At 36.9% G+C, this 144,179-nt stretch overlaps 2 protein-coding genes across 5 annotated transcripts; both read right to left on the bottom strand.

Moving 5' to 3' along the window:
- Positions 1–27,317: 27,317 nt before the first annotated feature.
- On the bottom strand, positions 27,318–114,959 carry ATF2 (activating transcription factor 2; the record flags this gene model as incomplete). 4 transcript variants are annotated; one of them, XM_082657748.1, is made up of 15 exons in its annotated part: positions 114,823–114,959; positions 106,562–106,643; positions 105,966–106,066; positions 97,012–97,086; positions 82,598–82,667; positions 70,463–70,559; positions 67,273–67,391; positions 67,005–67,133; positions 63,680–63,858; positions 62,040–62,154; positions 59,675–59,761; positions 47,553–47,702; positions 44,791–44,997; positions 34,321–34,426; positions 27,318–29,923 (listed from the first exon to the last, which is right to left on the bottom strand). In XM_082657748.1, the coding sequence occupies exons 4-15, from the start codon at positions 97,041–97,043 to the stop codon at positions 29,697–29,699; spliced, it is 1,518 nt and encodes a 505-aa protein (XP_082513874.1). In that variant the 5' UTR covers positions 97,044–97,086; positions 105,966–106,066; positions 106,562–106,643; positions 114,823–114,959. The 4 variants fall into 4 exon arrangements, with proteins under 4 accessions (XP_082513874.1, XP_082513873.1, XP_082513875.1 ...); XM_082657747.1 differs by lacking the exon at positions 106,562–106,643; XM_082657749.1 differs by lacking the exons at positions 70,463–70,559; positions 106,562–106,643.
- Positions 114,960–125,163: 10,204 nt separating this feature from the next.
- On the bottom strand, positions 125,164–128,855 carry ATP5MC3 (ATP synthase membrane subunit c locus 3). The gene is made up of 5 exons (XM_082658192.1): positions 128,769–128,855; positions 128,470–128,581; positions 127,195–127,272; positions 126,113–126,306; positions 125,164–125,419 (listed from the first exon to the last, which is right to left on the bottom strand). The coding sequence occupies exons 2-5, from the start codon at positions 128,506–128,508 to the stop codon at positions 125,305–125,307; spliced, it is 426 nt and encodes a 141-aa protein (XP_082514318.1). The 5' UTR covers positions 128,509–128,581; positions 128,769–128,855; the 3' UTR covers positions 125,164–125,304.
- Positions 128,856–144,179: the final 15,324 nt, after the last annotated feature.

Below are 144,179 nucleotides of genomic sequence, written 5' to 3'. Positions count from 1 at the left end.
TATTTAGGTCTTCTGCCCATTTTTGGATTGGGTTGTTTGTTTTCTAATATTGAGCTGCATGAGCTGTTTTTGTATTTTGGAGATTAATCCTTTGTCCGTTCATTCGTTTGCAAATATTTTCTCCCATTCTGAAGGTTGTCTTTTCGTCTTGTTTGTAGTTTCCGTTGCTGTGGAAAAACTTTTAAGTTTCATTAGGTCCCATTTGTTTATTTTTGTTTTTATTTCCATTACTTTAGGAGGTGGATCAAAAAAGATCTTGCTGTGGTTTATGTCAAAGCGTATTCTTCCTGTGTTTTCCTCTAAGAGTTTTATAGTGTCTGGTCTTGCATTTAGGTCTCTAATCCATTTTGAGTTTATTTTTGTGTATGGTGTTAGGGAGTGTTCTAATTTCATTCTTTTACATGTAGCTGTCCAGTTTTCCCAGCACCACTTACTGAAGAGACTATCTTTTCTCCATTGTATATCCTTGCCTCCTTTGTCATAGATTAGTTGACCATAGGTGCATGGGTTTACCTCTGAGCTTTCTGTCCTGTCCCATTGATCTATATTTTCGTTTTTGTGCCAGTACCATATTGTCCTGATTACTGTAGCTTTGTAGTACAGTCTGGAGTCAGGGAGTCTGATTCCTCCAGCTCAGTTTTTTTCCCTCAAGACTGCTTTGGCTATTTGGGGTCTTTTGTATCTCCTTACAAATTATAAGATTTTTTGTTCTAGTTCTGTAAAAAATGCCATTGATACTTTAACAGGGATTGCATTGAATCTGTAGATTGCTTTGGGTAGTATAGTCATTTTCACAGTATTCATTCTTCCAATCCAAAAACATGGTATATCTCTCCATCTGTTGGTATCATCTTTAATTTCTTTTATCACTGTCTTGTAGTTTTCTGCATACAGGTCTTTTGTCTCCCTAGGTAGGTTTATTCCTAGGTATTTTATTATGTTTGTTGCAATGGTAAATGGGAGTGTTTCCTTAATTTCTCTTTCAGATTTTTAATCATTCGTATATAGGAATGCAAGAGATTTCTGTGCATTAATTTTGTATCCTGCAACTTTACCAAATTCATTGATTAGCTCTAGGAGTTTTCTGGTGGCATCTTTGAGATTCTCTAGGTATAGTATCATGTCATCTTCAAACAGTGACACTTTTACTTCTTCTTTTCCAATTTGTATTCCTTTTATTTCTTTTTCTTCTCTGATTGCCATGGCTAGGACTTCCAAAACTATGTTGAATAATAGTGGTGAGAGTGGACATCCTTGTCTTTTTCCTGATCTTAGAGGAAATGCTTTCAGTTTTTCACCATTGAGAATGATGTTTGCTGTGGGTTCGCCATATATGGCCTTTATTGTGTTGAGGTAGGTTCCCTCTATGCCCACATTCTGGAGAGTTTTTATCGTAAATGGGCGTTGAATTTTGTCGAAAGCTATTTCTGCATCTATTGAGATGATCATATGGTTTTTATTCTTCAATTTGTTAATATGGTGTATCACATTGATTGACTTTGCGTATATTGAAGAATCTTGCATCCCTGGGATAAATCCCACTTGATTGTGGTGTATGATCCTTTTAATGTGTTGTTGAATTCTGTTTGCTAGTATTTTGTTGAGGATTTTTGCATCTATATTCATCAGTGATATTGGTCTGTAATTTTCTTTTTTGTAGTATCTTTGTCTGGTTTTGGTATCAGGGTGATGGTGGCCTCGTAGAATGAGTTTGGGAGTGCTCCTCTGTAATTTTTTGGAAGAGTTTGAGAAGGATGGGTGTTAGCTCTTCTCTAAATATTTGCTAGAATTCACCTGTGAAGCCGTCTGGTCCTGGACTTTTGTTTGTTGGAAGATATTTAATCGCAGTTTCAGTTTCATTACTTGTGATTGGTCTGTTCATATTTTCTATTTCTTCCTGGTTCAGTCTTGGAAGCTTATGCCTTTCTAAGAATTTGTCCATTTCTTCCAGGTTGTCCATTTTATTGGCACAGAGTTGCTTGTAGTAGTCTCTTAGGATGCTTTGTATTTCTGTGATGTCTGTTGTAACTTCTCCTTTTTCATTTCTAATTTTATTGATTTGAGTCCTCTCCCTCTTTTTCTTAATGAGTCTGGCTAATGGTTTATCAATTTTGTTTATCTTCTCAAAGAACCAGATTTTAGTTTTATTGATCTTTGCTATTGTTTTCTTTGTTTCTATTTCATTTATTTCTGCTCTGATCTTTATGATTTCTTTCCTTCTAATAACTTTGGGTTTTGTTTGTTCTTCTTTCTCTAGTTCCTTTAGGTGTGAGGTTAGATTGTTTATTTGAGATGTTTGTTGTTTTTTGAGATAGGATTGTATTGCTATAAACTTCCATCTTAGAACTGCTTTTGCTGCATCCCATAGGTTTTGGATCATCGTGTTTTCATTGTCATTTATCTCTAGGTATTTTTTGATTTCCTCTTTGATTTCTTCAGTGTTCTCTTGGTTATTTAGTAGTGTATTGTTTAGCCTCCATGTGTTTGTATTTTTTACTTTTTTTTCCCTGTAACTGATTTCTAATTTCATAGCATTGTGGTCAGAAAGGATGCTTGATATGATTTCAATTGTCTTAAATTTACTGAGGCTTGATTTGTGACCCAAGATATGATCTATCCTGGACAATGTTCCGTGTGCACTTGAGAAGAAAGTGTAATATGCTGTTTTTGGATGGAATGTCCTATAAATATCAATTAAATCTATCTGGTCTATTGTGTCATTTAAAGCTTGTGTTTCCTTATTAATTTTCTGTTTGGATGATCTGTCCTTTGGTGTAAGTGAGGTGTTAAAATCCCCCACCAATACTGTGTTACTGTTGATTTCCTCTTTTCTAGCTGTTAGCAGTTGCCTTATATATTCAGGTGCTCCTATGTTGGATGCATATATATTTATAATTGTTATATCTTCTTCTTGGATTGATCCCTTGATCATTATGTAGTGTCCTTCCTTGTCTCTTGTAACATTCTTTATTTTAAAGTCTATTTTATCTGATATGAGTATTGCTACTCCAGTTTTCTTTTGATTTCCATTTGCATGGAATATCTTTTTCCATTCCCTCACTTTCAGTCTGTATGTGTCCCTAGGTCTGAAGTGGGTCTCCTGTAGACAGCATATATATGGGTCTTGTTTTTGTATTCATTCATCAATCCTGTGTCTTTCGGTTGGAGCATTTAATCCATTCACGCTTAAGGTAATTATTGATGTATGTTCCTATTACCATTTTTTAAATTGTTATGGGTTTGTTTTGGTAGGTCTTTTTCTTCTCTTGTGTTTCCCACTTAGAGAAGTTCCTTTAGCATTTGTTGTAGAGCTGGTTTGGTGGTGCTGAATTCTCTTAGCTTTTGCTTGTCTGTAAAGCTTTTGATTTCTCCATCAAATGTAAATGAGATCCTTGCCAGGTAGAGTAATCTTGGTTGTAGGTTCTTCCCTTTCATCACTTTAAATATGTCATTCCACTCCCTTCTGGCTTGTAGAATTTCTGCTGAGAAATCAGCTGTTAACCTTATGGGAGTTTCCCTTGTATGTTCTTTGTCATTTTTCCCTTGCTGCTTTCAATAATTTTTCTTTGTCTTTAATTTTTGCCAGTTTGATTACTATGTGTCTCAGCGTGTTTCTCCTTGGGTTTATCCTGTATGGGACTCTGTGCTTCCTGGACTTGGGTGGCTATTTCCTTTTCCATGTTAGGGAAGTTTTCTACTATAATCTCTTCAAATATTTTCTCTGGTCCTTTCTCTGTCTCTTCTCTTTCTGGGACCCCTGTAATGTGAATGTTGGCATGTTTAATGTTGTCCCAGAGGTCTCTTAGGCTGTCTTCATTTCTTTTCATTCTTTTTTCTTTATTCTGTTCCGCAGCAGTGAATTCCACCATTCTGTCTTCCAGGTCACTTATCCGTTCTTCTGCCTCCATTATTCTGCTATTGATTCCTTCTACTGTAGTTTTCATTTCAGTTATTGTATTGTTCATCTCTGTTTGTTTGTTCTTTAATTCTTCTAGGTGTTTGTCAAACATTTCTTGCACCTTTTCAGTGTTTGCCTCCATTCTTTTTCCGAGGTCCTGGATCATGTTCACTATCATTAGTCTGATTTCTTTTTCTGGAAGGTTGCCTATCTCCACTTCATTTAGTTGTTTTTCTGTGGTTTTATCTTGTTTCTTCATCTGGTACATAGCCCTCTGCCTTTTCATCTTGTCTATCTTTCTGTGAATGTGGTTTTTGTTCCATGCAGGATTGTAGTTCTTCTTGCTTCTGCTGTCTGCCCTCTGGTGGATGAGGCTATCTAAGCGGCTTGTGCAATTTTCCTGATGGGAGGGACTGGTGCTGGGTAGAGCTGGCTGTTGCTCTGGTGGGCAAAGCTCAGTAAAACTTTAATCTGCTTGTCTGCTGATGGGTGGGGCTGAGTTCCCTCCCTGTTGGTTGTTTGGCCTGAGATGACCCAACACTGGAGCCTACCTGGGCTCTTTGGTGGGGCTAATTGTGGACTCTGGGAGGGCTCACGCCAAGGAGTATTTCCTGGAACTTCTGCTGCCAGTGTCCTCGTTCTCACAGTGAGACACAGCCACCCTCCACCGCCTCTGCAGGAGACCCTGCAACACTAGCAGGTAGGTCTGGTTCAGTCTCCTGTGGGGTCACTGCTCCTTCCCCTGGGTCCTGATGCGCACACTACTTTGTGTGTGCCCTCCAAGAGTGGAGTCTCTGTTTCCCCCACTCCTTTCAAAGTCCTGCAATCCAATCCCGCTAGCCTTCAAAGTCTGATTCTCTAGGAATTCTTCCTCCTGTTGCCGGATCCCCAGGTTGGGAAGCCTGACATGGGGCTCAGAACCTTCACTCCAGTGGGTGGACTTCTGTGGTGTAAGTGTTCTCCAGTTTGTGAGTCACCCACCCAGCAGTTATGGGATTTGATTTTATTGTGATTGCGCCCCTCCTACCGTCTCATTGTGGCTTCTCCTATGTCTTTGGATGTGGGGTATCTTTTTTGGTGAGTTCGAGTGTCTTCCTGCCAATGATTGTTCAGCAGTTAGTTGTGATCCCAGTGCTCTTGTAGGAGGGAGTGAGAGCATGTCCTTCTACTCTGCCATCTTGAACCAATGTGATGGTGAGTTTTTTATGGTAGATTTGGCTAGGCTGTGGTGCCCAGTTGTTTGGTCAAACACCAGTCTAGATGTTGCTGCTGTGAAGGTATTTTGTAGATGTGATTACCGTTTGAATGGACTTCTTGTTAAGCTACTGGGAGAGGTGAGGGAATGAACCTCCAGAGCCCTTGGATGTTTATCTTCTTGGTAATGTTGGCACTAACACCTGTAAAAGATAATTTGGCTGGGTGTGCAGTTCTAGGGTGAGAATACTCTTAGATATCAGCTAGGGTTTCTTGCGTCCTTGAGATCAACTTGAACCCTGATTTCACATCTTGTGCATGTCCAGAGCAGTACCCAAGATTTCTTCAGATTCCCAGGGGATTCATGTCGTGTTTAAAAGAACAGGCTCACGACCTAAACTGCCTGTGTTTAAATTCTGACTCTATTGCTTGTGTAACCATGTGACCTTGGTTTCTTAAACTTTCATTGCCTCATATATAAAATGGGAAAATAACACATCAGTTGTGCTGACCACATCTTTCCAGTTCTCCAGCTTTGGTCCCCTTGTGCCTGGGTTAAGCTAGGTGACTGGTTCTTGGTTGTGAGTAGAAATGACATTTGTGATATCTGGAATTGCTGGCTTGAGACCCTCAAGAGTTCTCTCCCCCGACCTCCCCACTTTGGCATGGTGATAAACAATGTATAAGATGATAAGAGTTGTCCAATTTGCACACACAAATGAAAGGGAATAAAAAGCATCTGAAACTTGAGGCCTTGTGGGTAGGCCTGCCCATAACATTTCTGAGGTCTGGAGCCAGAGCACAAAGGAGGTGTGTATACAGTTGTCTAGATATTTGAAAGTTATAAACTGAGATAAAATATTAAATAAAATCTGTTCTACCCTCCTGCCTTGACAAATATATTTCCATAACAAAAAAATTAAAATAATGTAAAGCTATTTTTATGACTGAGAATCAGCAAAATATCACAGATGACTGTATTAATAATTACTGCACATATTTTAGGTGGTCTTTGGTGGGTCAGTAATATTTACATGAGTAAGAAAATTAAGAAACAAAATTTATGACATTTGATATAATTTCATTTTAATGAAATCACTAATTATGTGAATATAAGAATTTACATTATTTCTGTTCTCTTGACGTTAGTGATATTAAGTGTTAAAAGCAAAGTAATTATTCAAAGTATACAAAATTTAAATAGAATTTTATCAAAATGGAAAATTTTATAGATGCAAAATCAAAAATTAAAATTATTTTATTTTCAAAAAACATTTTCTCCCATAATAGTAAAATTATCTATGAAAAGGTAAAATAAAATTATAATTAATGAATATCAAACTTATACATCAAAATTAAGTAAGCATAAATTTAATATTTCAAAACTTTAATATTATTGATACTTTATACTTTTTATTGCAATTTTAGTGTTCAGTTTCCATCTAGTTGCCAATATAAAGGATATTGGTATCACTTTATGCATGCATCTAGACCTTATATTTACAAATTCAAGAGTAATATGAATTATTAATATTGTAAAATGTTTCTCTGACAGTATGTGCAACTTTTGACAATACTACAAATTGGAACAGGAAAAGAAAATGGGCATTTGACATTACTGGGAAATGATACTTTGTTGTGCAAGAATCTACTGCATTCATGTTGAGAGAAAAGATTTGACAAATTAGTCTTTTTTCTTTCACTTCAATTACTCCAGTCTTCCATCCACTACAAACTAGTGTTCATCTCTGACATCAGCAGTGACAGCCCGTGGGCTATGAAGGTACATTACACTCCAATGTAGTTACTTTGTTCTTCTGTTGGTTGGTTTGTTTTGGCTGCGCTGCACAGCTGCGGGATCTTAGTTCCCTGGCCAGGAATTGAACCCAGGCCCTCGGCAGTGAAAATGTGGAGTCCTAACCACTGGATTGCCGGGAAGTTCCCTAGTTATTTTGTTTTGATGACATATGAAAGAGATATAGAGGAGTGTATTCCTGGGGCCTGAATGGTGTAAGATATGAGAGCAGCTGTTTGTGTTGTGCCAGGGCTGAGTATCAGGTCTTGAGTGACACAGAGGCTCTCTAAAATATGGAGCTAAGGGCAGTAGCTCCTCCTGTCTAGGTCTGGGGGAACTAGAGTGGCAGAGTTGGAGAAGCCACCTGCTCCTAAACTTTAAAGAGTAAGAGACATTAAGAAAAGGTTTGAATATCAAAGGCCAATCAGTAATAAACCCAGCAATAAAGGATTGAGTTCTTCTCATTTAAGTCTGATGGCTTCAAACTGCCAGTGATTAGAGAGAGAGAGGCCTGGGAATGAGACATTAATATAGTAAACTAGACTTGATGTCTTTGGAAAGGTATGAATAATAATGAAAGTTGAGTGTGCCTCCTGGCTCATGACACTAAAGAAGCAAATAGATCATAAGCCAATTGAGATTTTGAGAAAGTTATATTGCAGAAGAATCCGTGAGCCTAGGCTAAAATGCTTTTAACAGGTTGAAACAATCTCTGGCCCCCAAACTTTCATAGGCAGGAAGTAGGCTGTGAAATCTTGAGGCTCCCAAGGAGGACATAATCTCTAACACACACCATAATGTGGCCAAGGAGGATAACGGACTTGGAAGAACCTCCAGAAAGGTGATGCAGGGGCCACAAAGAATCGAGAAATTCTTCAACAAGTGGAATCAGGTCTAATCAAGGAAATTCCCCAACTGGCAGAAAAGAGAATCCTCATAATGCCTGTCCCTTCAGATTTCATAATTGCTACAGACCAATGATTGCTGTGTGTCCTCCATCAGGCCTTCTTCTGGAGGGAAGTTTCTGTCATAATTATCCTCTCCCTGATCTGCAGTGGTACAGTGGGAGTGTTAGGGGTCTGAGGGAAGATAGCATGTCCATTAGTTCATGTGTTGTGAGGTCCCACAGAGGCACATCCAGATCTAAAGAGGTCTGTGCCTCATCAGCCCTGGACTTTGAACTGGATGCAGTAACTTGATGGGACTTTGGTTTTTCTTCCTTTGGGAGATGACAGCATGTTCAGTGTGGGAAGGAGAGTGTGCCCAATATCTGGTAGCCAAAGGGGTGGACTGCTGTAGAGATGGCCACCTCCCATTGAAAATTGTGCTCTATCTCCATAGTGTAGAGATATTGCTGGAAAGATGTAGGATCAGTTCTTCTGCCAGGCATGAGTTTTACTGGGGTTATGCTTTCCTGGCTCTGGCTTTATAAGAGAAGCCCAGGGCAGCCTCTCACTGCCAAGGAAATCTAACTTCAAATCCAACTGTGCTGTGGGCGTCCTCTTTATTTATGGCACTCCTCTTGCTTTATACCTCAGCTATATATTAAAATATTTCAAATATTATGTATAGCATTTTTATGTGTTTGGAGGAGGTAGGGTTGCATTCCACATTAGCTCTGTCTGCCATCCTGAAGTTCTCCCAAACAACAGCAAACATCCAAAAAATAAATTCCAAAGTTCCAAAAATGTTGAATTAAATCATTGAGGAAGCAGAAGCATTAATTTTATTTATTATTCTTTAAAATATATTTATTTCACCTTATCCTATGCATCTCTTTACATTGTTGTAATTACCGTATAAATCATGATCTTAATGTTTGCATAACATTCATTAGGTTCCATACAATATTTTTGTAGTGAATTTCTTAGTGGCCTCTGCTTGCTATTCATCAAGTAGAACATAAATATAATACACTAATTTACCGTCAGATACATCTGATGGTAAGATCTTAAAAAAAATTGTAAAAATTCTTAACTATGACTTTTCTTCTAAATACAATTTTCTTAATAGACTTTCCATTTGGGAAGATACAATATTTGTTCTTTTAGTTTCAGAAAGAGGTTCTGGTATATATTGAAGATGAATTGCTTAAATTGGGTCCATTTTGGTTTGTCTTGAAGGAGTATATCAATATCTTTTCTCTATCCAAAAGAGTATTTCACGCAAATGTATGACCTAGAATCTCAGAAGCATAATGGATATGCGAAAAACTGGTCAGCAGTGGCATTTTAGGGTATAAATCACTGGCTACTTGTTTCAAATACTGGTCAACTAAATCTGCTCTTGGTGTAAATATTTGCCTATATTTAAGATTCTGAATAGCCTCAAAGAAGTAACACACAGGGACTGGGATTTGATCATGGTGTTTTAAAAAGCAGGTTGTTATGAGAAAAACTGGCAATGAGCTACTCCAAAAAATTCAGTGCAATTTTAGTAAAATTGTTTTTATGTAATATTTTATTTTACATTATGAAACATTTATAGAAAATTAGACAAGAGAAGTGAAATTGCTGAGCAGTAGGATGTCAGCTTTATAAAGTGTTATCAAGGGCTTCCCTGGTGGCGCAGTGGTTGAGAGTCCGCCTGCCGATGCAGGGGACACGGGTTCGTGCCCCGGTCTGGGAAGATCCCACATGCTGCGGAGCTGCTGGGCCCGTGAGCCATGGCTGCTGAGCCTGTGCATCCGGAGCCTGTGCTCCGCAACGGGAGAGGCCACAACAGCGAGAGACCCGCATACCGGCCCCCCACCAAAAAAAAAAAAAAAAAGTGTTATCAAATTGCTCTTCAAAGTCATGGTACCAATTATGCTTCCACCAGCAATGTGTGGGGGTTCCAGTGTTCTCACATGCTCCCTCAATACTTGGTCACATCTGATTTATTTTTCCAATCTGATGAGAAATTTTTATATCATTGTTTTTATTTAATTTCCCTGGTTATTATTGGGTTGAATCTTTTAAAACATACTGTATTTGTTTGCTGTTTGGATTTCCTTTTGTCTTTTTTTGTCCTTGTCTACTTTTTATTGTAACATTTGTTTTTTCCTATTAATTTATAGTTTATAGAAGTTATTTAAAGAGGATTTTACACATTTTTTTTAGTAGTTGCCCTAGGATTTATAACATTTGTCTTTATGTAATCACACTGTATCTTTAAACAGTGTCATCCTACTTCATATACAGTATAAGAACCTTACAACGTATTATTTCAATTTCTCCTTCCATCTTTTGTGCTGTTGCGGTCATATATATTATTTTTGCATATGCTATAAACCTACAATACATTGCTATTATTTTTGCTTTAGACAGCCAATGATCTTTTAGAGTGATTAGACATAAGAAAAAAATGTCTTTTATATTTACCTTCATTTTAACCGTTTCTGGAAAATGTTTCTTTTTGTCAATACAAGTTTCTGTCTGTCATCATATTTCTTCTTCTTGAAGGACTTCCTTTGACATTTCTTGCAGTGCAATTCTGAAGTTAATAAATTCTCTCAGTACTTGCTTGTCTAAAAGAGTCTTTATTTTTCCTCCAACTTTGAAAAATATTTTCATTGAATATAGAAATCTAGATTCATCAGTTTTCTCTGCAGCAGGTTAAGGAGACACTAAGGAGGCTTGTTTAGTTGTGGACAAGAAGTCTGCTGTGATTCTTATCATTTTCCTCTGTATGAAATTTTTCAATTGAATTTGTTTGCTTGTTTTTTGCTGTTGAATTGTATGAGTTCTTTATATAGTTTGACTATTAATCTCCTATCAGATATATGATTTGCAGATATCTTCTCCCACTTGGTATGTTGCCTTTTCATTTTGTTGTGCAGAACCTTTGTAGTTTGATGTAGTCTCACTTGTTTATTTTTGCTTTTGTTGCCTTTACTTTTGGTATCAAATTCAAAAAATTGTTGGCAAGACCAATTTCAAGGAGTTTACCACCTATGTTTTCTTCTAGGAGTTTTATGGTTTCAGGTCTTATGTTCAAGTCTTTAATCTAGTTTGAGTTAATTTTTGTGTATGGTATAAGATGGTGGTCCAGTTTCATTCTTTCGCATGTGGCTATCTAGTTTTCCAATGCTGTTTATTGAAGAGACTATCCTTTCTCCATTATATGTTCTTTTTTAAAAAAAATTTTTATTGGCATATAGTTGATTTACAATGTTGTGTTAGTTTCAGGTGTACAGTAAAGTGAATCAGTTATACACATGCATGTATCTGTTCTTTTTTAGATTCTTTTCCCATGTAGGTTATTACAAAATATTGAGTAGAGTTCCCTGTACTATACAGTAGGTCCTTATCTATTTTATTTACAGTTAAACCCAATCTCCTAATTTATCCCTCCCCCCTCCCTTCCCCTTTGGTAATCATAACTTTGTTTTCTACATCTGTGACTCTATTTCTGTTCTGTAAATAAGTTCATTTGTACCATTATTTTAGATTCCACATCTAAGCGATACCATATAATATTTGTCCTTCTCTGACTTAGTATGATAATCTCTAAGTCCATCCATGTTGCTGCAATTGGCATTATTTCATTCTTTTTTATGGCTAAGTAAGTTCCATTGTATATATGTACCACATCTTCTTTATCCACTCCTCTGTTGATGGACATTTAGGCTGCTTCCATTTCCTCTCTTTTGTAAACAGTGCTGCAGTGAACATAGGGGTGCATGTATCTTTTCAAATTATGGTTTTCTCCGGATATATGCCCAGAAGTGGGATTGCTGGATCATATGGTAGCTCTATTTTTAGTTTTTTTAAGAAACCTCTGTACTGTTCTCCATAGTGGCTGTACCAATTTACACTCCCACCAACAGTGTTGGAGGTTTCTCTTTTCTCCACACTCTCTCCAGCATTTATTGTCTATAGATTTTTTGATGATGGCCATTCTGACCAGTGTGAGGAGATACCTCATTGTAGTTTTTTTAAAAAAATTTTATCGGAGTATAATTCATTTACAATGTTGTGTTAGTTTCAAGTGTACAGCTAAGTGAATCCGTTATAGAAATACATATATCCACTTTTTAAGACTCTTTTCCCATATAAGCCATTACAGAGTATTGAGTAGAGTTCCCTGTGCTATACAGTAGGTCCTTATTAGTTATTTATTTTATATATAGTAGTGTGTTCTCCACACTACTGTTGTGGAGTAGTACTGTTCTCCATACTGGCTGTACCAGTTTGCATTCCCACCAACAGTGTAGGAGGGTTCTCATTTCTCCACACCCTCTCTAGCATTTACTGTTTGTAGATTTTTTGATGATACCCATTCTGACTGGTGTGAGGTGATACCTCATTCTAGTCTTGATTTGTATTTCTCTAATAATTAGTCATGTTGAGCATGTTTTCATGTGCTTTTTAACCATCTGTTATGTCTTCTTTGGAAAAATGTCTATTTAAATCTTCTGCCTTTTTTTTTTTTTTTTTTTTTTCCGGTACGCTGGCCTCTCACTGTTGTGGCCTCTCGCGTTGCGGAGCACAGGCTCCGGACGCACAGGCTCAGCGGCCATGACTCACGCGCCCAGCCGCTCTGCGGCATGTGGGATCTTCCCAGACCGGGGCACGAATCCGTGTCCCCTGCATCGGCAGGCGGACTCTCAACCACTGCGCCACCAGGGAAGCCCTCTTCTGCCTTTTTTGATTGGGTTTTTATTTTTTTGATATTAAGCTGCATGAGCTGTTTGTATATTTTGGAGATTAATCCCTTGTCAGTTGCTTCGTTTGCAAATATTTTCTCCCATTCTGAGGGTTGTCTTTTCATTTTGTTTATGGTTTCCTTTGCTGTGCGAGAGCTTTTAAGTTTAATTAGGTCCCAGTTGTTTATTTTTGTTTATATTTTCATTACTCTAGGGGGTGGATTGAAAAAGATCTTGCTGTGATTTATGTCAAAGAATGTTCTGCCTATGTTTTCCTCTAAGAGTTTTATAGTATCCAGCCTTACATTTAGGTATTTAATCCGTGTTGTTTTTTTTGTGTGTGTGTATAGTGTTAGGGAGTGTTCTAATTTCATTTGTTTACATGTAGCTGTCCAGTTTTCCCAGCACCACTTATTGAAGAGACTGTCTTTTCTCCATCATATATTTTTGCCTCCTTTGTCATAGATTAGGTGACCACAGGTGCGTGGGTTTATCTCTGGACTATCTTGTTCCATTGAGCTATATTTCTGTTTTTGTGCCAGCACCATACCGTTTTTTTAAAATAAATAAATTTATTTTATTTTTGGATGCGTTGAGTCTTTGTTGCTGCATGTGGGGTCTCTCGTTGCAGTGAGCAGGGGCTACTCTTCAATGCAGTGCGCAGGCTTCTCATTGCAGTGTCTTCTCTTGTTGCGGAGCGTGGGCTGTACAGGCATGGGCTTCAGTAGTTGTAGCACGTGGGCTCAGTAGTTGTGGCTCGTGGACTCCAGAGTGCAGGATCAGTAGTTGTGGTGCACGGGCTTAGTTGCTCTGCAGGATATGGGATCTTCCCGGACCAGGGCTTGAATCCATGTCCCCTGCATTGGCAGATAGATTCTTAACCACTGCGTCACCAGAAAAGTCCATACCATACTGTTTTGATTACTGTAGCTTTGTAATATAGTCTGAAGTCAGGGAGCCTGATTCCTCCAGCTCCGTTTTTCTTTCTCAAGATTGCTTTGGCTATTCAGGGTCTTTTTTGTTTCCCTACAAATTGTAAATATTTTTGTTCTAATTCTGTGAAAAATGCCATTGGTAATTTGATAGGGGTTGCAGTGAATCTGTAGATTGCTTTGGGTAGTATAGTCATTTTCACAATATTGATTCTTCCAATCCAAGAACATGGTATATCTCTCCATCTGTTTGTGTCATCATCTTTTATTTCTTTCATCAGTTATCTTATAGTTTTCTTTTTTTTTTTTGTGGTACGTGGGCCTCTCACTGTGTTGTCCTCTCCTGTTGCGGAGCACAGGCTCCGGACACGCAGGCTCAGCGGCCATGGCTCACGGGCCCAGCTGCTCCATGGCATGTGGGATCTTCCCGGACTGGGGCATGAACCTGTGTCCCCTGCATCGGCAGGCGGACTCTCAACCACTGCGCCACCAGGGAAGCCCATCTTATAGTTTTCTGAGTACAGGTCTTTTGCCTCATTAGGTAGGTTTATTCCTAGGTATTTTATTCTTTTTGACGTGATGGTAAATGGGATTGTTTCCTTAATTTCTCTCTCTGATCTTTCATTGTTAGTGTATAGGAATGCAAGAGATTTCTGTGTATTAATTTTGTATCCTGCAGCTTTACCAAATTCATTGATGAGCTCTAGTAGTTTTCTGGTAGCATCTTTAGGATTTTCTATGTGTAGTAGCATGTCATCTGCAAACAGTGACAGTTTTACTTCTTTTCCAATTTGGATTCTCTTTATATCATTTTCTTCTCGGACTGCTGTGGCTAGGAGTTACAAAACTATGTCTTGTTCCTGATCTTAGAGGAAATGCTTTCAGTTTTTCTCCATTGAGAATGATGTTAGCTGTGGGTTTGTCATATGTGGCCTTTATTATGTTGAGGTATGTTCCCTTTATGCCCACTTTCTGAAGAGTTTTTATATAAATGGGTGTTGAATTTTGTCAAAAGCTTTTTCTGCATCTATTGAAGTGATTTAAAAAAATTAATTTATTTTATTTTTGGCTGTGTTGGGTCTTCATTGCTGGGTGTGGACTTTCTCTAGTTGTGGTGAGTGGGGGCTACTCTTTGTTGCAGTGCACGGGCTTCTCATTGCAGTGGCTTCTCATGTTGTGGAGCATGGTCTCTAGGTGCGTGGGCTTCAGTAGTTGTGGCTTGCAGGCTTCAGTAGTTGTGGCTTGCAGGCTCTACAGCACAGGCTCAGTAGTTGTGGTGCATGGCTTAGTTGCTCTGTGGCATGTGGGATCTTCCTGGACCAGGGCTTGAACCCGTGTCCCCTGCATTGGCAGGCGGACTCTTAACCACTGTACCACCAGGGAAGTCCCTGCATCTATTGAGATGATCATGTGGTTTTTACTCTTCAATTTGTTAATGTAGTGTATCACATTGACTGATTTGCAGATATTGAAGAATCCTTGCATCCCTGGCATAAATCCCACTGGATCATAGTGGATGATCCTTTTAATGTGCTGTTGGATTTGGTTTGCTAGCATTTTGTTGAGGATTTTTGTGTCTATGTTCATGTGATATTGACCTGTAATTTTCTTTTTTTTTGTGGTATCTTTGTCTGGTTTTGGTATCAGGGTGATGGTGGCCTTGTAGAATAAGCTTGGGAGTGTTCGTTCCTATGTAATTTTTTGGAATAGTTTCAGAGGATAGGTGTTAACTCTTCTCAGAATGTTTGATATAATTCGCCTGTGAAGCCATCTGGTCCTGAACTGTTGTTTGTTGGAAGTTTTAAAACCACAGTTTCAATTTCAATACTTGTGATTGGTCGTTCATATTTTCTGTTTCTTCCTGGTTCAGTCATGGAAGGTTGTACCTTTCTAAGAATTTGTCCATTTCTTCTACATTGTGCAGTTTATTGGTGTATAGTTGCTTGTAGTAGTCTCTTATGATCCTTTGTATTTCTGTGGTGTCACTTGTAACTTCTTTTTCGTTTCTGATTTTATTGATTTGAGCCCTTTCCCTTTTTTCTTGATGAGCCTGGCTAAAGGTTTTTCAAATTTGGTTATCTTTTCAAAGAACCAACTTTTAGTTTCATTGGTCTTTTCTATTGTTTTCTTCATCTCTGTATCATTTATTTCTGCTCTGATCTTTATGATTCTTTTTACTTCTACTAACTTTGGGTCTTGTTTGTTCTTTCTCTAGCTGCTTTAGGTGTAAGGTTAGGTTGTTTATTTGAGATTTTTCTTGTTTCCTGAGATAAGATTGTACTGCTATAACTTCCCTCTTAGAACTGCTTTTGCTGCATCTCATAGGTTTTGGATCGTCATGTTTTCATTGTTATTTCTCTCTAGGTATTTTTTGATTTCCTCTTTGATTTCTTCAGTGATCCATTGGTTGTTTAGTAACATATTGTTTAGCCTCCATGTGCATGTGGGCCCCCCACCGGCATCTGCTCCTGATGCTGTCCCAGAGCACGAGCCTGCCCAAGCAGGAGGGGGCAGATGTGGTGACCTAGGGTACGTGAACCCTCTCTGGTGGGAGCCCCTCATAGGGCCCACAGAGGCAGGGGAGAGCATGTGGGGAAAGAGGCTGCAATGGCAGCCCCACCTCTCACGTGTCACTCAACAATGGTGCTTCACTTCTATGGCACCCCGTGCTTCTCCAACGACTATTTCTGGTTGCAGAGCTCCTCATTCCTGTCCCTTTAGGCTGTTTCCTCACAGCCAACAGTAGTGCTTTTCCCAGGTCTACTCTCCAAACCTCATGTTCCAGCACCCAGCCCCCATGCACACCAGCAGACACATGTCTCAGGCTGGGGCGTGCCGGGCTGTGGCATGGACTATCTGTGTAGGTGTCACTCTGTGCTACCTGCCACAGACTTGTTGCTGTGCTCTCCTCTGGGCCCCCAAAGCTCCCCTCTGTCCCAGCTGATCTCCCTGCTGGTGAGGGGGCTTCCCTGGATGCAGGAACCTCTCCTGTCCTTCACCTCCCCACCCCCAGGGGCACAGGTCCCATCCTGCTTCCTCCTTTCTTTTTTTTCCTTTGTTTCATCCTACCCAGTTACGTGGCGATCTTTCTTGTCCTTTTAGGTGTCTGAGGTACTATGCCATTGTTCAGCAGGTGCTCTGTGAGAATTGTTCCATTTGTAGATGTATTCTTTTTTAAAAAATTTTATTTATTTATTTGTGGCTGCATTGGATCTTCGTTGCTGTGCACAGGCTTTCTCTAGTTGTGGCGAGCAGGGACTACTCTTAGTTGCAATGCATGGGCTTCTCATCGTGGTGGCTTCTCTTGTTGTGGAGCATGGGCTCTAGGCTTGCAGGCTTCGTAGTTGTGGCAAACAGGCTCAGTAGTTGTGGCGCACGGGCTTAGTTGCTCCATGGCATGTGGGATCTTCCTGGACCAGGGCTTGAACCCGTGTCCCCTGCATTTTCAGGCGGATTCTTAACCACTGTGCCACCAGGGAAATCCCTGTAGATGTATTCTTGATGTATTTGTGGGGAGAGGTGAACTCCACGTCCTCCTACTCTGCCATCTTGACTCCTCCCCCTCCATTATATGTTCTTGACTCCTTTGTTGTAAATTAATTGATCACACATGCATGAGTCTATTTCTGGGTTCCTTATTCTGTTCCATTGATCTATATGTCTATTTTTATGCCAATACCATACTCTTTTGATTACTATAGCTTTGTAGTATATGGTTGACCCTTGATCAAACTGGGGTTAGGGGCAGTGACCCTCTGTGCAGTCAAAAATTCACATATAACTTACAGTTGGCCGTATGTATCCAGGGTCCCTCATATCCACAGTTCTGCACCTGTGGATTCAACCAACTGCAGATCATTTAGTAGCACAGTTTTTACTACTGAAAAAAATCCGTGTATAAGTGGACCCATGAATTTCAAGTTCGTGTTGTTCAAGAGTTAAGTGTAGTTTGAAATCAGGGATTGTGATGGCCTCCAGCTTTGTTCTTGTTTCTCAAGAGTGCCTTGGCTATCTGGTGCCTTTTGTGGTTCCATACAAATTACAGGATTGTTTGTTCCATTTCTCTGAAAAATGCCATTGGAATTTTGATAGGAATTGCAATGACTCTTGTCGATTTCTTTGGGTAGTACGTACATTTTAACATTAATTTTTCTAATTCATGAGCATGAAACTTCCTTCCATTTATTTGTATCTTCAACTTCTTTCATAAGTATCTTATAATTTCCAGTATACAAGTCTTTCACCTCCTTGGTTAAGTTTATTTCTAGCTATTTTATTCTTTTTGATGCAACTGTAAATGGGATTGTTTTCTTAAGTTCTCTTTCTGATAGTATATAATTAGTATATAGAAATGCAACAGATTTTTGTATACTGGTTTTGTATCCTGCAACTTTACTGAGTTCATTTATTCTAACAATTTTTTTGTGGAATCTTCAGGGTCTTCTATATATAATATCATGCTATCTGCAAATAGTGACAGATTACTTTTTCCTTTCCAATTTGGAGGCCTTTTATTTCTTTTTCTGGCCTAATTGCTCTGGCTAGGACTTCCAATACTATATTGAATAAAAGTGGCAAGAGTGGGCATCATTGTTTTGTTCCTGATCTTAAAGGAAAAGCTTTCAGCTTTTCACCACTGAATATGATGTTAGCTGTGGGCTTATCATATATTACCTTTATTATGTTGAGGTATGTTCCTTCTATACCCACCTTTGTTGACAGTTTTAATTATAAATGGATGTCGAATTTTGTTAAATGTTTTTTTCTGCAGCTATTGAGATAATCATATGATTTTTATCCATCATTTTGTTAATGTGGCATAATATATTTATTGATTTGCAGATGTTGAACCATCCATCCCTGGAATAAGTCTCACTTGATCAAGATATATGATCCTTTTAATGTATTGATGAATTCAGTTTGCTAGTATTTTGTTGAGGATTTTTGCAGCTGTGCTCATCAGGGATATTGGACTGTAATTTTTTTTTTTTTTCTTGTGGCGTCCTTGTCTGGTTTTGGTATCAGGGTAATGTTGGCCTTGTAAAATGAGTTTGGAAGTAGTCCCTCCTCCTCTATTTTTTGGAAGAGTTTGAGAAAGATTGGTATTAATTCTTCTTTAAATACTTGGTTGAATCTACCAGTGAAGCCATCTGGTCGTAAATTTTTGTTTGTTAGGAGGTTTTAGATTACTGATTCAATCTCCTTACTAGTAAACAGTCTCTTCAGATTTTAAGTTTCTTCATGATTCAGTCTTGGTAGGTTGTATGTTTCTAGGAACGTATCCATTCCTTACAGATTGTGAAATTTTTTGGCATATAATTGTTCATATAGTCTCTTATGATCCTTTGTATTACTGTGGTATCAGTATTAACATATCCTCTTTCATTTCTGATTTTGGGTCCTCTCTTTTTCCTTGGTGAGTCTAGTTAAAGTTTTTTCAATTTTGTTTATCTTTTCAGAGAGCCAGCTCTTTCTTTCACTGATTTATTTTTAGTATGTATTTTGCTCTGATCTTTGTTATTTCCTTTCTTCTACTAATGTTGGGCTTCTTTTGTTCTTGTTTTTCTAGTTCCTTGAGGTATAAAGTTAGGTTGAGATTTTTCTTGTTTCTTGATGTAGGCATTTATCACTGTGATCTTCCTTCTTAGAACTGCTTTTGCTGTATCTCATAAATTTTGGTATGCTGCATTTCCATTCTGTCTCAAGGTTTTTTGTGTTGTTGTTTGTTCATTTCCTTTAGATTTCTTCTTTGACCTGCTATTTTTTCTGTAGCGTGTTGTTTAATTTCCATATATTTGTGTATTTTGATGTTAATTCTCTAAAAATTCTCTTTTTATCAAGTTTTAAGTTAGTACTGTGAAGTTGGTATTCTACTATGTCTTATGTCTCTGTTGAATTTAATCCCCCTTCCTGTTTATTTGTGCTTTTTTGGTTATAATTTTAAAACTTTATTGAAATATTACATATAGAAAATCATGCTGACCATATCCCTTCTTTTTAATTTTTAAATCCTTTGTCCCTCAGGAGCTTGTCTTTTCCTCTCTCTCTCTCTTCCTCCCTCCCTTCCTTCCTCAAAGCCAAATTTGGGGTGTTATTCCTCCTCTCTCCTGTCCTTTTTAAATATTAATTTCTACTTGTATTTTCCTTTTTCTAATCTTCTATTATCTTAGTTTTTTGTTATTGTTTTTATAACTTTTTGAGTTACTTAGCTCATTTTCAGCCTTTCTTCCTTTCCTATTTAAGTTTATGAAATTCCCTCTGTACATGTTTTGACATGTCAGGTTTTTATTTTTTAAAGTTTATTTATTATTTATTTATTTACAAAAATTTTGGCTGCACCGGGTCTTAGTTGCAGCACATTGGATCTTTTGTTGTGGCACACAGGCTTTGCTCTAGTTGTGGCGTGCGGGTTTTCTCTAGCTGTGGTGTGCAGGCTCCAGGGCACATGGGCTCTGTAGTTGTGGCATGCAGGTTCCAGAGCGCGTGGGCTCTGCAGTTTGTGGCATGCAGGCTCTCTAGTTGAGATGCACGAGCTCAGTAGTTGTGGCACTTGGGCTTAGTTGCCCTGTGGCATGTGGGATCTTAGTTCCCTGACCAGGGATTGAACCCGCGTCCCCTGCATTGTAAGGCGTATTCTTTACCACTGGACCACCTGGGAAGTCCCGTGACATGTCAGGTTTTTAATCTCTTGTCTTTGTCTCACTGTTAAACAACAGTTAAATAACAGAATTCTGGATTGACTGTCAGTTTTCCCTGAGTGATTTTAAAGGTTTTTAATATACACTCTTTCGGGGGAAATTTTCAAAAAACACTAAGTAGAGAAAATAATGCAGGGTTAACAATTATCAGTATTTCTTTAGCATTGTTCGGTTTTTTTTGGGGAGGGTGGGGGATGGAGGGTTCTTAGTCCTTTGTGTATTAGTATCTTTTCTCTGCTTTTGAGATTTTCTCTCTCTTTGAAGTTCTACAGTATTCACATGATGTGTTCAGGTAGAGATTTAGTTTTATGTAAACTGTTTCTTGAATCTGAGAATTCATGTTTTTCATTTATTTTAGATAATTTTCAATCATTATTTTTTAATACAATCTCTCCCATTTTAAAAAGTCCTTCCTTCTGGAATTCCTGTTAAACACATGTAGGAGCTTCTTATTCTACTGTCTCTTAATTTTTCTCTTATATTTCCTTCTTTGTCTCTCCGTCCTACATTCTGTGTAATTTCTTCAGGTCTAATTTGAGTTTACTATTCTCTATGGTTCTAGTCTACAATTAACATATTAATTGACCTTTCAATTTCAATGTGTGTATTTTTCACTTGTAAGTTCTGTTGATTAGTTTTCAAATCTCCCTGTTCATATTTCATAGTACAGTCACCCCTTGGAGTCCAGTCCACAGTATTGGTTCTAGGGCCCCTCTTGAATACCAAAATCCATGGATGCTCAAGTCCCTTAAATAAAATGCCATAGCATAGTCAGGCCTCTGTATCCACAAATGCAGAACATGCAAATATGGAGGGCCAACTGTATCTTATTCTTTCCTTAGGGTTTTGATTTCTTCTTTTATTTGTTAATCATTTCAACATACTTATATATTTTTTCTGATTGTTTTATTAGCTCAAGTTCCTGGTGCTCTAATCCTCCTGTTTGTTGTTTGTTAATCCTGGTTTATGATAGTTTTTTTTTTTTTTTAAACATACATTCATTTTTAGTGGGATAAACTTTTTTCCTGTGACATTTAAGTATGACCTGGACTGTGGGAATGTTTGCTTGTAGAGACTCTGCATTTGTGCCCCAAAGCTATCCCATTCATTTTTCAGCTTGGATTCCTAGATCATGTGCATAATGCACATTAAAACATTGCAACCAGGGACTTCTCTGGTGGCACAGTGGCTAAGAATCCTCCTGCCAATGCAAGGGACATGGGTTCGAGCCCTGGTCTGGGAAGATCCCACATGCTGTGGAGCGACTAAGCCCTTGCACCACAACTACTGAGCCTGTGCTCTAGAGCCCGTGAGCCACAACTACTGAGCCCACGTGCCACAACTAATGAAGCCTGCGTGCCTAGAGGCCATGCTCAGCAACAAGAGAAGCCACCAGCCCCTGCTTGCTGCAACTAGAGAAAGCTCGTGTGCAATAACGAAGACCCAACACAGCCAAATATAAAAAGATAAATTATTTTAAAAACCCAACACATTGCAACTGAACTGCACAGGGCAGGAGGGTTCCATTTTTTTTCATATATATATGTGTATATATATATATGTGTGTGTGTGTGCGTATATATTTACATATTTTTATTTATTTATTCATTCATTCATTCAGGCTGCACCAGGCCTTAGTTGTGACACACGGGCTCTTTGTTGTGGCATGTGGGATCTTTTAGTTGCGGCATACGGGATCTTTTTTTTTAGTTGCGTCATGAGGACTTCTTAGTTGCAGCATGCATGCAGGATCTAGTTTCCCTGACCAGGGATCGAACCTGGGCACCCCCTGAATTGGGAGTGTGAAGTCTTACCCACTGGACCACCACGGAAGTCCCAGGAGGGTTCCATTTTTCAGGGGAGATTTTTTTTTAACTCAGAACTTAGGCAGAAACAAACAAGCTTCCTTTTGTATTTCTTTGTGGGTACAATCCCACTTTAATGTAGGGGTCTAGCTCCAGAAATCAGAGAGCCCAAGACTTTCCTCCTATCCCCAGATGAGAAATAAAATCCAAGTGCCTATACAGGTTATTGTCACTTACCTCAATCATTGTACTGAAAATGTTCCCAAAGGTCATGAAAGACCTTTATATTGCCAGATTAAGTGGCATTTTAAATCTTTACACCCCTTGACATTTTTGTTGCATGTAAACCACTTCTCTTTTAAATTTTGCTTTTCTTGTTTGTGGTGTACACAAGACATTCATTTGGGGTTAGGAGATGGGTGTGCATGTTGCTGCCACTTACTGGTTGTGTGACTTTGGTCAAATAACTTCTGAGTTTGATTTCTTATCTAAAATAGGGATAATGCCATCTTCATAGCATTCAGAGGTTCTAATAAGTTAATATCTATAAAAGCACTTAATAAATTATAGACCACTATAGAAATTATCATACTATCTTGGTTCTCTTTTGACCATTATGCCTTTTTTAATATAATCATTTGGTATGATTCAAGACGTGATTTTCTGCCTGTCTCCCATTACATCTCCTTTCAAATAATTCAGTCTCATGACTTTAATGACCAACTTCTAAATCTTTCATCATTTCTTTCTTCTTACTAAAACAATGCTACTATCATAGGTTGTGATGATGATTAAATAAATGCAGGCAACTTAGTAAATAATACATACTCAATAGAGGCTGTTATTACATTTTTATGTGCTTCTTGGACATTTGCATTTATCTTCGAAATATGGATCATCTTTCCTTCCCAAACTGGCTTCCTTTCCCAGCTTCCTTGTTCTTACAAGTGATAACCACTATTCCCCAGTCTGTCAAGCCTGAAAAATGGAGTCTTCTGACCTTTTTGCTTTTCATCATCTTCCTTACTAGTCTATAAATTCTACAGATATTTCTTAAAAGACACTCCTTCCACCTATTCCTTTTGCTCCTAATTGGCTCTCCTTCCTTAGTGCTGGTTACAACTCATGCTTGGATTAGTGCAATTTGTAGGCTGGTTTCCATGTGGGCCAGCCTTCCTATTGTTGCACATTCTTTTTTTTTTTTTTTTTTTGCACAGTACGCGGGCCTCTCACTGTTGTGGCCTCTCCCGTTGCGGAGCACAGGCTCCGGACGCCCAGGCGTAGCAGCCATGGCTCACGGGCCCAGCCACTCCGCGGCATGTGGGATCTTCCTGGACTGGGGCACGAACCCGTGTCCCCTGCATCGGCAGGCAGACTCTCAACCACTGCGCCACCAGGGAAGCCCTGCTGCACATTTTTAAAGCCACTCTCATGTCCCTCTTGTGAAAGTCAATAGTTTCCCGTTTCCTAGTCTAAATCAACTTTTAGGATCCTGTATAATCTAGCCCTATTCTAGCTATGCAATTTTTCTCATTCCTAACCCTCTTCTTCCCATCTTTCCACTGTCTTATGAACGTAATACATTTGTTTACTAATCTTTTGTCTTTACCTTTGTTTCCTTTCTATCCCAATCTCATTCATAATTTAAGGTGAAGTTCAAATATGTGGTTTGTCTCCTTTGGTGAACTTATAAAACCTGTTTCAGAAGTTGTAGATTGTGATTATTTCCTGTCACAGGTGTAACAAGTATTTTGTCTTTCCAAATGAATCCTACTTGAGGGTAAGATCCTGGTCTTTTTATTTTTACTGTGGTCCCTACAGTCCAACACCTCAGCACAAAGTAGGTGCTTACTATGTACTTACTAACCAAATTCTCATCCATGGCCTGTCATTTTAGTGGGCCAATACTCCTAAGTACTTTCACCAGCAAGAGACACCTAAATTAATTCTTTTATGTTAGGAATTCTGATAAAAAATTGGGGGAAAACTTTAAGCATGAGATTAAAGTATTTTTAAATTATAAATAATTTAAAATTATACATAATTTTATGTACTACTAGTTACAGCAACAATTACCTTTTATGCAAGTTCTTAAATTATAGATCAATAATATTTTCAATAGCTCACTACTTTTGAGGCACTTATAACAGCTTCTACAGATAAACAGGACACATTAATGAAAATGACAGTGGAAGCAAATCTTATTTTCAAAATTGTTATCTAGTGTTACCTTGTCACAAACTCTAGTCCATAGAAAAGAACTGCAATCAGTTTTATTTGAATTGGTCTTCAGTGTCATGAAAAAGATCTGAAGATCTTTGCTTGCAATATGTTAACGTAGGCTATATTAACATGATTGTTCATAATTTAGCAGATTGCCTCACAGTGCTGGAAGTCAATTACCTCAGAAAACATTAGCCGAGTCAAATAAATTAAGATCTAATGTTGGAAGTATTTTTCTAAAAATTTAATAACTGGGGAAAGTCAATAATTATTTGTTGAATAATTTTTAAATGTTCAAATTAATTATGCTAGGATAGTTGTATTACCTAACTCATTTTATTTTTCGCTGATGTTATTAGACCCTATAACAAAGAATTTTAACAAGCACACCTCCCCAAAATAGAGGAACTTAGCTACATGTTTAATTACACAGAGATAAAAAAAAGTTATTGTTGAGAAAAAAATAAACAAAATTGATTATCCATTTAATACTGTATTGTGCAAAAGGGTTTATTTTTGAGGATAATGGTATTCACAGATTTTCTCATTTCCTCAAACATCACATAATGCATTTCTTCCCAGTTATGAGAAGCTCATTATAGACAACTCTTTCATCTTAAATTCTGCTAAGTAAATGCTATTAAATATTTTTTGTGTCAAGTTATAGAAAATAGCATTTAATTTACATGCTTTTAAAAAATTATTAAAGCAAAAATAATTTTAAAAGAGCTCTTTTGAGGGAACATTCTCTCCTGTCTACTTTCATAGAAAGCAAAATCTACTGTAAAACTAAGTGAATAAAGTAAACCTACCTTTATTTGACTTAACTGATAGTTAAAAATGAAATTCATAATGAGAAATACTTTCTCAAATAATTGAGGTAACACATGATAAAACCATGGTTCAAAAAATTCTAGCTCAATGAATTATTTAAATGTAAAATCTAATGCAAAATGAGGCAAGGAAGGCACTGTGACCATGACAAGAGTGTACTAATGACATTCTCTTCTCATAAAGCCACTGGAAAAATTTGCATGTGCATTTGAGGAAAAAGATACAACTCACTGGCCCATTGTTGAGTAACAGAATCCTCCTAGTTTGAGTACTGTGACATATTTGATAATTTTACAATTAACATTTGGTGCTTCGGATTGCTACAGTAGAATGGAACTCTGCATAGTTTTTCTTGTAAGTTCCAATGTCACATGGCCTTGGTTATTTCAGAACTAATAAATCCTTTAGTTTTAGAAACATTTTCACTGATTGTACTTTTTCTATGGCAATGTATAATTGGCAACTCACCATTTACTTAAATGGTAGGGCTATTTATTTCTCCAGAAAAATCTTTATTCTACATTTTATGATTTTTTTTTTCCACACAGAAGGATCGTAATACTTTGCTTCAGTGAAAACCCATCTCAATCTACAGTTACACATAGCCAGAAAGACCTGCACTTAAAAAAAAAGTATATGAGAATTACAGAAAAAATTTATTTGTATTTATTGATAGTTTAAAGAAATGATTTTTCATAATTATATCAGACATAAAATGGTAATAAAATTTTAATTGCTTCAAAAGTATTATCTTGTGGTCAAGGTAATCTATTTAGAAATGTCAGATTAAAATTTTCTTCTAAATGTCTTTATTTTAGAATTGCTTTGATAACTCTGTGTTCTTTAGGTATTTTGTGTGTGTCTGTCTGTGTGATTGTACATGTGTATATTTTTATAAGATGAAGTCCCAGCAGTTAATAGGATTCTCCCATAATTAGTCTCACAAATAAATTATTAATGTCAAGCATCAAACTCTATAGTTTCAGAGATGGAGAATTAGCAAAACTACACTTAACGGTAAGTACATGCCATAGACAAGAGTTTATCTTTCCTGTCCTCTGCAATAAGTCAAAGCAGATGTGGTCTTTCAGTGTATCATTAGTCAAACTTTGTTACAGAAACACATCAGTTTGTCTTCGTGAAATCTTTTATCTAATATCATGTAAGTTAGATTAAGCACATTTGTTGAAATGTATACCTTAAAATAAAAAATAACCATGTGATTCTTTACATCTTTTCAGTTTGGTTCTATCTATCTGAGAGAGAAGACTGAAACATCACTCCAGTGCTCTCCACAACTGGTATGTCTGTTTCTTTACTTAGCACTTCTTATCGTTTCTAACATAGTAAGATGTACTTATTTACTGTGTTAATTGTGTTTCCCAGCACCCCCCCTTCCCCACTTAGAATGTAAGATTCACAAAGGCAGGGGTTTTTGTCTTTTGGCTATTGGTGTATTCCAAGTGCCTAGAACAAAAACTGACACTTAGTAGTGCTCAAATATTCACTGAATAAAACAACGTGATTGATAGAAGATGAGGTCAGAGATGTGGATGGGGGAACAGATCATCTTGTAGGCCACTGTAATGACTCCAGCTCTGAATGCAATGAGGAGCCACTCTAGAATTTGGAGCAGAGGCGTGCCATAACCTGATACGTGTTTGAAAAGCTTCACTCTAGCTGCTGTGTTGAGGATGGGCTGTAGTAGGCAGGGTGGAAGAAAGGAGACGGATCTGGGTGAGGAACGATGAGGGCACAGATCAGGGTGACAGCCCTGGAAATGGTGAGGAGTGGCTGAATTCTGTATTACTCTGAAGGTAAAGCAAACAGTATTTCCCGATGTCTTGGACGCGGGTTGTGAGAAAAGAGAGGAATCAAGGTGGTTCTGATTTAAGCAACTGGAAGGACAGAGTTGTAATCAACTGATTTATGAAACATTATGGGAGCAGTGTGTTTGAAGGTAGGGCGAGGGAAGATTAGAGTTCAGTATTGAAGATACTCTATGTTTTGTCAGGCAGTCACTAAGATAAACCGAAGGCTGGTGCATCCGTGTGTGGCTCAGGCAATATTCTGGGCTGGAGACATAGATTAAAGGTTCATTTTGTATGAACGAGGCTTAAAGTGAATTCAGAGAAGAGGAAAGAGGCCTGAACACCCTTGCAGCTGAAAGGTCTTCTTTGAGAAGGAATGAATTTTATCACAGAAATAAAAAGAATATCAGGTTCTTCTCAGGTAATAAACACCCTGAAGGAGAAAAACATCATTATCAGGTGATGTTACCTTATGAAGGATAGGTAAGAACAAGCAAATTATGAACATAATTTAAAGATAAAATTTATTCTCTGATGGTTTACTCATGCAAACTGCACATAAAAGAAAATAGTACAGTTTGGGTAACATTGCAAATATAAGGACTCAAAATGCTAGGTACAGAAGTAGTGTGACATCCTGAAAGTCAAAATGGAATTTGTGTTTATACAACTAATAATGACTTTTATTTGCTGAGTACAGACTGATTTACAATGAAAGTTTTGCTAACCTTGGTAATAAGCTCATTAACTGTTTACATGACTTCTTACATCTATGTAGTTTTATTTTACAGTTGCAAGAATTCCTGTTACCAAAGAACTTTTAACTTGCATAAATAATAAAATTTAACGAAAATGCACTGAATGACCCAGGAGAGTGAAAAACAGAGGCTTTTCCTAATCCATCCAAACTACAATAAAAAACAGCCTTTGAGATATATTTTCATATTTTGTGCCTTTGAGATCAACTCCTTAGCATAACTATGGCAAAATCATGATTAGAAATTGATTACTGGAAAATTATAAAATCAGTTAAAAATAAAAAAATTTTAGAAGTAGGATTATCAACCCAAAATGGTATTTTTAATAAGCCAAACAATAAAATTCCTATTATCTTCATAATTAAAAGTCCTGAAATGTCATTTGTATAATCTGAACGTTTCCCAGTTTGGAACTTAGGCAAGTGGAATATTTCCTTGAATTACCAAGGATATTCCATACCGGTTTTTAAAATGTCAGTCTCATTAGGAGATGGCACTGAGACTTTAGCAAACAGTGTAGTATGGATGCAGAACAAACTACACAACTTATTATAAATGCATGACAGATATTTACATAATGGATCCTGCTCGAATGCCAGAAGTTGCTACTGGGGAGGACTCATAACTATTTTACAAAGTTTTCTTACACACGTCTACTACATTTTTATTTTTTAACAATTTTGTCTATTTTAAAATATTGTACTGTATTTTGAACATAACTGCAGAATAAAAATAGATAATGGCACATTAGAAAACTCAGTATCCCACAGATGACTGGATAATGAGAAAAGTGTACCTACAATCATCTCATCAGAAACAAACTACATCATGGAATGTTAGTTATCCAAGCCTGCACAGTAATGACATCTTAAATTGCAATCATCTATTGGCCAGCATCACACTGAAGGCATCGTTAAACATTCAAGCAAAGATTGCTGGCATGAACTACTGAAAGACACACACGCACACACACACGCCACACACACACACACACACACACACACACACACTCTCTCTCACTCACTCGTTTCCCATATTATAATTACATTGTTCTAAAGATAGATACTGATTTTTTTCCCACGAGAAATGTTATCAAAATTTGCTACTAAAAGATGACAGTGCTTTCACAAGAATAAGTACAAGTTAACTTGCAAGTACAAGACAATGGGGGTAAACAGTCTTAAATTTTCTAAGTAGTAATTTTTAGGCTTTTCTGGCAACCATACCTTACTTGATTATGCATAAACTTCTCAGTTTGAAACCTGAAATCTGCAAAACAAAACAAAACAAAACAAAACAAAAAACTAATTTCAAAAAATTATTAGATATCTGATAACCCTGTATTGTACATTATATAATTTCATATTTTGTTAGTCTCAAAACATAGGGTTTAAAATACTGAATTTAAGCCTTAAAAAAGTCATTTTTGAAATGATAAAGGATTCCAAAATTCATGCCTACTTAAAATCTTAAAAAAAAAGGAAACGCACTGTTACTGATCTTCATTTAGTTTAAGTGTGCATAAAAGCACTGTATGTCTTTTACCATGTTTCACTCACTTAAAAAGTGTTCGATAATGTTCTTCCTTTTGCATAATGTGCAAAATAAAAGGCAAAAAGATTAAAAGCAAATTTCTATATTTTTCTTGCTAGTGCTTTATGACCTTGTTAACACTACAAAGTCAATAGGGACTATGCAGAACTTTGGTATAAATGATATAACAATACTACCATCACAGTTGAGGGTTAAGAGGTGGTCAAAAGAAATGGAAGTGGGAAGAGAGATTCAGTAACACCCCCATTTATTAAAACACCACAAAATTAAAAGTGAAATAAACCACAATGAATTATAATACAATTTACACATTGAGCACAGAAAAAAGAATAAATCTAACAATATTTATAAAAAAAGCAAAATCAGTCTTTTTCCAGAGACTAAAAACTGTTGTTGTTCAGTCTGATCATCAACTGCTGCTACACCAACTTTAGAGCCAAATTTAATTTCAAGTAAAAAAAAAAATTTACAACCACAGACTTCGCATAAATGGAAATTGGTCTTTCCTTGATTTCCCTTTGAAGTCACTAATGAGTATCTAAAACTGCTGCACTGAGGTTTTTAATCAACTTCCTGAGGGCTGTGACTGGGAGGAAGGAGCCATGACAATCTGTGAAAGCGCAGGCTCTGAACTCTGGTCCGCCATCTGCGTGAGGACTGAAGTGGCTACAGCTTCTGCCTTGGAAGTTGAACTGACTCCATTGGATGTGCTGACAGAACTATGCTGTATAGCTTCAGTATGTGGACTACTCGGCACTGACAGGTCTTCTGAACTATCATCTTTATCAGCAGCTGAGTGGAAAAAAGGAAACTACTCAGTTTCTTAAAATAGTTGTAAGAATTTATCAGGTTGAGTCAATGCACAGAATAAAAAGTTAGATGGCATTTTACAGAATCAGTTTAGAGAAGTTGGTATGACTGGAATTGAGTAACTGAAAGGTGGCTAGAAGTCATGAAGTAGGCAATTTTGTCTGTACAGGCTAAACAAGGCACAAGCATGCACATGGAAACACCTCAATGCCCAGTGCCACATAAAAGAGAGCTGAAGAATTATTTGCTAAATAGTGTTAAGGAAGAAAATTGGGTGGGAATTTGGGAGATAGGTCTCTTATAGATATAATCAAACACTTACCCCAGCAACACATTTAACAAAACCAGTCTGTTTGCCTACACGCCATTCTTATTAAAAGATTAAAAAATTTATAACCATATGCATAAACAAAATGAATGCTAACATACAAATTATATCTTCAAATAATTCCCTCTGCAGAACTATTTTTATTCTGGCTGACTTTCCATCTAAGGCAGCAATGGATGATTATAACACCTGATTCTAATGATGCACACACTTGAGAATAAGCAATATTTAGAATCTAAATGCCACCAGCTGTTATAGTTGCATGAATTAATTGAGATTCAAATAAAAATCCATATAAAACTCAAGATACTGTAATTGGAAAGATATTCAGGAAAGGGCATTCTAAATATTAATGAAAATATATCTACCATTGTTTAGGCTTTAATAACAAATCTTCAACTTTCTTATTAATCCAATAATTTCATTTAGTGAAAAATCTGATAAGTACAACACACACAAATAATTATAGTGTACGCAAGTTATGAGACACAATGATAGCATGAACACCTGTGAACCCAGCCCCCAACTTAAAGAGAAAATTGCTAGTAACACTCGTGCTTCTTGGAGGCTCCTCTCTTCACCAAAGGCAATCACCATTCTGGTAAGTATTTCTTTTACCATTCCCTTGTTTTTTCTTTGAAGTTTTACCAAATAGGTATATATCCCTAAACAGTACTGTTTAGCTTTGTTTCTTTCTGAACACTCTAAAATAATTTTTATTTAGTGTTTAGAACTATAATAAGCTGGCTTCCTATCAAATCTGACAATACATACTGGCCTGCTTACTGATGGCCAGGTGCTCATTCTGAAAGTCAACTATTAAAAGACTGTGGACCCCATGAAGTAGGACTTACCCCATGATTTGTAATGTAGAAGATAGAGGGGGAGGAATCTGGCAAGTACAACTCTAGTTCAAATAAAATTCTTCATTTTGAGGGTTTTCTGAAATATAGTAGCTCTTACAGAATTTTAATGTGATAGAATCTCACCCTCTCTATAACTCTGCTTTAAATGCAAAACTACACCACTGGATAAAAATCTGACCTCAAGATGCAGTTAAAAAAAAAAAAGCACAATCAGTAATCCTTTTTAAAATTATATAAAGCAGAAGGGATACTGTTCTGATCAAGCAATAATGAATGTTATAAAATATTTACAATTCAGTTATATAGCCAATACAATTGTTATACATTCACAGAAAACACTGGCAAATGACAGTTTAACTAGAGAGAACAGTAAAAAGCCCTCTATTTCACCACTATTCAACATGACAACAAAATGTCCTTTCAATGTTACGTTCTAGGGATATAACAGCTTTCAGAAATAAAGAGGCTGATCTGTGATGAGCGGTATAAGGAAATGTAAATATATTGTGGAGGCGATGACTCAAAATGAAACAGTTAAGTTGTAAGGGACAAGTGCTTATCTACCTCCAGGCTTTCAGAATTTGGTAAAACAAATCTTTAGGCTGTACAAAGAAGCAGGTACTCACTTATAAATTATGTAATTATAAATTTTATGTATAAAATACCTTTATAATGTGATACAGCTGCACCTATGTCCAGTTCTAGATGGTAAGGGGAGAAAAATTACTAATATAATCACAAGCTCTAGAAAGATACAAGAGATCTTACTGCACTCACAGAGTCATTTTTGGCCCTACTTAAAAGAAATCAGCTGTTTGACAATTCACTCTCTCTGAAGTTCCACCAATGTTTATACATATTTTCATTAATGAAAATATAAGCTCACAATTTTGGGCCCAATAAGCTTTTCTTCCCATTTAGGATTACAGCAACAACTATAATACAATGTTAATTATGCCCAGAGATCTACAGAATATGAATTAATGGCAATAAGATTACTCTTATGTTTTACTCTTCAAGGAACCCAAACATTAAAAATGTTTTCATATTTTCATTCTCATTTTATATACTACTTGACCCTTAAGGTCAACAACTGTCACGGTTTTCCCATGACTGAGGGGTTTCCTAGGACGTGGGACTTCCCAGTGTTAAAAAAGAGACCCTATGACTGTGTGACTTTATAGTGTCACCTTTACCTGCAAGATTTTGTAAGATTCCTTAGTTTCTACTAAACCTTAGTTTTCTATATACAATGTTTTGAGTTAACTAGTATTATAGCTCACCACTATTAGCAACTGCTATGTGCTACAATGTGATGAATAGTGTTAGGTATTTGTGAATTTCTCCACATTTTCTCCAAGATTTAAACATTTACTTAAACAATCTTTGTATTTACCTTGACTATTAAAAACAGAGAAGTCAGATTTTTCCCAAAGACTTCAAATTTGAAAATAAAAAATTTGAAATTTCTACAAAGTCCAATTATCTCCCAAGAGCTGAAGAGAACTAATTTTATGCAAGAACTATACTTACCTCAGTCAATATGATTATCTAGATAACCGGACAGGATAAAAGATAGGAACTGTTCCCAAACCCAAAAATGTCTTATTCATTTCTTACATTTTCACAACCTCGTATACCTTCACTAAAAACTTATTAATCTAGATTTTCAGTCAGTTTGAGGATATAGCATATAAAACCATACATATATACACTTAAAAATATCTTTATTGCTTAAAATAAAAAATTGGCTTGCATTTGCTGAGCATATACTGCCTGGATAACAGGGATAAAACTGTTGGGGTTATCCAATAAATTAACTAAGATTAAAAAATTGAAGATAATTTAAAACTGAATGCAATTTAAGAGTTAATTTTCCTTCTAATTTTATAGTATCACTTGTATATTTCTTTCTGAACTATCAAAATTCAAGAGAGCTCTCTTGTTAAGAAAATCATGTATGCATAATGCTGAACTCAGTAACTTCTAAAGGAAATTATGTTGTTAAGTCAGATGGGAGCCATAATGGCCTCATCCCTGCAGCAATCATTGTTAATACAAACCCCAAACATATTTCTATACAGTTTCAATTTACTCCACAATGTGTTTCACAATCCTGTCAAAATGACTAGATATCAAAGGACTGAGATTTATTTGCTCAAAACTGACAAAAATCAATGTTCTAAATATATATGGCAACAGAGAGTTGCTCAATCTACTGAATCTTTTAAATTAAAAAATATTGCCCATTCTGATGAAACTGCTTACAATGAGTACAAGTAAAGATGGTGGCCATTAAGTTTTATCGTGAGCACCTGAGGAACTGTTTGCATCCAATACAAAATGTTTCTTTCTTTTGAATTACTGACACTGGCAAATTAAAACGAAGTGGATACATATGGTTGAAACAATTTTCACATTTACAAATATCCTGAAATATCACTAAATCATAAAAATGAAAGCTGTGGGTTATATATTATGAATGTTGCCTAATGCATTCCCAGCTCTGTTATTTGTTACAAATTTGTGTACGACGGACAGAATTGGCCATTTATTCAAGAGTAACAGCTGGTTCCAACATTGTGCACCTTATCAAAAAAGGACATTACAAGAAGGAAAAGCACAATTAACTTCTAAAATGCTGAAAACAGAAGAACCTCATTTTGAAGGTAAATATTTAAAAGGAAACTTACAAGCAAATAATTTAAATACTGTTCTATTTTAGCATTTTTATGACTAACTAGAAGACTCAATCTAAAGATTCAGAACAATAAAATTGCACAATGCTGATATCTAAGAAAGAACAATGGGATGTGCTACAGATTAAGTGAAGACAAAAAAAATTACTAAACGGAGGCTAGAAAAGTAGTGTTTCACTATGTCAGTCCAAGAAAAGTATTACTCTGAGAATATAAACAAAGTATCATCAGTACTTACACTATACTTTAAATTATTAACCAACCCATTTTATTTATAGTAATCTCTAGAAAAAAGCTAGAAGTAGGAAAACTTTAAAACTCTAGATTCTAAGTATATCCCCCATTCCATAATAAACTTGCAGAACTTCTGATATTTAACATTAAATATCAGAACTGCAGTCTCCACTTTTTTAATGGTAGCTTGGTTCACTCTGGCAGTATTTCACTGATGTAGCCTAAGGCTATAGGTAATGGAACATTACTCACTATGATAGCCAGATTTCTTCTGCATGGCGGTTACAGGGCAATCTTTATGAGCCAGAAGAAGCTGTTTCAGCTGTGCCACTTCATTTCTCAGCAGGGTGACTTCACTCTGGGGAAGAAACAACTTATGTACCTTACCAGCCTCAGACTAACAATTTTTACTGTTTAACACAAGTGAAGATTAAGATATGAAAATTGGACATCTTTAAAAGAACACCAAGGAATAAACAAAATATGCTGTTTAAATGTTTAATCATTATACATTAGCTTTTATATTTTAGCATTTATATAGACCCTGAAACTTACATAAAAATTTAACACCACAACTGGATAGCATATTTCAAAGTTACTTTTTACATTATCATTTGCCTTGTGACTGCTTATATACTACAGGTTACCTATCAAAGGTATTTTTTACACGTTACATGCTCTTTTTTTTCTGTTTTTTTTTTTTTTTTTTTTTTTTTTTTGCAGTACGTGGGCCTCTCACTGTTGCGGCCTCTCCCGTTGCAGATCACAGGCTCCGGACACGCAGGCTCAGTGGCCATGGCTCACGGGCCCAGCCACTCTGCGGCATGTGGGATCTTCCCGGACCGAGGCATGAACCGGTGTCCCCTGCGTCAGCAGGCGGACTGTCAACCACTGTGCCACCAGGGAAGCCCACATGCTCTTTTTGATTATTTGAACAATTAGAAGTATAAGGGGAGTCAGAATAAAATTTCACTGACTCTATTCACTTGGAAGTAAAAATTTTGTCCTGGAAACTAAGTTAAGCAGTTTTCTAGAAACTAGGAAAAGCTCCATAGGGGAAAACACAAACAACCAAAGAATCATGGATACCTAAAATGCATCGCAAGGCATTGTGTTGGACACGGAACCAGTGAAAGCAGATGTAATGTTGAAATGGCTTAACTGCCTTTGACCTAGGCCATTTGTACACATCTAAATTTAAATCTGATAAATCAATGGTGATCTATCCTACTCCTTATCACAGAATGAGCAGTTCAGTCTTTGTTTTGGATGCATTAATCTGATAGATTCTATGTAAAAGTTCCAAATTGAGAGAGTCCAATTAATTCCTTTGGGTCACCCCCAAATATTAACACATAAATTAGTGATAATTACCAATACTCAAGAGTTAGAAATAATATGAATTTAATAAATTGGTAACATTAAAAGATCTTAACTTACAAACACCTCTACTTATTTGGACTTACATTAACCATTCACATTTTATCCATGAACCCAAAACTAAATGAAATACAGCAAAAAAAGGTGTATATAAAAGCTCAAGCACTTCTTTTTCCATCCCTCAGTCTCTTAACCAGAAAGCTGAAGGTAAAATACTTTAGTAGATTAGACTCATTACGCCTCCTTAAGTGATCAATGACAGAAACATACAAATCAAAAGAATAAAAGTTAAGCAATCCAAAGGCAAGTCTGTCGGGTCAAATAGTTCCTCACACCCCAATAACAATAAACTGCAACACTGTATTAAAGCACAGAACAAATGCTTGTTCTTGATGCTTACAAGAACTCTGAACCATTCATAAAAAGGTTAAATTATGTTTAGAATATTGTATTTGAGACAAAAATGGGTGTATAGTGATTAAAGTACAAAAAGAAAAGGTTAAAAGTTTGCTTTAAAAAACAAGCTGTTATTTAGAAAACTAATTTCTATGGAATACTGAACTTGTCATTAGTGTCAATACCGCTAATTATAGCTCTTTATTAATGACACTATTTATGGGAACCCATATTATGAATAATCCAACGTATATTATCCAAAAAAAAGTTTCTCTCTCTGCTGTGTCAGCTTGATTTTGAGATTCACATCTACAAGTTTCGCTCATTAATTTTTATAATATGAAATAGGGCTGGATATGTATTTTTAGTCAAGAATACACAATCTTTTATAATCTGGTACCTGTGACCACCCTTCTCACTAGTTTGAACCTAATAATCAATATTTAATCATTTTGACCTATAAAAATAGAAATTTCATATGGCTAACTAAATATATACTGTTGCTTCCATCTAGAAAACCTTTTTGCCTTGCTAATTATTTCACTCATCTTTAAGCGTCAACTCAGTACAAATATGCATAGGAAAAGTTAGGTGTCAATTTCTGTGCTCCCACAGCCGTATATACATGTATGTATTGTATGTGTGTTTGTATGTGTGTATTTACATAGTACTTATCACACTGGATTGTAATTTTTAGTTTACTTATTTGCCACCTCTGCCAGACTGAGGTTTCTCAAGGGCAGGGATTATCTTGCTTTTTGTATCCCCAGAGCATAGCCCACAGCCTGGCACAGACTGAGTACACAGAATTACCATGGTCTTCTCTAAAATCTATTTTCAGGGAGTAAAAAACACCAAAGAAGGTGAAATGAAATAGCTTGAATAATATAAAACTGGTCAGGGGTCCTAATTTCATTATTTATTGCCAACAACCTCACCAACATAGTCACACTGTTAATTTTCTCAGTCAGAAAATGAAAATTGGCGTGTTTAATAGCATCACCTCAATTACAGAATTTTAAAAATCACAAATGCCTTCTCAACTAAATACTCTATATGGACATTCATTATAAACCATATTATGAAACAAAATGCTGTATTAGATAAAATTGCTGAGCAGTTACAAGTTGATAATCTGATACAAAATAGTTGATTTAAATAATTCTGGGGATTAACCAATAAAACAATATTCCTATGCACTCAAAATTAAATGTATACATTTAAAATCTCTCTTTAAATGACAGGTTTGAAACTGATGGAATGGAATATCAGTTTCTATATTCAAACAACAGTTGGTGGTGTTTTGGTTGTTCATCTAATTAGACTTCCTGGTCCATTGACAAGTGAAGAAACTAAAGATGCCACTAGCTAACAATGGGTAATGAACATTAAGGACTTCAGAGGTAAGGTATTTGATTCCTGTTACAACAACTTACTTATATTTGTGTTAACTGAATTTAATTGGAGTCACACTTAACAGAGCAAACAACTTGGGGAAGGAAAAAAACTGGAAGAGAGGAGAAAATTGAAAATAAAACCGTTTTAACATTATAATTTATATAATACCTAAGTGATAACAGTACACAAATATGCTAGTCTTCATCCAAAATTCAAAAACCCAATTTTCCCCCTACACCTTTTAAATGACAGAAATTGTAAGAAAAAAAACCCCAACAAACTCAAGCTATGCTCAATACAAATTTAGTCTAATTTTTTACATCATCCTGATCTAAAATGTTGTACAATGGTAAGAGATTTTCCTAATGGTAATCCTGAAGCTCAAGTGATTTTTGATTGAAAGGTTAAATTAAATCAATAGTTTGTATTATTATTGTATCCTAATATTCAATTTCTTTAAAAACTGGTATCAAGCACTAGACTGAAAGCAGCAAATGGGACATGGTTGCTAGCAAAGAATTGGGACTGTCAGAAATACTGCAAAGCACACAGGTAGAGTGCTGATTAGGAATAAGAGAAGGCCAAACCTTGAAGGAAGTGGATTTAGTTGAGCTGTAGAGCCCTAAGTGTGAGCATAAGCTTGTGGTCAAGATCAGGGCAAGCAGAGGTTGAAAACAGGAGGCTCATTATGGTATATAACCTTTACATTAGGCAGAATTGTAGGAGTTTGCCAAAGCCCGGCCAGCATTTTTAAAATCGTTTGATAAAATGTAGCAAAATTCAACAAATTAATCCAAACATTCAAGAATTATAGTCTCATACCCGTATGTATAAAGGAAAGGACTTAAACATAAATATAGACAATATTTAGATAAGGTAGTTACATAAATCATGACTTTAACTCTGAAATGTTTTGACAAAGAAAGATCGGAAGACAGGTAGAATCAGAGACAAAAGCCTCCATACATATAATAAGAGTCCTGAAGATTCTATGGAGAGACCTCAGAATGAAAAAAAAAAAAGAAAGCCGTAACAGACCATATCTATCTATCTATCTATCTATCTATATTTGTATTTATATAAATATATAAAACCAGTTTGCTTAAGCCAAAGTGAATCTGGAGGGGATACTTGTTAAGCCATAAACAAACAGAATTAATATTAAATGAAAAAAGAAATATTTATACCTCTACTATCTGAGGATTATTTTAGATTGGATTATAATTGGATTTAGCCTCCAAAGCCTTTCTGGTTAGTTTGTTATTTAGTATATTTGCAGAATATGTTAACTGTCTTCCCGGATCATTCTGAAGATAAAGTGAAATAAGAGACACGGAAACATTTGGAAAACATTAAAGTCCCATTCAGATGTGAGCAATTACTGATATTTTTGTCAAAGAAAAGTGTATTTGGTAAGATAAAGTAGATGCTGAAGAAAATTATGATTATGGTCTAAAAGAAAATGTAATTATTTTGGCACTGTCTATACCATTGCTCTACTCTATTTGTATCTAGTCAAAGGTTAATTACATACTGATGAACAAATAATATATTTTTTTAACAGTCTGTCTGAAGCACATCAGCCTGATGAAATAATGACAGGATAGCTAATTGATTAATCAGTCAAAATTTTTCACTGATATTTGGCCACAGATTGATGACCAGGTACTCCATAAATTCATGATCTTTGACTTTCTAGTTCAGCTACTACCCCCCAAATTAAAGAAATAATATTGGATAGTTTCTTCTTTGGGGAATTTCTCATTGCTAAAGATAAGCCAGTCTTCACAAAAATCAATGATTAAATATCTTAACTTCCCACCACAAGTTTTAAGGGTTGTCATGGATGCAAAACCTTATACTTGAAAACAGAATAGTTCTTTAATTTTTATTTTCAACAACAGAAAAAAAGATGACAGGGTTCATAATATTTTGCAAATATTCTGCAAAATTAATGGGAATGACTCTTTTCCTATTCTCATACTTTAATTACTTGTTTCACATCTGTCTTCTCTGCCAGACCACAAATTCTGCAAGTGTTAAGGACAATGTCTTTTTTCACTGTTCTATCCTGTGTCTAATAACATGCCCTGCACACAGTAGATGCTTAATGACAGAATGAATAATAAATAATTAGCATTTGCATAGTGTAATTACAACATACTTTTCTATTACCTCTCTCGTTTGATCTTCAAAAATAGTACTTATTCTATGAGTTTGACAGATGGGGAAGTAAAGGCTTGGGAAGATTTTAGTAAAGGCTAGTAAAAAGAAGTACTCAGAATAAAATGCATGAGGTAGAGGTGGCATCACTATTACCTTCCCCCCTCTAGAATATAGTGAAAAACTCAGGGGGGAAAAGGAAAACAGTTCTATTTTTTTTCAGGAATTAAACAGATATTGTATACCATCTCCCAACTTCTGCCATTCCTTTCTATTTCGGGTGATAAATACTAAAGTTAAATATCGTTTAGGTACCAGGAATAAAATATTTGATCCCATTCCCCTTAAGTCAATGGACCAATAAGCAAAACCTTTTCCATATTATCTTATGAATGAAAACTCCTCACATATCCTGCTATCAAAGAATGCTTCCATTAATTTACTGAGCTTCCACTCCACACACATTTTGCAATACCTAAGTTTTAAAAGCAAAATCCACAACAAACTCTCCAAGTTTTATCCACAGATTGTTAAGGAGCTCCTATTAGTAAAGAGAAGAGTCAGCCTTTTGTTCATAAAGGAAACGCTGAAATTCTAAACTGAAAACTAACCCCCAAGATGAGTATAGCTGAAAGACAAAGACATAACGAGGTTAAAACCATTTCAAGTAAAAGACAAAAATCATATATTACCTTTAAAAATATAATAGTTTATAACCAACAGTATCCAATTCTTCGTCTAGATGACCACAAATGTATCTAATACAATTTGATAAAATTGCTCTTTTAAAGCAATGACTCTAGAAAGCTAAAATATAACTAAATTCAGTGAGTGGGGCAATAAGGTTGAATAATTAGTATTTTCTTTGAAACCTAATATATATTTGGTAAAAATATGAAGAGTCACACCTCAACACTCATTAAACCTTTTATTATATATAATATGTAAGCAACCATGGGTCATTACTGCCCACTACACTGATCAGCTAAGCCTGTATGTCACGTGAAGGATTATTAAGGAAATGTAGAATTGATGAATGTTTTCACATAGAGTTTAATTATTTCTTTGACATTCAATTTTCTTTACAAGTCATTCTGTTCTTCACAGTTAACCGTTTTGCTGTTGGCGAACCGAATGAAATTTTTCTCCAGAATCTATTATAAGCACATTAACTCTTCATACTCTGAAAACTAGAATGTGTCACTTACTCTTTAAGAACTGTTTTTATTTTATTTGACAAATAACTAACAACCAAAAAAATCATATATCCACTTGAAACAATAAAGTCATAATTGAGGTACCCTTTCTTCCCAAACCACCCATGCTTTCCAACCCCCTCTTCCTCACTGTTACAAGCTGGTACATGTCATTCTTAAAATTTTACTTCTATTTAAAGAATCATTTCTATACTGACTTCCATACCTACACATTTATCCATCTAACTATAAACCTTTCATTAATGAAAAAGAATTATGTTACACATTTTAGTATGCAACTTTAATTTATTGAGGTGAAATTTCCATAATATAGAATTAACCATTTTAAAGTGAACGGTTCAGTACACTGAACCAGTACGGTTTAGTACATCTGCAATGTTGGGTTACCACCACCCTCTATCTGTCCATTCAAAGTAAAACCCCTTATCCATTAACCAGTTTCTGCCTATTTCCTCCTCCCCACCAGTCTCTGGAAACTACATTTGCATTTTGTCTCTATGGATTCATTTGTTCTAGATATTTCATATAAATGGAGTCATATAATTCATGACTTTGTGTGTGGCTTCTTTCACTTAAGCATAACATTTTGAGGTTCATCCACATTGTACTTTCACTCCTTTTTACGGCTGAAAAATATTCCATTGGATGTATATGCCACAATTTATCTATTGATGGACATTGGACGGTTTCCAGCAACTTTCTTTTTGCCCATAATAATATATTACAGACATTTTTCCAGGTTAATACATGCAGAAGGACCTTATTCTCTTTCTTTTTTGCACAAGTGTTTTTTTAAAAAAAATCCCTGATAACACATCATTTCACCTATCTTCATATTTTGGTATGCATTTCTAAAACTAAGAACACTTTCTTATCTAACCATGATGCCATCATCACTCAATTATTAATGATTAAAAATACTGATTTTTATGCTTAGTGACATAAATTAGAGAAAGACAAATACTGTAGGATATCATCTATATCTGGAATCTAAAAAACAAAACTAGTAAATATAACAAAAAAGAAACAGATATTGAGAAAAACAGAGCTTACCAGTGGGGAGAGAGAAGAGGGGAGGGGCGAGATAGGCGTAGGGGATTGAGAGGTAAAAATTACTATATATAAAATAAATAAGCTACAAGGATATATTGTACAGCACAAGGAATATAGTCAATATTTTATATAAGTGTAAATGAAGTATAACCTTTAACAATTGTGAATCACGATGTGTACACCAAAACTTATATAAGTGTATATTATACATCAACTATACCTCAATTTAAAACATATACTGACTTTACTGGTTCTGTTTGTAATTTGAGGTATTAACTAAAGTTATGTTCAACTGTAGAGTTTAACTTAGTGATTTCTTGAATTTGACTTCCATTTAAAAATTTTGGGACTTCCATGGTGGTCCAGTGGTTAAGAATCCGCCTTCCAATGCAGGGGACGCAAGTTCAATTCCTCTTCAGGTAACTAAAATCCCACATGCCACGGGGCAACTAAGCTCTAGAGACTGCGCGCCACAACTAGAGAGCCTGTGTGCTGCAACTACTGAGCCTGCATGCTCTGGAGCCCACATGCCACGACTAGAAAAGCCCGTGTGCTGCAAGGAAAGATCCCGCGTACCGCAACGAATATCCCACATGCCACAACTAAGACTCGACACAGCCAAATAAATAAATAAATAACGTCTTAAAAAAAAAAAAGTAAAAGTTTCACACTTGCTTCAAAACTAAAGTGTTAGGTAACTTTTACCTAGGTGATAAATCTTGCCTTTATTCCTCTAATCAAGAAATTTCTACCCAAATTAGGAAATATAAAAATGTAACACAATTTACAATAATGATATTTTAATCAGTTTGGATGGTAGAAAAAGCAAGAGATCAATGAAGTAAATTTTACATTTATTTTGAATGCTGAATTTTCCAAGGTTTTCTGAAATAATAAAGCACTGCTGCTATTCATAATGGTGACCAGTGCTGCAGTATAATTAAAGAAATAGCAATGTCTAATTAAAAGCTGTTAACACTGCTATGCCTTGGGTCAAAACAGAAACTGGCCCAACCTAAATAAAGTCCAATACCATGAAAATAATACCATATACTTATATACCGCTTTATAGTTTTCAAACATTTTTACTTCTTAAAAAGGCATAATAAGCCAAATTACTAAAATACTGATACATTTATCCTATTAAAATCAATATATTTAAAAATATCTGCAAACATTCTAATTCCACTGATGTATGTAACAACCCACAGCAGTAGGACCAGCAAGTATTATTATCTCTATTCTATGGATAAGATAACTGAGGCTAACAAAAATATCTTTAACATCACGTAACTGTAAAATAGCCGAGTCATTCAGAAGAATGATTTTGTTAGTTAAGAACAGAAAAGAAAAAAATAGGTCCTCCTAAATCACTTTGTTAATGTAATATGAACATTTAAAAATTTAAATGATGATAGTTAATATTGTAACAGAGAAATCTGGTAAATAATAGACATATTTATAGTATATAAATAAAATGGTATCTATAATCTGTTTCACTTTAAGAAGAAAAATTCAAGTTTTTTTCTTAAACATTATGAAAACAGTTCTTGAATAAGAATTCATTTGTCAGATAATATATTATTTCTTAACATATCCTAGTATACAAGTACATATCTGAAGTTTCTGTGATATGGTAAATCATGTTTAATTTTGTTCTAAATGGTTAAAAGTAAATTTTGTGAAATAATTATATTTGTCCTAAAGCTAACATGTCAATATTCAAAGCACAGCAGTTTTTTTTTAAATTTATTTTTGGCTGCATTAGGTCTTTGTTGCTGCACGTGGGCTTACTTTAGTTGCCTTGAGCGGGGGCTACGCTTTGTTGCGGTGCACGGGCTTCTCATTGCAGTGGCTTCTCTTGTTGCAGAGCACGGCTCTAGGCACTCAGGCTTCAGTAGTTGTGGCTCTTGGGCTCTAGAGCGCAGGCTTGGGTAGTTGTGGCGCACGGGCTTAGCTGCTCCGCGGTATGTGGGATCTTCCCAGACCAGGGCTTGAACCCATGTCCCCTGCATTGGCAGGCGGATTCTTAACCACTGAGCCACCACGGAAGCCCCCAACATAGAGTTTAAAAGATGTCAGCCTCACGTATGAAAAAATTTTGTTATAAAATTTACATTAGATTAAATGCTACACCTGGTGCTAAAAAGCTTCTTCCTAAGCATTTAACAAGACACTTATATTGGTGACATCTTTAAAGATATAAGAAGAGAGCAGGTCTCATCATCAATTCTGATTACACAGAAGATTCATTTTTAACTAGGAATGGATAGCTCAGAAGGTTGACCAATAACAACTACAGTTCATTAACATCAATTTTCTAGTTGATGCTCATCAGTTGGTATTTTAGAAGATTTTACTTGAGAATATTCACAACATTAACAACAACAATAAAAAAGGAAGAAAAAACAGAAGGAAGGAAACAGACTTAGTGCTGCCCAATACCATCATTGCAAATCTTACCAAAGACTGAACAGGAAGGAGCCTTAAACCTTCATACCCCATAAGGTTCCTAAGAAATGTATCTGAGGCACACTGGCAGGGCAGTTATGAAATGATTTTTATTGCCACTGGCCATATTGTACCTGTTCTGTGGATAATTAGAGTCCTTCAGTTTCCAAAGCTGTCAATCTGGCACCTTTCACGAGCACTATATTCACTTTAAATAAAACAAACAAAACAAAATTTATAATTCAAAGAACAAAAGAACTAAAAACAGAAACTACAAATTGCAGCAACTTTATAGTTGTGATATAAACCAACAAATAAGAAAAGTAAAATACCAGTAATATCTTACATTTTGAGATTCTTTGTTTGAACGCTATATCACAACTTTATAAAGTTTAAGCCAGACAGTTTAGGTACTTTTGTACTGTACAAGTAAACACTTATATTTAAAAATTTCTTCACTGTATCAGTGTTGAAAATTTTATATTACTTCATCTCGGTATTCAAATAGGTTTATAAATCTGCGCTTTACTATATATTCCATACACACCCAATACTGTGTCCTAAAATGCCTGGATGGCTAACTAGGAAAAAATAGGGAAAATGTGTGTTCATAATTATTAAAAATAAATAAATAAATAAAACAATTTACATATATGCACCATACCTGCAGTTGACCATTTAATGAACTCAAGTCTTCTGCTTTCTTTTCTAAAGATTGAACCCAAACTTTTCTTTTTTGTCTGCATCTTGAAGCTGCTGCTCTATTTCTTTCCAGAAACTTCCTTCTTTTTTCATCAGGATCTTCGTTAGCTGCTCTTCTTCGACGACCAGTTGTATTTTGGGTCTGTGGAGTTGTGTGAGCTGGAGAAGCCTATAATAGACACAAATGAAAGTTTTTTATATTTGTACCTAGTGGTTAAATTAACACAGGCAGTAAAGGGTGGCAAAGGTGAGAGCCACTAATTTTATTTTCTAAGTCTCATTGTATACATCAATATTGTAGAGCAATGTGAAAATCACCCTGTGGTTTAACAAATTCCTTGAAATAAATGAGCATTGCTAAAACACGATTCTCACTAATTAACTATCACAGTGAATGTATTCTTTAAAGTTTGTATAGTATTTTCATTTTTATAGAAATAATACAAAGAAATTTAAAATGCAATACAAATGATCATGTACAGATCTTGTAGTTTTCCATCTTGTATTTTTCCAAGTGTACTTTTAAGCAAACATTGTGGTATTATTCAATCCTTTGATAATTATTAAGGTACTAAAATAAAAATAACTTCCTATTTAAATTCATTATGAGAAACCATGTTTTCTATGATATTTTTGAAATAAAAAATAGCATTAAATCTCTAAATTTTCTTTAAAAATTGGTTTCTCTAAAATTAAGGAGTTGAGAGTACATACATATTTTAGTGTATTCAGCTCTTCTTCAGTTTTTGAAATTTGGGATCAGTCTTTTTCTAAGGGTCAGGTTCATATAATTATTAATGCTCATTTTCCTGGTGGGTAGAATCCCAGAGTCTAGATTTTCATTTTAATTGGTCCCCCTGCCCTGCCAGATCAGCCAGAGACAGGAATCTTCAGTCACTAGTGATACAGTCCAGTGTGTAGGACTACAGAATAACATCTTCAAGCTTCTCACAAATCCCAAAATTGTGCCACACAACACTTGAATACAGGAGACAGTATATGAACCCTTAGAAATAGTGCAAAAGAAACAGCACTTTGTGGCCACAGACACATGATCCAAAGAAGCAGCCTGAAAAACCTCTACTTAATGGTATTTTAAAACGATGTGAACAAAAACTTCTATCTTCTCTTAATCTATACAATAAACAAAAATCTTAAAAACTTAAGATAAGTTCTGCAGGGAAATAACCTGAATTAGTTCTCACTCTACAAACTCCAAAAATCAAAGTTATCATTCCTTTTCCAAGTAACTAGCATTAAATATTGTGAGGGTTATTTCATTTATACTGTATTTTAATTGTAATTAAGATCAAGAATTAAATCAGATTCTTTTACCTATATAATTGCAATTAATCTTTTAGAAAAATCTTTCTATGGCTGGCTTCAAGAATGGTAACTTTGAAATATATTCTTTTATCCTCTTAACTTACTAATAGCAGGTTTTAAAATTTTACTGAATAGGGGAGAACAGTTTTTGTTTTTAATTGACAACTTGGTTACTACAGCAAAGGCTAATCACAGGTATTGTAAGCAGAAACTATTACAGAGTTATATTTGTATATCATTACCCCTAACAAGGATTTGAGGCTACTTAGAAGCATATATTTCTCCTTCTCTCCCTCATTCCAGTGATTCATTCATTCCACTTCATTGAAAAAAATACAGGAGCTATGCTAGTGATACAGCAGTGAACAAACAGATAAAAGTCCTGCCCTCATGGAGCTTCATTCCAATACAATAAAATATAAAGCTATAGATGAAAACTAGATCCAGGGAAACTACAGTTAGTATAAGAAAATAAATTATATTCATTTATTTTCTTTTAAATAAACATTTAAAGATGTAAAAGCCATACTAAGCTTACAGGCCGTACAAAGAAATAGCCATAAGCTGCATTCGGCTCACGAGCTAGTTTGCTAACCCCTGAATTATGACATGAGAACATACTCACTTTTCCCCTCTCTTGGCCCCTAAGTAAAGTTGCTTAGTGGATGACAACCACAACTACATTCCACTTTATCTTAAGTTTCACAAAGATAAAATACAGTAATCTAAATACCTATGCTTAGTAGGCAGTCTAAAACTTGCTGTGTAACCGTGTTTCTTTAATTGGAAAGTTTTACTTTTAAATGTGAATATTCTTTAAGTAGAGAAGATAAAAGGTATAAATAGAGCTCTGAAACATTTAACAGAAATATAGTAATGCTTACTGTAGAAATATACTGCAGACATATAGAAATATCAATCATCTAATGGGCGGTAACAAATTAAAGATAAGTGAAAAGGGCCTCTGGTATAAATAGCTGCCATTAAGCCTATCTGCTCCTTTGGTGTATTTCACAAATGTTAATTCAAGAATCGTTTGACTTATATTAGTAATATAATACCTATATACATTTCTTGTTGAATACAATCAACAGAAAAAAGTTTTCTTTAAAAAGTATTGATGGACATTATGCCATGTCAAACCAACATACAGACACTCACAGAAACATTTACAGGGTGCCATGAGCAGTAACAATTGCTTGATTATTTTTACTTATTTATTTTTTGTATCAATACTTTTACATTGAACTACCTTTTCCTAAGGCTTTTTATACACTTTTGGAATAAAATTTTACCAGAAAATTTTTTTCAAAGCATATAGTCATTTAAGTTACACTGTGTTTGTTTGTTTGTTTTTAAGGATAACTGAACACTGAATGATAAAAACAACACACATACCGGAGTTTCTGTAGTGGATGTGGCTGGCTGTTGTAATGACTGTGGTCGAGATTCCTCTGATTGAGTCCTAACCAGTCCGCTACCATGACCTTTGACAGTATCGCCATTGGTAACTGGAGGATGTTGCTGGGTCAAAGCAGCTTTTAATCTCTGAAATGCAAACACCGATTTAAAAAAAACGTTTCCTGCTTTCCACCCAAATCCAACTCCCAGCATACTCTTTGGTTAACCAAAAGAAATTATTTGTTAAGGAATACATAAATACATTCGGCTTTAATATTAGTTTTGATTTATCATATTCCACTGCATTCCTAAATATCAGTAAGACGAACAGGACCTTTGGAAAGTTTGCCTGAGTCTTTTTTGTCTAGTACTACTAGAGGGTTCTATACTTTGCTATTCCTAATTAATCAATTTTGAGAAAAGAGTGGAAACTAAAAACACTGTTGACTGAAAATAACTAGATTTGTTCAACTAAAATAAGCAAAACAAGTTAATTATGCATGTTTCACCTATTTTCTCCTACCCCATTCCTATATCCCATATCCCAGTCTTTTCAGGCTCTGCCTAGATTCTTAGACCTAAATATCTTCTTTTTCAGATTTGAGTCCATTTGATCTCTGCTTGCAGGTTTGATGTCACTGCTTACTTGGACAATGACCTGATGTTGCATTTTTTAGGCCATTGTACTGACTGTCAGACTGAACCTCCTGCTAGAACCCACAGCTGGGTTTGCCTCCCTTAGGTCTTCCCTGTCACCAGTAAGCAGACCTAGCTCCAAGTCTATCCCTTCTACTATGTTCCATTTTGCCAGTGAACTGCACCCAACTCACTGTCAGAGTATGGCAGATCTAGCGTTACAATGAAGCTCTAGACATTTATGGCTACTTCTTTAAAACAAAACAAAAAAAACACCATTTGAGCAAGGCTTATTATTCTATCAGCAAAAATATATGAGTATCCTATCTCCCCAACCAAACAGTAAGCTCTTTAAGAGCAGAGATTGCCTTTTATTTCCTTGCATTCCTTTTAGCAACTGGTACATTGATTTGCTACATAGATGGACAACAAATATATTTGCTAATGGACAGAAATTGGTTTCTTTGAAAATGGCACATGGGATCTTTGGGGTGTTTTATTGTTATGCTCTATAAATATGAAATAATTAGCACAAAATAGTCATATTATAGTATCTTAGCAATGAAAGGGATCTCAGGGATCTGAGAGACCTGGGACTATTATTGATGATATTGTTCTTAATAACTCAGAAGTAGCCCTTGAGCTCAAAATATAGTTTTATAACAAAATCTGGTGAAGAGATATGTCATTACATTTTCCTAAGATCCACACTCAGGTGCACATGTGGCAGGGAGGGAGGTTACAAATACTGATATAAGAACTATGCTGCAGTCTACCCAGTGCTTCCCACACTTCCTAGAAGTCAATTAACTGCCTTGGTATCACATGCTAAAAACAGATTCTTGGCAACCTTTCCTCTTCTTTCCCTGGAAATAGCATAAAGGGGTAGATAGTAGAGAAGAGCTTTAGAAAAAGTCTCCCAAATGATTCTACTGCAATTGTTTTCATTTATTCCAACTAAGAACAATTTAGAAAATTTGTAATTTCTTTATTTTCACCTATACATATCTTCTTGCCATCTATAATTGATCCAGATCCCTTAAAAACTGAAGCACAGGACTTCCCTGGTGACACAGTGATTAAGAATCCACCTGCCAATACAGGGGACACGGGTTCAATCCCTGGTCCGGGAAGATCCCACACGCTGCAGAGCAACTAAGCCTGTGCACCACAACTACTGAGCCTGTGCTCTAGAACCCACAAGCCACAACTACTGAGCTCACAAGCCACAACTATCGAAGCCCACGTGCCCTAGAGCCCTTACACCGCAACTACTGAGCCCACGTGCTGCAACCACTGAAGCCCGCGTGTCTAGAGCCTGTACTCCGCAACAAGCGAGGCCCCGCTTGCTGCAAACAGAGAAAGTGACGCGTGGCAATTAAGACCCAACACAGCCAAAAAATAATAATTAAAAAAAAAAACAAGCATATATGAAAAGATCAAAATTTCCAATGAAGCAGTAATTCTAACTAGACAAGTGTTAATGGACATTTTCTACTGATAATCATTGTAGATTCTGGGTATGATTTTAAAAACAAAGTCAGTAGTATAAAAAATATTTTGTTGAGGTGTAAGTTACATACAGTAAAATGAACTCTTTTTAGTGTACAGTTCTGTGAGTTTCAACAAGCACAAACAGTCGTGCAACCACCCTCTACAATCAGGATACAGAACAGTTCTATTACCCCCCCCAAACTTTCCTCATGCTTCTTTCCTGTCACTCTCCTCCCACCCACAGCCCCTGGAAACCACTAGTCTGTTTTTTGATCCCCAAAGTTTTGCCTTTTCCAGAGTATCATATAAATGGAATCATACAGTGTATATAGCCTTTTGAATCTGGCTTTTTTCCTTTAGCATAATGCACTTGAGATCCATCCCTGTTGTTGCATTATCAGTAGTTTTTCAATGAGTTTCTAATAAACAGTATTCCAATTTTACAGATTAGGACACTAGAGATCATTTGCCCAAGGTCACACAGCCATTAAGCTAGTTAAAATCCTACATTTGAACATAGATCTCCTTAATTTCAAAGTGCACAGTTTTTCCATGGCACCATGTTACATATGTTATCCTACCAAAAAAAAAAAAAAAGGGAAAAGGAAAAATCAAGAAAGAAAAAGGAAAAAATTAAGGAAGATTAAAAATTAAGGAAGATAAGGAAATTAAGGCTGGATGGCTTGATGATTCAGAAGACAACCACAAGGGAATTCCCTGGCAGTCCAGTGGCTAGGACTCCATGCTTTCACTGCCATGGGCCCAGGTTCAATCCCTGGTCCGGGAACTAAGATCTCGCAAGCCACGCGGCATGAAAGACAATCACAAAGGATTAGGAATGCCAAGTCTGATACTGCAACTGCTAAAGTCCTGTCACTCCAGGATCAGGTATGTTTTTTCCATCTTTTCTGACTGAATACTTCTTTATGAATTGCAAATAGCACCACAATAGGTTAGTATATGTAATGTATACTGTATACATATTAGCATACATAATGTATACAGCTGAGAAGACACTTTATTGTTTAGAATTTAACTCTGCCTCAAACAATCTGTGTGACTCTGAACAAATCATTTCAATCTCTGAGTCTGTGTTTCCTTGTCTGTAAAATTGGGAACAATGGTAATTTCCTTGCAGGGATAAGGTAAAGATTAAATATAATATGCAAAATTACCTGATTCATAAAAGGATTTCTTAAGGGATAAGGTAAAGATTAAATATAATTAAATATATTAAATTAAATATAATATGCAAAATTACCTGATTAAATATAATATAATAAATATATAATATAATATAATATGCAAAATTACCTGATTCATAAAAGGATTTCTTAAGTATCAACTTCCTTTTTTCTTTTTTAAACAATTATTTATTTTTGGCTGAACTGGGTCTTTGTTGCGGCGCACAGGATCTTTTGTTGTTGTGTGTAGGCTTCTCTCTAGTTGTGGCATGTGGGTTTTCTCTTCTCCAGTTGTGGCACACAGGCTCCAGGGTGCGTAGGCTCTGTAGTGATGTGTGGGTTCCAGAGTGCGTGGGCTCTGTAGTTTGCGGCACGCGGGCTCTAATGGAGGCACGTGAGCTCAGTAGTTGTGGCGTGAGGGCTTAGTTGCCCTGAGGCATGATGTGGGATCTTAGTTCCCTGACCAGGGATCAAACCCGTGTCCCCTGCATTGTAAGACGGATTCTTTACCACTGGACCGCCAGGGAAGTCCCTTCCTTACTTTTTTCAAAAACAGCTATTGAGGCCTCTATTTTTTTAGCACAGGTGTCAGGGTGAGGACACCAAAGAATCAGGAAAGTTCCTATACTTTTGTATTTTCAAAATACACTTAGAGGGAAAAAAAGTACTTAGGGGTTCATCTTAAGGACTGGTTTAGCTTCAGACATATTTTATTATGGAAAATATATTCTCAAGACCATGTGACACACTGCATCTTTCAGAATCCAGGTCAGATTCCTGGTTGCTTTTTTTCTTCCTTCTTTTTTAAACAAGCAGAAACGACCACATTAGCAGCTAAGATCCAGGAAATTGGGACACTCATAACTGATGGGCTAATGTGGAAGTGGATGGATTAAAAATTAGGTAGGTGACCAAAGCAGTAGTTGGCTGTAATCAGGTAGGAATACTTAGGCTAAATGGTCAAAGAACTTAAAGTAAAAAGACAGGAGTCTGAAGGTATGGGTCACATAAACAGAAGGAGGAGGATCTGAGTGTGCATACTTATATCTTTTAAAAACCAATCTATATGGGGCTTCCCTGGTGGTGCAGTGGTTGAGAGTCTGCCTGCCGATGCAGGGGACACGGGTTCGTGCCCCGGTCCGGGAAGATCCCACAAGCCGCGGAGCGGCTGGGCCCGTGAGCCATGGCCGCTGAGCCTGCGCGTCCGGAGCCTTCGCGTCCGGAGCCTGTGCTCCACAACGGGAGAGGCCACAACAGTGAGAGGCCCACGTACCGGAAAAAAACAAAACAAAACAAAACAAAACCCACCAATCTATAGCGTTAGGTGGGCTTCCATTTCTGCATATAAAATGTACATAAATATACATATTGGTTGAGATGTGAAGCTTGGTAAATTATGTGTTGGTAAAACATTTTTAAGTCCTTAGGTAGAAAACAAAGAAGAGCATTTAAAGTTTTATAGTGAAGAGCTTAACTCTTAGAATTAATGAAATACAGTAACTGCACCTAGGGGAGTCTGAAGTACATAAACATCACTCTCTTGAATAATCTTTAGTAGGGCAAGTTACTACCTTATAGAGCACTTAAAAGCAGCATTCATTATCCTCTCTTGACTGCCCTAGGGTATACAGTACTCATCCAGGGAGGAAGCTCTAATGTTTACTCCATGCTGTTACATTGATTACGATGGGTCTTACTTGGAAAAGTGTGCCACTGGGTACAAAATGTAAGAAAAAGATTTTCAAGGGTTAATTAACACTGCTCTGAACTGCAGATTTTTTTTTAAAACAGCAACAAAAACACACATACACTAAAAGAAATTACAGTGGGTTAGGTGAAGGAAGTTGTCATTATTCATATACATTTTACAATAAGGATATCTACAATCCACCCACATATATGTTAGAGATATTTTAAAGAAGGGCAACTATTTGGTCCTCCCCCAAATTAATGAAAACATATAAATATAATATTTATTTTACAGTAGAAATTTGGAGCTAATCAATTAGTCCAATTACCATCTTACAGATAAAGAAACTAAGGCCCAAAGAGTGAAGTTACTTCCCAGAAGCACAGAGGTAGTTATAAAAGAAACAGAGCTAGGACCAGAAATTCTGTCTGTTGACTCTTACTTCACTGAACAAACATATTTTAAATAAAAGTTTTTCCAAACTAGAGCTTTTGTCTAATATTAAGTATTCTAAGTATATTTTAATAATCATTAAGAAGAGTATTAGACATTGGTCAGTCCATTACTAAGATCAAAATTTCTATCAATAGAGAAATCTAGTTAAGTAAATAAAGATTGAATACTCAGAGAAAGTAAGTAAGATTTAACAAGTCTATATTCTCTAACATGTACAATAAAAGCTAGGCATAATTTTAATTCTAAACTAAAGGTATACAGTGAAAGAAAACTAAAATCTTTATTACTACATTTCTAAGCAGACTTAGTGCTTTAATGTTTAGAGTTAAAATTTTAGTGTTGTAAAATTCAACTACTATGTTGAAAACTTTTTTCTTAGAGATTGTGTCAATTAAAGAGTAAATAGTCTGTTGTGCTGACCAATCTGACACTCATCTTAAGAGGTAATCTGCTAAAAATAATTTGTTATTCAAATTCTATGTTATATGTTGTACCCCTGAAAACAAATTTTATCACATCTGTCAGAACTTGGTAGGAAGAAACTACTCTATCATAGTTCAAAGAAAAAACACAATGTTCTCTAGAAACAATGTATGAAAAAGTCAGATCCATATTTCATATGTGCCACAAAAGCTCATCAGAGTAATAACCCTCCTTCTCTGGGGTGTTATCCTACCATCTGCTGCTCTATTACTTATCTTTATTTTGCAACTAATTAACAGCATAATCTTCTAAATTCAGCAAGTTAATTATCATTATTGTAGTCTTTGCAGCATCATCAGTCCTCGTGAAATCTTGTCTCCCCACCCCCAGAGAACATATGAAAATGAAGTACGTTGGGAGAGAGTCTGTTTCTTTGGAGTGGGCTCGTTAGGTGTTTGCTGATTAGCTTGGCGTGCAGAGGCAGGTCAGAAGAATTCTGCTGAACATGAGGTTCCATGCAGGGCCCAACTAAGTTAATGTAGGTTTCTGAACATTTGCCAAGATGCCCTCTGTCAGCGCTCAGTAGAAACCCCCTGCAGAAACCCTACTGGCTACCCACTGTGTGCAAAGATCTCTCTCAGTTTGTCACACAAGTCTTAAAGGAATGATTCTGGGGAATACTACTCAAATACTTTACTAAATCTTCTTAAACAAAACTCCTGGATGGTTAACATTTTCTTATTTAGAAGTTACTTTTTTTTTTTTTTTTGCAGTACGCGGGCTTCTCACCGTGTGGCCTCTCCCGCTGCAGAGCACAGGCTCTGGACGCACAGGCTCAGAGGCCATGGCTCACGGGCCCAGCCGTTCCACGGCATGTGGGATCTTCCCGGACTGGGGCACGAACTCGTATCCCCTGCACCAGCAGGCAGACTCTCAACTACTGCGCCACCAGGGAAGCCCCAGAAGTTACTTTTTGATTACAAATATTACATAGGAAATTTGTTTTATTAGAAGAGTAACACAGATAGCAAATATCTGTGGTTTAATGTGCTTAATGACCAACAAAACCCCTAAACCTAAATCTGGTGAGATCCAGTGAAATTTTGTGAAAATAGTAGATAATAGGAATTTTCCTAGAGTATTAAAAAATACTAGGTAATCTTGTATTTGTGGACCACCATATATATATATTTTTAAAAACTACGTGCTTACTTTTCCAAAGACTTAACGTTTTTAAAAAACAAAACATAACAAACACAACTTGTCCTGAAGAAATTTCTTTAGCAAAAAAGAAGGATCTTATTTAAATATTTATAGTAGACACAAACACAATGCATATAAATCTTCCTGTGAGCACTGGGCATCTGAAAATCAGGGCACCACAAAAGCATCCTTGGCTATCTTAGGATACAAATAAGTTTCTCTTCAGCTGTAGTGCGCTACTCATTCTTATGTGTTCCAATGCTGCCATTTCTCAAACATTATTTTTTAACCACATTTTAGCACAATCACCATTGCTGCACTATTTAGCATGTCGTTAACAGACTGTGACCACAAAAGTCAAACAAATCCTTAACAGAAATGCAGAATCAAGCAGGGAGGATATTTAAAATATTTTCAAAGAGTTGAAAACAACAAAGCAAAATCCACTTGAAGCAGTGAAAGAAGAAATTATAAGTTTTGCTGGGGTGCTACAGACTGGTAAACAGTCAGAAAAATTATTTAATGTGTAATGTGAATCTAGGGGATGTGAGCTGGGAACCATTCATTTGGAGAGCATGGAACTGGAATTCTATCACTGATAGAGAAAGAATTAAGTCCTATGATCGTTTATCTGATCATTAAGAAACCTCTGTGCAATGGGATATGAACCTAGTCTCAACTTTCTCCAGTTAGAATTATACAATTATTTATTTAGTAAATCTTTTTTTTAGCCCTTTGATGTTTAATTAAGTAATCAATGACACTGACATTTTAATCTAAATTTAGAAACAATCTAACTATTTTGTATTTTATGTTACAAATGTATCTAAAATAACTTGCCACATAGAGTAAGAGACTGCCCTTGGATTTTAGTTTTAAATGTTTGAGATTGATTTAGTCCTGTGATTTTAGTTGGAAGAACTAAGATAATCTTACTAAGCCTCTTAATAATACAGGAATATTGAAGAGAACCAAACCCTCATTATATCTATAATTTAATTATTTCAGTTATTGAAGTACTTGGGGAAGTTTGTTAGACAATGAGGTACCTATAGAGAAAACAGGATATATTAAGTTTAAAATGAAGTTTAGTATGTTTAATTTTATTTTAAGCCCTTTAAAAGTGATCGCTGTACAACTCGATTTATAAATTGGCCTTGAGAACTTAGGGAAGAAATAAGTTTTTGAATTTGTAACTTTATTTTTAAAAAGGAGACTCTCAATAATGGTTTTTGTGCACAAAAGTCACCATCAAGGGTATCAAAAAACTGAAAACAAGAGCCAAACACCTCATTGATACAATATAATCCTAACTGCCATACCTGTTGGGAAAAAAAAATCAATAACGGCATATTAAAAAGATAAGAAGACTTTTTTTTTTACTCTCTTGATGATCATTGGAAACATTTGCAAGAAAAATCTCAAAACTTAAGATCACGTCTGATGAATTTCTTAGTACCCAAGAAATGTTTGTTAAATAAACAGCAATCATTAGAAATAACTGTTAAATGAGGCTGATGCAAAATAAATGAACATGAATTAAACTACAAAACCCAAACTATTTCCGGGTTATTCCCAAAGGTTGGTAGATTTGTTTTGTACTTATACCAATATATAAGTATACTTGATAATGATGATAATGAAATTCAAGCACTGAAAATTCTTCAATCAAACTGATTCACTGGACAATCAAATATACTAAAGGTGGTACATTACCAAACCACAATGTAATTTAATTAATATAGAAATCAATATGAAACAGATAAAAAGCCCTGAAATATTTGGAAATTATATACTACACTTTTAAATAACCCACAGTTCAAGGAAGAAATCACAAGGGAAATTAGAAAATAAATAATAAAAGTACGGCATATCAAAATTTGTGCACAGTTATAGCGTTAAATGCCTATATGAGAAAGGTAAAAAGATTTAAATCAATAATCTAAGCTTCTACTTTAAGAAGCTAAAAAAAGATAAGCAAATTAAACCCAATTAAGTAGACAAAGAAAATATTAAAGATAAAAGTAGCAATCAACGGTAATACAGTATACCATTAAGAAAAATAAAGGCGAGCTACAGACTGAGAAAATATTCATGATATATATATATACATATCTATATACAAATTTGTATCTAGAATATATATAAAGAATTCCTATAACACAATAGTAAAAGACAAGTAACCAAATTTAAAGAATGAGCAAAAAATATCACAAATAATGTCTGGCTGATTGGAAATGTAAATTGAAACCAAGAGATGCTGCCACAATCTCCTAGAATGTCTACAATGAAAACAATAGATAAAACCAAATGTCCGCAAAAATGTGGGAACAACTGGAATTCCCATACACTGCTGGTAGGAATGTAAACCTTTGGCAAAAGGTCTGGCAATTTATTATAAAGTTATATGTATACCTACTCTCTGACTCAGCAATTCCACTCTTAGGTAGATAAACTTAATGAAAATATACATCTACAAAGGGAGTTATACAAGAATGTGCATATGAGCTTTATTCACAACAGCTAAATACTAAAAACCATTCAAGTGTCCACCAATAGAATGGATAAAGAAATTGTGGTATACTCACACAATGGAAAACTACTCAGCAATAAAAAGAAACAAACTTTGATACACGCAACAACATGGATAAATCACATAGACATATGCTTAGCTGAACACAAGAGTATATATTGATTCCATTTACATTGCTGGTGACAAATACAAGAACAGTTGGGGGAGGTGGACTGATTGGGAAGGGAAATAAAGAAACTTGATGGGTAGATGTTAATGTTCTATACCATAATAAGGGTGTGAGTTACATGAATGCACTTAAACTGTACAGATAAAATCGGTCCATTTCAATCTATGTAAATTTTACATTAAGAAAGCCTTATGGGCTTCCCTGGTGGCGCAGTGGTTGAGAGTCCGCCTGCCGATGCAGGGGACACGGGTTCGTGCCCCGGTCTGGGAAGATCCCACATGCAGCGGAGCGACTAGGCCCGTGAGCCATGGCCGCTGAGCCTGCGCGTCTGGAGCCTGCGCTCCGCAACGGGAGAGGCCACAACAGTGAGAGGCCCGCGTACCGCCAAAAAAAAAAAAAAAAAAACTGAGTGAGGGTAGGGAGTGGTCTGAGGTACAGATAAAACAAGAATGGCAGTTATATCGCTAATAATTGAAGCTGGATGATGGGTACCTGGGGGTTCATTATAGAAACCTATTTATTTTGTATGTGTTTGAATTCTTCCATAACAAAAAGCTTAAAAAAAAAAAGGAAATGGACTAATTTCTGAGTCTTTTTAAATTAAAAACAGGACAATCTTATTTACTATCCCAATTAAAATAGGCAATCACCTAAATATGGCTATTTTATATGTTAACAATATTCTAATAAGAAATTTAATTGGACTGTTAAATTTAAGTGGGGCAATCTGTGACTCCCCATGCTATTTTGGGGCTTTCAACCAATAACTTTTTCATATATAAATTTATGAAATATAGCTTTGGTATTTTTTTTAATATACAAGCATACAAAACACTTTTATTCTTATTAAATTTCTTAGTGATTAAAAGAAAAAGTTATTCAGGGAAGTTTACTAGTTTCTACAAATATGGCCTAATCTCTTATAGCCAAAAGTATTTCTTTAAATCTGATTTTTCCCATTGGAATTAATTTGTGGGAAAAAAAAGTCCACTGAATATGTAAAAATATTTTTAGATACAGTGTACAAAAACAGGATCTCTTTAACTTCTATTTCTACTCTACTCAGTTTCACTAATTGAACTTTTCATTGTAACAGTTATGTTTAAAGTAGGAAGTGTAAAACACATTCCCAGTGAAGCTCTTCTGCTATTAAGTGGAAAAGATTCATCTTAGTTATTATTTCCATGCCTTTGACCTAAACATGCTGTTATGTGAAAAATTCCCCTCCTGGGTTTTCAAGTTCCCTCACCACAATCAATAACCAGCTAATTTTAATACTCTTCAACCAACTATTATTCATTCAGATGGTATATAAGTTTTGCTGTTAAAAAAAAAAAAGTTATCCCATGCCAATTTCAGATTGATTATATGCATTAATGGAGAATAGCAGTAAAAAAGTTAAAGCCTTGCCATAATATTGATACATAATGGCTTTCATGTGTACAGATTTATATTATTAGTATAGTGCCTAGCATAGAACTGAAACAAATAATAGGTGTCTAAAAACTATCTATCGATTCATTGGTTGCAGTTAAGAAGAATTAGCTTTAAAGTGTGTTAGACTATAGAAGGGAGAATTACACTTATTTGAATAAAACCAACCCCCCACACTCCCCATCCCACAGCAGCAGCTTCAGATCTTCTACCAAGAAAATTAGCAAGTTAGTAGGATTTGTGGCTAAGAGAGACCCCAGAAATCAAAGTTTAACCCCTTTATTTCACTGATGAGGAAAATGAGTCTCAGAAAAGTTAAAGTGGGTTGATTAGGGGTACTGAATAGCAGAATCAGGATTAAAATGAAAATACGTCTCTTGATTCCTACTCTATAGTTCATCCCTTACCACCAATTTCTTAGTGTCTGAAACATAACTCAAAAATATGCTTTTCGTTTATATATTATGTGTAATGTTTACTAACTCATATACTATTTCAGAATTCTAGTTAATTCTGTTCTACTCATTTGTATGACTGTATACAACCACTCATTATATCAGCACTGCCTTCAGATGATTACTTCTAGTTTCAGCTGCAATATCTCTAGCCTCCAGCAGGGGGAGGATTTATCTAAAAAGCCACACCAAAAATCAGACAAACCAATGACAAGAACTAGAACTTTACTCCCAATCCATTCATTTGCTTTAAAGTATCAGTAGCTTGTCACTATGCAATGAAAGCTTTCCTTTTCCAAATTTTCTGGTTCTTCTGTAATGTAATACAGTCCACGATTTTATAAAATTTGATCTAAATTGTGCATTTGAAGTGGGCTTTAATGGAAAAAACTAATTCGAAACAGGCTCAAGAAATGTATAGAACAAATAAAATCTTGCTTACCATTTTTGCTTCTGACTGTACTGGTTGAGGAGAAGAAGGACCTGGAATTCCCGGAACACTAGGCACCATGGTGACTGGTCGAACAAGCTATGCAGAAGATATTGAAAAATAATTGCTAGAGAATATATTCAAAATGAGATTTGTACTTTTATTTGCACAATGGCTGCTATAATAATTTACATATTATAATCAATATAATACATTTACATGACAATATATTATACATTAATAGAAAATGTATATTAATATTAATATAAATATAATTGGTATAATTATTTGAGACTTCAGAATTAGAAAACTGTATCTCTGTCTGAACCCTTATTGATCTTAATCCTGATTTATCCTTCAAAAGTTGTCAATTGGGGCTTCCCTGGTGGTGCAGTGGTTGAGAGTCCGCCTGCCGATGCAGGGGACACGGGTTCACGCCCCGGTCCGGGAAGATCCCACATGCCGTGGAGCGGCTGGGCCCGTGAGCCATGGCCGCTGAGCCTGCACGTCCGGAGCCTGTGCTCCGCAACGGGAGAGGCCACAACAGTGAGATGCCCTCGTACCGCAAAAAAAAAAAAGAAAAAAAGTTGTCAGTTGTTCTGAGACACTCACTTTCCTAATCTTCAATTTTCATAATTCCTTTTTTTAAATGACTTCTTCTTATAGAAAATAATATTTAAAGTGATGGATTTCTCACAGATCTGTCACCCTTCCATTTTGAATGTGAAAGGAAAGAATGTTAAAACTTGTATAACTAGGCATAGAAAGTAATTTCAACAATGAACTTTGCTTTTCTAAAATATATACATATAAAATTTCTAAAATATACAATGAAAGTTCTTTGATATATTAATATAAAGCATGACAAAGAAGAACCTGATTACCTCTAATAATTCCTCTAATAATAATATGTAACAGATTTTTCTGGTTTTTGCCTTTTTTAAAAAACCTAATATCAACACTGAATGATTAATTATTATGTACCTAAAGTATACCTCTTTTTCATTTCAGTTTCTCTCATCACAGTTACATTTAACGGGATAACCATACAATCCCAGATACAGGACAAGGATGTTTCCCCCTTGAAAATATCCTGAGAAAAGAGGAAGTAATCACCTTATATTCGAGTCCTTATAAAATATCTCATTCTGAACAACAAAGTTCTGTTTGAAGACAACATATTATCTTGAAATTATTTCAATCAATGTTAATTTTGGATACTTAGAAAGGTCACTTTGGAAGAACTAGTTAATAAAAAAAGTAAATATTTAACATTAATTTTAGTATTATTTCTGAGGATATAATCTCACCAAAGTGTTAGATGTTACTGTAAAGAGGCTTTTAAAACTAATTTTTAAAAGCTATACAATAAGTGATTATATTGTACTGATCAGAAACAACTATCTACAAGGTAAAAGAAGAAACTGTCTTTTTATTACATGAATGAATATTAGGACTTGGTGTAAGATTCCCAGGATTACAATAATAGATTAAACACAAGTGTTAATAGATTGTGTTAATAGATAGTGTTAATAGATTAACACAAAAGTGTTATACTGAAACTACTTGGGTGAGGATGAAAACAATGTGTTTTGGAAAATTGTGTGAGATTTCTTAAAAAGTGGTTCTAATGATGAAAACTTGAATGTTGAAGACACATTTGAAGAGTCTGAATAAACTTACGAAATGTGAGAACAGGAAAAAAGGATTATTTCTAACATATTATTCCAAAGAATGTGCTTCTAAATATTCACTATGTTATTAAATATTGTAAGTAGATATTTAACTACTGTCTATGTCTTTCAAAATTTATATATTTAACATGCCCTCAAAAAACTTTTCTTATGCATCTTCTCTTTAGGAAAGTGGGGACTATCTATTGCCCATTCTACTAGACCATTTAGATTTTCACACGCTTGGGACAGCAAAGGAATTTTGTAAACCCAACCTGACCATAATATTTCACAGAGTGCTTTTATAAACGATTTCTATAGTAATCAAAATAACATGGAGTTACCTGATAAGTGTTCCAGTATAAATGTCTTCTTAAAGAATAGAAATCTATGTTAATATTTGAATTCTACAAATCTAGCAAATTGAAATGGGTTGAATATGGAATAAAGTTCTTAATACTAAAAATAAAAGGAAAACAAGATTTTTAGGATGGAAAAATGTTTTCTATCCAATTGTGTTTGCCTTGAAAGGTAAATGCTATCACAATAAATATCAGTGAGTAAATACTGCTCACCACTAAGTATTTTGTTGAATTCAATTTCATAAACTAATCAAGCAGCCCCCCCTTGGGCTGTATTTTCTGATTACAAAGATCGGTTTTACTATAAAGAAAAAATTTTAATAGTCTAAATTTCAAACTTACTGGGACTGCAGCTGGAACATGCACATTCGAACTTGTAATTGATGCAGGAATAGCAACAGGCATGGTTTGTCCATTAGGAAGATGTAACAGAAGAGGAAATGGGCCTGGTACAGGACTAAGGAAAACAAAAGAAGGGCAATTAGAGAAAAGAAATCCCTATCAATAATCTCTAAAAATACAAGAGTATTTTTACTCCTATTATTATATCATTTAAAAGTAAATTTTCCAGAGAAAGGTAAACACTGTATGATTTCACTTATATGTGGAATCTAAAAAACAAAACAGATGAACAAACATAACAAAACAGAAACGGAGAACAGACAGGTGGTTTCCAGAGGGAAGGGTGTTGGAGAGATGAGAGAAATTAAGAGGTACAAACTTCCAGTTACAAAATAAAGGAGTCACAGGGATGAAATTCAGTGTGAGGAATACAGTCATTAATAATGTTATATCTTTGTACAGTAACAAAGGTGGTCAAAAGGTACAAACTTACAGTTATAAGATAAATAAGTACTAGGGATGTAATGTACAACATGATTAATATAGTTAACACTGTTGTATGTTACATATGAAAGCTGTTACCAGAGTAGATCCTAAGAGTTCTCATCACAAGGAAAAAATATTTTTTTCTCTTATTTTATATCTGTACAAGAGGATGGATGTTCACTAAACTTACTGTGGTAATCATTTCATGATGTAAGTCAGATCATTATGCTATACACCTTAAATATATACAGTGCTGTATGTCAATTGCAGTTAACCCTTGAACAAGAGGGTTAGATGCACTGACACTATGCAGAGTCGAAAATCCCAGTGTAGCTTATGGTCAGCCTCTGTATCTGCAGATTCAACCAACTGTGGATTGTGTAGTGTGGTAGTATGTACTTGTTGAAAAATATCTGTGTGTAACTGGACTCACGCAGTTCAAACTGGTATTGTTCAAGGGTCCACTGTATATCTCAATAAAACTGGAAAAAAAAGAAAAAAGAACTGCAGCTCCAGCCCAAGAAAATGCCTATGTGACAGATGGAAACTTGATACCATCTTTCTCATAACATGAATAAAATACCCACAGAAAATTATTCATGGTATATATACACCACTCAAGTAATTAAAAACAAAACAAAAATCTTCCAATCACTGCAAAGCACATCGTAAAATTTAATTGTTTTTAATTGCATCTTAAATGCACAATGTACGTAAGCAGTGTAGAGAAAAAGAGGAAAAAAATGGAAAAAGTTATGAATTTACTTAGGACAATCTCCAACATGTTAGTTGAGAAAAATTCTTATCAACTACCTGTAAGAAATGAAAGAAATGTTACCTGGTGATAAAAATAATCTTATGTGTTTTGTGTGAAATAGCATGAAAATAAGAGACCATCTTAAAATCACATTCTATGTTGATTTGTTTTTCAAATTAAGTTTTAGATATTTATTTTCTAATTTATTAGATACTATTTATATTTATTAAAAAGACTACCCAAGCATTTTTTCCGAAAATCAAAGCATGCAAAATACTATTAACACACACACACACACACAAAGGCCACAATTAGAATAATTAAATATCTTAGGACAAATCATAACAAGAAAAACTTAACAATTCATATAATTCAATGATTGGCCCAAATCACTTACACGATTGGCCTGTTGGAGGACGGTGCCTGTGTGATTACAGTACTTGAGGTTGGTGAAGGTACTGCCTGCTGAATAATTACACTTGAGTCAGAACTTGTAAGCAGCACATTGGGAACCTGTAATGATGCTGGACGAACGATAGCTGATGTGGGCTGTGCAGTTTGTGTCAATGGTACTTCCTATTTAATAATGAGATAGAGAAAGAATGTAATTTAAAAATGCAAGTCAACAGAATATAACACATTTTTAAAAACAAACATAATACTTAATATACCCCAAAGTATATTAATATTTAAAGTTAATTAAAAGAAAATTGTAGAAGCCACTGTAAAGTTTCAGATGCAATGTTCATATTTTAATTTAAAAACATCTTGAGTGGTTTTTTCAGTACAATTTATTTTACCATCAATCTAGAAATAAGTTAGGCTGGGCAACTTGGCTATATAACTCCATGAGAATTTAAGTTAAAAAACAGAAATACAACTCCATTCTCATGGAAGCATAGAACTTAAAATCCAGAAGGGATTGCCTAGTCCTACTCCATCATTATACTGTATAAAGAAGAAATAGGTCCAGGAGACTGTTTTATAGTTGATACAAATTCAATAATAGAATACTTATAAAATGGTACTATAGTAAGGGCCCAAAAATGTTAAAAATTTTTTAATACAAATATTTGCTAATTTCAGGTAACTATCTCTACATTATCAATAATTTCTCAGTATCAAAAGGCCGAGTAATATTGATACCTTGAATGTAAAAATAAATAACTATTGGAGTAACATCTTTCCAAAGTAAAGGAAAACACAGAACCTCATAGATGGTCTTTTCCCCAGTTTTACAGATTAGAAAACAGAGATTATCCAGGACTCTGTAACTAGTTACTGTAAAAATTGGGTCTACTATGTTCTTTGAATTGGCCTTTATACTGCCATTTATTATCAAAATCTTATTAAGCTATACAGGAAGAAAGACAAACTAGTAGTACTGGGACTTCATTTATTTGACAAGTTTGAGAATTTACAACACACCCTCAAGGCCTAGTGGGAAGAGAGACAATAAACAAGTAAAACAAACAAGAAAATTTCAGACTGTAATGTGTTACAGACTAACAGCAAAACATAAGAAATCATGAAAGATCAACTGAGGGAAGGTTGGAGTTGGCTCCTTTGATAGCATAGTGAGGTAAGGTGAGCTTCTTTGCAAAACAGCATTTGAACAGGTACTGAAAAGATAAGGAGGAGAGCATTCTAGGGAAAAGGAAGCAATACCAAGAGCAATGTCTTTGAGGTAGGAAAAAGCTTAGAATACCTGATGAACATCCCAGAGAATGGCATGAGGTGAGGCTGGATGGGTAGGTAAGTCCAGATCAATGAGGACTTATAGAAGGAGTGTGTTACCTTAAATGCAATGGCAAACCATTGAAGGATTTTAAGCAGGGAAGTGACATAATGTATTAAAAATAAAATAGCCTATGGAAAATAGGTTGGAGATGGAAGTAGAAAGTCCAGGTAATTGTTAAAAATTATATTAACATTATTAATATATTAATTATATTAAAATTATTATATTAATATTATTTGTATTTTAACAAATAATAATTGTTAACAATTATTAGAAGGTAATCGTTAACAATCCAAGTAAAAGATGATGATGGATTGGACTAAAGTGGTGACACTGAAGATAAAAGAGATAAATTAAGGATATATTCAGGAAGTAGGTCTAGTAAGATTTGTTACTGGTTTCAGTGTGAAGGAAAAGAGGGAATTAAGTATTCTTTATTCTTGGCCTGAGCAACTAGATGGATGGAAAGAAGTTTTCCCTGTTTTACCGAGACAGGGAAAACTGTGGGAAAAAAAATCAAGGGCTCTAATTTAGACATACTATGTTTAAGATGTCCATTAGACACAGAAAAGGAAATGTCAAGATGGAGCTGGATATGAATATGGAAATCTGGGAAATATCCGGGTTGATATAAATTTGAAAACCACGAAGATGGTTTTTAAAGTTATGAGTCTGGATGAGAGCACTTAAGAAAAAAATTGAGAAAGAAAAGAGAAGGGGGCCCAGAACTTGCTTTTTACAACTTGGAATGACTATGCCATGCCCAGGGGGAACTAATGACTGAGGAATGCAGGAAGAAGAAATACCCCTAAAAGAGGCTAAAGCAGCAATCAACAGGAAAAAACTGCTGAGTGTGAAGGGACTGAAATACTTTCTAGGAAAAAGATATTTATATCAAAGATTTAACAGCGTTTCTTATAATTGTGATAATGTGGAAACAACCTTTATGTCCAACAAGAACAAGATAAGTGAATACATTAAGGTAATGATAAAATAAAGTGCAAACATTAAAAATTATGACTTTGGAAAATTTTCTAATGCCATGGGAAAATGTACATTAATGCTGAATATCTAAAGCATGATATAAAAAAGTAAACTGGGACTTCCCTGGTGGCACAGTGGTTAGGAATCCACCTGCCAATGCAGGGGACACAGGTTCAATCCCTGATCCGGGAAGATCCCTCATGCTGCGGAGCATCTAAGCCCGTGCACAACTACTGAGCCTGCGCTCTAGAGTCTGACAGCCACAACTATTGAAGCCCGCGCACCACAACTACTGAGCCCACGCACTGTAACTACTGAAGCATGCGCGCCTAGAGCCTGTGCAATGAGAAGCCTGTGCACTGCAATGAAGAGTAGCCTCCGCTCACCACAACTAGAGAAAGCCCGCACACAGCAAGGAAGACCCAAAGCAGCCAAAAAAAAAAAAAAAAAAACCAAGATTCCTCTTTGTATCCTATAACTATTCACTTATATATGTATATTTTTATGTATAAATGCATGCATATATCTAGGAAAAACGTTTCAAAATACTAGTAATTCTTATCAGTCAATTATGGGCTAAAAGGTAGTTTTTTTTTTTCTTTCTTGTATTTTTCTATATTCTTAAACTTTTTATAATGAGAATGTACCTTTATAACAAGGAAATGAAAAAAACACAAAACACCTAAGGTCAAAGCATTTATTCCTAGGTAAATAGTTACTTTTTCTGCCTTACTTCTAGCTCCTCTGCCATGGCTCTTCTATTCTCCCCAATAATTTTTCTGTGTGTAACAAAAAACGAATTATCTATAAAGGTACAGTCTTCTTTCCCTGAAATTTCTGAGTATTCACAGGCTTTCACATATAATAAGACTATTACAACCTGACACTGATTTATGTATAATTTATTACATTAACATTTTATGTAGATCAAATATTAGACTTAGCTGATTTTTTTTCCACTTAGTTTGTGTTTCTACCATAAATACAAATTTCTAACCTTCTCATCACTGGTAGTAGACTCTGGGTGAGGTAAAGGACTATCCTGGTGAGTTGTTTCTACAACAGAGGGCTCCTCAATTTTGCTTCTTACGATGGGTGTTGCAAGAGGAGATAAATCTAGAGGCATCTAAAACACAAACGTTAAAGAAAATGTTAGGAGTTTAAAAATAGCCAATCAGTATATCTAAAATAAGAGAGCAGGGAGTGAAAACTATGATTACTGTTCTGTCAGAAGCACTGTTTTAATTTCATAGTTAACAACATACTTTTTTAATGTCGTCTTCTGAGGCTTTCTTGAATTCATTCTCAAATGGACTTGCCAACTCATTAAACAAACCCACTTCTTCACAGTTTTTCAAGAACCTTGTTGGTGTTGGGGTCTGATCTGAAATAAATGTCAAGAAGTAAACACATATATTTAAATATCATACAGGACCCTACAATATAGCTAGTAAATTAACAAATTAGCAGGACTGGTTCAGTCAGCTGTTAATTCTCTTTGGAAAGACCTCTTCCTTTAAAGCAAACAAAATCTGGTTAAGTCTTTGTTGCAGTTTAAGGTATTTCCTCCAACTTTATGAACCATAAAAGTATGAAAAGAAGTACTTCTTGTTCCTTAGTCCACACGTTCTCTCTGAGTGACATAAACACCCGCTACTCAGAGATCAACTACTGTCGTTATCTAACACAAAATTTAAAAAAAATTTACACTATTAAAACTTACAAATGCATAAAATACATGCAATTTGGGGAAAACTAGGACAACAGCATGTATATTTGCTTTAACTTTGCCCTTCCACTAGTGTTCATAATCTATTATGAAAGCAAGCTTAAGATAAAACAGTCTTTAGTAGGTAGATCAAAATACTAGAAGAAAAAGAAGGTTAAAACAAGAGCCCCCCGCAAACGAAAACTAAAACAAAACCCTCCTTTTTAAAGCTAATTTTCTATTTTAAAGCATTTTTCAAGCTTGGTATGAGGGGCTATGTAAGAGTTATATGTCTAACGTTCTAGCTTAATTCCTAGGCAGGAGAGAATTAGTCAAACTCTGCTTTCTGGAAACTTGAAACATTTTAACTACATTTGAATATGTACTCACACTAGGTGCATTAAAACATGTACTGAATGTACATGTGAGCATGTATTAGTTACAGAACAAGTGCCACTTAAGGTCCACGTTGAATTGAAAGAGCAAATTTATGAATTTTGCCTGTTTAGTCGTATTATTTTCAAGGCTATTTACTCAGATTGATTAGAGTTCGTAGCACATTCAAATTCTATTCACATTTTATATATTTTAGGGCATCAATTTTATAGGTTATATCAGGGATCAAGCTTTAACTAAATAAAAGTATAAGGATGACTCCTGGTTTAAGATAAAATACTCATAAAACCTTCTGTGAAATTAAAATTCACATATTTCTGTTAACTACTGGGTCCCCAGAGTGGGCATTACTTACTGTTTTATCTTCACCCTCACCTCAACATATTCCCAGAGTATTAATATGTTTACTACATATAAATATATTTAACACTAAAATGACCTACTTGTCATACACATTAGATATAATGTAGGCCTACCTCAGACACTATTAGTATTATCAAAATTACTGAAGGACTTTTATTTTGTCTTCATTTTACCTAATAGTTAGTCTGCAACATATATAACCTCTACCCCAAAAAAGACTTCAAAATGGTATTATAGTAAGGGCCCAGCATACTTGTATCAACCTAGGTCCATCATGACTGAATTAGTAAACTGAACATAAATTTGACTCTTCTGTTCATGCCCAAAGGGTTTGTCTATCTAAGCCCAAGAGAAGGCTATTTTGTATTAAAGGGAGAGAAGTCTTAAAAATAAAATACGTATGGAAAAATCACTTTTATCAGTGATTACTATAATGATCAGGCTTGAAAAGAGAAAAGTCAACACAGGCACAATTGTTTAAACATGCACATGGCTTATGGCTATTGATCATCAAATATATACCATACACATCATGCACTATATTTATACAGTAATGCTAAACTACTCATCTCAATATATATTAGTAAAAAAAATGGTCAAGTGCTATGTTTGAGTGTGTTCTACTTTTCTATTGCATTAAATGTAAACAGATAGGAAAGTAAGTTCTAGAAACCAATCTCAAAATATTTTTGAGTTAAATGTTACAGAGAGAGATATGGCTCTAAGGCAAGAAATTCTAGAGAAGCAAAGCCCTTCGTGCCTAGGAGAGTGAAACTTCAGGCTGTTGTTATTTTGTGTTTTTAGTTCTCTCTCCTAGTATCTGATGTATAGTGTTTTAAAGAAATGCATACCTCACTCTTGTCTACTTCCTTCTACTTACAGAAATGAAGATATGTTGAATGCTACCCTACATTTTTCCTAAACAAATTGTTTTTTGGTAAATTATCAACATTTTTACCTCCAGTTTTTTCAATGCAAAAATCTTGATACCGAATGACAAGAACCGTCTTTTTTCCTCATTATCTCTCCAAATCATTGCATATGACAATTTGATCTCTATGTTGGGTAATAATTTAAAAGTATTAATAATATTCAGTATACAGGTATATAATTCTAGACTTACAAATAGTATAACCTAAGCTTTACAAGAGAAAAAAATTAAGTTAATTTGAATATTTATGTGAATCTGTGGTTATGACACAAGAAGGACTGAAATGTATATAAGTATATTAAATTTTATATAAAACTGTTTTCTTACCACACTACTTATAAAATATACAAAATGCAATGAAATTAAATGTTATGTGTGTGTACATGTACAGAGATATGTACATATATATATTTAAATACCAAAAAAGGGGTAGCTGATATAGCATGGAAGGACAATAAACGAATGCATGAATTGGGTTTCTCTTTTTGCATACTGTAAGATAATCATCTGCTTAGGTGATACTGCATGTTCATAGGAGCAACATACAAAAATAAAAGCACTGACTGAATTTTAGCCCCCTTTATTGAGAATATTTTACTAACACAGATGTTTAGTCCAAAAAGAAACAAACAAAATCCTAATGAACAAGTCTGCTAATTGCTCTTTCTCCAACAGGAAGAGCTTGATCATCATCTAGCTTCGCATAGCATTGTAAAGCAGGTGTAAACAGCTAAAAGAAACATTGACTAAACATCACATTAGTTCAACTATCAGTTAAATGTAAATTTTGGAAATGGTATGAATGTTCCCAGGTTTCTAATTAACTTCCACAAAAAATGACATTAAAATCTACATTTGAAAACCACACAAAAAGAGTGAAATGAATGGTCAGAAGGAAACATAAAAATGTAATGGGTAAAATACATGTTGCCAACATTTATTGTAAATGAAGTCATTGGAATATCACCAGACTATATTATTTACAGAGAATACACAAAAATTGTGCACATTCCAGGTGAAATATGTATATAAGCTATTAATAAAAGCATATACTAACCAGCCACAATGACACTGTCATTACGTGCTGGACCAAATTTCAGTGTCATCTCATGTTTATGTTTATGGACAGCCAAATGATCCTCGTTGGTAAAACGCTGTGGCAAAAAGTTTTAAAATATAGTTAAGATTTTCAATTTGATCAAATAAGTTAAATGATAAGGAAATTCATTTCCACAACATGTAAAACCACCATTAAAAAAGAAATAGCAGTTTGTTAACTATAAAGAACCTACTGTTAGTATAGATAAACATACTAGATCTCAAACAATCATAGAGAAACACATTACCCAAGAACAAGCAATTCTGATATAATACTAGGTCACATAACTCATTTTAGAGCATTTAAAAACAAAACCTGAGGCAAAGAAACTTTATATAAATTTCATTTGGACACTAAAAATAGACCACTATTAATTTTTGCCATATCATAGTAGAAATATATACTCCATGGTATAATGACTTTTGAAGAAAGCACTGTATTTTACTTAGATTTCATGTTACTTACCACTTTTAAAACGAAAACTTTCTTATAAAAATATTGCTCCTGGACAAATTAAGAGGTGAATCAGGTTCTTTATGTTATCACATAAAAAAAAGAATGCCTCGATTATAATCCAGCAAAGAAATAGTGGCCAGTACAATAATAAAGCAATTAATTACTTTAAAATAAAATTAAGGACTTCCCTGGTGGCACAGTGGTTAAGATTCCGCCTGCCAATGCAGGGGAAACGGGTTCTAGCCCTGGTCCGGGAAGATCCCACATGCCGCAGAGCAACTAAGCCTAAGCCCGTGCGCCACAACTACTGAGCCTGCGCTCTAGAGCCCAAGAGCCACAACTACTGAAGCCCACGCACTGCAACTACTGAGCCCACGCGCTGCAACTACTGAAGCCTATGCGCCTAGAGCTCATGCTCTGCAATGAGAAGCCCGTGCACCGCAATGAAGAGTAGCCCCTGCTGGCCACAACTAGAGAAAGCCTGCACGCAGCAAGGAAGACCCAACGCAGCCAAAAGTAAATAAATAAATAATTTTTTAAAAGTAAAATAAAATTAAATTAAAATTTTAACTTAGAATAAAGTGATTTTTCATTTTATTATCGCATTCTTATATAAAAAAATGAAGCAAATTTATTTTTAAAACTACACTTAGCGTGGATACATCCTGCCTGCCAAAGGTGACATTTATGATTACAATATAATAAATGCATTGTTTAAATACCTCCTGACTGTGTCTGGACATCAATCTTTATGAAGATGCTTCCTTATCTTTAGTAACATTTATAACTGAAAATAGAGAGCACTTACTTTTTGTTATTTCAGAGCAATAATTATAAAATGCCAAATTAAGAGATCTAAACTCACTCTCTAGTCTATATCCTTACAAATGGGATGTTAAAATTATATATATTTGAACTTGGTTCCTCTGAACCACCAAAAATGGATTCTTTCTCTTTGGTCTCACCACCCCACTATCCAACTCACTACATCCTTTCATGCAACAAATGATAATAGCTTTAGGGTAACCTTAAAACTACGTAAAAGAATGAAATATTTCTTTCCATTATGTTTTTTATTCTAAATATTAAAAGTATGACCTATATCATACTTAGGCCAGCCCACAAGCCCACTGTAAAAGTTAATCCCTCTCATATATACCCCATCTTGCTCTGCACAGTGCCTGGTTATAGCACCTATCAATATGATACTGATATTTTTGTATTTCCTTTTAAGTAGGCTGAGCTCCTACTATTTGAGCTCTCCCAAATTTAGCATATAGTAAGTAGTCAATAAATGCCAATTGAAAGAAAGAACTCCTTACAATTAAAGAATTGAATCTTCAAGCTCAGTCTAAAGGAAAAACAAAAAACCCACCAAACCACAGACTGCTCCTTAAGATGAATTAAGCCTTTAATTTAATTTGGCTGTATAGTGCTCTCATGTAAGTATGCTTACCATTAAGTCTTTAAGTTACTGTACACCAGTGGAAAATTATTATTATATGACCCCTCTTCAAAACCTGCTTGTATTCCCATTGTAGGTGAGTGTCCAGATGCAAACAGTACCTCTACCCCTTGACTTATTCATTTACTCTTCAAACATTTATTGAGTACCAACTATAGGCAATGGGATCATAATCCAGCTCCTCCCCACTCAAGTGCTATTTTCCTATTGCTTCATCATTGTAAGAATCCTTTCCAAATTGGAGAAATAAGGGCTTCCCTGGTGGCGCAGTGGTTAAGAATCCACCTGCCAATGCAGGGGACACAGATTTGAGCCCTGGTCCAGGAAGATTCCCACATGCTGCGGAGCAACTAAACCCGTGCGTCACAACTACTGAGCCTGCGCTCTAGAGCCCGCGAGCCACAACTACTCAGTCCGCGAGCCACAACTACTGAAGCCCAAGTGCCTAGAGGCCGTGCTCTGCATCAGGAGAAGCCCACACGCAGCAATGAAGACCCAACACAGCCAAAAATAAAAAAACAAATTTATTAAAAAAAAAACAAATTGGAGAAATAAGAAATAGTCATCCTTTGATAGACCGAATAACAAAGCTCTTGGAGAATGAACGTAGCTATAGCGTTTACTTGTGTTACTTCATTGCTTTTTACTTTACAGTTCTGAATGTCTTACAAGTATCTTTTTTTTTTTTTTTTTTTTTTTGCTTGAATGTCTTACAGGTATCTTAAAGCAAGGTTCACTTTATGTTCCAAAGAACCTAACAACGTGGCTTTCTCCATTGAGGGCAATCATTAAACATTTGCAAATGAATGCGTTTTGGTAGAGGTCTTAGATTTTAAAACAGCAGTCAGCATAATTAACAGATAGTTATGTGCTAAGAATTTTTTATCCTAACAGTATCCTCTGCTTAGATTCTGGTTTGAACACAAATATCCAAATCAAACAGCAACTACATATAGAATAAATAACATTATGCTTTATACAAAACATGTGAAAACGGCACCGAGATTGATTCTAAGTGAAAAGAAACAGCTAAAAGGATCCTAAAAAACATTTAGGATCATATGAATAGTAAGAGGAGAAATGCGGCGAATATGAATTTACAAAGTCTCATGGAGAATGTACAGATCAAATTTACCTGAATGCTATTTATAAAGGAATTGTTGATCATATAATGATATTATTTATATACACGGGTAAAATACACTGAAATTGACACTTGATACAGGTGAGTTTAACCTTGGCTATCATCTGAGAAAACTTATTTATCTCTAACAAGAAACTTAAAAAGACAGTGTCAAAAGGCAGTCACCAGGAACATATATATTGTAAAACGCATTCTTTCTTCAACAAACACATAAAGTAGCTATTACAAGCTAACATTTTTGCAGAATCTCTTTGAACTGCTTTCCCAGACAAATTAAGAATTTTATTCTAAAAATAAGCTTCGTAGAAAAATTATAATGATACTGCTAGTGATAACACATTGAATTCATACAATTTCTTTCTTCCAGGCAAATTGAGAGCACAACTCCAATGCAAAATGTTATTGATGTGTAGTGTTTTGTTAAACAAGAAGACTTTGAGCATACAGCTGAATAAACAATGGGAAAGGCAGTCAAGAAAGGTAGGATAGGCCAACCATCTCTCTTAAAAGGTTAAAAAGGATGGGTAACCTGACAGGTAGGAGGGAGGTGAAATAGTTGCTTCCATAATAAATTAATTTAAGCTCTGGTATCTGAGAAATCTGTGTTTCCAAGGCTTGAACACTCTTACCAGAATTAACTTCCTAAGAAATCATTCTACATTTAATACATGCATTCATATCTATGATATAGATTATTATTCCTATTTAAAATAGATTAAATAGGCACTAAGTTATAAAGCCATCAGGCCAATAGCCCATTTTACTACTTCTTTAACTAGCTGAATTATTTTATTCAACATCAGGAAGTTACTAATTAAACACACACACATACACACTCCCACTCTCACACCTTCACTGAAACTTTAGGTTAAATAAAATGATTATCTCCTTTGTAAAACAGCTTATAATGTATTAACATTCTACCAAAGAAAGAATTTTCAATAAGAGTATCACCAAAAGCAAAGATACTATCAATAAAATATGAGTTTCAATGTTAAATGAATCTTTCACTAAATTATCTCAACTTTGTCTCTTTTACTGAATTCAATGGAACACCATGTTAAAACAAATGAAATGAACAGGACTCTTTGTGAAATACCTAATAGTGACTGAGCGAGCATATGAAAAAAATTGTAATATAAAGAGTCAAAAGTTAAAATCCTCTGCATTGAATTCTATAAGTCTCTATCTCTGAAATGACATTATCAACAAAATGTATTAAAAATTTTAAAAACCTATTTGAAAATTTAAGTCCATTAAGTTTTTTAAAGGTGAAATTCAAATTTGGAATAATGTTATCACCTACTAGTGACAAAAAATAATTTGTAATACCACCAATAAATTGGTGTTTCTAAAATCAATTCTTATTAGAACTTCTGATTTCCTAGGAAATACTATTTGAATCTAGAGAGAGATTATACCATTTCTGTTCTAAGCAAGATTTAACAAATGGATGATGCTGACCTTAGCCGGATTATCATTTTGGCCAGTAACAGTTACAAGGTATTATTATAACATAGAGATTAGACTATTTTAAGTATCTTAGGGAACAAATATAAGCCAAAAAATAGTTAATAATACCTAGGATTGGAGTGTTCATGATGAGAACGGTGCTTAGATAAATTACTAGTGAAAATAAATTGTTTTAGCTTTTAAAAACAATATGCAAAATGTATGAAGAACCTTAAAAATGTGTATACATTTTCACCCAATAATTTGATTTCTAAAAATGTATTTTGAGGAATTAATTAGAGATGCATATAAAGGGTAATACATAAGAATACTCATCACAATGTTGTGATTTTTTAAGGCCATAATAATTAATTTTTAGGTCATAAAAGAGGAATGGGTAAATAGATTATGGGACACATTCTGGCAACAGAATACTACACAGGAACTCAAACCCATGTTTTCAATTAACACACAAAATGCCCATAATACATATAGTGTCATCTGCATACAAATAGAATACAAAACTATATGTGCAGTATGATCCCAATTTTGTTTGAATAAATAAAAGGGGGGAAGGATATAGGAAATACACCAAATGTTAACAGAAGTCCTCTCTGGATTTTATTTTTTCCTTTTGTCAACATTTTCAGTGATGCTTTTGTAATTATGAGAAAATAAAAACCTTTAATGTTAATTGAAAAAAAAACATATACAAAGACCTGTATTCAAATATACCTTGAAGCCTGAACATTCTATTTAGGGATGTTTCGCTATAAATGTTAACACAAGAGCAGGCTTGGGTTCAAACTTATCTTCAATATTTTCAGGCTCTGTGACTGAGAGACATTCAGTAGTATATTTAAGTTCAACTGCTCACTTATAAAATGAGGCCAGTAGCACCTATTTTATAGGGCTTTTGCAGGATTAAGTGACATATCCCACATAAGCTTCTTAGCACAGTGACTGGCTAAGTTAAAAAATGTTACTACTGTTATAACTGTTTTTATTACTATGACAACTATTATATGAAACTTTAATTCCTCAAATCCTTTTTGAAACAAGCTGGAGCACAAATAAATAGACATGGTATATATACACTTGATAAATATCTGAAAGCTCTATTCTGTGGTTCATAAGCAACTTTTTTGTGTTTCTCAGGTAGAGCTTTTTGTTGTTATTGTTTTGAATAAACTTTTTATTTTGGAAAACCTTTAAGTTTACAGAAAAGTTGTAATAATAGTACAGAGAGTTCTCACACACTCATTACTCAGTTTGTTTCCCCAATGTTCTCATCTTACATTACTGTGGTACGTTTATCAAAACTAAGAAACCAACATTGATATATTACTATTAACTAAACTCAAGACTTTGGTAATTTCAGTATTACCCAGCTTAACCAGACTCAGACTCCAAATGACTTTTTGTTAGGTTACCAAATTCAAAATCATCTCTGAAAACTATGACAAGGACTGCCAGCTGTCCCTCAATATGTATTACCCTTTTTCTTTCAATAAAAGAACTTCTGAATTTTAGGTGAGCACTTGGCTGCCCAGGACAAAGACCACATTTTCTAGCTTTCTTTGCAGTTAGGTGGGCATATGATTGGGCTGGGACCAAAAGAATGAGTGAAAATTATATGCATTACTTCCAGTTAATGCTCCTAAAATGATGGGTGTATACATGCTGTGTTTTGCTTCCCCTTCTCCCTCTCTTATTGCTGGAATATGGACTTGAGTGAGGAGCTGGAACAGCCATCATGGAGCTAAAAATGGAAGTAGCATGTTGAGGGTTATAGAATCAGCCAGCCCTGGGACTCCTACTTCCCAGTTATTACATAAAGAACAAACTGCTCAATCTATTAAGGTTGAGTCTTTGTTTCAGCCAGCATCCTAAGTAATACAAGTCTCTTTAAAACAATGTGCCATAGCTTCTAAAGGTGATTTCTTTTGTGTAATGGAATGAAAAGAAATGTAGTTTTTTATGGTGATCATATCGAAGAAATATTTGTATGTCTAAGTTTTGATATGCTTCCTTTTCTCTATTCAAACCTTCCACACCTCTTCCCGCCTTTTCACTTTCAGTTACTATGGATAAATTGTCTATGGTCCTTTCTAAGGCCAGTTCCTTCACTTGAACACCGGATCCCATCCTCTCTTAAGGACCCCATTCCTGCAATAGTCCCTCTCTCTGCAGTGTCAAATATGCTGTGATAGTCCCACCTTAAAATTCAAAACAAACAAAAAAACTCCATCTTCAATTCTCCTCCAGCAGTTATTTTACTGTTCCCTTTAAGCTAAATTCCAAGAAAAAGGTATCTTATGATGTCTCCACTTCTGGTTCTCCACATTTACTTGTCAGGCTAACTCCAATCTCACTGTTGTCACTGCTGCTTCACTGAAGCTACTCTTAGCAAGGTGTCTAATAATCCCCATTTTTCTAAATCCGATAATAAATACTGAATTCTCACCTTACCCTACCAACTATATGACTACATTGTTCCCCCACACTTTGAAATACTTTTTCTACTTGACTTCCAGAACACAATTTTCTTCATTGTCTGCTTGCTTCTCAGTCTCCTCTGCTACATCCTCCCCCTCTTTCTGACTTCTGAACACTGGAGTGCCTTAAAGCTTAGCTCTCACCCTTCCTCTCTATCTATACTATTTAAATACAGAAGTAAAACTAAAGAAATATGGGGATTATAGATTATCAGACAAAATGTATTACAAACCCTGACAATGGAAAAATTATTATCAGACATCAAGGGAGAGGAAAGAAGTAGGAGGAAAAATGAATGTTAACTCCTTTCATAACAGGGAGTCTAAAAAACAATTCTAACTTCTTAATGTTTTTCATATTTTTAAAAAATATTAGGTCTTTTAAACAATCTCTGATGCACATACATACATATGTTCTTACATTCAGCAATAGGTTTCTTTTTCTTCTGTTGCATTTTAGTAAATTAAAAAGAAATAGTGTAATAAACCCCTTTGCACATTCACCCAGCTTTAGCAATTATCAACCTATGATCCATCTCATTTCATCTCTACTCACCATTCACCCAATGGATTTTTTTGAGGCCATCCCCAGAAATTATTTTACCTGTTAAGTATTTCAGTATTTGTCTGTGCTAGATTGTAAAATATGGCCACAAATTCCTTCCATTATGATATGTACCCTCCTTCCTTTGCAATGTGGTAAGGCTGGTTCTCCCATCCGGAGGAGGGTATCTATTTCCCCACCCCTTGAGTCTGGGCTGGTCTGGTGACTTGCACTGATCAACAGAATGCTGCAGAAGTGATGACCTGTCACTTCTAAACTGAAGCTTCAAGAAGCTTTATAGCTTTTGCTTCTATTCTCCTGGAATACTACTGTCCAGAGACTGACAAGTAACAAAATATATTGAACATATATCTAATAACCTTGGGCATATGTCTTTTCATAGTTTTGACAGTGCACCTTTGGGATAGAGTCCCAGAAGTAGGATTGTTGGGTCAAAGGGTAAATGCATGTGTAATTTTGCTAGATACTGTCAAACTCCCTCTAGGGGGTGTGCCATCTTGCACTTTTACCAGCAATGAATAAGAGTGCAAGAGTACTTTTAATATCACTGAAGTAAAATGGTTGCTGCTTTGCCAAAAGTATAAACATTCTTATGGTAGAAAATGTCAAAATAAGCATAGATTGATTTATAGGCAGGATCATTAGATGGAAATGTTGCTGATATATATTATGAGGAAGAACAATGGGTGACTTTGGGGCCTGATAAAGTGCTGGAACACCCTTGTTATGTTCATAGAAGACCTTAGCCCTACGAAGGGTCTCTTCTTGGCTGGCTAAGAGGTAGTCTACCTCTCAGCCTCTTGGCCATTTGTGCCATGGACACGGACTGGGCATGTGCAAGGCAGTCTGCTGTGAGAACTTAAACAATGAATATTAAAAAGTTCCCAGACTTTCTGGATCTGGTGTTGAGGTGAATAAACTCTTACTTTACCCCGGGGATGTACTGTGTAATGTTCCATTTGCCTCACCCCATCAGCTAAGGAAGCAAACCATTAATAGTGTCTAGAAACAGTCTGGATATGCTTGAACAGATTGTGTAATTTTTCTCAGCAATTTTAAAATATCTTCTTGACCTAAAGACTATCTCATTTCCATTTGTCTTTTTCTCCTAATTTTACTGAGTCATTCTTTCACTGGTTCTATCTCCCAGATAGGGAGAAACGACAGCCTGGCCTTGGGAGTTGGGGTGGAGGCAGAAGATGGAAGGGATAGTTTTGGCGCAGAGGCACCAAAAACGGGGAAGGTTGGATGGTACTAATTCGACTTCTTGGATTCATCCTGAAGTCAAATCCCCCCGATCTTTTGTTGGCTTCATTTGGAAGCTCTCTTAAGTGAATTTAAATGTAATTCTTTTTATTTAAAATGGCATGTATGTTACTAAAGACTCAATCACAAAATAACAATTCCAACTATTTTAAGCAGAAAAGGATAGGACAAGGAATTAGGGACTAGTTTGAGACTGAGTTTCCACGAATGATTCCTAGAACAACACAGCAAAACTGGTCATGGTCCAAAGGCTGGCTCTAGAAACATATTGTATTAGCTGTAATCCAGGGATTAAAGATTCATACTGTGTCTGTCCAATCCATTCCAGCAAAATGGAGGACTTGAGTAATACCACCTTTCCATTCAACTTGGTCCCAAATCCAAGGAGTAAATGTAATTTACCAGAATGAGTAAATCTGGTTGGTGGAACCTAAAATCATACCCAGAATTCTAGCTGAAAAGGATTTTAGAAATTGCAATTTTTAGCTTTCCTGAATTTATAGAAAAATGTATACAAAATATGTCTCCAAAATATATGTCAAATCAGTCTATTTCTCTATTTGTCCATTATTCACCTAGTCAAAGCCACCACTATCTCTCTGACTGCTGCCAGTCTCTACTTTCACTATTAGCTCAGCAATGGCTTTTCCTTGCTCTCTGAATAAAATCCAAATACCTTATCACAGTCAACAAAAGCCCTACAGGTTATGGACTCTTTTTATTCCCCTACCTTTCTGACATCATCTCCTACCCTTATCCTCATTAATCACTATATGCTCCAGCTGCAACAGTCATCTTTCTGTTTTTAAACACACCAAATCCATTTCTTCCCTACAAGACTTTATATTTGCTGTTCCTTCAGTCTGGAAAACTCTTCCCCCAGGTATGTGCAGGGTTTGCTCCCACATCTTTATTCAAATGTCACCTTATTACAGAGGCATTCCCTGACCAACCTATCTAAAATATCACCAACCCTGGTAACTCCTACCTTTACCCTGCTCAACATCATGGACACCATGTAAATGAAAATCTTTAGATACCACTATACCCTCACCAGAATGATTAAAATTAAAAGACTATCCAAAACAATCCTGAAAAAAAACTAAATTGGAGAACTTACTCTACCTGACTGGAAGGCTTACTGTAAAGCTAAAGCAATCAAGACAGTATGGTACTGGCATAAAAGTTGACAGACTGATGAAAGGAACAGAATAGAAAGCTAAGAAATAGATCCACACTTACACAAATCATTTGATTTTCAATAAAGGGGATGAAGCAATTTAATGGAGAAAGGGAAATCTTTTCAACAAACGACACTGGAATATCTGAGAAACCATATGGAAAAAAAAGCGAGCTTCAATTCCTACCTCACGCTATACACAAAAATTAATTCAAGATACAAAAGAGACCGAAATGAAAAACCAAGCTTTCAGAGGAAAGCAATGGAGAATATCTTTGTGACTTAAGGTTAAACAAAAGTTTCTTAGATAAGTCACAAAAACCAACAACCAAAGAAGAGAAAAAATTAATACATTAGACTTCATTAAAATTAGAAACATCTGTTCATCAAAAGATACTATTATGAAAATCAAGTTGGAAACCACAGACCTGGAGAAATATTTGATGACAGACTGGTACCTAGGATATTTAAAGAGCTCATACAACTCAATAATTAAAAGACAGGCAACCTAATTTTTAAAAACAAGTAGAAGATTTGAAAAGATATTTCACAAAAAATAAAGTATACGAATAGCCAATAAGCACATGAAAAAGTGCTCATTTTTTCATCAGTCAACAAAGAAATGCAAAGTAACACTTTATATATCAGTATACACACAATGAAAATGGCTAAAATTAAAAGATTGACACCAAATGTTGGCAAAGATATGATACAACAGGACCTCTCATAGACTGTTGGTGGAAATGCAAAGTGACACCTCTGTTTTAGAAAGCAGTTTGGCAATTTCCTATTATATATTACATATGATCCCACCACTACTCTCCTAGGTACTCACCCAAGAGAAAAGAAAGCATGCATTCATTCAAAGACTTATACATAAATATTCACAACAGCTTTATCTGTAACAACTAAAAACTGGAAATAAGACAAATGTCCATAAACAAGTGAATAAATAAACTAATGGTGAAATAAGGAAATACTGCTCCTCAATGAAAAGGAATTAACTACTAATCACATAGCATGCAGAAATTGTAAATTAATTATGTGGAAGGAAAGAATCCAGTCAAAAGTACATACTGTATGATTCCACTTATATAAAATTCTGGAAAATACAAACTAACCTATAGTGACAGAAGGCAGATCAATGGTTGACAGGGATGGGAGGGAGGTATAACAAATAAGCATGAGGAAACTTTTGGGGATGATGAATATGTTCACTATCTTAATTGTGGTGATGGTTTTATGGATACATACATATGTTAAAATGTATCAAACTGTACACTATGAGTATGTGCAGTTTATTGTATATAAATTATACCTCCATTTAAAATATCAGCTAAAGAAAACAATGAGAACCAAAGAAACACTTTAATACTTATTTATGATTTAGAGTTTGTATATTTAAGTACTCTGTAATTTTACTACACATTAAATTTATTCTTTCATTCCTTAGTGTCTATAGCTATTTTAAGATTATTATAACAGTAACAGATTAATAATTTAACGGCCTATTAAAAAACACTGAAATATTATTTTCTGTAACAACGCTAAAATATTATTTTCTAAAAATGCTTCCACACATGCTCTATATTAAAGATGTTATACTTAAGAACATTAATATATTATTAGTGATATGCTCAGAGGTAAACATTAGTTTTTTTCATAAGAGTTCAGCAAGTAAACTAATTTTCATAAAAGATAATGTATATCTGATTTCCAATTAGGCAGTTCACAATGATTTTCAACCAATAATGGTCAAATGAATATACTTTTAAATCTTGGATTTTCTCCAGGTTTTCCATCTTTCCCTTACAAGACTTAATTTTTTTTTTTCCATATTAGATTGTATTCTTTAAAACTCAGATGTGCTATTGAGGAAAATTAATTTCTTCCCCAAATTTTTCTGGGTTATTTTCATTCTAACTCCAAAATTGTACAAAACATTGTAAAAGAATCCTTTTAATGACAACATATATTGTCATAAGTGTTTTACTAAATATGAATATACAAAACAATTTATATATATAATTATATATATATATATAATATATATATAATTTATATTACCTGGCCACATCCAGGGGCAGTACATAGAAAGGGTTTGTCATCACTCATATTCCACAGGTCCTTGTATTGCCTATAATAAAACATTAAGAAATGGCTAAATGTTTCACAGTATAGATTTTTAAATAAAGAACAACTTAAAATGTAATATTATTTGATTTTCACTAAGCTTATCACCTTCTATCTGAATGTGAAGTAAAACACTTTTACTGACATTTTAACCCCACCTTCCATTTTCTTATTACGAACAGAAACATGTAACATGCAGATTTTACACTACAGAAAAAAATATTAGGAACCCTGATCTATCAGTCTAAATCTTTCCTGTTCAGTAGCATAAGTGCAGAGAAATGAAATAATGAGAAGATAACCACTTTAAACCCCAATGAAATAATGGACTAGGTAACTATCATCAGTGTCTGATAAAACAATCAGGAACAAAGGTGATGGGAACTTTATAATGGCTGGGTCAGGGTGACAGCATCTGAACTCACAGGTCAGTCTTAAATTAACATCACTAAAAGTGAGACAAACATTATGTGCCCCCGATATGATGCTAGAAAGCACACAAAGGATTCTTGGGGGAAAAAAGTCAAGCCTGAATCTAATCAAGCCTCTCTAGATCCAACTACAGGAAATACAGGAGATAGAAAAACATGTCGAAAGGGGAGACAGCAGAAGCAAGAAGAACTACAATTCTGCAGCCTGTGGATCGAAAACCACATTCACAGAGACAGACAAAATGAAAAGGCAGAGGACTATGTACCAGATGAAGGAACAAGATAAAAACCCAGAAAAACAATTAAATGAAGTGGAGATAGGCAACCTCCCAGAAAAAGAAATCAGAATAATGATAGTGAAGATGATCCAGGACCTTGGAAAAAGAATGGAGGCAAAGATGAAGAAGGTGTAAGAAATACTGAAGAAAGACCTAGAAGAATTAAAGAACAAACACCTAGAAGAATTAAAGAACAAACAAACAGAGATGAACAATACAATAACTGAAATAAAAACTACACTAGGAATGAGAGGAAGATGGCGGAAGAGTAAGACGCGGAGATCACCTTCCTCCCCACAGATACACCAGAAATACATCTACACGTGGAACAACTCCTACAGAACACCTACTGAAGGCTGGCAGAAGACCTCAGACCTCCCAAAAGGCAAGAAACTCCCCACGTACCTGGGTAGGGCAAAAGAAAAAACAGAGACAAAAGAATAGGGACGGCCCCTGCACCAGTGGGAGGGAGCTGTGAAGGAGAAAAAGTTTCCACACACTAGGAAGCCCCTTCGCGGGCGGAGACTGCGGGAGGCGGAGGGGGGAGCTTCGAAGCCGCGGAGGACTGCACAGCAACGGGTGCGGAGGGCAAAGCGGGGAGATTCCCACACAGAGAATCCGTGCCGACCGGCACTCACCAGCCCGAGAGGCTTGTCTGCTCACCCGCCGGGGCGGGCGGGGCTTCGAGCTGAGGCTCTGAGGCTCGGGTTTCGGTTTCGGACGGAGCGCAGGGAGAGGACTGGGGTTGGCAGCTTGAACATAGCCTGAAGGGGTTAGTGCACCACGGCTAGCCGGGAGGGAGTCCGGCGAAAAGTCTGCACCTGCCGAAGAGGCAAGAGACTTTTTCTTCCCTCTTTGTTTCCTGGTGCGTGAGGAGAGGGGTTTAAGAACGCTGCTTAAAGGAACTCCAGAGACAGGCGCGAGCCGCGGCTAAAAGCTCGGACCCCAGAGACGGGCGGGAGACGCTAAGGCTGCTGCTGCCGCCACCAAGGGGCCTGTGTGCGAGCACAGGTCACTCTCCACACCCCTCTTCCACGGAGCCTGTGCAGCCCGCCACTGCCAGGTTCCCGGGATCCAGGGACAACTTCCCCGGGAGAACGCACGGCGGGCCTCAGGTTGGTGCAAAGTCACGCCGGCCTTTGCCGCCGCAGGCTCGCCCCGCACTCCGTGCCCCTCCCTCCCCCCGGCCTGAGTGAGCCAGAGCCCCCGAATCAGCGGCTCCTTTAACCCCGTCCTGTCTGAGCAAAAAACAGACGCCCTCCAGCGACCTACAAGCAGAGGCAGGGCCAAATCCAAAGCTGAGCCCCGGTGAGCTGTGAGAACGAAGAGAAAGGGAAATCTCTCCCAGCAGCCTCAGAAGCAGCGGATTAAAGCTCCACAATCAACTTGATATACCCTGCATCTGTGGAATACCTGAATAGACAACCAATCATCCCAAATTAAGGAAGTAGACTCTAGGAGCAAGATCTATGATTTTTTTTCCCTTTTCCTGTTTTTGTGAATGTGTATGTGTATGCTTCTGTGTGAGATCTTGTCTGTATAGTCTTGCTTCCACCATTTGTCCTAGGGTTCTATCCGTCCATGGTTTTTTAAAAAGTTTTTTTCTTATTAATTTTAATAACGTTATTATACTTTACCTTCGTTCTTTCTTTCTTTCTTTCCTTCCTTCCTTCCCTCCTTTAGACAACGAATCATCCCAAATTGAGGAGGTGGTCTCTGAGAGCAAGATTTATGATTTTCCCCCTTTACCTCTTTTAGTGAGGGTGTATGTGTATGCTTCTGTGTAAGATTTTGTCTGTATAGCTTTGCTTCCAACATTTGTCCTAAGATTCTATCCGTCCCTTTTTTTTTCTAAATAAGAATTTTTTAATTCCATAACTTTATTATACTTTATTTTTACTGTATCTTCTTTCTTTCTGTCTTTTTTCCTTCTTTCCCTCCTTCCTTCCTTCCTCCCTCCCTCCTTTCTTTCCTTCTTGCCTTTCCTTCTTTCCCTCCTTCCTTCCTTCCTCCCTCCCTCCTTTCTTTCCTTCTTGCCTTTCCTTCTTTGCTTCTTTCTTTCTTCCTTCCTCCCTTGCTTCCTTCCTTCCCTCCTTTCCTTCTTTCTTTCCTCATACTTCTACTAATTCTCTCTACTTTTTCTCCCTTTTATTCTGAGCCATGTGGATGAAAGGCTCTTGGTGCTCCAGCCAGGAGTCAGGGCTCTGCCTCTGAGATAGGAGAGCCAACTTCAGGACACTGGTCAACAAGAGACCTCCCAGCTCCACATAATATCAAACGGCGAAAATCTCCCAGAGACCTCCATCTTAACACCAGCACCCAGCTTCACTCAACGACCAGCAAGCCACAGTGCTGGACAACCTATGCCAAACAACTAGCAAAACAGGAACACAACCCCACCCATTAGCAGAGAGGCTGCCTAAAATCATAATAAGGCCACAGACACCCCAAAACACACCACCAGACGTGAACCTGCCCACTAGAGAGACAAGATCCAGCCTCATCCACCACAACACAGGCACCAGTCCCCTCCACCAGGAAGCCTACACAACCCACTGAACCAACCTCAGCCACTGGAGACAGACATCAAAAACAGCGGGAACTACGAACCTGCAGTCTGCAAAGAGACCCCAAACACAGTAAGATAAGCAAAATGAGAAGACAGAAAAACACACAGCAGATAAAGGAGCAAGATAAAAATGCACCAGACCTAACAAATGAAGAGGAAATAGGCAGTCTACCTGAAAAGGAAATCAGAACAATGATAGTAAGGATGATCCAAAATCTTGGAAACAGAATGGACAAAATGCAAGAAACAGTTAACAAGGACCTAGAAGAAATAAAGATGAAACAAGCAACGATGAACAACACAATAAATGAAATTAAAAGTACTCTAGATGGGATCAATAGCAGAATAACTGAGGCAGAAGTACGGATAAGTGACCTGGAAGATAAAATGGTGGAAATAACTACCACAGAGCAGAATAAAGAAAAAAGAATGAAAAGAATTAAGGACAGTCTAAGAGACCTCTGGACAACATTAAACACACCAACATTCAAATTATAGGGGTCCCAGAAGAAGAAGAGAAAAAGAAAGGGACAGAGAAAATATTTGAAGAGATTATAGTTGAAAACTTCCCTAATGTGGGAAAGGAAATAGTTAATCAAGTCCAGGAAGCACAGAGAGTCCCATACAGGATAAATACAAGGAGAAATACGCCAAGACACATATTAATCAAACTGTCAAAAATTAAATACAAAGAAAGCATATTAAAAGCAGCAAGGGAAAAACAACAAATAACACATAAGGGAATCCCCATAAGGTTAACAGCTGATCTCTCAGCAGAAACCCTACAAGCCAGAAGGGAGTGGCAGGACATACTGAGAGTGATGAAGGAGAAAAACCTGCAGCCAAGACTACTCTACCCAGCAAGGATCTCATTCAGATTTGATGGAGAAATTAAAACCTTTACAGACAAGCAAAAGCTGAGAGAGTTCAGCACCACCAAACCAGCTTTACAACAAATGCTAAAGGAACTTCTCTAGACAAGAAACACAAGAGAAGGAAAAGACCTACAATAACGAATGCAAAACAATTTAGAAAATGGGAATAGGAACATACATATCGATAATTACCTTAAATGTAAATGGACTAAATGCTCCCACCAAAAGACACAGATTGGCTGAATGGATACAAAAACAAGACCCTTATATATGCTGTCTACAAGAGACCCACTTCAGACCTAGAGACACATACAGACTGAAAGTAAGGGGATGGAAAAAGATATTCCATGCAAATGGAAACCAAAAGAAAGCTGGAGTAGCAATTCTCATATCAGACAAAATAGACTTTAAAATAAGGACTATTAAAAGAGACAAAGAAGGACACTACATAATGATCAAGGGATCGATCCAAGAAGAAGATATAACAACTGTAAATATTTATGCACCCAACATAGGAGCACCTCAATACATAAGGCAAATACTAACAGCCATAAAAGGGGAACTCGACAGTAACACATTCATAGTAGGGGACTTAAACACCCCACTTTCACCCATGGATAGATCATCCAAAATGAAAATAAATAAGGAAACACAAGCTTTAAATGATACATTAAACAACATGGACTTATTTATAGGACATTCCATCCAAAAACAACAGAATACACATTTTTCTCAAGTGCTCATGGAACATTCTCCAGGATAGATCGTATCTTGGGTCACAAATCAAGCCTTGGTAAATTTAAGAAAATTGAAATTGTATCAAGTATCTTTTCTGACCACAACGCCATGAGACTAGATATCAATTACAGGAAAAGACCTGTAAAAAATACAAACACATGGAGGCTAAACAATACACTACTTAATAATGAAGTGATTACTGAAGAAATCAAAGAGGAAATCAAAAAATACCTAGAAACAAATGACAAGGGAGACACAATGACCCAAAACCTTTGGGATGCAGCAAAAGCAGTTCTAAGGGGGAAGTTTATAGCAATACAAGCCCACCTTAAGAAGCAGGAAACATCTCGAATAAACAACCTAACCTTGCACCTCAAGCAATTAGAGAAAGAAGAAGAAAAAAACCCCAAAGCTAGCAGAAGGAAAGAAATCATAAAAATCAGATCAGAAATAAATGAAAAAGAAATGAAGGAAACAATAGCAAAGATCAATAAAACTAAAAGCTGGTTCTTTGAGAAGATAAACAAAATAGATAAACCACTAGCCAGACTCATCAAGAAAAAAGGGAGAAGACTCAAATCAATAGAATTAGAAAAGAAAAAGGAGAAGTAAAAACTGTCACGGCAGAAATACAAAAGTTCATGAGAGATTACTACAAGCAACTCTATGCCAATAAAATGGACAATCTGGATGAAATGGACAAATTCTTAGAAATGCACAACCTGCCAAGACTGAATCAGGAAGAAACAGAAAATATGAACAGACCAATCACAAGCACTGAAATTGAAACTGTGATTAAAAATCTTCCAACAAACAAAAGCCCAGGACCAGATGGCTTCACAGGCGAATTCTATGAAACATTTAGAGAAGAGCTAACACCTATCCTTCTCAAACTCTTCCAAAATATAGCAGAGGGAGGAACACTCCCAAATTCCTTCTATGAGGCGACCATCACCTTGATACCAAAACCAGACAAGGATGTCACAAAGAAAGAAAACTACAGGCCAATAGCACTGATGAACATAGATGCAAAAATTCTCAACAAAATACTAGCAAACGGAATCCAACAGCACATTAAAAGGATCATACACCATGATCAAGTGGGGTTTATCCCAGGAATGCAAGGATTCTTCAGTATATGCAAATCAATCAACATGATACACCATATTAACAAATTGAAGGAGAAAAACCATATGATCATCTCAATAGATGCAGAGAGAGCTTTTGACAAAATTCAACACCCATTTATGATAAAAACCCTGCAGAAAGTAGGCATAGAGGGAACTTTCCTCAACATAATAAAGGCCATATATGACAAGCCCACAGCAAACATCATCCTCAATGGTGAAAAACTGAAAGCATTTCCACTAAGATCAGGAACAAGACAAGGTTGCCCACTCTCACCACTCTTATTCAACAGAGTTTTGGAAGTTTTAGCCACAGCAATCAGAGAAGAAAAGGAAATAAAAGGAATCCAAATCGGAAAAGAAGAAGTAAAGCTGTCACTGTTTGCAGATGACATGATCCTATACATAGAGAATCCTAAAGATGCTACCAGAAAACTACTAGAGCTAATCAATGAATTTGGTAAAGTGGCAGGATACAAAATTAATGCACAGAAATCTCTGGCATTCCTATATACTAATGATGAAAAATCTGAAAGTGAAATCAAGAAAACACTCCCATTTACCATTACAACAAAAAGAATAAAATATCTAGGAATAAACCTACCTAAGGAGACAAAAGACCTGTATGCAGAAAATTATAAGACACTGATGAAAGAAATTAAAGATGATACAAATAGATGGAGAGATATACCATGTTCTTGTATTGAAAGAATCAACATTGTGAAAATGACTCTACTACCCAAAGCAATCTATAGATTCAATGCAATCCCTATCAAACTACCACTGGCATTTTTCACAGAACTAGAACAAAAAATTTTGCAATTTGTATGGAAACACAAAAGACCCCGAATAGCCAAAGCAATCTTGAGAACGAAAAAAGGAGCTGGAGGAATCAGGCTCCCTGACTTCAGACTATACTACAAAGCTACAGTAATCAAGACAGTATGGTACTGGCACAAAAACAGAAAGATAGATCAATGGAACAGGATAGAAAGCCCAGAGATAAACCCACGCACATATGGACACCTTATCTTTGATAAAGGTGGCAGGAATGTACAGTGGAGAAAGGACAGCCTCTTCAATAAGTGGTGCTGGGAAAACTGGACAGCTACATGTAAAAGTATGAGATTAGATCACTCCCTAACACCATACACAAAAATAAGCTCAAAATGGATTAAAGACCTAAATGTAAGGCCAGAAACTATCAAACTCTTAGAGGAAAACATAGGCAGAACACTCTATGACATAAATCACAGCAAGATCCTTTCTGACCCACCTCCTAGAGTAATGGAAATAAAAACAAAAATAAACAAATGGGACCTAATGAAACTTCAAAGCTTTTGCACAGCAAAGGAAACCATAAACGAGACCAAAAGACAACACTCAGAATGGGAGAAAATATTTGCAAATGAAGCAACCGACAAAGGATTAATCTCCAAAATTTACAAGCAGCTCATGCAGCTCAATAACAAAAAAACAAACAACCCAATCCACAAATGGGCAGAAGACCTAAACAGACATTTCTCCAAAGAAGATATACAGACTGCCAACAAACACATGAAAGAATGCTCAACATCATTAATCATTAGAGAAATGCAAATCAAAACTACAATGAGATATCACCTCACACCAGTCAGAATGGCCATCATCAAAAAAATCTAGAAACAGTAAATGCTGGAGAGGGTGTGGAGAAAAGGGAACACTCTTGCACTGCTGGTGGGAATGTGAATTGGTTCAGCCACTATGGAGAACAGTATGGAGGTTCCTTAAAAAACTACAAATAGAACTACCATATGACCCAGCAATCCCACTACTGGGCATATACCCTGAGAAAACCAAAATTCAAAAAGAGTCATGTACCAAAATGTTCATTGCAGCTCTATTTACAATAGCCAGGAGATGGAAACAACCTAAGTGCCCGTCATCGGATGAATGGATAAAGAAGATGTGGCACATATATACGATGGAATATTACTCAGCCATAAAAAGAAACGAAATTGAGCTATTTGTAATGAGGTGGATAGACCTAGAGTATGTCATACAGAGTGAAGTAAGTTAGAAAGAAAAAGACAAATACCATATGCTAACACATTTATATGGAATTTAAGGGGAAAAAAAGTCATGAAGAACCTAGGGGTAAGGCAGGAATAAAGACGCAGACCTACTAGAGAACGGACTTGAGGTTATGGGGAGGGGGAAGGGTGAGCTGTGACAGGGCGAGAGAGAGTCATGGACGTATACACACTAACAAACGTAGTAAGGTAGATAGCTAGTGGGAAGCAGCCGCATGGCACAGGGATATTGGCTCGGTGCTTTGTGACAGCCTGGAGGGGTGGGATAGGGAGGGTGGGAGGGAGGGAGACGCAAGAGGGAAGAAATATGGGAACATATGTATATGTATAACTGATTCACTTTGTTATAAAGCAGAAACTAACACACCATTGTAAAGCAATTATACCCCAATAAAGATGTTTAAAAAAAAAAAAAAACTATACTAGAAGGAATCAATAGCAGAATAACTGAGGCAGAAGAACGGATAAGTGACCTGGAAGACAGAATGGTGGAATTCACTGCTGAGGAACAGAATAAATAAAAAAGAATGAAAAAAAATGAGGACAGCCTAAGAGATCTCTGGAACAACATTAAACACACCAACATTCACATTATAGGGGTTCCAGAAGGAGAAGAGAGAGAGAAAGGACCCGAGAAAATATCTGAAGAGATTATAGTCGAAAACTTCCCTAACGTGGGAAAGGAAACAGCCACCCAAGTCCAGGAAGCACAGAGAGTCCAGGCAGGATAAACCCAAGGAGAAACATGCTGAGACACATAGTAATCAAATTGACAAAAATTAAAGACAAAGAAAAATTATGGAAAGCAACAAGGGAAAAATGACAAATAACATACAAGGGAACTCCCATAAGCTTAACAGCTGATTTTTCAGCAGAAACTCTACAAGGCAAAAGGGAGTGGCAAGATATATTTGAAGTGATGAAAGGGAAGAATCTACAACCAAGATTACTCTACCCGGCAGGATCTCTTTCAGATTCAACGGAGAAATCAAAAGCTTTACAGACAAGCAAAAGCTAAGAGAATTCAGCACCACCAAACCAGCTCCACAACAAATGTTAAAGGAACTTCTCTAAGAGGGAAACACAAAAGAAAAGGGCCTAGGAAAAAACTCCATAACAATTAAGAAAATGGTAATAGGAACATACATACCGATAATTACCTTAAACGTGAATGTATTAAATGCCCCAAGCAGAAGACACAGGCTCACTGAATGGATACAAAATTAAGACCCATATACATGCTGTCTACAAGAGACCCACTTCAGACCTAGGGACACATACAGCCTGAAAGTGAGGGGATGGAAAAAGATATTCCATGCAAATGGAAATCAAAAGAAAGCTGGAATAGCAATACCCATGTCAGATAAAATAGACTTAAAAAAAAAGAATGTTATAAGAGACAAGGAAGGACACTACATAATGATCAAGGGATCAATCTAAGAAGAAGATACAACAATTATAAATAAATATGCACCCAACATAGGAGCACCTCAATACATAAGGCAACTGCTAACAGCTATTAAAGAGGAAATTGACAGTAACACAATAGGGTGGGCTTTAACACTTCACTTACACTAATAGATCATCCAGACAGAAAACTGATAAGGAAACGCAAGCTTTTTCTTTAGACCAGATAGATTTAAATGACATCTACAGGACATTCCATCCAAAAACAGCATATTACACTTTCTTCTCAAGTGCACACGGAACATTCTCCAGGATAGATCACACCTTGGGTCACAAATCAAGACTCAGTAAATTTAAGAAAACTGAAATCATATCAAGTATCTTTTCCGACCACAATGCTATGAAATTAGAAATCAGTTACAGGGAAAAAAAAAAACGCAAAAAACACAAACACATGGAGGCTAAACAATACATTACTAAATAACCAAGAGATCACTGAAGAAATCAAAGAGGAAATCAAAAAATACCTAGAGACAAATGACAATGAAAACACGATGATCCAACACCTATGGGATGCAGCAAAAGCAGTTCTAAGAGGGAAGTTTATAGCTATACAAGCCTACCTCAAGAAACAAGAAAAATCTCAAATAAACACTCTAACCTTACACCTAAAGGAACTACAGAAAGAACAAAAAAACCCCAAAGTTAGCAGAAGGAAGGAAATCATAAAGATCAGATCAGAAATAAATGAAATAGAAACAAAGAAAAAATAGCAAAAATCAATGAAACTAAAAGCTGGTTCTTTGAGAAGATAAACAAAATTGATAAACCTTTAGCCAGACGCATGAAGAAAAAGAGGTAGAGGACTCAAATCAATAAAATTAGAAATGAAAGAGGAGAAGTTACAATGGACACTGCAGAAATACAAAGCATCATAAGAGACTACTACAAGCAACTCTATGCCAATAAAATGGACAACCTGGAAGAAATGGACAAATTCTTAGAAAGGTATAACCTCCCAAGACTGAACCAGGAAGAAACAAAATATGAACAGACTAATCACAAGTAATAAAATTGAAACTGTGATTAAAAATCTTCCAACAAACAAAAGTCCAGGACCAGATGGCTTCACAGGTGAATTCTATCAAATGTTTAGAGAAGAGCTAACACTCATCCTTCTCAAACTCTTCCAAAAACTTGCAGAGAAAGGAACACTCTCAACTCATTCTAAGAGGCCACCATCACCCTGATACCAAAACCAGACAGAGATACTACAAAAAGAGAAAATTACAGACCAATATCACCAATGAATATAGATGCAAAAATCCTCAATAAAATACTAGGAAACAGAATCCAACAACACATTAAAAGGATCATACACCAAGATCAAGTGGGATTTATCCCAGGGATGCAAGGATTCTTCAGTATAATGCAAATCAATTAATATGTGTGATATACCATATTAACAAATTGAAGAATAAAAACCATATGATCATCTCAATAGATGCAGAAAAAGCTTTTGACAAAATTCAACACCCATTTATGATAAAAACTCTCCAGAAAGTGGGCATAGAGGGAACCTACCTCAACATAATAAAGGCCATATACAACAAACCCAGCGCAAACATCATTCTCAATGGTGAAAAACTGAAAGCATTTCCTCTAAGGTCAGGAAGAAGACAACAATGTCCACTCTCGCCACTATTATTCAACATAAATTTGGAATTCCTAGCCACGGCAATCAGAGAAGAAAAAGAAATAAAAGGAATATAAATTGGAAAAGAAGAAGTAAAACTGTCACTGTTTGCAGATGACATGATACTATACATAGAGAATCCTAAAGATGCCACCAGAAAACTCCTAGAGCTAATGAATGAATCAGGTAAAGTAGCAAGATACAAAATTAATGCACAGAAATCTCTTGCATTCCTATACACTAATGACGAAAAATCTGAAAGAGAAATTAAGGAAACACTCCCATTTACCATTGCAACAAACAGAATAAAATATCTAGGAATAAACCTACCTAGGGAGACAAAAGACCTGTATGCAGAAAATTATAAGACACTGATGAAAGAAATTAAAGATGATAGCAACAGATGGAGAGATATACCATGTTCTTGGATTGGAAGAATCAACATTGTGAAAATGACTATACTACCCAAAGCAATCTACAGATTCAGTGCAATCCCTATCAAATTACCAGTGGCATTTTTTTTTTTTACAGAATTAGAACAAAAAATCTTAATATTTCTGTGCAGACAGAAAAGACCCCGAATAGCCAAAGCAGACTTGAGGGAAAAAAACAGAGCTGGAGGAATCAGACTCCCTGACTTCAGACTATACCACAAAGCTACAGTAATGAAGACAATATGGTACTGGCACAAAAACAGAAATATACATCAACGGAACAGGATAGAAAGCTCAGAGATAAACCCATGCACCTATGATCAACTAATCTACAACAAAGGAGGTAAGGATATACAATAGAGAAAAGACAGTCTCTTCAACAAGTGGTGCTGGGAAAACTGGACAGCTACATGTAAAAGAATGAAATTAGAACACTCCCTAACACCATACACCAAAATAAACTCAAAATGGATTCAAGACCTAAATGTAAGACCGGACACTATAAAACTCTTAGAGGAAAACATAGGAAGAATGCTCTTTGACATAAATGACAGCAAGATCTTTCATGACCCACCTCCTAGAGTAATGGAAATAAAAACAAAAATAAACAAATGGGACCTAATGAAACTTAAAAGCTTTTGCACAGCAAAGGAAACTATAAACGAAACAAAAAGACAATCCTCAGAATGGGAAAAATATTTGCAAATGAATCAATGGATAAAGGATTAATCTCCAAAATATATAAACAGCTCATGCAGCTCAATATTAAAAAAACAAACAGCCCAATCAAAAAATGGGCAGAAGACCTAAACAGACATCTCTCCAAAGAAGTCATACAGATAGCCAAGAGGCACATGAAAAGCTGCTCAACATTACTAATTATTAGAGAAATGCAAATCAAAACTACAATGAGGTATCACTTACACCAGTTAGAATAGGCATCATCAGGAAATCTACAAACAACAAATGCTGGAGAGGGTGTGGAGAAAAGGAACCCTCTTGCACTGCTGGTGGGAATGTAAATTGATATAGCCACTATGGAGAACAGTATGGAGATTCCTTAAAAAACTCAAAATAGAATTAGCATATGACCCAGCAATCCCACTATTGGGCATATAACCAGAGAAAACTGCAATTCAGAAAGACACATGCGGGCTTCCCTGGTGGCGCAGTGGTTGAGAGTTCACCTGCCGATGCAGGGGACATGGGTTCGTGCCCTGGTCTGGGAGGATTCCACATGTCGCGGAGCGGCTGGGCCCGTGAGCCATGGCCACTGGGCCTGTGTGTCCGGAACCTGTACTCCGCAATGGGAGAGGCCACAGCAGTGAGAGGCCCGCGTTCCGCCAAAAAAAAAAAAAAAAAAGACACATGCACCCCAATGTTCACTGCAGCACTATTTACAACAGCCAGGTCATGGAAGCAACCTAAATGCCCATCGACAGACGAATGGATAAAGAAGTTGTGGTACATATATACAATGGAGTATTACTTAGCCATAAAAATTAACAAAATTGGGTCATTTGTAGAGATGTGGACAGACCTAGAGACTGTCATACAGAGTGAAGTAAATCAGAAAGAGAAAAACAAATATCGTATATTAATGCATATTATATGTGGAATCCAGAAAAAATGGTACAGATGAACCGGTTTGCAAGGCAAAATAGAGACACAGATGTAGAGAACAAATGTATGGACACCAAGGGGGGAAAGTGGGGGTGGGGATGGGATGAATTGGGAGACTGGGATTGACATGTATACACTAATATGTATAAAACAGATAACTAATAAGAACCTGCTGTATAAAAAAATAAATTTTAAAAAGAATCCTCTAACGTAAAAAAAAAAAAAGAAAAGAAAAACATGTCAAACAACATCACCAAGCTGGAATTAGCCAAATTCTACAGGACAAAAGACCTGGTTTCTTCAAGAAATAAATGTCATGGGGAACTAAAGAAAAGAGGAGGTAGAGGGGAACTGTTTTAGATTAAAAGAGGTCTAATAAACATACTAAACAAAATGCAATATGGGGACTTTCTTGGATCCAGATTTGAACCAAACAACTACAAAAAGACATTTTTGAGTCAAGATTTTTTCCTACTTTTTGATATAGACTTAAAGTTTCGAATTATTCCTTCCGTTAACTTGTAGGTTTTTGTTTTTGCTTTCTTCATAGAAATTACATATATGAACTATATTTGACAACTAAAAATACTGTAACATTGTTTCTTTTTCAACACTAGTGTGTTAACCTTTCGGAAATAAGTTTCTCTTCAGGAACAGAGATGACAATCACTATTATGGCCAAATTTGGGAAATGCTAGAATACAGTTTTTTAGGGGCAGGACTTTTCAGACTTTATATGTTCAAGAGAAATGACCAGAAGAGCACCTAGAATACAGCATTTTTGCCACATCCATTTTCTATTTGAACCTTTTTCACTAGAACAATACTAGAACATCTCATGGGACTAGTATTATTTGGAACTCATTTTAGGAGAAATCAAAACCCTAAAATATGTTTATGCTTGTCATAGTTAAGTGTATTTTGATGCTCTATTTGATAACTTTAAAATACTATAGAAGTAGTAGCTAAACTACATACTAGATAAGTATTTTCTTATTTATGAAAAACACTTGAAATATTTATTTAGAAATAACCTATGAGAATTTTTATAATCTAAAATATGAAAAAAGCACAAAATACCAAATATTGCATACACACCTGGCAGAATTCACATGTAACTTGAATTTCATAAGTTGTACAACTTATCACGTCCTCTTTTTCATGGCAAGGATACTGAAAAATGAAGTGGTTTCACACTGTTAAATATAGTTTTGAAACATTTCTTGAAACATAGTAAAACAATAAAAACACTCAAATAATTACACTCTTTGTAACACTACTGTCATCCAAAAACCCACTCACTATTAAGAATCTTTATAATAGAGCACTGCTCCTAAAATATGAACACCCATATAAATGTCTTAAACATAGGTATTAATATATCCAACTCCACGATAAAGAGGGTAAAAGAGAAACATTTAACTTAGCCTTTAGGACTGTGGTTGAAGAGCAGTAATTAAAAAAGTGAAAATCCTGACTTTTGACGTCTGATGAAAAGATGAGATCTAGTATTTCAAAATATCTATTCAGAAAGCTTTAAATTTTAAAAAATGTAGTCAGTGATGGTCTGGTTCTCAGCCTAATTCATCACTATTTGTCCCATAATGTAATGATAGTTGATCTTTATAAGAGGTTCCCTCTTCCCTAACTTTATAGTTTACTTATTTGACATTAGCTTAAGGACAAGTACAACATACTTAAACTATGTTTAAACTATGAGGGTCAGTGCCTCATCTTTAAACTCTGCTAATCCTCCATTACATTCACTGAAACCCCATGTAGTGGCAAACAGAGTTAACTATATGCTTATGCAAATAAACCAATGGTACACAGAGAAAATTTTTATTTTACATAATTTTGCTTATAAATGTGGTGTCAAGAATGTCCTGCTCAGGAAAATTGGGTAATTCCTGTGGGGAAATGTGTAAATAGCTACACTTCTGAGTCCTAGAGTCAGAGATGGTCTGATATAGGAGAAAGGAAGAAGAAAGTTCTTTTCCTGGTCCCAGGCAAAACTTCTATCTATCTGGTAAGGTTACATTTCATCATTCACATTCAACTTTATCATGTTGCCTGTGAGAAGAGGGGGAAAAAGCACTGGAATAATCCAAAGGAAACCTATAAAAGTTATGCTTCAGTCATTACCAGTAGAATGTGAACTCAATGAAGACAAGGAACTTATCTTTGGGTTAACTACCTGAAACAGTGCCTAGCTTATAGTAGCATTTACTCATTAAATATTAAGGAATGAATAAACAGCCATATGATATGAAAAAGTCAGATAAATTTAGTTTAAGTTATCTAACTCAAAAAATTTCTAAAACTAGTAAATGCAGTTCATATTGCTTTGAAAAATCAAAGCAATATTTAAACTCAGTTAAGTTCAAGAAACATTTAAACACCAAACTCATGCCAAGACACAAAGGTGAAAAAACAAACAGTCCAAAAAAAACCAAAACAAAACAAACAGTCCCTCCACTTTGAGAAACTTTCAGTCAAGCAGAAGAAAGAATACAGAAATATAATTTCAATTCAATTTGGTAAGAATAACAGTTAAAATATTAAAAATATACAGGTAGGGGCTTCCCTGGTGGCGCAGTGGTTGAGAGTCCACCTGCCAATGCAGGGGACACGGGTTCGTGCCCCGGTCCGGGAGGATCCCACATGTCGTGCAGCGGCTGGGCCCGTGAGCCATAGCCACTGAGCCTGCGCGTCCGGAGCCTGTGCTCCACAACGGGAGAGGCCACAACAGTGAGAGGCCCGTGTACCGCAAAAAAATAAAAAATAAATAAATAAAAATATACAGGTAGTGCAGGGACCAATCCGATAGTTCTAGAAAAGCTTTGAGGGAATTAACTCTTCGTATCCTCCTCTCTGATCTTTTCCACACCCCCTTGACTACTATTGTCCCATTCTTCTACAAAAGGTGTTCCTTACCTGCAGGAGGCAACTTCTATAGTTCCTTTCCTACAGTCTAGGAACTAGACTATTTCCTAGCCAACCAATAAAAATTCCCATTCCTTATACTATTTCCTAATACCTAGCTGAGGTCTGTAAATATAAGTCAAAGCACCTTGGCACATAAATGATGAGAGTTCTTCTGGGAGGATTAACAAAGAGATAGCATTTTTAAGCTAACTAACTGAATCTCAAGCCTCTAAATCGAGGTTTATCTCCCTTTTACATCAAGGGTGGAAATATGCTCCTAGCAAAGCATGGGAAGGAGGCTTTGTTCAACTATAAACTCAGAGAAGACAATGACTGCAGATAGTGAACTCTTACTATACCACACCACTCTCTGGCAAGCATCCACAACCTATACTGGTAGGAAAATCACTGTCATGAAGAATACACAGGAGGGTTCTAGGCAAGATTTAAAAGAAGCCAGTTTCTTTGGTTTCTCTAATCTCTCTTAACTCTTCTTCTAACACTCCTTCATCTTCCCTACCCTAATGAATTAGTGCCAAAGTTCCCCCTTTTGTCTTTCAACCAACAAATATTTGAGAATCTACTTTGTGCTTTGCACTATGCTACATGCTAGGGATGCAGTGGTGAATTAAATAGATTCTGCCCTCAAGAAGCTTCCAGGATTGTGAAGGAGCTTATGCTAGCTAATCAAGCATCCAGCTCAGACTCCTCTTTCCAGTTTTTAAGACAATTCCACATATAAACACGTGTATGTTCCTCATATTTTCTCTATTTCATTGCTATAGGCATTTTATTTTAGAACTCCAAACTTGGTTAAAGGTATATTTTAAATTTTGTTTGTTATAACATAGCCATAGAACTATTCACCACTAGGTATCCCACATAAATGATCAATCTTACATAATTCTAAAAAACCTTTAACGCTCAAGTTTAATTGGGGTTCAGAAAGAGGTCATTGTTATTTCTGGATAATATGAACTAGATTATGCTTACTGAATTAAGATGTTGTAAGGAACTTTCAATTTGCTCCCAGAAAAAATACAGAAGAAAAAAAAAAGCCACCCAAAATACTATCATTCAGAGATAACTACTGTCTAATATTCCAGAGTACATATTCAGTCTTATTAATGTATAAAGATAAATAAAAAATTTTTAATTGTAAAAAGAGCATTATAACTTCCTTTAAAACACAATTATCTAAATTCTGCCACATCATCAAATATTAGATGTCATTTTTATGGCTATATAGTATTCCACAATACAGATATGACATATTTATAACTAATTCTTTACCACTGGATTTTTATCATCAGTGAATACCTCTGAGGACAAATCTTTGCATAACACCCACATGAGGTAAAGAATAGGGATGGCACCAGCCCAGGACAGGATATCAGGGCCCAAGCAGGAAGATGTCTACTTGAGGAGGAGGAGGGGGTCTGGTGGCAACAGGCAATTCATTACATATACATGCAGGTATTAATTGAATAAGTGAATTTATCAAGGATATAGTAGATGAAGGTAAATTCACACTACAGGTGAAGGTAATTACACAGAATGAACTCTGGTACTGGATGAGATCTGGAGATATTCATGTGCACTCACGACTTTCAATGTAAATATACAGATATAGAAATACAGATGATAATATGTGTATATACATGCATATATATTCAAATACTTCCTTAGCTGTGTCACTGAGAAGGCCTGGGAGCACTGATACCCCAATAGCAATAAGCCCTCTAGACCTTGATGTCAAAATACTATTCTCCACCAAAAGGAACCTGGGATCCTTGAAGAATTGGCTGATTCCGAGGCTAAAGCAGGAATAATACAGGATGGGCCTTGAATACCTTCTGCAAGAAAGTAAAGAAGGACTTATGGATTTAGCCAGAAAGTGGCCAAATCTCAGACAACTTGAGATTCAAAATAAATGATAGTAATAGATCATACTGTGAATAAAATAGGATTCCATTAATCTGATATAAAGCATACCAATGTAGAAATGAAAATTTGATAAGACAAGATGTTTACATCCTCTCAAAGTATCTCCCTATAAAATACATTTTAATTACTAAAGGCAAAACAGTAATATACAGTACAAAAGCCTGGCAAATATCACTTTACTCAAGTGATCCAAGTTAACAACACTAAACATCAGGAAAATCAACATCAATATCATTGCAACCCTTCGGTTGCAATGAGGATGACACAGCATCACTTTCATAATAGTCATGCCAAAGATACATAACCTGAGTCTAATCATGAAGAAACATTACAGAACACCAAATTGAGGTAAACTCCTCAAATAACTGGGCCATAATCTTCAAAAGTGTCCAAGTCATCAAAGTCAAGGAAAGATCGAGGAACTGCTTCAGATTGAAAAAGACCAATGAGACATGATAACTGCAACATGAGATTCTAGACTGAATCCTTTTGCTATAAAGGACAGACATTATTGGAATAACTGGCAAAACTTAAATGTAATCTGCAGATTAGATGGTAGCAATATTTCAAAGTTAATTTCTTGATTTTCATGGTTGTATTATGGTTTTGGAGGAGAGTGTCTTATTGTAGAAAGTAAAGTATTTGGGCGAATGGGACATCATGCTAGCAACTTACTCTTAAAAGGGTCTGGACTAAACAACTTAAAAATAAAAAAGGAAAAACTTACAGAGGGAAGGACTTCCCTGGTGGCGCAGTGGTTAAGAATCCGCCTGCCAATGCAGGGAACACGGGTTCGAGCCCTGGTCTGGGAAGATCCCACATGCCACGGAGCAACTAAGCCCGTGCGCCACAACTACTGAGCCTGCACTCTAGAGCCCGCGAGCCACAACTACTGAGCCCGTGTGCCACAACTACTGAGCCTGTGTGCCACAACTACTGAAGCCTGCGTGCATAGAGCCCATGCTCCGCAACAAGAGAAGCCACCGTACTGAGAAGCCCGTGCACTGCAACGAAGAGTAGCCCCCGCTCGCCACAACTAGAGAAAGCCTGCACGCAGCAACGAAGACCCAATGCAGCCAAAAAATAAATTAAAAAAAAAACTTACAGAATGAATTTAAATTATATATAAATAACATGCACTGTAATAATTCAATATATAACCACTATATAATTAGTATCATGTAGTTTTTAGCAGTAGTTTTGAGAAAAATACTAAAACACACAGATTATCTAACAATTCTCTGCTTGCTTCCAGTTTATAACCTTCATGTTATGAGATGTCAAAGAACATGGACTTCCCTGGTGGTCCAGTGGTTAAGACTCTGTGCTCCCAATGCAGGGGGCACGGGTTCAATCCCTGGTCGGGGAACTAGGATCCCATATACCTCACCACGTGGCCAAAAAAAAAAAAAGAGAGAGAGAGAGATGTCAAAGAACAGAAAAACTGTTCTGTACTGAAAAGTTAAGAGCAAACTTAGTAGAACAATTTCTGTACCTGAATAAAGACTCAAAGGGTAGTGTTAGACAATTATTTGTCCTATAGGTAACTCCTTTGTTTAAAATCTGAAATGTGAGTTAAACCTATTAAACAAAATAAACAATCCTTTAGGCTGTAGTATCACTATTCCCATGCCATTTTGAATTATATCATTCAAATGATGCAGCTGATAAAAATGTGTGCTTTTCTTACATCTCACCAAAAACAAGTAGGCAGGAAACCAATTCACTTCACAGAAAACAGTGCGAGTCAAGTGGGAGCAGGACATTCCTAAGATACTGCTGGTCTCCCCCGAAGTGGACAGCCAAGCCCTGTCTGTCTTGGGTGTTGACAATGTGGACAAAAATGTCCAAAGGTATGATAGGATCTATCCTCTGCCTCTCTCCATGTTTCTGACCAAGAAACAAAGGACTTGTGACTCTCAAAAATATTTGGAAGAAAATTTCTACCCACCTCCACTATCCACTCATTCAGTCTCCCAAATAGGAGGAGAAATAACTTGGTGAACTTGAGAAAAGGGTTATTATGGATATGTAACTTAGGGCCCTCTTGGCTCCTGAGTTCATTTCTCACAGAAATATATGGGAAAGACTACAGTCCTTCACTACATGGCTGGGTAAACATCTAATCTGTAGACCTCCCTAACCCTCTGGGGTGGGGCATCCACTGTCTTTACACTTGGGGTAAAAGTTCATTTCAGGCTTAGGTCCAAAACATGTTCTCCAGTCCAGACCTATCAGCAATAAAGCTGGTATCTATTTTTATTCTTTTAAAATTTTTAACATATAAATCATTTTTGGACAAAAACACATGCCCCTGGTAAAAATCAAACAGTACAAAAGGATATACAGTATAAAGTAAGTCTCCTTCCTTTTCTCCCATCCCTGACCTCAGTCCCAATTTCCAAAGATAACCACTCTTACCAGTTACTATGTATTTTTCCAGAGATAATCCATGTATTTACAAGTATATTATATATGTGTATATCACATTTTTATACAAATTGTGGCATACTATACATGCTGTTATGAATTTTGCTTTTTCATTTAACAATATATTACAGCTGGTATTTTAATCCCCCCATCCACCAAAAAAAAGAAAATAGTGTGAGTAAATGAATCTTTGGAAATAGGGGTGGGGGAAATGAAACAATTTCTGGTGACTAATTTCAGAAATCACTAGAGTCTAAAATGTAAATTTGACTGATCTTCTAGTTAATTATAGAACTACAAATGCTGTAACCTCTTACATTTAAAGCATGTACTCAAGTTTCAAAGCAGATTTTTAAAATATGGATATTACTAAATGTTACACACAATGTACAGAATTCCCAAACATTTCTAATACAAATAATTTATTTTATGAAATTTATTTGGAAGACATTTGACTATTTTGTACCCGATACTACATTAAGAATAAGAAAGGTGGTCCCTGACCTCAAAATCAGATTAGTAAGGAAAACAAATAAGTGAAAATAGTAATACTAATTCAGTGATATACATATAATAATAGATATACACAAGTGCTATGGGAACATAGGGCAATAAAGGGTATACTGGAGCTGGTCATCTCTCCTCCGCAGCCATAATCCCCTCTTAGAGCCAGACTGTCAGTAAAGGGCAATCCTGTATCTCCATGGCCTGACATACCTGTTTCAGGTGAACCAAAGGAGACACCTGAACAGTCAAGCCAATCAGATTACCTCTTCAGGAAACGTGTAAAAAGAAAAAATAAATAAATAAATCAGCCAAACAGAGGTATACACTAGACATTCAAAATCATACTCAGGACTGGAAGACATTTTCTGCCACGTTCATACTGATAAGAAATTAATGAGGGACTGCGCTGGTGGCACAGTGGTTAAAAATCTGCCTGCCAATGCAGGGGACGCGGGTTCAATCCCTGGTCCAGGAAGATCCCACTGCCGCGGAGCAACTAAGCCCGTGAACCGCATCTACTGAGCCTGCACTCTAGAGCCCGTGAGCCACAACTACTGAAGCCTGCAAACCTAGAGCCCGTGCTCCGCAACAAGAGAAGCCACCGCAATGAGAAGCCTGCGCACCGCAACGATGAGTAGCCCCCGCTCAACACAACTAGAGAAAGCCCACGCCCAGCAACGAAGACCCAATGCAGCCAAAAGTAAATACATTAATTAATTTTAAAAAATTAATGAAAGCCAGAATGGAGTAGGCACAGAAAAACAGGGACGAGAAACCATGTAGCCAAGATGAAGGAAAGAAGTTTCTGCAATGCCTGACTATGCTTTCTGTGATTGGGTCATGTGAGAATCTTCTGTATCCTGATTATGAGCTTTTTATTTAGGTTGAATTTATCTGATTTTCTACCCCCTAACTAAGACTAGTACCTAGCCAACCCTGAAGAGAGGGTCTGTGAAGGGTACTGAAGGAAGTAATGCCTCAGCTTAGTCTTCTCAAAGAAATAAGAGATGATGTTTTGGGCAGAGGAGACAGCATGTAGAAGCACAGTAAAGCAGAGTACACTGAAGGATCTCTAAGAACTTCTGATGGCTAAAGCATGGGATATATGATTGAAGGGAAGAGAGGTGAGGCCAGAGAAGGAAACATATCTCTAAGGGCCTTTAATACCCCAGTAAGGAGTCTGAAGTCCAACCTCACTCCCCCATCCCACCCGCACCCTGAGGTTATAAACTATGGTCCTGCACCAAAATGTTAGCTAAGAAAGTTTTTCCATTTTTTAAATGGTCAGTGGGTAGGGAAGAAGAAGCAACAGAGACTATATGTGACCCCCATAAAGCCTAAAAATCTTACTACATGCCTCTTTAAAGAAAAAGTTTGCTTAATCCTGCTGTAAAAAATGGAAAGATTTTAAATAGGTGAATTAGATAATCAAAGGGGCATTTTTGCAACATCTCTAATGGAAGTGTGGAGGATGGATTGGTGAGAGTAACACTATGCATAAGAAAACCAGTACACGTTACTACTAGATTCAGGAAAGAGAATGATGGTTTATACTCAAGCAGTGCCAGTCAAAATCAGAGGAAAGGACAAGTTACGGAAAAACATGTTCTTATGATAAGGCTTCTAATCCTTAACACTGTCTGCAGACCCTTGCGTGGACTGACCTCTGACACCCACCCCAGTCTTAATGATACCTTGATCTCTTGGCTGTAGTTAGGCAGCTCCCTCTCTCAGTCTAGAGTGCTCTTACTTCCCACTCATCTGTTCCTTTCTTAGTTAATACCACTCACCTCTGATCTTCCTCCATCCACTATCCCCCTACCCTGAAATTCGGATGTCTCATTTACTTATTCAGTCAATAAATATTTATCGAGCACATGCAAGAGGGTAGGAGTTAATCCTTACAAAATCCTAGGAGAGTTGGGACTTTCATATTGGAACTCTTTGCTACAGAGGGCTCCCTAGTCAGACAAGTTTAGGACCCTCTGAGTTAAACAAAATTACATACTTTTATGTAGTCTTCAGTGTGCTTTTACATGCTGATATGCACTGTAGCTCCAAAAGGATATTTCCAAATTTGCTGAACCTTAGGAATTTCTTTTACTAAACATTATTAATATGGTAGGACAACTAGCATTCTGAGGATTACCGTATGGAAACACCTCTTGAACTTAATAATATTTGAGAGACAATCACAAAATAAAAGACCACTTTTGCAGCAAAAGCTTAAAATTTCTTACCTTTCTAGCTGGTGGGCCATGAGCTTTATTTACTCTTCTGCCAGGAATCCCTCAACTCCAATCAAGTAAGCAGTGCTTCTCAAGTTTCCATCTAAGTATCCCTAGGGCAAAGGAGAAGCAGAAAAGAGCAAATTCATTACTCTGCAAAATCTAAATAACTCCAGGAACTTCCCTGGTGGCGCAGTGGTTAAGAATCCGCCAGCCAATGCAGGGGACATGGGTTCGAGCCCTGGTCTGGGAAGATCCCACATGCGGTGGAGCAACTAAGCCCGGGTGCCACAACTACTAAGCCCGCCTGCTGCAACTACTGAAACCCACGCGCCTAGAGCCCGTGCTCTGCAATGAGAGAAGCCATGGCAATGAGAAGCCCACGCAGTGCAATGAACACAACCAGAGAAAGCCCACACGCAGCAACGAAGACCCAACACAGCCAAAAATAAATAAATAAATTTAAATAAATAACTCCACTACAAAAATTTGTAAATGTTTATTTTATATTTTAAAATGCATGTGTATTTTGCCTTCTATTCCATTATTTTTTAGTATAAAAATTAAGGTTCCCTGCAAAATCTTTAATGCTCCAGGAAGATGTTTACCTTGTGGCCTCCCAAAACTCCTGGCACACTGCCACCTATCAGATGTGTAACAGTTTCAAAGATGGAAGCACGGCAATGGAATCTTGGTGAAAAGGGAAAAATAAAACTTTTTAATATAACAGAAGGAAGAGGTAGTCACAGCTGATCCGCGAAACGGCAGCGCTGAATCTTGAGCGTCAAAATTCTTAAGAGTGAAGGTTAATGGCTCTTCTTGTGCCAGTGTGCTTCACACAACTGTTTATGTGCTTATTTGGAAATGACTTTTTTATGCCTGTATCAGTTAGGATTAGGTTCAGCTGTGAGAAAACTCAAAATAACAATGGCTTAAATGAGTCAGAAGTTTATTTCTCTCACAAGAACACAGGCAGTCCAGAACCATGATCATTGGGAACCCAGGCTCCTTCTGTCTTGTTGTTCTTCCATCCTCAACATGTGGCGTCCCCTTCACAGTCTAAAATAACTGCTCAAGGTCTAGCCATCACATCAATGGCAGGAAGGAAAATGGTGAGATGAGAGATAGCCTCCCTTTAAGGATACTTTTCAGAAATCTTACAGGAAACTTCTATTCTGGCCAGAACTTAAATCACATGGCCATAGCTAGCAAGGAAGCTGAGAAATACATTCTTTATTTCACCACATGCTTGGGAAAAAAAACTGGAGCATCTACAATAAGGAAAAAGAAGAGAATGAATATTGGTGGACAATTAGTTGTTTCTGTCATCATATGCAGCTCATTCTAAAATGTAAGATGGTTGGATATCTTGTAGAGATGTCTTATCAGTCCACTGAAGGGAGCTTTCAAAGGCAGAAACTCCTGCCAGTGGCCAAGGAGCAAGACCAATGTTAATAAGGACTTCTCTAAATATGCAAGACCAATCTGTAGGTGACAGAGGAAGAAGAAAAACTATCTGAAGACCAGAGTAACAATATAAGAGTAAAGCAACAACCTAAATAGTTGTAGTTTAGGAGGATAAACTCACTAGGCAGTCCACAAAACTTAGGAATGATTACATGGGACCGTTAGGTAAGTAATGGAGTGCCTAAGGTGAGATTGGGTAAGAACTTGGCAGAAAGTTCAGTTACCAATTGCATTAGGAAAAGGCAGCTATCCCAGGAGCAAGATGTTAAAGGGAAAGTTGACCTTCCCTTACCTGAGGGCTGAGCTCCCATGCATGAGGGCCAAGTAGGAACTTGGAGATTTCCTTATTGCACAGACTGTTGAAAAGAAGAGTTGCACTTTACCTTGAATAAGGTTGGCCAAAACAGCCTTAATATGTTTAAAACTTTTGATGCAAATACCAAAAGCTATAAGGACTCTCATTTCAAAATTGGCAACGAAATTGTTTTATATACAGACTGTTCCTTAAAGGAAAAGGGACCAGAACAGGGCATTTAGCTAGACAAACGTAAATTTGGGACTATGAATGGAGCAGCAATCCAAAGGACAAATGGCTCTGTGGGATAACTGTACTTCCTACTGAAAATAATCCACATATAAGTGGATCCATGCAGTTCAAACCCATGTTGTTTAAGGATCAACTGTACTTATAAAAGAATGGTGTATCTTGAAAAGCCAGAAATTACATTTTTTTCAACTATCTAAACTTATGAAGAAATATTTTAGGAATCAACTTAGAAATGTGCAAGAGTACATAGTTTATCAAATTTCTTTTCAGGAGTATATATATGAGTGTACTAGGCAGAATGGCCCCCCAAAAATGTCCACACCCCAATCCCTGGAACTTATGAATAGGTTATGTTACATAGCAAAATGGACTTTGCAGATGTAAAAATCATCACAGATTCTAAAATAGGAAGATTATCCTGGGTTATCCAGATGGCCAATCTAATCACATGAGCCAGTAAGAGTGAAGAACTTTCTCTGTCAGAGAGCTTTTGGCAGTAGCAGAAGTCAGAGGTAAGCATGAGAGAGACTTTACCTGACATTACTGGAGGGGGCAGCACTGAAAGCATTTCAACTTCTATGAGTGAAGACTAGCCCTGGCTGACAGCAAGGAAAGAAGGACCTCAGTCTTAAAACTGTATGCAGTCAACAATCCAAATGAACTGGGAAATGGATTCTTCCTCAGAGACTCCAAAAAGAAAGAAAGAATGCAGCTCTGCTAACATACTGATTTTGGCTTAGTAAGACCTTATGTAGTGGGCCCAGCTGAGCCCACCTGGACTTCTGACAAACAAAAACTATGAGATAAATTTGGGTTGTTTTATGATGCAAAGTATGTAGTGATTTGTGAAACAGGAATAGAAAATAAAGTAAGCAAAAATGCTAATGTACTCAGGAGGACAGGCTTGTAGCCCAAGGAACCGCACAGATTCAGAGTTTTCTCTGTGCTCTAATTTCCTTCTCATATCTTGGTAAGTGCCACAAAATGCCAAGAAATGATCCTAGAGCTCACACTAGGAAGAGCAATATGGTCATAATGACGAACTTAAACCTAAGAAGTTGAAAACCTGTAGCTATAAGCCAGTAGGAATTCATTCCCCTTTGAGTTTCTAAATTAGGAAAAATTTAAATGGTATGATTTCACCTCCTATCCTCTCCAGGAAGAAAAAATATACTAGTTTCAGGATTGTCAAAAATAATAATTGAGGGCTTCCCTGGTGGTGCAGTGGTTGAGAGTCCGCCTGCTGATGCAGGGGGCGCGGGTTCGTGCCCCGGTCGGGGAGGATCCCACATGCTGCGGAGCGGCTGGGCCCGTGAGCCATGGCCGCTGAGCCTGCGTGTCCGGAGCCTGTGATCCGCAACGGGAGAGGCCACAACAGTGAAAGGCCCACGTACCACACACACACACAAAAATAATAATAATAGAAAACAATACGGTATATGTAAAATATATCAAGTACAGTGCATGGCACTCATATAGTATCTATTCAGTTTATTAGAAGTTTTACTGTATTTTGACTTTAAATGTACATTTTCCTAATATTTAATTAATCTAAATCTTACTACCTTCTTTATTTTTAAAGCCAGAAGCTGAGCACTACATAGTTTAACTTTTAGACAGAAGATTTTTACATTAATCTTTAACCCATGAATTTGATGTTATCCCATAAGGTTATTTGGTATATAATGTTTTACTTCATCAATGTAAGAAAGTGAGAAAAATATAAGTTCCGCTTTAATGAGGAAAGCAGCAGTTTTTAATTGTTCGCTACTCACAGGAGACACGACAGATGTTCTTCATACATATCACAACTCCCAAGAATATACCAAAGTTTTGATGATATTCCTCAAAGTTGATGGGATACATGAAGAGCATCACAGACTTTTCTCAATACTGTATTCATGAAAGTACACTATGAGTGCAGTTGGCCCTCCGGATTCAACAAACCTCAGATCAAAAATATTTGGGGGGGCGGGGGGCTTCCCTGGTGGCACAGTGGTTGAGACTCCTGCGCTCCGCAACGGGAGAGGCCGCAGCGGTGAGAGGCCCGCGTACTGCAAAAAAAAAAAAAAAATATATATATATATATATATATATATTTATTTGGGGGGAAGAAATTCCAGAAAGTTCCAAAAAGCAAATCTTGTATTTGCCTCCTGCCTGGCAACTATTTACAAAGCATTTACATTGTATTAGGTATCATAAGTAATGTAGAGACGATTTAAAGAATATGGGAGGGCTTCCCTGGTGGCGCAGTGGTTGAGAGTCCACCTGCCAATGCAGGGGACACGGGTTCGTGCCCCGGTCCAGGAAGATCCCACATGCCGCGGAGCAGCTGGGCCCGTGAGCCATGGCCGCTGAGCCTGCGCGTCCGGAGCCTGTCCTCCGAAACGGGAGAGGCCACAATAGTGAGAGGCCGTGTACAGCAAAAAAAAAAAGAATATGGGAGGATGTACTTAGGTTATATGCAAATACAGTGCCATTTTATATAAGGGACTTGAGCATCAACAGATTTTGGTATCTGCAGTGGATCCTGGAACCGAACCCCACAGATACCAAGGGATGACTGTATGTGAATAGTGAAATCAGCCCAATATATCAAAATATTATTTAATAATATCAGTAGTCCAATTTTTAAGTCAAACTTCATTTTTTCACGTGAGTCTTGATTATTCCCAGACCTTTAATTCCTAGGTGAATTAAGGTAAGCAAGTTCTTGTTTTATAGTTTAAAATTACAACAGAACATTAGAAATATATAAATACACAGAATTTACAGATTAATGGTTATGAATATGAACAGCGCTAATGAAAGTTTTTACTAATAACATCATTTTAGATTTGGTAATCATATCAGCTATACAAAACAGTGTCCATAGCATTAATTTTGCTCAAGGTAGATGTATAAAATGTACCTATTGATCATTGCTTTTCCTCACTAAAAACTTATCTTTGTAAAAGTAATATAGAAACTCACAGCTCACCAAGAATTACAATAATTCATAATCACCGCTTAGGAGTACATCAATAATTTCTCATCATGAAGAAGGCAATAAGATACAGATTATGTACAATTCCCATTACAACACTAGTAAGCTTACCTCCCCCCACACCATGCAAAGTCCATCAAAATTCAGGTAAATGAAAGAGATATTACCACAGAAGTAACCCTCAATCCAACATCCACACTTCAACAATCATTAAAACCTATCTTACAATGATAAAAGATACTAGCGACTCTCAACACCATGACTGAGAAATGATGCTATACTTATATTAAATAATTAGTAAAGAAATCAAAAGAACAAACATTAGAAGTATGATGTTTTAATTTAATCATCTCTTCCACTACAGAGAGGAAGAAATGAAAGGTCTCACAGAAATGTTTATAGTGGGATTGGTGGAGCAGAAGAAAATGACAACTGGAATGCATGCAAATCACAGTATCATGACTTTACCATCTCAAAATGTGGATATGCTATACTGCACGAGTTTTATATAGAAAAAGTCTCACTTGGGAAGAAGGGATGTATATGGAACAAAAACTACAAGCTATTCTCTCACATGGATTTATGAAAATTCTGAGGTAGTATTATAAGTTCCACCACAAATTGTAAGTTCCTAGGGAAAACTCAACATTATTGCCAAAGCTACCAAATAGATGACTGCTGTACTGTCTTCAAGCCACACCACATGCATGCCTGTTGGGGTTGTGATGGATTATTATTATTTTTGAATGAACTTTAACAATTATAATTACCATACCATATACTGAGTACTCATTAAGTTCCTGACACTGTTTCAAGCATTGTATATACGTTAAATATTTGAATGTTCACAACAAGACTATGAGTTAAGTATTATCTTTAAAGATAAGGAAACTGAAGCACAGAGAAGTTATATGATTTGCCCAAGGTGACCCAGATAATAAGTGGTAGACTCATGACAACCTGATTAGTAACTACCCTATGACATTGATTATATACTTACAATGAGCCAGAAGATAATACTGAGGAAACAAAAACACAGTCAATTTGGCTGTAACATACACATTCCTTATTTGAAGGGTTACCTATATGGAATGTCATTATGAAGTTTAATAATTCACAAATGTATAGTTCAGAAAGAAGCTCTTATATTAAAACAAACTAGCATAAGACATCCAATGTGTAAACTATGTAAAACTGCAGAAAATTTAAGGATTATTGCTACTTGGATGTCAAAAGTTTCAGTAATCTTTAAGAGAAATAAAATCAGTGAAATGACAGAAAATATGAAATATACATATCTGTCCCAGCACACAGATCACTGGCAGACAAATAACTACAGACTGATATAGTCAACTAAATAAAACTTCTAAATAATGTCACTTACATTAATAATTCCTGGGCTTCCCTGGTGGCGCAGTGGTTGAGAGTCCGCCTGCTGATGCAGGGGGTGCGGGTTCGTGCCTGGGTCCAGGAGGATCCCACATGCTGCGGAGCGGCTGGGCCCGTGAGCCATGGCCGCTGAGCCTGCGCGTCCGGAGCCTGTGCTCCGCAACGGGAGAGGCCACAACGGTGAGAGGCCCGCATAGCGCGCAAAAAAAAAAAATAATAATTCCTAGCTAAGTAATCCTACTTTTTTTAATAAGCACAACTCCAAAGTTGGTAAAATTATGACAAAGTTGATGCAGTAACATTCTGATGACAGTGTAAACTTGCTCAACTCTTTGGGGAGGCAAAAATTTGGCAACTGTAGAAACATTTATATCCTTTGACCTAGAATCTCAATAGAGATTGGTATCTACAGAAATAATTCAAAATAAAAGATCTATGCACAGAGATGCTTAATTCAATGTTAAAACAGGCAGAAACTGAAAGTTATTTTCCTGTTGGACCTTTAAAATCGAGGCAATTTTAGGAACTTCACTGGTGGCACAGTGGTTAAGAATCTGCCTGCCAATGCACGGGACACGGGTTCAAGCCCTGGTCTGAGAAGATCTCACATGCCGGGGAGCAACTAATTCCATGTGTCACAACTACTGAGCCCACGTGCCACAACTACTGAAGCCCGCGCACCTAGAGCCCGTGCTCCGCAACAAGTGAAGCCACCTCAATGAGAAGCCCGCACACCGCAAAGAAGAGTAGCGCCCGCTCTCTCCAGCAACTAGAGAAAGCCCGCGTGCAGCAAGGAAGACCCAACGCAGCCAAAAATAAATAAATAAACAAACAAATCAATAAAAAACAAACACCTATGTTCTAAATTACCACAATATTATAGTTTAAATAATTAAAAACTTAATGGCAGTAGCATCCTCTCAGAACAAGATTAAACATGTCTTAGGAAAGCAGCATACACAGCACTGTAAATTTGGAATATTCTTACAAACTATTTTACAAAGATTAGGATTCAATTATCAATGACCTTAAAGACCCATGAACTTTTTTGTTTCTTGATCTGAAGAAGGGCATCTCTATTTTTGAACACACTTTACGACGATGTTCCTGCAGTTTTGAAAAGTGTTTACAGTGGATTTTTCAAGTCACTGTAACAAATTTAAATTTAATTACAAAATATCATTGCTATTGCATTTGTCTTTCAGGGCACTTAACCGTACTGGGATGACTTTTTAACAAGCTTCTCACCTTCACAGTTTTGGTACAACAGATCAAGCATATAGGCTTTCCGATTATGCCTAGAAAAACTATTACTGGCAGTGGTTATAAATTTCTTCAGATAGGACAAAAAACGTGCTCAGAGGAACAGTTTTTGATCTGATTTCAAATATAGACATTAAATTTATTTACTGTTACTATCTCCAAAATTTTAAATTCCTAAGAAATTGTAACTTTCACATAATAATTTACAGATTAGTCAACAGGCCTAAGGTCCATCAGGAGTAACCCCTTTTACTCCATCATATTCACAATAGTTTTGCTCTTGGCCTGACCAGTTTTAAAACTCTTCATTAAACAAAGACAATTTTATACCACTTAAAGGCACAAAAATAGTCCCCATCTCTTCCGTCCTCTGCCTCCTTCTAGCGTCAGTTCAACCAGCGAACACAGAAAACACACTCTCGGCTCTGGTCCCCAAGATATCAATTAAAAAAAAACACACAGGTGATCTCCCTACAGAACGTTTGCAGTCCACCCAGGAAGGTTAAAAAAAAAAAAAAAGGGGGGTTAAAATACCAGAATCAATCTGCACCCGCACCTCAGCCCCGCCCCATCTGAAAAAGTGGGGGGTGGCGGGAGTGTGAAGGGGCAGAAAGGACAGAAAAGGCCGAGACTTCCAGCTCCCAGGTTCTGCATACCATTTGTTCCATCAGCTCCCACCGCAGCCAGAGACCCTGACCCTGTTTTCTGCCGCGCCTCCTGATCCTCCCCCTCGCCACCATCACATACAGTTCCCAACCACTGAGTGGGGAGACCAGAGCCGGCCCTCTTCCTGTTCAACCCAAGGACTGAAGGGGGCTCTCCTTGCACCCTCGGCAAATCCGACGTGTGCCCCAGGGATCTCCAAACTGACCAGACAAGGGGACGATATAGCAGGGGGAGGGGTCTAAGAGGAGCCGTTATTCCTTTTTCCTCCTCGTCAGGAAAGCGCGCGAGCGGGGAGGGGCCGGAACAACAAATGCCAGTTACCTAACGGTCCGGCCTGTTCGGCCGGGCTTCCGAAGCCGACGCCGCGCGGGCCGCTAAAGCTGCAGCACAGCCACAGCCGCCCCGAGGGCCAGGCACGGGCAGGAGCGCCCGAGGTGATGGGAAGCGGGGGGTGGGGACTATGGTGAGCGACGTCGCCATGTTAGTGCCTTCTTTCTCTGTATCCCTACAGTCTCCAGTCCTGCGGCCCTCTCCTCATCACTACTCACCTTTCCAGGTCACTAGTTCATGCTTCTTTCGGTCGCTGGGGAGACCCGAGCTCAGCGGTGTTTACAAACCACCCCTGGAGGAAAGGACTGAACCGCACTTTAAAGGCCACGGGCTCCCACAGGCTTCCGTCCTCTCTCGCGAGATCGGACTGACAACCCTTCTCTCCGCCCCCCTCCCGACATCCCTCCTTTCTTCTCGCGCCCCTCCTCTCCACGCACACGCCCCTTCTTGCCTTCCTTCTGACAGAGCGCCTCCGGATCAGGTGGTTCAGTCAGGCTTAAGGAAGGGGGCGGGAACCAAAGAATACTCGGGCGCTGGTTATTGGATACAGAACCCGAAGGGCGGGAAGCAGTTCTGGAGGGGGCGGGACCAGGGAGTTAGTAGAGTGGCGTCTCTGTACCCGGGAGCTGCGGAAGGCTGTCATTGGCAGCCGGCTGGAGGTGGGCGCGAGTGTAGGGCGCTGGAGCAGGTGGATGTTGAGGTCGCGTGAGGAGGTTGATGGTGTGCAGGGAGGAAAGGTGAACTCTGGGAAGGCTGCCGGTGGCGGGAGAGAAAGCAGGAGGAATCCTCTGAGCCCAGCTCCGGAAACCTGGTATTTCCGTTGCTGTCATTTCCCGGCCCTTGGTAGGGAGGAGGGTAAAGCGTAGGGAGGCGCGCACCGAAACCCACCTTCCGGCTGCACTGAAGCCTGAGAAGGAGAGCTTCGGATTAGAAGCCGCGGAGTTTGCTGGAAATTACCCCCTAAGCCCCCTACGCGCCTGAAACGGGGAAGCAAGATGTCAGTTCCGAAATAAATGAAATAAGCCTTTACCATGAATGGCGTTTGTTCGAATTTTACTAAGCTGTAGCTGGAACTGATTCCTCCGGCTCTCAGCGCCCAGTACAGTGTATGATGTTAGCATACAATTATGTTCTAAGTAACTTACTAAAAGGAAATACAGTGCCTTCCACTATATCTCCCTAACTTAAAATAGTGCAAGAGGAAAATCCTCCATATTATGGTGTATCCTATTTTATCAATTTTCCTTTACTTAGCAGTTATAGATAAAAAATATCAATTTTAGTAGAGAGAATTCCAAACCTTTAAAACATCAGCAACTCCGTATTAACACTTGAGAGGACCAAAGGACACCAAATTAATACGGCGTAGAAATAGCACTCTTTCCGTAATACTGTCCTACTGCTTAATAGGCCGATGCAATGCCTAGGAAATAACTGTCAAGCTTTGAAAGTAGCTGTTTAAAAAGAATGCGGGGCGGGGGAGCTAATCATTTGATTAACATAAAGGACAAAAAAGACCGTATTTATTGCTCTTCAGTTGACACAGATACATTCCTACAAACAAAGAGAAGTGCTGAAAATATTTCTTAATGTTGTTCTATGATTCTCTTTACAACTTAAATGTTTCGAATGTTAAAGGTAGGGATATTGATTGTTCAATAAATACACCCTAGCGCCCTTGAAAAGTATGATGGGGACCCTGCGAAAATTTGCATTAATTATTTTTTTAAAAAAGCACGTTTTTTTCAGTGCCTTGTTTTCCACTTATTAAGTGATGATTTCTAGTCTATAGCAAAATTATGTATTAAGTTTACATATGAACATTAAATGCACTAAAACGTTATCTCCAAACTCAAATGAAACTGAAATTGTTGTTAGATTGTGGGGCATAGTATTTGAGAGTTAATGAACCTACAGTTCAATAATGGTATCTGCCATAAAAGTGACATTGTAATGGCACTGGACCTTTTAGCAGGTTTCTGGCCTCTATACATGTATGTGAGCCAACTCACCCCTCTTTTAAAACTAATTTCATTACTCAAGAGCCCTGAAAGAAGCCAAATTGACACTGTTTATGCCTCAAGTTAAAATGAAAGTACCATCTCTACATAACATTAGTAACATTGTAGTAGTGTTAGTGTAGTGTAGCACTGATTATTAAAACCTCAGCAGTTCAGATTACTGATGATGAACATGGTGATGGACAAAACGTGTGACTGACAGATCACAGATTGCTCGGTCTAGAATATATTCACTAAAATGTGCGCAAATGAGTTATAAATGTCATGGCATTTCAAAGTAGATAGGCCTTTTTTTTTTGCGGTACGCGGGCCTCTCACTGTTGTGGCCTCTCCCGTTGCAGAGCACAGGCTCCGGACGCGCAGGCTCAGCAGCCATGGCTCACGGGCCCAGCCGCTCCGCAGCATGTGGGATCTTCCCGGACCGGGGCACGAACCCGTGTCCCCTGCGTCAGCAGGCGGACTCTCAACCACTGCGTCACCAGGGAAGCCCTCTCTCTTCAAAATTTAAGCTCCTTTGAGAAAGAAGCTCTAAGTTACAAAACATATAAGAGGAGATAGAGTACTTAAATCATTTGGGAGAAAGAAGTACAGATTCTTGCCAAGAACCTGTGCCAATTTTTAGAGATTATAAACAGATTGATAGCTGAAAGGATATGACCTAGGGAGACAGGTTACCCTCAATTTACAAAATTGACATTTCTATTGATTTGTAAGTGAGATGTGTATTGCAGCCTGTTTTCTCACTGACAGATTAGACCAGTGGTTCTCAAACTTTTTGACTTTGGGACCCTACACCTGATAACAACATCTTAACATAAATAATACTTTGGGGAAAAATAATTATATTTTCTAAAACAAAAACAGAAGAATGACATTGTTTTCATGTTTGCAAATCGTTATGTCATGGCTTAGTAGAAGATAGTTGCATTATTGTATCTGCTTCTGCATTTGATCTGCTGCAATATGTTTTGGTTGAAGTGTATGATGAAAATCTAGCCTCACAGAACTATGTAAATGGAAAAGGGAGGACCTCATGAACTCCCTGAAAGGCTCTTGGGGCCCTCAGAATTCTCAGACCACACTTTAAGAATCACTGGATTAGCAGTACATTGCAATAGGGAGGAGGAAACAAGTCTTCCAATGAACCAGTTGACAGCTTTTTGAAAGATAAGGAGTCTGAGTCATGACATGCCGGGAATCATAGTATTCTGGTAGTACTTCTTTGAGAAGCACTGTAAACTTTGAGTTTTATGTATATACAGATCACCTGGGTTCCTTGTTAAAATTCAGATTCTGATTCAAAAGATCTGATGCGAGGCTACAGAACCTATAGTTCTAACAAGCTCCCAGGTGATGCCAATGGTGCTGATCCATGGACATCACTTTGAGTAGCAATGCTCTAGTAAATTATGATATACACATCACCAGAAAACCTACAGGAGAATGCACAAGTAAGCTTGTGTGTGTGTGTGTGTGTGTGTGTGTGTGTGTGAGGGAAGTGTAGGATAGGGATAGGTGGAGGAAAGAGAGAAGTATAAATAAATGCATGCTATCTACCAATACTTTTTAAAAAACTATTTAAAAGATACTATCGTTTTTTATAAATCCTATACTATGACAAATTTTCACTACTACTTGTCAACCAGCAAAGCAAACTAAGGCATAATGTTGCTATGTTTGTTGAGGCAGAGGAGAATGGTATTAGATCTGAAAAAAAAAATTTTTTTCCCCTAATAATGTAAAGGATTGGGCAAGTAATTGATGAACTATGTGTTAGAGTCTTAAGTCCATAGTATTAGCAGTAGAGCAACAGCATGAAATTATGCAATTTATATATGCTCAGCATGTAGAGAATTCAACAACTCATTTATAATTTCATGTGTAGAAATCATATTTTAAAAGGCTTTGTGAGGATAGTACTGCAATAATACAAACTTCTCCTTACTTAACATGCAAAACAAACCATATTGGCTAAAATTATCAAACACAATTTTGCGGTACGCGGGACTCTCACTGTTGTGGCCTCTCCCGCTGCAGAGCACAGGCTCCAGACGTACAGGCTCAGCAGCCATGGCTCACAGGCCTAGCTGCTCCGCGACATGTGGGATCTTCCCGGACCGGGGCATGAACCCGTATCCCCTGCATCGGCAGGCGGACTCTCAACCACTGCGCCACCAGGGAAGCCTATCAAACAGACTTTAAAACTTGCAGTAGAAGCATGAGATAGTTTATTTGGTTATTAAATGTTATTTCCCATTTCTCTACAATCTCTCCTTAAACTTAACTTCAAGGACATTAATTTCTACCCAACTTTAGCCGCTTAACAACTTGACCACAAAATTTGGTCATTCCTTGGACCTACCTTACTTCTAAGATCTGAACTCTGAAATTTAAAAAAGTTGTCTAGTTTTTGGTGCTTACTGAAATGGATCTTCAACCTTATTGCAACCTCTGAGCCCTTGATCCCCCCTCTTTTAAAAAAATTTTGATAAAATACACACAAAATTTACCATCTTAACCATTTTAAGTGTACATTTCAGTCATATTATAATAAATATATTCATAATGTTGTGCAACCATCACCACCATCCATCTCCATAACTCTTCTCATCTAGTAAACTAAAACTCTATACCCATTAAACTATAGCTGCCCGTCCCCCTCATTTCCCCCACCTCAGCCCCTAGCAACCACAATTCTATCTTTTGTCTCCATGATTTTGACTACTCTAAGTACCTCATATAAGTGAAAACATATGGTGTTTGTCTTTTTGTGACAGGCTTATTTCACTTAGCATAATGTCCTCAGGGTTCATCTGCAGTGTAGCATGTGTCAGAATTTCCTTCTTTTTAAGGCTGAAAAATATTCCACTGTATGTATATACCACATTTTGTTTATCCATTCATCCATCGATGACACTTGGGTTGCCATTTTAGCTATTGTGAACAATGTTGCTATGACTATGGGTGTACAAGTATCTCTTCAAGACCTTGCTTTCGATTCTTTTGAGTATATACCCAGAAGTGCAATTGCTGGGTCATATGGTAATTCTATTTCTAATTTTTTGAGGAACACCATACTGTTTTCTACAGCAGCCATACCATTTTACATTCCTACTTACTGTGCACAGGGGTTCCATTTTCTCCATATCAATGCCAACATTTGTTATTTTCCATTTTTCTTTGATAGTAGCTATTCTAGTGGGTGCTTGGTGGTATCTCATTGCAGTTTTGATTTGCATTTCCCTAATGATTAGTAATGTTGAGCATCTTTTCATGTGCTTGTTAGCCATTTGACTATCTTTTTTTTTGGAGAAATGTCTATTCAAGTCCTTTGGTCATTTTTCAATTGGGTTTTTTTTTTGTTGTTGAGTTTCAGGAGTACTCTATATGTCTGGATATGAATCCCTTATCAGATATATGATTTACAAATATTTTCTCCCATTCTGTGGATTGCCTTTTTATTCCGTTGATGGTTTTCTTATTGCACAAATTTTTTAAAATTTTCATGATGTCCAATTTATCTAATTTTTCTTTTGTTGCCTGTGCCTTTGGTGTCATATTCAAGAAATCGTTGCCAAATCCAATGTCCTGCAAACTTTGCCCTGTTTTCTTCCAAGAGTTTTATAATTTTAGGTCTTACATTTAAGTCTTTAATCCACTTTGAGTTAATTTTTGTATACAGTGTTAAATAAGGGTCCAGCTTTTTTCTTTTGCATGTGGATAGCCAGTTTTCCCAGTATCATTTGCTGAAGACTGTCCTTTCTCCATTGAATGGTCTTAGCGTTTTTGTCAAAAATTATTTTACAAAAAAATATTACTCAGCCATAAAAAAGCATGAAATATTGCCTTTTGTAGCAACATTGATAGACCTAGAGAATATTATACGTAGTGAAGTCAGACAGAGAAAGACAAATACTATATGATATCACCTATATGTGGAATCTAAAAAACAATACAAATGAATCTACATACAAAACAGAAACAGACTCACATAGAAAACAAACTTATGGTTACCAAAGGGGAGAGGGAGGGAAGAAGGGACAAATTAGGAGTATGGGATTAACAGATACAAATTACTGAACATAAAACAGATAAGCAACAAGGATTTACTATATAGCACATGGAATTATATTCAATACCTTGTAATAACCTATAATGGAATATAATCTGAAAAAAATAATTGAATCGCTTTGCCGTACACCTGAAACTAACACAATATTGTAAATCAACTATCCTATACCAAAAAAAAAAAAGAGTAAAAATATTATTTGGCCATATATACAAGGGTTTATTTCTGGGCTCTCTATTCTATTCCATTGGTCTATTATGTCTATCTTTATGCCAGCACCACATAGCTTTGATTACTGTAGCTTTTGTAAGTTTTGAAATCAGAAAGTTCATACTTTTCTTTTTTTGACTTTCTCCACATCTTCCTTTAGTTCTTTGATCATCTTTAAGACAGTTGTTTAAAAGTCTTTGCCTAGTAGATCTGCCATCAGGTCTTTTTCAGGGGCAGATTCTGTTGATCTTTTTTTCCTTTTAACGAACCACACTTTCCTGTTTCTTTGAATATTTTGTGATATTTTTTGCTGAAAACTGGACATTTGAATCTAATAATGTGGGATCTCTGGAAATCAGATTCTCCTTCTTCCCCAAGATTTGCACTTTTTATTATTTTTATTTATTGTTGTAGGCTGTCTCTGTGCTAAGGATCAACCTGATGTGTAAACATAAGGTCTTCTCAGGTCTTTTCTGAGTCCTTGTCTTCCTTTGGGCACAAGTGGTCACTGTCCTTACTCCTGCTCTGCACTTCTTTTATTCACATGTACTCCATATCATATACCATACCTTTCCCCTTTTCAAGCCCACAAGTCTCTCTTCAGGAGTATGCTTCAATCTTGTATTAGAATTCTGTAACAAAACAACATACCAACTTCCCCCAAATCAACTTTTTCCTTGTCATCCCTAAGATAATCATACTAAAAATCAAAGCATGGGCTTTGCAATCAAAGATGACCTGAATTTGGATCCTGACTTTGCCACTTAATGGCTATGTAATTTGGGGAACTGTTTAACTCCTCTCAGCCTTTTTACTCTACATCTTGGAAACCAATCCCAATTTTGCATGGTTGTCATGAAAGTTAAATGACATAGTATACGAAGTCACTAGGATAGGGAATGGCACTTATCTGATGCACATACCCTCTCCTCCTCCAACTGGTTCCCATCAAATCCTACTGATACAACTTTTGTAGACTCTTTTAAAAAAAAGTACTCATTGCCGCCATCCTAGACTGGACCCTCGTTGCCTCTCAGCAAAGCTACTATAGCAACCACTGACCATTACTGCCTCCGGTCTATCCTACACTGTTCTTGTATTAAACTTCCTTGGCTCTGGACCTTCAATGGCTGGCTGTGGTCAAATGAATAAAACCCACACTTTTACATCTGACAAATTACATAATTTGGCCCCTGTTTACCTTTGCAGCCTTATCTTACACTATTTCCCTTCCATACCCAGGCAGCTCCTTGTTTCTCCCGAACCTTACCACATGCTTTCACTAGCTAAGATACCCTCTTATTCTGGCCTTTCTTCATTCCACCAGTTCAAGGTTTGTATTAATTTGTAGAAAAATAACTCTTCTTCATGTGATTCCATTGTTAGAAAACTCTTTCTACTCCCCTGAACATCTTAGTACTTCCTGCCACTCTTCTGGAACTCACCATTCTACTTTGAGTTTTAGTTATTTCCATACATGTCTAGTGTTTGGGGCTAGATGACAAGTTTTTCTTTAGTTCAAACATACACTTCATACTCAAATCTGTATTTTGGGTTAATCTCAAAGGCATTAAAAATACCACATTCCTGCAATGAAGAAAGGTAACAACATGTTACCAAATAAGAAGTATGCCTGGAAATCTGAAATACCTTTAGGTATTCTAAATAAATAGATGAATTAGCACTCTACCACTCTTGGGTGCTCTTGTCTCTTGGAGTTTTTAAACAGACCAAACTTATCAACATGGAAAACTCATTTTGTCTTCAATGCAAAAATATCTTTATTGGCCTCTGTTCAGAAACTAAGAAGTTAGTGAAAAGCAGACACCATTAATATTTGCTTATAAGGCTGGTAGTACTTGCTGCAAAAATGGCGTACAATAAACATTTCTGCTGTCAAATAGATGTATTCTAGTGATGTACTTTCAACGTCAGAAACTTGTTACTCCAAGTAAGGTAAGATCGCCTGTGGTTATACTTCTAAGTTATACTGATTTTCTAAAGAATTCTTTTTTCCTCAGTAACTTGGAAGCCAGGCAGCCACAGCACAATTTCCTTTTCATTCTCAGGGGATTTCCTCAGCTAAGGGCATGTCTTATAAGAAACCTGTTCCAGAATCAATGTTTCAGGCCTCTTTAAACACCAAACCAGCAGTAAGAGCAGCTTTTTTGTTCGTTTGGCCTAAAATGAACTTGTAACAGAGGACTGGTTAATCTAAGTATTTCCCTAGGACTTAAAAAATGTCATATGATTTTACACTATGGACTTTGTGTTAATTGTGCAGTACTTCTTTGTAAATTGTAGTAAGATATGTATTTTCTTTTAACCATTTTAAAGTGTACAATTCAGTGGCATTCAGTACATTCACAATGTTGTACAACCATCACCAGAACACGGGTTACCCCAAAAGGACCTCCCACACCTATTAAGCAGTTACTTCCCAATCTCTACTCCCACTAGCCTTTAGTAACCACTAATCTACTGTCTCTATGGACCTTTTTTTTTTTTTTTTTGGTGGCACTGCGCAGCTTGTGGGATTTTAGTTTCCCAACCAGGGATTGAACCTGGGTCCTCGGTGGTGAGAGCGCAGAGTCCTAACCACTGGACCACCAAGGAATTCCCCTGTCTCTACAGATTTGTGTATTCTGAATATTTCATGTAAATATTCAGCCTTTTGTGCTTGGCTTCTTTCACTTAGCCAAGTGAAAGCACTTTCACTTTCATGTTTTCAAGGTTCACTCATGTTGTAACGCTCATCAGTACGTCATTCTTTTCTATGGCTGAATAATATTCCATTATATGGATATACCACATTTTATCATCAGTTTATCCAAACATCAGTTTGGTTGTCTCTACCTTTTGGCTATTGTGAATAGTGCTGCTATGAACATCTGTATATAGTTTTTGTTGAATGCCTGTAATTCTTTTGGGTATATACCAAGCTGCGGAATTGCTAGGTCATATAATACATGTAATACTTCTTTACATTGCTAAATTCAAATACTGAGTAGTACTTTTAAGAAAAAGGTGAAGGTTCCAGGAAATTATGTAACATAGACTAGGTGATTAACCAACCAGAAAGTGGTAGTAGCTCTAGCTCTTTAGTGTTTCTGACACTTTATAGAGAGTGGGAAGGATACAGATAAGTTAGTGATCCTCAAATAATGTGCTCAAAAATTACCTGAGAAACCTTTTTAAAAATGCAGATGGCTGAGTTTCAAGGCCAAAGACTCTAATTCAGTAGGTCTGGAGCGTAGGGATTTGTACTTTAGACATCCTAGGTGATTCTGATGGAGATGGGTCTTCCCACTGCACTTTGACAAACCCTTGTAGCTGACGGCTCTTAACTGAAATCAAATTAGGCAGAAGGGATTAAAGGAATAAAATGAAGCTTTCCAACTGTCAGCCTAACCTTTTATAGAAACCCTGAAACTGTGATGACAAATAATGTAATGGTACAATATATTTGCTAGGGGGAAAGCTCAGTCTTTCTATAGTAGCACCCCTTTCTTCATTTTAATAGGCAAAATTTGACCAATAAGCAACATGTAGTATTAGAAACAGAATACTATTGAACCAATTGTCATTCCCAAGGCTCCTATTATAAACATTTGTTGGTATCAAAGATGAGCAATGCTTTAGCAACTTTTGGCTTTAAATTTAAATTCAGTTTACTTTTTGATATTTGGTTTTTAATGAGAGCCTTGTTTAAGCAAGAAACTAGCTGCTAGTTAGATTGAGTTTCTTCTTAGAAGACAGATAAGATTCACTATAGACACACAACTGCTTAACGTGAGACCTACTGAAAAGTAAAAATCACCTCCCTAATCCCAACACCCATTTAATAAGGCTTCAATTCCTAAAAACCCGACATGATTTATTTTTAGATCCAGCTGTGTTAAGACCAGCCAGGTTAGTCCTGGAAGGTGATCCTGCTTCCAAGTATTGTAATTCACGTTATTAGCCCTTAAAAACACAAAACCATCTTGAGTAATTAATATCTTGATTTAATTAATCATATTTCATAGAAGCTCAAAGCACTCAAACATTTCCCCTTTACACGAATAAACAAAAGCCCTATAATTTACAATGTTCAGAACACTATATAAAAGAATTCCCATAAAAATTACATTAGGATCTTTTCCATCACCAGGGCAACTGCAGTAGTTTCCTCTGACTTGTACAGCCTCTGCCTGAATACATGTTCTTCTTTGTGATGATCTAAATTTAAATTAGGTAAGTACAAATCACAGCAAAAATTAAAGTTTTCATCTTTAATGACTTTGGAAATAACGTACATTTTCATGACACCAATGCTACAGTTTTTGGAGTCACAGTAAGATACACAGAATTACATCTGTAATTAACATGAATGCCAACATTTCAAGCAGTAATTTCTGTTACATGGCAAACAAAATCAAGAAAGCAACCATCAAACAAAAGAGACCCATAGCTTCAGACAAGGCAAATCCCAGGATAGCATATGAGAACAGCTGCTGTTTCAGCGAAGGGTTTCTAAAAGAGACAACACATATCATTGTTACTTTGAAATATTATTTGAATTTTAACATGGTTGGTAAATGTTAAAAAACCAGATTACTAGCGTGAGGATCTTTGTAAATTGGAAAGTACTGGAACAGTGTTTTGCCTAGTTCTCTTTTGGTTCTGCCTTTGACATTCCTTTCTCCTCATTCCTAATCATATGGGGAAAGGGAGGCACTGTCTCTCTATATCAATATAAGTGGTTAGTCTTCATCCATTTTGAGGGATTCTGACATTCTTCTTATCCCCGTGAAAGTATGTTCTATACTTTTTAAGATTTGTTAGTTTAAAAATAAGGTCTTAAGTAATAAAACGGAAGCTGATATTTTTAAAGCATGAGCTCTCTTAATTATATTCCCACTACAACTTAAAAATTAAAGAGTGCAGACTCTGAAGTCAAAGTGAGTTATAATTTATTTTCTGACACTGGCTTTGACTTTGGGCAAGCCGTATAACCTCTGTGTCTCTAGTCCTTCACAGGTAAACCAGTGTTTCTCCAAGGCGTGTTGGGAGCAGTGAGATAACTGCATGCAAAGACCTCAAAGTATAATGCAAGACACAGACAGGCACTTAATACAAAGTAGCTATGATGATTTCACTAGTTTCCTAAGTTTCCAATTATTTCACGCATGTTTTTAAACTAGTTTATTCGGCAACAGGAATTACCTGGCGTAACCAATGATGAGGCTGCCGAAGACTGTGCCAATACCAGCACCAGAACCAGCCACTCCTACTGTTGCAGCACCTGCACCTATAAATTTGGCCGCAGTATCAATGTCTCTGCTGACTGCACTGGTCTGGAACTCCCTTTGGATTAACTGACACACACCATTCTGGGCCCCATTAAATACCGTAGAGCTCTAGAGAACAGGAAATAAAGGCAAAGGTCAAATCAGCAATCACAGTTATCTATTTTAATTACCGTACTGTCAAAATGATAACCACTTCTCTATTTTTGTAGCTGAGTTTGAATAGGTGGTGTGGCACAACAGAAAAATCTGGGGCTTAGAATAATTCCCATCTTGCAGAATAGGAACAGCAATATCACACTGCATAAGGTTTTTGAAAAGTAAGAAACGGTGTACGTGCATATGCTTTTAATTTTGAATTAATTAATTTATTTTTGGCTGCATTGGGTCTTCATTGCTGCACATGGGCTTTCTCTAGTTGTGGCGAGCAGGAGCTACCCTTCGTTGCAGTGAGCAGGCTTCTCATTGCAGTGGCTTCTCTTGTTGCAGAGCACGGGCTCTAGGTGTGCAGGCTTCAGTAGTTGTGGCATGTGGGCTCAGTAGTTATGGCTCGCAGGCTCTAGAGCACAGGCTCAGTAGTTGTGGTGTACGGGCTAAGTTGCTCCACGGCATGTGGGATCTTCCTGGACCACGGCTCGAACCCATATCCCCTGCATTGGCAGGCAGATTCTTAACCACTGCGCCACCAGGGAAGCCCTGCATATGCTTTTTAATAGAGTAGGCTGTTCAGTAACTGTTGCTATCATAATCTTAAATACAGGCAACTCAAAACCATATACTTAAGTATATATACTGACTATATTTCTTAGCCAATTCAGGTGGATAAGTTTTGGATACAGAAGTTTCTTTCATTGGCTCATTCTCTGCAAATTTTTTGGATGAAAGGGTGGAAAGGACCCTCTCAGACCACTCATTAATGAGGTTTTTCCCCTTCACTTTAATCGAAACCATAAGGCTTATTTGGTAGTGTTACTTAATTTCTATTATTACTACATTTACCTCTCCAGTCCTAGCCTCTGGTCGAGATAACACTGATGCAGAAATTGGTCTGTATGCAACTCTGGATCCAGCTCGGATCTGTTAATGAAAAAAGATTCCATGTATTAAGTAAAAATACAGATAAAACTTCAATGACCCTTCTTGCACCATGAATTCTAAAAAGGCAAACTGCAAAAATGAGTAAGAAAAATTATGACTTTCCTCTATTGATTCTTATCTTGTCTGTTTGGTCATTTTTCAAGGCACAAAGCAATTTTAATAAAATTGTTAATGCAATTTTAAAGCTTGCTTCATAATGTATTTGTGATATCCTGAACAAAACTTCTAAGAACAATTAGTTAAAAAGAATAAGTATTGCTTTTAAAATTTCAATTATTGTAGCGCCACAATTCAGATCAGAAAACCAGCAATAAACACCCCACATTCTTTGGTTAAGTTTAAGTGGATCAACAGGTAGGTACAACAGCACTATAAACAGCGTGTCATTTTAAATAGCCCATTAGTTAACATGAGCTCCCGCTATTTCTAGGATATTCCTATATGTCCATTAATCATAGAATTAAAAAGCAGCTTAAGCAATTCCACATCAGTGGAAGAACAATCGTTGAAATACTCTGACCATAAGGACACGTTCCAGTCCACCTTCTCCGCCCTTGAGTGTCCACTAAATTAAGGTCACAGAAAACCCCTTCAGAACCAAGACCTGATTCTCTAAGACAAACCCCCGAGATCTTCACGTCATCAAAAGTGTCCAAAATGGTTTTGGAAATAACATCCCAGAAGCAGGAGGAGAGATTTTCGGGTCCTGCACCAGCCGCCTCCGCCCACACAGGGTGAGGAAAGTCCCTCCCTCTGCAGCAGCGAGACTGACCTACAGATCAGCAAGTGAGAGAGCAGCCGCAACGCTAGGCCTCAGGGGCCCCCTCCACCCTCCACTGCACCCCAACCCTCGCGAGGCCACGATCCAACAGGGTGTCGGAGGAGGTGGGGTGGGGGGCCGCTCCGGAACGAGGGGCAAGGAGGGTTTGACCTACACCGAGCTGGGCCTGACAGCTAGGCCTCGGCGGCTCTCCACCCCGCGAGTGGAGGGGAGGAGCGGAATGAGAAGCCCCAGGAAGAGGAGGAAAGGGAGAAAAGGACACAGAGGTTATGGGGCTAGGGAGAGCTGTCCCGAGAGGGCGGTGTGTCCTGCCCCGAGGTGACCCGTTCAACAACGTGGACGCCCGGGCCAAGTGGTCGGGGCCTCGAGCCCCCGGCCCAGCCTGGGCTACGCACCAGAGCTGGGGTGCAGGCGAGCTTGGCGCAGGCGAACATCTTGCACTCTTCGGGGCGGCGCGGCTGGAGGACTTGGGTGACAAGCGGCTAGGGCTCCTCTCCCGCTTCCTCTCTGCGGAGGCAAAGAGGCTTAAGGTCAAGTGCCCTCCGAGGGCCCGTCCTTCCACCCAGGTCCCGCGGGCTCCCGTGCACGCGGTCAGCTCGGGTCCCGTGCCAAGCGAGGCGACAGCAGAATGAATGGGTCCCTCCTGGGCGCGGCTCCACCTCGGCCAGGTCCGGCTCCCGCACCCTCCGCTTACCTTCCCAGGAGGTGGCAGCGGCCGAGTCAGCAGAGGTCGAAGGAATGGGGCTGGGTGCGCAGGCGCGGTCCGGCTCTTATCCGCGCCGCGGCACCCGGATGCAGAAGGCGGGGAATCGGGTACAGCTGGGAAGACGCTCAAGGTCACTGTGTAACAACTTTATTGGTAACCAGTCGGGAAAGGCAGCGACAACCGCCCGGAGACGGACTGAGGAGCAGAGGGTGGCGGAGAGACAAAAAGAAGAAATAAAGACCAGCCCAGGCAGAGAGAACCGAACAAGTTGTTTCGCCTTTGATCTAGGCTGGTCGGAGGATAGTGGGACTTTGTCTTTCAGTTGATGAGATTTGGCCTTTTATCAGTTTCTAGGTCCCTTTCATAGAGGAGCTCCCTTCCTGGTCATTCTCCTCTGTGAAATGGGACTCAGTGTGGGGAAACGGTTCATTCTCTGCTTGGCAGAAGCAATTAGGGTTCCCAGCAAAGTGAAAATACATTTCTTTAAAGGAATCTGGAAAAGGTTCCAGAGTCTGGAATAATCTTTTGGGTGAAAGTGGGCCTGACCTACTGGGACAAAGGAATAAGCAAATGAATAGATCTAAGAGCTTAGTGACTTGGGCACAAAATTGCCTCTTGGTAAAGTGAGGCAGGTCGGTTTTTCAATCCCAGACCCATGGTTGGGAGAATTAAGGGATTGTAAATGTTTTTTCATGTAGGGCCAGGGACTAAAGAAAGTCTGAGTTTTTTCAAAACTGACCCAACTTTAACACTTGTTTTTGGTAACTTTGGACTTCAGATGAATACAGAAATGTCTCAGAAAAATGGCTCTTTCTGGACTTCTGTTAAGTCCTTGAATTCTGTAAATCTGACTTAATAGTTCTAACAAGTGGCTATCAGAGGTGATACAAGTCAACATAAAAGAATAAATATCTAGTGTGCCCAGATGATGGGATGGCTGGGGACTGAAATCCTACCCACTTGGTCTAGAGCCCTGGTACAACATGGACCCAGAGGATCACTTCTTCTTCTAGTTGGCACAAAGGTGCAGTATCATCTAGCAGTAATCCTGGGGAGAAGCCCTCAGAACTAAAATTTGAAGAGTGAATAAGACTTTGTCACTGATCTAACTTCACAGACAAATGCTTCAAAATCACACACGAGCTAATCATTTTAGTTTCAATCTCTTTTTTAAAATTAATTAATTTTTATTTTTGGCTGTGTCAGGTCTTAGTTGCAGCACGCGGGATCTTCGTTGCAGCACGCAGGCTTCTCTCCAGTTGCAGCGCGCTGGCTCTCTAGTTGAGGCATGTGGGCTTAGTTGCCCTGTGGCATGTAGGATCTTCCCGGACCAGGGATTAAACCCATATCCCCTGCATTGGAAGGCGGATTCTTAACCACTGGACCACCAGGGAAGTCCCCAGTTTCAATCTTTAGCCCATAAAATAGAGATAATGCATACGTGCAGTTCAAAGAGAAATTATTAGTATATTTTCTCAAGTACTCAGTTCTTGCCTGAAGTATGTGGTAAGATGCCCTGTGATGCTTAAAGTAGAATAAACAATAATGCTCTGTATTAGTCAGAGTTCTCCAGAGAAACAGAACCAGCTGGAAGAAAAACTGACCTCCCTCAGTAGGATCCTACAGGTTCTGCTTCTGTGGAGAACCCTGAGTAGTACAGAGCACTATTGTTTATAGAGAGAGAGACAGACAGACAGACTGACACGATAACCATGAGGAATGGGCTTATGTGGTTATAGAAGCTGAGAAGTCCCATGAGCTGATGTTCCAAGCTGGAGACTCAGGAAAGCTGGTGGTATAATTCAATTGGAATCTGAAGGCCTGAGAACCAAGGAGGCCAATGATATAAATCCCAGTCTGAGAAGATAAGATGGAATGTCCCATACCAAAGCCAGACAAAGATGTCACAAAAAAAGAAAACTTACAGGCCAATATCACTGATGAACATAGATGCAAAAATCCTCAACAAAATACTAGCAAACAGAATCCAAGAGCACCTTAAAAGGATCATACACCATGATCAAGTGGGGTTTATCCCAGGAATGCAAGGATTCTTCAATATATGCAAGTCAATCAATGTGATACACCATATTAACAAATTGAAGAATAAAAACCATATGATCATCTCAATAGATGCAGAAATAGCTTTCGACAAAATTCAACACCAATTTATGATAAAAACTCTCCAGAAAGTGGGCATAGAGGGAACCTACCTCAACATAATAAAGGCAATATACGACAAACCCACAGCAAACATCATCCTCAATGGTGAAAAACTGAAAGCATTTCCTCTAAGATCAGGAACAAGACAAGGATGTCCACTCTCACCACTATTATTCAACATAGTTTTGGAAGTCCTAGCCACAGCAATCAGAGAAGAAAAAGAAATAAAAGGAATACAAATTGGAAAAGAAGAAGTAAAGCTGTCACTGTTTGCAGATGACATGATACTATACGTAGAGAATCCTAAAGTTGCTACCAGAAAACTACTAGAGCTAATCAATGAATTTGGTAAAGTAGCAGGATACAAAATTAATGCACAGAAATCTCTTGCATTCCTATACACTAATGATGAAAAATCTGAAAGAGAAATTAAGGAAACATTCCCATTTACCACTGCAACAAAAAGAATAAAATATCTAGGAATAAACCTAGATAAGGAGACAAAAGGACCTATATGCAGAAAACTGTAAGACACTGATGAAAGAAATTAAAGACAACACAAACAGATGGAGAGATACACCATGTTCTTGGATTGGAAGAATCAACATTGTGAAAATGACTATACTACCCAAAGCAATCTACAGATTCAATGCAATCCCTATCAAACTACCAATGGCATTTTTCACAGAACTAGAACAAAAAATTTCACAATTTGTATGGAAACACAAAAGACCATGAATAGCCAAAACAATCTTGAGAAAGAAAAACAAAGCTGGAGGAATCAGGCTCCCAGACTTCAGACTATATTACAAAGCTACAGTAATCAAGACAGTATGGTACTGGCACAAAAACAGAAATATAGATCAATGGCACAGGATAGAAAGCCTAGAGATAAACCATAGGAACTATAGGAATAGCTACTACCTTTGGCTGAGTAAGAGTGAATAGTAACGAAAAACTTAGAAATTTAGAGGAGAGGACATGGCTGTCACAGGAACTTGAAGTTCACTTGTGGTGAAGAAACTTGCTGAAGGCACGGGCCACAAGTGAACCATGAGGATTGCCGAGGTGAACACAACCAGGCCTCTGCTGCAAGCCAACCCACCTGAAGAAGAAAGGAAAGTCCTTCCTCCTCTTCTGGCCTCACAGTGTCTTTCCAGTGCCCTCTATTGGCCAAGCCTAACATTTTGCCAGTTGTCATAGCAGAAATGCCTATTGGGTCCAGTTGTAGAACAGAAACAAGGCATAGAAAGATGGATTTCTAGTGGAGAAGTCATAAATTACTAACTAGCACAGATGGTAAGATTCTCAAGGGCAGGGATTAGGTCTAATTTGTATTTATGTCTTCCACAGCACCTAATGTAGAGTATTAAACATAGTAGTCACTCAGTAAAGTTTGCTCAGTAATAAATAGGGTACTTAGTATATTCGAAGTAATTTGCAGAAACTTTATTATTCTTCTCTTTTAACTAAAATTTTAGGCTGTTGGGAAAAATTGGAATGACCGCTAGAATTTCTTTTTCTTGCTCATACTGCAAAATTCAAACTTAGAGAACTTGAGGAACATATTTTTGCTTTGTGGCATGAATTTGTTCAAACAAACATTTTTTTCTGTGCCTAAGAAGGATTCTGTGTGTATATTCTCATGTGCCTAAAGAATTCATTAAAAAACAAAACAGTAAAGCCCTTTATTGACCTGTTCTATGATACAATAGAATATTGGCAGGAATGGGACATCAGCTGAAGCATAATAGGCCCTGGGCTGGGTTGTGAGGTAGGCAAGGTCTGTCTGTGGTCAAACTTTCACTTCTTTTCTCAATGCCTTTGGTCCATCCTTCGGCAACTTACTCTCTCTGCCGGCACCTCGTACCTTCTTGGTGTCTCCTGGCTATGTTAGGCTCTCCATGGTGGCACCTACTGAAGCCATCTCTTTCCAGGCAGTGTCCAGCTTCTGAACTCTTATCCATGTAAAATCTAACTTATTGCTTGCTTCAGCAGTGCATATACGAAAATTATAATGATACAGAGAAGACTAACATGGCACCTGTGCATGGATGACACTCAAATTTATCACGTATTCCATGTTTTAATAATTTGCTACCATTTCCCTCACAGGTGGGGAGGGATGTGAATGCATCTAAGAAAGGGAGAGAATTACAAATGCATTTCCTGTGTTTAAAAAATAGAAGGTTTATCGATGGTTACCTATGGTGGAAGGAATAGATTAGAGAGAACAAGAATAGAAGCTAAACCTCTTTGAATATGCTTTGCTTTCTGGATTTGAATTTGGAACCATGCAAACCATTTATAGAAGTAAAAAAAATTTAAATCCCTACAAATTGAAAGTAAATGAAACAACTGAATTTAACTGTATCTAGTCGGTAACATAACCACACATTTACTTTTGGTAAGTAAAAAGAGTCTACAAATGGGTAAAAAGACAAGCAACTCCTAGATCATCTGCTTTATGCACGCCAGCCTCTTTGTTATTCCTGCAACATGCCAACCATATTCCCCTGACAGAACTGCACTTTTCATTCCTTTAGTTTGGAACACCTTATGTTTATGGTTTAACCTCCACTTCATTCAAGTCTTTGCTCAAGTCACTTCTTAAGAGAGACCTTCCTGGATCCCTTACCTAACCTTATATTTCTCCATAGCAGTTATTGCTACCTGGCATTATTTACTGCTTGTTTGTTTGTAGCTCACATTAGACTCTAAGTCTATGAGGACAGGGACTTTGTTTCGTTTATTGCTGTATCCACATAGCCTAGAACTTGCTTGGCCCACTAATAGGTACTCAGTACATTTTTGAGCAATGAGGTTGGAAGGAACTATTAAATTTTCTTCACATACCTCTGTATTATTTGATATGTTACCATAAGCATTACTTTAAAATGTAAAAAACCAATATGTTAGGAAAGTTTTAATACTTCATAATAATTGATAAATGTATTATATTATCCCTTCTATGGCACTTGTATTAATGAAACCAAAGGGAAGCATTATTAAATGTTGAATTTCAGTTTTTGGTGATGGGCTTCGGTGTACTTTTATATTCAAACTCTAACCTCTCCATGGTAAGGCTATTCCTGTTTTAAAGCGTCACATGGGTGTGGGTGTGGGTGTGTATACCTTCTATCTATATGTTGGCTGGAGTTTCCTGTATGTGATAGGAAAGTATATTGTCAGTTTCAGCTGTGTGTGTGTGTGTGTGTGTATAATTTTTTTTCTTCTGGCTGTGCTGCGCGGCATGTGGGATCTTAGTTACCTGATCAGGGATTGAACCCGGGCCCACAGCAGTGGAAGCACTGAGTCCTACCCATTGGACCACCAGGGAATTCCCTCGGCTATATTTTAAGACAACCAAATGCAAATGTAAGTCCTTATTCTCCTTCGAGAAATTAAATCCATTCATAATCAATGGACCCAGATACTGAACTTACTGTTAAGAGATAAGAGATTTCACAACACTAACAAAATATTTGAGAGGACTTTTGCTTATCAATTTTTTTGCTACTCTAGCCTCAGTGAGGTCTTTAAGGGTCATATTTCTAGTCCTAGTGCTATGTGGTAAATGAAGGTCTTACATCAATTTAGGGAATTACAGGGTTTCCATATGGTACAAGTGCCCCATGCTGAGTAATGCTTTGTTTTCTTTCCACTTTTGGATTATCGTGGCTCTGTGTAAGAATAATATGGTTACACGGCACGAGTCACTCTCCTTGGCCACCTCTTACATCACTGATTTTAGTCAGTTATTCCATTACTTTAGTCAGTTATTCCAGTTTGTTCAGACAAATAGTCTCAGGCTTTTCCTTACCAATCTCACCTATCTAAGCATTTCTGATCTATGGGCTTTACTACCAAGGTTAGTTTCCTATGTCATGTCCCCAAGCCAGGGAACTTGGCTTAAAGTAGTGAGGGCTCTGTATTAATTTTAAGGGAAGCATTGTTTTCAGAGGCAAAATATCAAGGAGACACATTTCACAAAATGGGGTCTATAAACCTTAAGGTTCATTTAAGCCTCAAGGATTAAGTTAGAGTGCTTGCTGAAATTGCCTTTCTTGATTTGAACTAGAGGAGAGCATAAGCAAAATGTGTACGTTTTAAATATAGCAACTTGTATTTGAACTTGAAGTGGAAAACATGGCCAGAAAAACACCAGTGGTCAATAGCTATAGGAAAAGCAAAGTTCATAGTAGATAAAATCTTTAATTTAGAGGGTCCTATTCCCTCATTGTGATGAGAACATTCCAGTTTGGAAAGTCACACGTGGAACTTCTTTTATCTGGTCATATTTTTTGCTCAGTCTTATATAGTATTATGGGGCTGGTCAATCATTCAGGAGAATGGCCATATATTCATGGTAGACACAGGTTATTGAACTGCAGATTCTACCAGTTGCTCCAGGTTGTTCTTTGGTGAGATTCCATCTGCCTTTCTTGACCATTTAAGGGAGTTCTCTCAGCTTGTTCTACCAGAGAACTCCTACCAGCTGAGGAATACAAGCAGACCCGCTATAGGAGTACAGCCTTAAAGGATCAGGGAAACTTTTCAAAAGGCCCTGTTCTATTTTATGTTAAAAAAAATCCTGCAATGTTTATATGATACTCTATTGTAGAAATTGAGATAATTTAAAATGCTTTAAATTACCAATTAAATTACTTAATTCTCCACTTTATTATTCTTCAGTGAAACTGATGTACCAGGAGATAGGTCGTGCTAGGAAAGCATGGTTTTGCTCACTTCTTACCCAACCATTGCCTACTTCATGATTGCAAGGACCTCAGCTTTAGGAGGAAGGATTTATTGTCAGACCTTCCTCTTTCTGGTCTGCTCAACCCATGGCCTGTGGCCATGGGTACATTAATAGAGGGTACACTAATACACAACAATATGGTATGTATTATATACCAGGTAGATAGTCCACCTTTCTGAAAACTAAACTGGCAAATTGTATATAATCCTTTTATTAAGATCCTAACAATTTTAATTTCTCAAGAGTTAACTTCAATCAAACCCTTCCACTACACTGTTTCCTCACTATCTTTCAACCTCTTGGCAAAATATCTTAGTGTTTCTTACATTACATCCTACGTCTGATCAGCATCAGAGCTCTGGGGAATGAACTGGAAGGGAGGGACCAGGTATAAGGAGTTCAGGTTAAACTCAGGGTCTGAAGTGGTAACTTCTTCCCCCATACAAAGGCTGTGACTTTTTCAGATAAATTTGGAGGGTGCTTTTGGTAGGCAGAATGCCCTTCCCCAAAGATGTCCATGTCCTAAACCCCAGAATCTGTGAATATGTTACCTTAGATGGTGAAAGGGACTTTGCAGATGTGGTTAGGTTAAGGGTTTTGACATGAAGAGATTATCCTGGATTATCTGGGTAGGCACAATGTAATCACAAGGGTCCTTATAAATGAAACAGGAAGGCTGGATAGTCAGAGAAGGAGATATGACCCTAGAAGCAGAGTCAGATACAGCATGAGAAAGACTCTGGCTGTTACTGGCTTTGAGGAAATGGAAGAAGGCCACCAGCCAAGGGATTCAGGCAGCCTCCAAAATCTAGAAAGGCAAGGTAATGGATTCTCTCCCAGAGCTTCCAGAAGGAATGCAGCCCTGCCAATACCTTGATTTTAGGCCAGTGAGACCCATTTCAAAATTCTGTCCTCCAAAACAGTAAAATAATAAATTTGTGTTTGTTTTTTTAAGGTACCCAGTTTGTGGTAATTTGTTATAGCAGCAGTAGAAAACTAATACAGAGGTCAAATTTTGGTGATTCCAGGCATGGGTCAAATCAAGGAGATGGGATGGGGCCTTGACTTTGGAATCCAGGCAGCCAAGGTGCCCAGTGTTATGTGGCATGGGCCATTCATTATGGATCTTAGTTTAGTACAAGGCCTGGGAGATGAGTAGCAGGGATGTGCTCTGACAGAAGAGGACATGATCTCCAAGAGCATAGTAGGTATACTAGCCAGCTTACTGGAGGACAGAAAAAAAGCCAGGTACCCAAGAAACTGGACAGAAGTATATCAAAAGAGAAGACTGATATCTCTAGGCAGGCAGATATAGGAAGCTGGTATATAACAGTGCTGCTGAAATGCTCTTGAGCATAAAGCAACAGAATATACTTTCTGAACCACAGTGACTTCTAGAAGACTAGAAATAGCTTTCCAGGTTGGCCTCCAAGTTGCTCTTAGGGTAGAAAACCTGCAGGAAGAGGGCAGCTAGAGGAGAATCACTAATGATAGGCTGTTGGCCAGAAAGGGAATAGAGGGAGGGTCAGGAAACATGGGCCAGTGTCAATTCAATGATGAGTCAGGGTCATTGATAGCTTATTGCACAGTAAAAGTCACAGGCTTCCTAATTCATACTTTTTGACTATTCAGAGGTCTGATCTAGGTGGTACTATGAACTAAGTCTAGACACATTCCTTCCTTTCTTTTCTTCCCCCACTGAGACTACCCTATTTAGGCCAATACCTCACTAGTACTACTCTACTCTTTTTGTTGTTGTTGTTGTTGTTGGCTGTACGGCTTAAGGGATCTCAGTTCCTCAACCAGGGACTGAACCCAGGCCACAGCAGTGGAAGCGCTGAATCCTAACCACTAGACCACCAGGGAACTCCCATATTACTCTTACTTAGTCTACTTGTCTTCATTTTTGGTCCTTCAGATTCATACGTTATTCATTCATTCATTCAACAAGCATTTTATTTATTATGTATAATTGTGAGACTCCTTTCCATAGATATTTTCTTTGCTGAGAATTCTAGAATAAAATATATAGTAATGAATGTAAAGTTAAAAGCTTTCATTTTTTTCTGGAACCCTGCTACTCAGTCTGCTATTAAAATCCTCTGGTCTGGCCAAACAACCATCCTCCAAACAGCCATTGCATAAGAGCCTCTTTGTAACTGGCTGCTTTGCTTTGGCAAAGCTCACAGGGACCTCTTCAGTTACCTCTTACATATGTCAACAAAACATATGCTGTGCAAATACAAGTGAAGGTTAAAACAAAATAAATAGGGGGCAGGCTAGGTGGAATGTTAAGAATTAGGACCAAGTTTTCTTAACTGTCTCTATTTGCTATTGTTGCTCCAAGATTATCTGGACAAACAGCATTTCCCCTGAGATCTGCTAATTCCTTGCCACATTACAGTGCACCTGCCTTGGAGTTCTGATTTAATTTGGACCTCTAGCGTACCAGAATATAGACCCTTGGCTTACACATCCCATGCTTTGACATCTAACCAATTTTCTCTTAAAAACAAAAAGAAAAAAACCCCCACCAAAACTATCCTTCTAAAATTATATAATATATGACTACAGGCTTGTAAAAATCTAAACAGTATAAAATTATAGACAATAAAAATTATAGCTCTTATATATCCTCCTCCCCAATATTGTTTTCCTTCTCAAAGTAACCATTATTAACCACATAGTGTATACCTTTCTAAATCTTTCACTGTATTTTTACATAGTAGTATACAAATTTATGAATATAGTTTTACATTTTCTTAAATAAAAATGTGTATCTTCTTTTCAATGAATAGTGCTGGGAAAACTGGATATATATGTGCAAAATAGTGGGACCCTTATCTTATGCCATATACAAAAATTAATTCAAAATGGATCAAACACCTAAGTGTAAGATCTAAAACTATAAAACTCTTAGGAGAAAACATAGGAGAAAATCTTCATGACAAAGGATTTGATGATGATTTCTTAGATATGACACCAAAAGCACAGGCAACAAAACAAGAAACAGATTAACTAGACTTCATCAGCATTAAAAATTGTATGCATCAAAGGACACCGTCAAGAGAGTGAAAGACACACGCACAGAATGGGAGAAAATATTACAAATCATATATCTGATAAGGGAGTAATATTCAGAATATGTAAAGAACTTCTACAACTAAACAACAACCCCCCCAAACAACCCAATCCAAAAATGAAAAAGGAATTCAATAGACATTTCTCCAAATAAGATATACAAATGGGCAATAAGCACATAAAAACATGTACAACATCACTAGTCAGTAGGGAAATGGAAATCAAAACCACAAAATACCACTTCATACCTATTAGAATGACTATTATCCAAAAAATGGAAAAAATTGTTGGTGAGGATGTAAGGAAATTGGAATCCTGGTGCACCAATAGTTGGAATGTAAAATGGTACAGCTGCTGTTGAAAACAATGTGATGGCTCTTCAAAAAGTTAAATACAGAATTACCATATGATCCAACAATTCCACTTCTAGGTATATATACTCAAAACAATTGAAAGCGGGGACTCAAACAGATACTTTCACACCAGTGTTCATAGAAGCATTATTCACAATAGCCAAAAGATGGAACCAACATATATGTCCATCAACAATGAATGGATGAGCAAAGTGTGGTATATACATACAATGGAATATTACTCAGCCTTAAAAATAATGAATATTATTTTAATACATGCTACAACAAAATACACACTACAATGAAATTAGAACTTCTCTAACACCATATACAGAAGTAAACTCAAAACGGATTAAAGACCTAAATGTAAGATCAGATACTATAAAACTCCTAGAGGAAAACATAGGCAGAACACTCTTTGACATAAATTGCTTCAATAGTTTTTTTTGTCCCGTTTCCTAGATAATGGGAACAAAAGCAAAAATAAACAAATGGGACCTAGTTAAACTTAAAAGCTCTTGCACAGCAAAGGAAAGCATAAACAAAATGAAAAGACAACCCACAGAATGAGAGAAAATATTTGCAAATGAGGCAACTGACAAGGGATTAATTTCCAAAATACACAAACAGCTTATATAGCTCAATATCAAAAAAAAAACCCCAATAAAAAAACGGGCAGAACACCTGAATAGACATTTCTCCAAAGAAGACATACAGGTGGCCAACAGGCACATGGAAAGATGCTCAACATTGCTTAATTATTAAAGAAATGCAGTTCAAAACTGCAATGAAGTATCACCTCACACTGGTCAAAATGGCCATAATCAAAAAGTCTATAAATAATAAATGCTGGAGAGGGTGTGGAGAAAAGGGGACCCTCCTACATTGTTGGTGGGAATGTAAATTGGTGCAGCCACTATGGAAAACAGTATGAAGGTTCCTTAAAAAACCAACACTAGCATTACCATATGATCCAGCAATCCCACTCATGGGCAGATATCTGGAGAAAACTCTAATTTGAAAATATACATGCACCCCAATATTCATAGCATCACTATTTACAATATCCAAGACATGGAAGCAACCTAAGTGTCCATCAACAGATGAATGGATAAAGAAGATGTGGTACACACACACACACACACACACACACACACACACACACTAGAATATTACTCAGCCATAAAAAAGAATGAAATAGTGCCATTTGCAGTAACATGGATGGACCTAGTGATTATCATACTAGTGAACTAAGTCAGACACAGAAAAGCAAATATCATATGATATCACTTACATGTGGAATTAAGTCAGACAGAGAAAGGCAAATATAATATCACTTATATGTGGAATCCAAAAAACGATACAAATGAACTTATTTACAAAACAGAAGCAGGGGGCTTCCCTGGTGATGCAGTGGTTAAGAATCCGCCTGCCAATGCAGGGGATATGGGTTCAAGCCCTTGTCCGGGAAGATCCCACATGCTGCGGAGCAACTAAGCCTGAGCGCCACAACTACTGAGCCTGCGCTCTAGAGCCTGCAAACCACAACTACTGAACCCACATGCCACAACTACTGAAGCCCGCGCACCTAGAGCCCGTGCTCTGCAACAAGAGAAGCCAACGCAATGAGAAGCCTGCGCACTGCAAAGAAGAGTAGCCCCCGCTCACCTCAACTAGAGAAAGCCCGCGCGCAGTAACGAAGACCCAACGGAGCCAAAAATAAATAAATTAAAAAAAACAAAAAACCCCCAAAACAGAAGCAGACTCTTAGACATAGGAAACAAACTTATGATTACCAAAGGGGAAGGGGGAGGGAGGGATAAATTGGGAATTTGGGATTAACAGATACACACTACTATCTATAAAATGGATAAACAATAAGGACCTATTGTATAGCATAGGAAACTATATTCAATATCTTGTAATAACCTATAATGGAAAAGAATCTGAAAAAGAATATATGTATATGTCTATAAATAAAACTGAATCACTTTGAGGTACACCTGAAACACTGTAAATCAACTATACTCAATTCCAAAAAAAATAAGAAACAGGCTTTGGAAAAGTGAGCTTTTAATAAAACAAAAATTATAACAAAAATATTGTATCTCAGCAAAACATTTTTTTGATACATGCTACAACATGGACGAAATTTGAAAACATTAAAATAAGCCAGATGCAAAAGGATGAATATCATATGATATACATAGAATAGGCAAATTCATAGAGACAGAAAGTAGGATAGAGGATACCAGGACTGAAGGGAAGGGAAATAGAGAGTTACTGTTTAATCGGTACAGAGTTTCTCTTTAGGATGCTGAAAAAGTTCTGGAAATGGATAGTGGTGATTGTTGTACAAAATGTGAATTTACTTAATGCCATTGAACTGCACACTTTAAAATGAAATAATTTTTAATATAAATTTGTATATAAAATTTTATATTATGTACATTTTAACTAAATAAGTATAATATATAATGATAAATATAATAAAACAACCCCCCAAATTATACCTTGCTTTTTCAACAAATACCTGTTAGTATTATTTCAATTTCAGTAAACACACAGTTACCTCAATCTTTTAAAAATAGTGTTTAAAATTTTATAATGGAGGGACTTCCCTGGTGGTGCAGTGGTTAAGAATCCGCCTGCCAATGCAGGGGACATGAGTTCAAGCTCTGGTCTGAGAAGACCCCACATGCCACGGAGCAACTAAGCCCGTGTGCCACAACTACTGAGCCTACACTCTAGAGCCCGCGAGCCACAACTACTGAGCCTGCGCTCTAGAGCCCGAGTGCCACAACTACTGAGCCCACATGCCACAACTACTGAATCCCACACGCCTAGAGCCCGTGCTCCGCAACAAGAGAAGCCACCACAATGAGAAGGCTGCACACTACAACAAAGAGTAGCCCCCGCTCACCACAACTAGAGAAAGCCCACGCACAGCAACAAAGACCCAACGCAGCCAAAAATAAATACGTAAATAAATTTAAAAAATTTATAACGGAAAATTCAAACATATTAAAAAGCAAAGGGAATAGTATACTAAATTCCCACCCATCACCCAGCTTCAATGGTTATCAATGCGTGGTTAGTCTCGTTTCTTCTGTTCTCCCTCTCATCTACTCCTTTTCCCCTCTATCTGCTCTACCTCATGTTATTTTGAAACAGATTCCAGAAGTCATAATATTTAAATTATGAATGTTTAAGTATGAATCTGTATAAGGACTCTTTACTGAAAAACATAACCACAATACCATTATCACACCTACAATATTTAATAATTCCTTAATCTCAACAAATATGCAGCCAGTGTTCAGATATGCCTGATTGTATTATATTTTTTAGTTGGTTTGTTGAAATTAAGACTCTGTACAAGTTCTACACATTGTAATTAGTTATATGTCTTTTAAGTCGCTTTTCATCTATAGACTCTCCATCACTCTTCTTTCGCCTTTATTAGTTGAAGAAACTCAGTTGTTTGTTACGTAGTGTTTCCCATAATCTGGATTTTGCTAATTTTATCCTCATGGTGTCATTGAACTTGTTCATTTGAACTCTGTATTTCCTGAAAATTGGTAGATAGACCTAGAGGCTTGGTTATTTTTTTTTTTTTCCTTCTTATAGCTTTTGTAGGTTGTGTTGTGTACTTCCTATGTGCACCATTTTGGAGGCACACGATGTCTGGTTGTCTTTTTTCTGATATTAAAATTGATCAATGAGTTCAGCTTGATTTATCCATTATAAAGCTCCCCATCAGCTTCCTACTTAAGTTTAGTGCTCATTGATGATTATTTCATTAGGATTGAAATATGGCGATATTCTTTTTCTATTATTTCTTCTTCACTTAGCTGGAATTATTCTACAAAGAAAAACTTTTCCATATCAACTATTTTTATTATCTTGTGTTAGTTAGGACAGAAAAGGCAGAAGAAATTGTTGATTCTTTCCCTTTATTACAGTTTTCAGAATAATGAGTCATAGGTAATTTTAAACCATCAGGAAATGAATACAAGAGTGATTTAGCCCATGGATTTAGAGTGGGGGATATATCTTTAAGGAAATTTGGATGATTTCTGTCTTTGAAAGAAGCCTGTTCTAGGTGACCTGTAAGGTCCGTTTGAACTCAAAATTTTTCTTATTCGTGAAAAACATTTATGCTTTATTTCTTAATTTTGTAAAGAATTAGTTAATATATTCTAATGTTCTTTAGAGTGTAAGACATTCCTTTAACATATAGCATAATTTATTTGCCAAATAATTGGCAATAATTTTGTGGGTTTATCTCAAAGTACTGGAGAGTTAGCTGATATTTTTTGGGGGACTACTTCATTATCTTTAAAATTTTTTATGTAAAAAATTTAAGCTATATATATATATTTTTTTGCGGTATGTGGGCCTCTCACTGTTGTGGCCTCTCCCGTTGCGGAGCACAGGCTCCGGACGTGCAGGCTCAGCAGCCATGGCTCACGGGCCCAGCCGCTCCGCGGCATATGGGATCTTCCCGGATCCGGGCACGAACCCGCGTCCCCTGCATCGGCAGGCGGACTCTCAACCACTGCGCCACCAGGGAAGCCCTAAGCTATAGTTTTAAACTTTAAATATTAAGCAAAGAAAAATTGCAAGGAGAGTGCAGAGAACTACTGTTTGCCCTTTACCCTACTCACCAATTCTATCATTTTTCTACACTTTTTCATATTCTCTCTTATTCCCTCTGTTTGTATACACACACACACGCACATGTATGGTGTATGTGTATGTATGGTGTTGTCTTTATACATAGATATGTCTATATCTCTCTATCCACATCTGTACACAGGTGTTATATATATTATTTATTTTTCCTAAACCATTTGAGGGTAGGTTTCATGCCTCATGCCCCTTAATATTTCTGTGCATATTTCCTAAGAACAAGAAGATTCTCTTACATTATCACAGTTATCAATTCAGAAAATCTATCATTAATAAAATATTTTTATTCAACCTACAGCCCACATTTCAATTTCATCAGTTGTCCCAATTAGGTCCTTTAGAGAA

This window comes from Grampus griseus (genome assembly GCF_964374135.1).
Source record: "Grampus griseus genome assembly, chromosome: 7".
Lineage (NCBI taxonomy): Eukaryota > Metazoa > Chordata > Mammalia > Artiodactyla > Delphinidae > Grampus > Grampus griseus.
This window is presented reverse-complemented; position numbering and strand designations above follow the sequence as displayed.

What these genes read in the sequence shown, in the direction of transcription:
- ATP5MC3 (XM_082658192.1), bottom strand. Translation starts at nt 128,508, where the DNA reads ATGTTCGCCTGCGCCAAGCTCGCCTGCACCCCAGCTCTG. An exon ending in CAGAGGCTAGGACTGGAGAG is followed by an intron (nt 126,307 to 127,194) that starts GTAAATGTAGTA and finishes CCTGTTCTCTAG; the next exon opens with AGCTCTACGGTATTTAATGG. An exon ending in CTCATCATTGGTTACGCCAG is followed by an intron (nt 125,420 to 126,112) that starts GTAATTCCTGTT and finishes TGTCTCTTTTAG; the next exon opens with AAACCCTTCGCTGAAACAGC.